The 117,500-nt window shown below is 36.6% G+C and overlaps 3 protein-coding genes across 5 annotated transcripts; all 3 read left to right on the top strand.

Annotated features, from left to right (window-relative positions):
- The first annotated feature begins 10,117 nt into the window (after positions 1-10,117).
- On the top strand, positions 10,118-71,191 carry LOC106867695 (N-acetylglucosamine-1-phosphotransferase subunits alpha/beta). Of its 3 annotated transcripts, none has more exons than XR_016242637.1 (30): positions 10,118-10,376; positions 24,929-25,014; positions 29,315-29,434; positions 31,952-32,148; positions 33,142-33,209; positions 33,891-34,022; positions 35,102-35,176; positions 35,930-35,998; positions 36,501-36,548; positions 38,172-38,303; positions 39,435-39,605; positions 41,631-41,754; positions 43,966-44,046; positions 46,236-46,291; positions 49,127-49,241; positions 50,308-50,519; positions 51,048-51,187; positions 51,936-52,057; positions 52,714-53,051; positions 55,702-55,898; positions 58,561-58,713; positions 61,050-61,116; positions 61,544-61,690; positions 62,656-62,741; positions 63,511-63,609; positions 63,722-64,115; positions 66,155-66,267; positions 68,887-68,977; positions 69,703-69,821; positions 70,007-71,191. XR_016242637.1 is itself a non-coding variant. In XM_089355380.1 (30 exons), exons 1-30 carry the CDS (start codon positions 10,215-10,217, stop codon positions 70,008-70,010), a joined length of 3,579 nt encoding a protein of 1,192 aa, XP_089211506.1. In that variant the 5' UTR covers positions 10,118-10,214; the 3' UTR covers positions 70,011-71,191. The 3 variants fall into 3 exon arrangements, 2 of the variants coding, with proteins under 2 accessions (XP_089211506.1, XP_089211505.1); XM_089355380.1 differs by having other exon boundaries at positions 64,061-64,115; XM_089355379.1 differs by lacking the exon at positions 70,007-71,191 and having other exon boundaries at positions 64,061-64,115; positions 69,703-69,974.
- Positions 71,192-77,127: 5,936 nt separating this feature from the next.
- Positions 77,128-98,267, top strand: LOC106867690 (low molecular weight phosphotyrosine protein phosphatase). The gene is made up of 6 exons (XM_014912635.3): positions 77,128-78,360; positions 86,474-86,547; positions 91,538-91,651; positions 92,103-92,164; positions 95,012-95,114; positions 97,977-98,267. Exons 1-6 carry the CDS (start codon positions 78,321-78,323, stop codon positions 98,052-98,054), a joined length of 471 nt encoding a protein of 156 aa, XP_014768121.1. The 5' UTR covers positions 77,128-78,320; the 3' UTR covers positions 98,055-98,267.
- A 1,215-nt stretch (positions 98,268-99,482) lies between these two features.
- Positions 99,483-113,897, top strand: LOC106867689 (protein adenylyltransferase FICD). The gene is made up of 3 exons (XM_014912634.3): positions 99,483-101,105; positions 112,214-112,410; positions 112,862-113,897. The coding sequence occupies exons 1-3, from the start codon at positions 100,826-100,828 to the stop codon at positions 113,759-113,761; spliced, it is 1,377 nt and encodes a 458-aa protein (XP_014768120.1). The 5' UTR covers positions 99,483-100,825; the 3' UTR covers positions 113,762-113,897.
- The last annotated feature ends 3,603 nt before the right edge of the window (positions 113,898-117,500 follow it).

Below are 117,500 nucleotides of genomic sequence, written 5' to 3'. Positions count from 1 at the left end.
AAAATATGTGACACTTATTCGGTAGCCATGATAAAACTCCGAGTTTCGGTTGCCGGGGTGGAAACCCACGCCAATATCTCTTCAGTTATTCGGCCTTTTAAAATTCCTGTGATTTTTTCACAGGAATTTTCAATGGCCGGATAACTGAAGAGATGTTGGCGTGGGTTTCCACCCCGGCATCCGAAACTCGGAGTTTTATCATGGCTACCGAAAAAGTGTCACATATTTATATATATATTGGGTTGGCCGGAAAGTTCGTGCCGATTAACAGTAGCTTACCTTTCGACTTGTTTTAGAACATGGTTGAGTTCATAAAATAGGATTTGATTACACCTCCATTTAGAGCACAGTTTAAGCTATGCTATCTTTTCGTGGAAGAAGGTTTATGTTCCTATAACCTGTGTTAATTCTGTAACCCTTTAAAATGGAAGATAAGAAAGTTCATTTTCGGCACTTGACGCTTTTCTTTTTCCGTAAAGGGACAAATGCCTCACAAGCAACCAAAGAAATATGCGCAGTTTACGTTGATGTTTCTTTATCCGAAAGAACTGTATGGAAGTGGTTCGCAAGGTTCCGAGCTGGAGATTGTAGCCTTATTGATAAAGAGCGATCAGGCAGACCATCCACTACAGATGATGACCAAATCAAGTCATTAATTGAGAATAACCCACATTGCACAACCCGAGAATTGGCAGAAAACCTCAACCTATCAAGATCCGTCGTTCATTAGCACCTGGTAAACCTGGTACACAAATCGTTACGATGTTTGGGTACCACGTGAGTTGAATGAGAAGAACCTTTTTGATCGCATTTCCATCTTTGATTCGCTTTATAAACGGAATGAAAACGCACCTTTTTTAAAGCAAATTATGACAGGTGATGAAAAATGGATTATCTACCGAAATGTTCAGAGAAAGCGATCCTGGAGTAAGTGACATGAGCCACCCTAAGCCACCCCAAAAGCGGGTCTTCACCCTAAAAATGTCTTGCTTTGTGTCTGGTGGGATTGGAAAGGAATTCTGTCCTATGAGCTTCTCCCAAGTAACCAGACAATTAATTCTGAGAAATACTGCACACAACTTGACGAGTTAAAAGCAGCAATTCAAAAGAAACGTCCAGAATTGGCCAACAGGAAGGGTGTTGTTTTCCAACATGATAATGCAAGACCGCACGGTTCTTTGGGAACCAGACAAAAATTGCTACAGCTCGGCTGGGATGTGTTACCCCACCCTCCATATTCACCAGATATTGCTCCTTTGGATTTCCACTTATTCAGGTCTCTGCAGAATAGTCTTAATGGTAAAAATTTCAATTCCTTGGATGACGTAAAAAGATACCTTGCTGAATTCTTTGCCATGAAACCACCTCAATTCTGGGAAGCGGGTATTTTCAAGTTAAAGGAAAGAGGGAGACACATTGAGCAGCAAAATGGTTCATATTTGGTTGATTAAAAATGTAATGGCAAGTCTTTATTGACCTTTTTCTTTCCTTTAAAAATCGGCACAAACTTTCCGGACAACCCAATATATATACAGGGGTTGGACAAAATAATGGAAACGCAGGGGTATTTTCCAATAAGACCTACTCTCTCTCTCTCTCTCTCTCTCTCTCTCTCTCTCTCTCTCTCTCTCTCTCACTCTCTCTCTGTTATTCATTGTCATTACGCTAATCCTTCTGACAGATATACTAAGAATATCCAAGCCTGCCTGCAAGTTCACCAAAACCAAGATGAGAATAAATTACGCACTTTATTTGGATGAACTCAAGATATATACAAAATTGGATAGTGGAACTAGGAAACACCTAACAGTGCACAACGCACTCCATCCTAAAAGTAATACCAACCAACTCTATCTATCAAGAAGAGAAGGGAAAATTACGTAATGCAGAATAAAGAAAGAATACTTTCGGCAGCCAGAGATACCCAAAAAGGGATTGAAACAATAGCAGAATTCAAAGAGAAAAGGAAGAACTACAAAATAGACAAATGCAAAGAAATGGCATCGCATGATCAATTCATGCAACGAACCGAGAATGCTGGAAATGAAGATCACTGGCTTTGGTTGACGGACGGGAACTTGAAACGAGACACAAAATAGCTAATTATAGCCGCTCAGGAACGAGCCATTATAACAAATTTGATAAAGGCAAAGATTGACAAAACTCAATCAGACAGCAAATATAGAATTTGTAGGAAAGGAGACGGGAGTATCAATCACATTTTGAGTGAGTGCAGTTTACTGGCACAAAAGGAGTATAAGCGCAGATATGACTGTGTGAATAAAAAGAATGCATTGAGATATTAGTTGAGTGCGTGGCTTCAAAACAACAGAAAAGTGTTATGAACATGAACCAGGGGCAGTGATAGAAAATGAAAATTACAAGATCTTGTGGGACTTCGCCATAAAGAGTAACCATACAACTGAGACAAGAAGACCAGACATGATTATAGAGGACAAAATAAACAAACTGTAAAATCAGATTTTGCAATTCCCTATGATAGCTAGCAGAGTCGATACCAAAAGAAAAAAAATTGAAAAGAAATTTTTAAATACCAAAAGACAGCTGAGGAGACTGTGGAAGACCAAGACAACATTGATACACTTGGCACAACATCCAAAGTGCTACCTAAAAGACTGAAAAAAATTGGAATCGAAACTTGCTTAGAAACTTGTAGAAAAGTACCATCCTATATTCTACAAAGGCTGAAGAAAGATTCTTATGATTTACGGAGATTTGTTATCACCAAACCTCAAGATAAAATGCCTGCTAACTAAATTAGCATGCACTAGCGAAGTAGTAGTAGTAGTAGTAGTAGTAGTAGTAGTAGTAGTAGTAGTAGTAGTGGTGGTGGTGGTGGTGGTGGTGGTGGTAGTAGTAGTTGTTGTTGTTGTCCTTACTATATGCACAAAACCTGCAATTCGGTGGGGAGAGGAGTTAGTGGATTACATCGATCCCTCTGCCCAACTGGTACCTATTTCATCGACCCTGAAAGAACGAAGGGCTAAGCCGACCTTGGCGAACCTGTGTGAGACAGCTGCTAATCATTTCTAGTATTAGTATTTCATATATAATTCAGTTGCAATCCCTTACCTCATAACGAATCAACGGGAGACCCTCTAGGCCAGTGGTTCTCAATTCTTGAGGACCCCTGCTCTAGGCAAATCTTCAAAATAACACCCTACCATGTTAAACAAAAAAAGGACACTTTGAATAATATATAAAACTCAACATACGTCTGCTCAGTCATCGTGGACTTCGGACTTTATAACAAAAACACTGATATCAGTTAAGTCATTTATCTTATGTCTCCTTTGTAATTTTCCAAGTTTCTCAAGTACAAGACATTATTTGACACATTGGTTAGAGAAGAGATGTTTCTGTATCCTTTATAAATAGATTATTGATCCTTTTGTATACAGATTCACTCATGAACGCTTACACATATGCACGCACGCATGAATGCACGCTCACACACAAACAAAACACGTTTGCCCAGTTACGTATACACACACAATGCACACACATATGTACATATTCTTTTACTCTTTTACTTTTTTATTTGTTTCATTCATGTGACTGCAGCCATGCTGGAGCACCACCTTGAGGGGTTTTAGTCGAACAAATCAACACCAGGGCTTTTTTTTTTTTAAACCTAGTACTTATTTAATCAGTCTCTTCTGCCGAACCGCTATGTTACGGGAATGTAAACATATCAACACTGGTTGTCAATCGGTGATAGGGGAGGGGACAAATAAAGTCATAAAGTCGGTCGGCCTGCAGCTCGGCACCTGGAGAGACAGGTTGATGCCACCCAACAGCATCGTAAGGCGTTGGACAGATGGCCCGCTGAAATGGTTCGGGATCTCCAAATAGAGAGAAACTGGAGTGAGATGACGATCAGAGTGGCCAATCTCACCCAGAAATGGGCCGAGAGGAAACTGTCCCTGTAAGTGCAACGATGTCCTGGAGGAGACTCTGGGTTTCAATGACGGTCAAATCACCAGTCTGTTCCGGAGGACGTTTTGGTCAGGGGCCATGGATAACTACCAGAAATCCCTGACCTGGCAGTGCAACCGAGGAGCTCTGTCTGTTTGTGATAAACTCGTCAGGTACAGATGTGCAGACACACGGACATGCCCGAGATGCGAACAGAGTAACGAAACTGTTCTGCATGCTATCGTACAGTGTCCGTTGTCTTTCGATATATGGGTTTACGTGGAACACCTGCTGTCGCGTTTGGGCGGAGTACAGTTGCCAAATGAGTCCACCGTTAAGATTGTCCCACTTCCCTCCCTTAGCTGGGAAAGGCAGGCAACTTTTCTCTGCTTGGTGCCTATAGCGAAAGAGGTCGTGTGGTTGACGAAAGTAAAAGGAATTAAGACGGGCAACTTTCTCTCTGGCCGAGGTTTATTAAATTATTTTTCTTACCATCTCATAAAGAAAAATAAGGTTAGAGAGAGAAAAATGTTACCGCCGCGTGCGTTCAGGACTAGATGGATGCAAGTGGCAGGATTGTTGAGCATGAATGTGGCCAACTTGAACGTATTACCGTAGTCTCCTGTGTGAGAGCAGTGCCGGGTCGTGGCTTGTGGTGTCTCCATGCCCACCATTTCATCTTGTTGTCTCATCATTATGCCATGTCTAATTTTTATTTTGTTACTTCTTTTCATATTGTTCTTTCATCTGCCGATTCAACCCTAATTGTTCTTGTCTGTCCTGCATTGTCCTTCTATGTTGGCTCTAATGGTTAATGAAGAATTAACTTTCCCCAGCATTTTTGCCGGCGCGGAATAATTTGGCTGTTACACTTCATAGTTTGTTCAATCTGAAATACAAAATAGTATAAGTGATTATTCAAGCTGGATATATATATATATATATATATATATATATATATATATATATATATATATGTATATATGTATATATGTATATATATATATATATATATATATATATATATATATATATATATATATATATATATATATATATATATATATATATATATACATATATATATACATATATATATATACATATATATATACATACATACATACATACATACATACATACATACATATATACATATATATATATATATATATATATATATATATATATATATATATATATATATATATATATATATATATATATATATATATATATATATATATATATATATATATATATATATATATGTATATATATGTATATATATATATATATATATGTATATATATGTATATATATGTATATATATGTATGTATATATATATATATATATATATATATATATATATATATATATATATATATATATATATATATATATATATATATATATATATATATATATATATATATATATATATATATATATATATATATATATATATATATATATATATATATATATATATATATATATATATATATATATATATATATATATATATATATATATATATATATATATATATATATATATATATATATATATATATATATATATATATGTATATATATATATATATATATATATATATATATATATATATATATATATATATATATATATATATATATATATATATATATATATATATATATATATATATATATATATATATATATATATATATATATATATATAGCGAAGGCACTTGGCTCAGTGGGTTGAGCATCGGGTTTGCAATCGTGAGACTGGGAGTTCCATTCCCGAACCGGGACGTATATTCTGCTCTTGGGCAGGACGCTTTATTTCACGTTGCTCCAGTAATTATTCAAACGAGGGGCAGACCGCAAGATACTCTTCAGGCTAAGGATACCTTGATTACATGAAGTTTATATTGTCGCTAGGAAATTCCGTTTTAACTCACAGGGGATTCGATCAGAATGCATAGAAAGCATAGCTCGAAAGGAAAACATATTTGTAAAGATTTTTTGTGTGTGTATATATATATATAATCATTATTAATAAATCACAGGGTAGCAAAAAAAATTTAGAAATTTTATTTACTACCAGTGGTCTAGAGAGAAGAAAAAATTAGTCAATAAACTATATATTATTCATTTAAAATACAGAGATGCCTATAATAGGACATCTAACCCGCCAGAAAGAGCAGTCAAAAACTCGATACCACAATTAGGGATACTTTCGAAAGGGAATGAAAAATAAAAACATTTACCAACCTATTTTCCGAACCAGGTTTCAAGCTATTTTAGCAAAATAAAATATTTTGCAATGTCAGCTGTCGTCAGCGGAACAACCTAGATTAACATATAAACACGAGGCACTACATAGAAAACATGACTTGTGCTTATATGCTTAATTTTTCAAAAATTACCGCGCATGTGCGGTTTACTTTATCGGCAGCAAATACAAAAAAATGCCGATTTTTTTTCAGAAATTAGCCAAAAAAATTTTATCATTATTAATAAATCACAGGGTAGCAAAAAATTTTAGAAATTTTATTTACTACCAGTGGTCTAGCGAGAAGAAAAACATTAGTCAATAAACTATATATTATTCATTTAAAATACAGAGATGCCTATAATAGGACATCTAATAAAATGCCTATAATAGGACATCTAATAAAATGCCTTATAATAGGACATCTAATAAAATTTCTAAAGAAATTTAAGCCAAGAAATTTTAAGCTAAGAGCACTAGACTCCTTGGAAGAAAGCAAGCGAATGTTTACGAAAACAAGGATGAAAAAAAAAACAGAGAAATAGTACACAATTACAAATACAAACAACAGGACATTAACAACAGGTGTCTTTCGACTAAGGACGAATTAAATTAAGCTGGCGTGTGGGGAAGCGAAGCCTTACGGCAGGGACATAAGAGATGAAAGTCATAGGAAGGAAAATAAGAGATGCTACACAGATGGCAGTCGAACTAAGAAAGAAAAGTCAGGCTTGGCAGCACACTAGTCACATGGAAGGAGAGGAGAGAGGTAGGGGACAGAGAGATTGAAGAATTAAGGAGGGACAAGAAAGAGAGAAAAAGAAAGGAAAGGAATAGGGTGAGATAAAAGAGGAGGGAAAGTGAGAATGAAGGGAATGCCAAGAAATGTGAATGGGAGGGGGGGTGAGAAAAAGAAGAGTGGAAAGAATGAAGAAAGTGTGAAGGGGGATAAACGAAAGAGTAAAAGAGTCATACAGAATGTAGTAACGCCGTGCGCATGCGTAGTCTTACGCATGCGTAGAATAAAACAATCAAACTTTCCCGCTCAATTCATTCTCTTTCTCGCTGGCCAGCGATTGAGCATGGACGTGTGTTTAAGCTGTCTCTCTACATCTTTCGGACTTACACTCGACAGCTCGCTCACAACTACAGAACAACGTCCCAACAACTATGCTCATACACACAGTAGCTGTAACAACAAGAACTAAAGATGTTTATATATTTTCCACCTGAATAAATGTTGTTTAAGTTGATAGTCTGGAGTTCAGCGTTCCGTTATATTCTAGAATTTTATAGTAGGAAGTCAGGTATACAATCTAAAGATGTATAACCCACTTTCTACTATACTGGTGACCCCCGACGTGATTCGATCACGCAGCCCGCTGAGCTGCAATAACCCGCTTTCTACTAAAGTGGTGACCCCCGACGAAGAAAAACGCAGCATGGACTCTGGACTACCAACCTATAACTGGTGAAGCCCGAATAAAGAACAAATACGGCCATGGAGACTGAACTACACATTACCAACATCTCCAACCATAGTCAACACGACTCAACAAGAGCGGTTTTAATTCTCGCCTCTGTTAGAGTGGATTTTTTCCACTCACGAAAAACAGACAGGAATTACGGCCTGCTTTTTATGTTCTTATATGTCGCATTCACACTCTCACATTACACATACATCTTTTATGCCACACAATAACTCTTGTTATTCATTTCGCACGGTCGTTTTTTCATCTTGGGTTAAGAAAATTTTTCTTCGAGGTTTTCGCTAATGGTCGCACAGAGATTTGTGTGTCGATCGTTCTGCAAAAGCGTACCTCTTCAAACACTCATCACCAAACAGCCTTTTCGCCACCAGCGTCGTGCGCCAACCAAGATTACCACCGTGACGACAACAATTACTACTACCAACTACAAGCATTCCCCCCGACGTCCCCATGTTTCAACAGATCATTGCCACCACACATACAGAACACAGCTATAGCAGTACCTGCGCCGACGTCTTCATCAATGTACTCTATCTCGGTGTTTTGGGACTTTTCGCAGTCTATACTACAGACACTTTCACTTGTTCTGTGTTTTTTTCTTACACACACACTTGTGCACTCATACATTTTCTTTCCTTTCAGGGAAAACAAACACACAGACTTTTACATCGCGTGATTCCAGTTTCCTGGACAGTTGTCATCACGGTTGTTTTGTCATTGTCATTTCATTTATACGTTGCATGCATGTATTTCACAAGTGTACATTTCATTTTTTTTAATTTTCTTTGTGTGTGTTTGTACTACATCTTGTGGGTGGTTTTCAGTGGCCATCCTGCCTCAGGCGTTCTAACAGATTTCATTTATCGTGCGTTTCAGCACTGGCAAGGGAGCTCTGTAGTAACGCCGTGCGCATGCGTAGTCTCACGCATGCGTAGAATAAAACAACCAAACTTTCCCGCTCAATTCATTCTCTTTCTCGCTGGCCAGCGATTGAGCATGGACGTGTGTTTAAGCTGTCTCTCTACATCTTTCGGACTTACACTCGACAGCTCGCTCACAACTACAGAACAACGTCCCAACAACTATGCTCATACACACAGTAGCTGTAACAACAAGAACTAAAGATGTGTTTATATGTTTACCACCTGAATAAATGTTGTTTAAGTTGTTTAGTCTGGAGTTCAGCGTTCCGTTATATTCTTTAAGTTTATAGTAGGAAGTCAGGTATACAATCTAAAGATGTATAACCCACTTTCCTCTAAGAATATTTAGATATATATATATATGTGTGTATATACAGAATTTATATATATATTTATACAGAAGATATGAAGAATTCAGTTTAGGTCAGGATGAATCACATTAATAGATATATGTTCTGAGTGCTCAAATAGGTGTGCCACTAGCGGTTGTAGTTGTGGCTAGCAGAAATACCCGTCGTTGACTGGGTTCAGAATAAGTCTTCAAAAATTATACCCTGATTTATGAAAGTTACTGCTTTGATATTATTAAATGTTTTCTAGCGGCATATCCGCAAGCTTTTATAGCCATATTTCGGCCCCAAAAGTTATATTTTACTAATGAGTCTGCTCATAGTCAGTCTCTTCAGCTCTTTTTCTTTTCCTACGCCGAGATTGCTTAGGTAGTGCAAATCTAATTTTTTCGGAGGCATTGTAGTAAGGTGAATTAATCTATAAGACAGAGGACTTAACTCATGTTAGGAACTTATGGATTTCACTGATGTAAAAGTTATGGTTGAAAAGCTATTTTTACCACTATCCGGGGGTGTCTCGGGAAAAATAAGTTCACAAAAGCACAGCCATGGTTGTGACCATGGCTGTGCTTTTGGAGTGATATCCGTGCTAATTTGTTAACATACATAAATTACATTCACATTTTTTTTTTGGGGGGGGGTATTTTTTCTACTAAAATTTAGCATAAAATTTTGATTTTAAGTTGGCAATACTGATATGTATGAATGGATGGATCTATCTATCTATCTATCTGGGTGGATGGATATCTCTCTCTCTCTCTGTATATATATATATATATGTGTGTGAGAGAGAGATAGAGAGAGAGAGAGGAAGGTAAATAAATAGGGATATACATACATACATAATACGCAGCCATACACGTACCCCCCCCCCCACACACACACACACACATATAGGCTAGTAAAAAGCAGAAAGGCTATAATTTTGCACATACCTTTATCTATACACATGCGCGCGTGCGCATAGACATATATACACACACTTAGTTAAACACGTAAATCCTTCTAGACACGCCTACATACCAAAAGAAACACACCTTTACATGCTCACGTTTATTGGATGGTAATAATTTAAAGCAGTAAGCTTTTTAATTGATCACCGTTTTAAGTCCGGTTTTGCACACGACGGAAGTTAAATTCTTATCATGTGACTCAAACAATCCATATCTCGGAAAACAGCGCCACGTTTTGAAGACAATTATGGATTTAGAAGTACCTGGAGGGGTGTTCTCGCACAACTTGTTTCATGTTTCTTGAGAAAAACTACAACGCTTACTTGACAAAAATGAGAACTTTCTGCAAGTTCATCCAGCGACAAGCCTACACGATCCTCTCTTATAAATATGGTACAACGTTGTTCTTCTTCGGCTTCGTCTTAATCATCATATCAGCTTTCCATTTCGGAGAGGCAAGTCGTTATTATTTACACATGAATTCATTCGTATATATATTGTATTGTTGATAATCGTGTTCCTCTGATATTGTAAACACTCCGGTGATTAATGATCTTTATCTGTAATTAATTGATTTACAAAAGAAAAAAAAATGTATCGATATTGTGTGTGTGTGTGTGTGTTCGTCCGATTAAAACAAAACAAAAGATTTTTTTCCCTTTAATCTAATGATAAGAGTACTTATCTTTTCGGAGGGTGTGTATTTTCTGGGTGACAATTTTTGAACTGGGAGAATCGTTAAAATGTCGAAAAAGAAAGGAAAAAAGAAAAAACCCTGAGTTACATGTTCTTTTCATTCCTAGTTCTCTGTATTTGTCTTACAAGCGGGCTCAGTAAAACTAGCATTTGACAGACGTAAAAGAATGGATCGCACCCTCTTTGTTTTTTTGTTTTTATTACAGAAACCCCCATTTTCGAGTACGGAGAACCTGATTCTGGAAAAAAAAAAAAAAAATTTTTTATTTTTTTATTTAACCCCACCCCACCCCAAATTCTTCAATTTTCACTTTTTTCAGAATTTTTTTAGTGAAATATGTAGAGAAATACGGAGATGAAAAATAAACTGGTGGGCTCGTATACAAATATACTAATACACAGTACATATATCTACAAATTGAAACTTGAAATTTCGAAAAATATTGTGATGTGTGTGTCTCACTATTTTTCTTTTCACATCATATTCCGATATAATTTACACACTTTGATAGTATTTGTCAAAAAAATTCATCAAAACACCCATTTTTCTGATAGTTATGAGGAAACAAAGCTGATTCGTGTGAATTTTCCAAAGCTCCCCTTTCCCGCCCACAGAAAAAAGTTTCTCACAACAAATTCCGATGTAATAGGAATGTACTCCACCAGAAGCGTATTTGTTGAAAATTTCATTAAAAATTATCTACATCCATTTCTCTGGAAGTTATGAGGTTGCAAAGTCGGATGGTGGGGAAGCACATGTTCGGGAATGCCAGTAAACTAACGTAACAATCAAAGATTTGGGTCTTGTCATCGTATATCCCCTCCCCTCAAAACTTGGATTAGATTGGAGATAATTACACTCAAAAAAATTTCTCACTTCATGCGTACCGATAGGTAGATTGATTGATTGATTGATTGTACATTCCTCTACTTTCATTGTTTATATACGTTTCCTTTTTGTTTTGTTTTTTCCTTCTATTTTCATATTGTTTGCTTTTGTTAATTAGATACTTTTCCTTTAAATCATATATACACGAGAATCGGTACTACTAAAGCAGCACGGTCCCGAACGCGCTGTCGCGCGTCCACGCTAGCTAGTCGTGAGTGGTCGATCCTAACCCTAACCCTAACCCTAAACACGTATTCATTTGCACACGCGGGTTAGGGACAGGGTTAGGGTTAGGGTTAGAATCGACCACTCACGACTAGCTAGCGCGGACGCGCTGCTTTAGTAGTACCCGAGAATCTCTCTCTCATATATATATATATATACATACACACGCACACTACACGCGGTCTTTCGGTATTAGTAGATGACGTCATTCCCCCTCTTTATCAGTCTAGCTTCTTTTATCTTTCATGAGGAAACGTTGCGTGGATGAATAACGTTGTCTTATATTACCGAAAGATTGTCATATATATATGCGTGTGTTTGTGTGTGAGAGAAAGAGTGAGTGATGACAAAAGTCTACTGATTAATAATATGTATTGCTACAAGCGACCCGTCTACCCATGACAAAACGTACCTCGATACAAGGGTAGTACTTAAAAGCTGTGATATTTATTTTTGTACCCTGCTAAACTTACCTTCGCTGCCCCCTCACCTCGTAGCCTCACCCCTCCTCACATCTACCTATTGTTTCCGCTCCCCTATGCATAATCATATCATCATTCACTGTCCTCTATCTCTCATCCCCACCACCACCACCGGTTGTACTGATCGAACCATACACTTTCTCTTCACTTCAGTCTCCTGTGCAGAACATTTCTTTGCTTGTTGAAGTATGGTGAAAACAGATGTTAAAATATGTGTAAATATATGCGTTTCTGTGTGTGTGTAGACAGATAGATGATTCTATATCCTTAGGTATACATACATACATATATATACGTGTGTATGTATGAACATTTGCATGTGGATAGCCTCTTATCCTTCTAACACATCTATCTATCGCCTCTCTTATCACACTTCTCTCTTATCGCTCACCTGTCTTTATCACTGATCCCTCTAGCACTTGTGTCCCCATTGTTTATGTCTAAATCACTTTTTCTCACTCTCACTTCACTGTTACGGATGTGACAAAGGGCAGCACTAAACCTCTGGCTTATCATACATTGCTTCCAGTATAACCAGGTATGCCACTGTGCCATCTCACTCTTTCTTCTCTTATCTTTATCACCCTAGCTTTCTTGCCTTCTTCGGTTGAAATACTTGACCCTTTAGCATTCAGATTTCTCTATCAAATCTAATGCTTATTTGTTCACAGTGATAAAAATTAGCTATGCATTACCTTGTAGCTTTGAGATTTCAATGATGTGGTTGTTTAATTTTGGAATAATATTGTAGGGTAAATGTGAGAGATGAGATTTGGCCTGTTTGAACATGAAGCAGGTAGAATATTTTGGCTGGTTATGGCCTGTTTAAATGCTAAAAGGTTAAAGGACCTCATCAGACCTTCATATATGTCAGTCCCTCTACCTGTGCCCCCCACTGGCTATTTGGTTTCACCATTCACCATACACTCTCAGCATATATCTTCTTGCTATATGTCACTCACCCCTATCCATTTCAAGTGCTGGTACTACAATAAAATGCTCACAGTTAGCTCTGCTGAGAATACATTTTAATTTATCAAAGACAATAGTCTTTCTATTGCTGGTGCAATACACTCTGTGAAGTGGTTGGCATTAGGAAAAGAATTCCATGATAGAAACCAAGCCAGAAATTAAACTTGCACTCTAGAGTTCTTTGAACCATATAGGGGTCAAAAATAGCCCATCTAACCCATGCCAACATGGAAATTACACTTCAAACAGCAGATCAAAACAACAATGTGTACATAATTTATAATACATTTATGTACATACAAACGTGGAACAACATTCATTATGGGATTTAGCCTTGGGGAACTTCTTCAAGATTTTGCATTAAAACCACCTGTTTCAAATAATGCCAACAGACTTTCAGATACTAATGTTTCAATTTTATTTGTTTCCTCAGTGGCAAACAACTCATCAGTCAACTGGTGTGAGCTGAAAACTTCTGTCTGTATATAGGAATCAGCAAACAAAACATTTGTTGATTTCTGACGAAGCATATCAGGCGGAAGTTGAAGCAGTTTTTGCATTTGAACTGCAAAGTTTAAAATAATGATGTTCACAACATTTATATGTTCATGTTTGCACACTTACACCCTATCATCCTTAATCTCAAGCACATACATTCTGCTATCCTGAGTGTCACTGGCTACATATTACAATGAGAGTGAGAAAAGCAGTGTGATTTCGAGATGAGCACTAGAAGCATGAATTACAAAGGCTAGAGTGCTAAAGATGTAATGCTTGTTGGGTTTGAAGATAGGTAAATGAAAAGATGAATGTGTGATAGAAGAGAAAATGATAGGAGTGATAGAGAACATCCATTTCACCATACCTGAACAGGTAGATAGGTCTTCTCCCATCAATATCTTGTTTTCATAAGTTTTGAATTCAAATCTTCCATCAAACCTTAATCACAATTTATGTTCCTAACACTAGCCTAATGATAACTAAGTTATTTTACTAAATTCTTCGTTATATTTAAAATTAATTGAAAGAAACACAGTATCTCAAAAAAAAATATGGTAACAAAAGGGTTAAGCTACTTGTTCCAATTCTTTTCAATAATAGTTCAGATCCTGCCAAAGTCCTCTTTACTTGTCTTACCTCTGGGCTCAATAAACTAACATGACAGCCTAAGATTAGGATTGATGTCATCATCTATCCCCACCTCCTCAAAACTGTTGGATTAGATTAGAAACAACAACATTCTCACACATTTCTCTCTCTGTGCATACAGATAGACAGATTGATTGAGTTTCATTTTGGCTTAATTTCTATGACTAGAAGCTCTTTCTGTAACCAACTTCTTTACAGTGTGTACTGGATGCAGTTTATTTTGGTACCAACATTAGAGGTGTTGTCATGACCTCAACAGCTCTAGACTTAAGAGTTTAGAGTTTCGTGCTTGGCACTTAACAAATTTTGGCCAATGACTCATTTTCTAATGTCTGCTGATTAAAATTAAAACAGTATATATACTCATGTTTTGGTCTTACCAAATGTGCATGTATATATATATATATATATATATATATATAAAACATTTACACACACACAAACACATAGTGATTGCTCCATCTTCATAGATGATTACCATCTTTTTATGTTTCCTTGTCATTGGTATTTCTGGCTTTCCACCCATGACCTCTCAGATGACTAATGACTATTTAGTATTGCTGCAGATTTACATGGTTTGGAGCATAGGTGACAGCCAAAAGTTGTAGCTTTCAACTGGTTAGGTTTGCACACATTCTCACTCTTCCATCACCATAAGACTTTCTTCACCAGACTCAAGCGCTCTTGGACTGAAGGTAATGAACTCAACCATTGCCCTGCTATCACCAATGCATCTTCCCTTCTGTTTATCATTGAGCGTGGAGGTGCAATGGCCCAGTGGTTAGGGCAGTGGACTCTCGGTCATAGGATCGCGATTTCGATTCCCAGACCGGGCGTTGTGAGTGTTTATTGAGCAAAAACACCTAAAAGCTCCACGAGGTTCCAGCAGGGGATGGTGGCGAACCCTGCTGTACTCTTTCACCACAACTTTCTCTCACTCTTACTTCCTGTTTCTGTTGTGCCTGTAATTCAAAGGGTCAGCCTTGTCACGCTGAATATCCCCGAGAACTACGTTAAGGGTACACGTGTCTGTGGAGTGCTCAGCCACTTGCACATTAATTTCACGAACAGGCTGTTCCGTTGATTGAATCAACTGGAACCCTCATCGTCGTAAGCGACGGAGTGCCAACAACAACAACATCATTGAGCACCCTGGGAACAAACTTTGCGTAGATTTTGCATACATTCAGATCTTCATGAATAATGCTGTGTACAGTTGTCATACCAACTCCAGATTGTATGCTTATTGTCTTTCTAGACACATGATGGTCTTCATCCAGAAAATTTTGAATTTTCTCAACCAGCTCTGATATTCTGTCACTCTCTCACCTCCTGTTTACTGTCTTTAAACCTCTTATGCCAGTGCAAAACAGATGCTCAGCCTATACAAATTAATCCATGAACAATCTGGAACATTTCATAAGTTTCTGTAGCATTTTTGTCCAGTTTAGTATATTCTGCAAACAAGTCGGCTATGACAAGCAATGTTTACTAGACTGTGTTTAATGTAGAATAAAACAAAGTCGGTCAGTATGTCAGCTTATTAGATGTATAGTAATGATAATAATCTAGGACAGTCAACTAACTCTCCTAAACAAAAAGGCTCAAAACTTCTGGAATACACTTCATAAAATTTGCAGTTTCACCTGAGTATTGGTCATCTTACTTCTGCCTGTAATTACTCTTTTACTTGTTTCAGTGTTTTGACTGGCCATGCTGGAGCACTGCCTTTAGTCGAGCAAATCGACCCCAGCACTTATTCTTTGGAAGCCTAGTACTTATTCTATCGGTCTCTTTTGCCGAACCGCTAAGTTACGGGGACGTAAACACACCAGCATCGGTTGTCAAGCGATGTTGGGGGGGGGGGGGACAAACACGGACACACAAACACACACACACATATATATATATACATATATACGATGGGCTTCTTTCAGTTTCCATCTACCAAATCCACTCACAAGGCTTTGGTCAGCCCGAGGCTATAGTAGAAGACACTTGCCCAAGGTGCCACGCAGTGGGACTGAACCCGGAACCATGTGGTTGGTAAGCAAGCCACTTACCACACAGCCACTCCTACACCTAATTAAGTACAAATCAACAGAAACTCACATCTTTCTCAGTTTCTCTTTCTCACAGGTCCCATTCACTTTGAGTATATGGCACACTTTATACAGCTGTCACCTATATGCAGCATGTGCCTATGCAAGCATAGCCTTCTCTTGTACACTACATCTGTTGCCCTTTACGTTTGGTTTCTCTCTCATTTCATTTGTAATTCATTATTCATGCTCATTAATATTACACAATTAGTGGAGCATACTCATTTTATTTATTTTTGTTTTTGCAAATCCTCTACCTTCAATACCCATGCCTCACTACCAAGCAACATTACACTTTGCACTTAAGAGTCATATAATCTAGCCTTCACAATTTGTTGCCAGTAGAAGTAATAGTTTCCTGAACATTTTCCAACCTATTCTTATTCTGCCTACTATATTTTTAAAACTCCCACGCCATTAGTTATTTGTTTAACAACCACCTACCATGGTGTGTCAGTCATTTCAGAGAAAAACTGGGTATTTAAGGCATCAGACATAGTGTGCAAGGGAGAAAACTGCACTGGTATGGTCATGCAATGTGTTTGAATGAAGAGAGCTGTATCAAGAGGTGCCGATCTCTTATTGTGGAGGGAATGTGTAGAGGGGGTAAACTAAGGAAGATGTAGGACATAGTGGTGAGAAAGGGTCTTCAGACGTTTGGCCTCACAGAGGAGATGACAAGGGACCAAGTCTTCTGGCAGATTGCTCTACTTGAGAAGAGATGTCAAGCTAAGTAAGATTGTGGTTGTCCCTGCATCCCTCTTGAGCCAAGTGATCCTAATCTTCTGGGCTTGTGGGTGCTGGTGCCATGTAAAAAGCACCCATGTTGGTGCTACATAAAAGCACCCATGCTGGTGCTACGTAATAGCACCCTGAACATTCTATATAGTGTTTGGCTTTAGGAAGGTCATCCAGCTATAGAAACCATGCCGAAACAGATGTGGAACCCAGGTAGCTCTTCAGCTAGCCAGCTCCTGTTAAACCATCCAACCCATGCCCACATGGAAAACAGACGTTAAACGATGAGGATGATGATGAATGACCCTACCTAAAACAGGAAAATTTATCTTAGCGTATGGCCCATGAACTTGTTCAATTCTATGGAATTTATTAGTTATTATTTGTTGATTTTTTTACTTTTAGTTTTTTTGTTTTTTTTTATCATGCACATCATTATTATTTTTCCCAGAGCCTATATTTTTATATATCTCTTTGAAATTTCTATATAACTGTTCACAGCCTAAAATAATTATCTTAAACAGTTTACTTCTATCTTTAGGAGCTGAGCAAAAGTGGAAAATGTGTGTTTTTTTTTCTTTTTTTTTTTCTCTAAATTAATATGTATTGTAATTAAACAGTTAATCTCAGTGGAATATCATGGAGTTCATAACCTAACTTTAAGTGACTCAAAACCAGAGCACTCTATTGATTTTGTTGCTGCTCAGTTGAACATACAACACTATAACAAACCCATTTTCCCTCCTATACTAACTCTTGATTCAACAACAGGCACTACAAGCATCAGATCAAGTCAGCAAGGAAGACTACATGATCCCTTGATCTGATAGAGAAACCAGCCAAAACTCCCTCTGACCAACTTTAATATCATGACCAAAAAGGAAGGACATATTGAATAAAGTAAACCTAATTACATCATCATCATCATCATCATCATTTAACATCCATTCTCCATGAGTTGTATGGTTTGACCGGAGCTTGTAAAGCCAGGGGCTGCACCAAGCTCCATTGTCAGTTCTGTCATGGTTTCTATGGCTAGATGTCCTTCCTTATGCCAACCACTCTACAGAGTGAACTGGATGCTTTTAATATGGCACCAGTATCAATTCTACTGTGTCAGCAATGTGCCAGATATCTCAGTCCATAGTCATCTCTTTCATAAGATTCAGTATCTTGAGATCAGCCTTCAATACTTCATCCCATGTCTTACTAGGTCTCCCTCTGCCACTCATTCCATCTACTTTAAGTGATCAACATTTCTATATGTCCTCTAAAAATAAAAAAAACAAAGGACAGGATCTTTATGGTTAGACTATCTTTCATCATAAATCCATTTCAGGCTTGACCTTAAACTAAACTACATCAGTGAACAGCAGATCATTCTCATGTTAACCTCAAATGCTACTTGAAAATATAAACAAAATATACATTTCTATTACTTATCTGATGGTAGTTTGACAATTTAGGTTTACTATCATAAGCAATGATGTAGAATTTAAAGACGTCTTAAAGTAACTCACTTTGCTACCATGTGGTTCTTGGTTCAGTACAAATGTTTTTTTTTTCTTAAAATTTTTTTTATTATAGCCCTAGGTTGATCAATTACTTGTATGTAAGATTTGGTAGGTAGAAAGAGTGCAGAAAGTTGTATGTAGGTAAATGTGCTTGTATCTGTATTTAAACCAATCTAAAAACTGGTTTGTAATGTATTGTAACTTAGTAAATCAACAAAATAGAAATCAATGAAATAAGTACTGAGGTCAATATGGTCAACAAAACTGTTCAGTGCTGTGGTATGAGATGGCTGCAGTCCAGTAACTGAAGCCAATAAAAGAATAAAAGTTTGTGTATGTGTACTTTTTATACTGATTCCAATCTTTAGACTGCAGCCATGTTGAAGCACCCACTTCATAGATAAGCATATACATGTGTAAACATAAATATGCAATGAACTGCCATACATTTTTCTGTTACCAAATTTTAGCTGCAGGGCTCACGCTGAGTTAGAAGACAGTTGGGGAGAATAAATATTTAATTTATCTTTGCACTCATTACATTTATTCCAACTATGAAATGTTGATAATTTTGTTTTACTAGTGTGCTTCTCAATGACAATGGCGAGTCAGTCCTTCTGTGTGGCACCTTGGGAAAGTGTCTTCTGCTATAGCCTCAGGCCAATCAAAGCCTTGTGAGTGGATTTGGTAGACGGAAACTGAAAGAAGTCTGTCATATATTTGTGTGTGCATGCGTGTGTATGTGTGTGTATGTATGTGTGTGTATGTGTATGTATGTATATATATATATATATATGATTTAGAGAAAAAAACAAACCACAATTATTTAATTCATCCATGAAAATCCACGATCACATAGAGAAAAATTTATTAAGTAAATACACAAAAAAGACCTATAATTAAAATCAAAAAAGTACAAGGTAATAAATATTTTAATATTTTAATATTGTTTAACGTCTGCTTTCCATGCTAGCATGGGTTGGACGATTTGACTAAGGACTGGTGATCCAGATGGCTACACCAGGCTCCAATCTGATTTGGCAGAGTTTCTACAAGAAGGCGACGCTAGTAACAATCATGCTCGAAAGGTGGTGCCATCACGATTTCGCTTTCGTTCTGTTTTATGTAAAAGTACAAGGAAGCTTTTAGTATATTCTGAAGTCATTGATTTCAATAGTCTGAGAAAGGAAGTATGGGAAGATATTTGGCAAGTCATAAGGATGCTTGGAACCTTAAAAGACCCCTTCTGTAAAAGTTTGACGTGTGTGTGTGTGTATAGATAGATGTATATAGGAGGACTACCACAGGAGTAGTTTTACATATCTTGCCAACTGTGTGTGTGTGTGTTGGCACTCCGTCGCTTACGACGTCAAGGGTTCCAGTTGATCCGATCAACGGAACAGCCTGCTTGTGAAATCAACGTGCAAGTGGCTGAGCACTCCACAGACACGTGTACCCTTAACGTAGTTCTCGGGGATATTCAGCGTGACACAGTGTGACAAGGCTGACCCTTTGAATTACAGGCACAACAGAAACAGGAAGTAAGAGTGAGAGAAGGTTGTGGTGAAAGAGTACAGCAGGGTTCGCCACCATCCCCTGACGGAGCCTCGTGGAGCTTTAGGTGTTTTCGCTCAATAAACACACACAACGCCCAGTCTGGGAATCGAAACCGCGATCCTATGACTGCGAGTCTGCTGCCCTAACCACTGGGCCATTGCGCCTCCACTCTTGCCAACAGTATTGATGATAAAAGGAAACAATAGCAGTAGTAATCAAAGTAGCTGTATTTTGCTTATTTCCTATTTATTTCTTCTTTGTCCATTATCTTAAATTACATTTTTTACTTTCATATGTCCACTCTGTGTTGTTTTGTTTGCTTGAGGCCCTACATTCTCCATGGCTTTCATGGACACCACCAACATGGGAAGTTCTCAGTCTTATCAATATTGGTGCAAAACTGAGTATTACCATTTGGCTGATAATTGAAGAATTAGGGACCTTCTGTGTCTGTCTCCCATCCACTTGTACACTCGGTATTCGTATACATTTTTTATTTGTCGTTTATTTACAATGCATTGCAATGCACACCCAACTTATCATCATCATCATCGTTTAACGTCCGCTTTCCATGCTAGCATGGGTTGGACGATCTGACTGAGGACTGGTGGACCAGGAGGTGATACCAGGCTCCAATCTGATTTGGCAGAGTTTCTACAGCTGGATGCCCTTCCTAACGCCAACCACTCCGAGAGTGTAGTGGGTGCTTTTACGTGCCACTGGCACGAAGGCCAGTCAGGCGGTACTAGCGACGGCCACGCTTGAAATGGTGTATTTTACGTGCCACCTGCACAGGAGCCAGTCCAGCGGCACTGGCATCGACATTTTAATTCTAAATTATAATTTGTTTTGAAATTTTAACATATGAATTTTTTTTATATTATTTTTCATTGAATAGATAAGATTACTGGGGTAAGACTGCACCACACCCTAGATAGGATTACTAGGCATCGCATCATGTTTGCACACAAGACTATTACTACACTGTACCTCACTGTCATTGTGCACCCCTAACACAGTAAACTATTTGATCCCGAAACCTGTCGTTGTAGTGTGTGTTGTGTGTTGGCACTCCATCGCTTACGACGTCGAGGGTTCTAGTTGATCCGATCAACGGAACAGCCTGCTCGTGAAATTAATGTGCAAGTGGCTGAGCACTCCACAGACACGTGTACCCTTCATTTGATCCCAAGACTGCTCCACACGCCAGACACAGTAACCCAGCAACTATACCACGCTAAACCTGCACACCCCTCATTTGATCCCAAGACTGCCCCACACGCCAGACACAGTAACCCGGCAACTATACCACGGTAAACCCACACACCCCTCATTTGATCCCAAGCCTGCCCCACATATATATATATATATATATAGGTGCAGGAGTGGCTGTGTGGTAAGTAGCTTGCTTACCAACCACATGGTTCCGGGTTCAGTCCCACTGCGTGGCACCTTGGGCAAGTGTCTTCTATTATAGCCTCGGGCCGACCAAAGCCTTGTGAGTGGATTTGGTAGAAGGAAACTGAAAGAAGCCCGTCGTATATATGGATATATATATATGTTTGTGTGTCTGTGATTGTCCCCCCCCCCCCCAACATCACTTGACAACCGATGGTGGTGTGTTTACGTCCCCGTAACTTAGCGGTTCGGCAAAAGAGACCGATAGAATAAGTACTAGGCTTACAAAGAATAAGTCCTAAGGTCAATTTGCTCGACTAAAGGCGGTGCTCCAGCATGGCCACAGTCAAATGACTGAAACAAGTAAAAGAATAAAAGAATATATATATATATGGTCATCATCATCATACGTCCATTTTCTATGCCAGGTTCCAATCTGATTTGACATGGTTTCTACAGTTGCATGCCCTTCCTAATGTCATATATTTATATATGTGTGTGTGTGTATGTATGTATGAATGAATGAATGATGACTGAGGAAGACCATCATTGACCATTAAGAACACTCTGCACTCAAACAAATATTGTCCACTTTCCGCTTGTGGTTCCACTGGTGACTGATGGGCCCAGCTGGGGGTGCTTTCCACAAACAAATTCACCATATGGCATCTTCCTAGTGATCCTATATGTTATTGTGTATGCATGTATGGATGTTTGTATTTCTGTACATGGTTGTGTATATGTATGTACATGTGTATTTTTCATATAAATATTCACCTACAGATGTTAACTAAAAGCAGCAAATGTTCACTCTAGGAGGGCTTACAGAATATCACAACCCTGCCATCTCTGACTAATTTACACAAAACAACTCAGTGGTATCATACAATTCATTTTTCCATATGTTGCACTGAAGCTTTGACTTTCTTATCTAAACACTATGAGTGTATTGATTAAACATTTTCTTTAACTGATTTATCAGTTATTGTTAATCTTTTTCATTGCTTTGTTTACCCTTGAATATTCTTTACAGATATTGTTTATTGACTGTATGTATTTTGTGTATAAAGCAACCTTGTTTGCTCTCCTTGTTAACCTTTTAAATGCCTTCTGTCACATCTTGTCATTCTTCTCTTTAATGGACTTCAGTTTGAAACTGTTCAGTAACATATGTGTGTGTTTCTATATTTTATTAACATATAATCTTCCTGATGTTCTTGAATGCATTTCAAATAAAAGGATTCAGTAGTTTCATACATACTACACATATATGTATATATACTTATAATTTTGCACACACATATAAATACACACACACATCACATCACTATGTTCCTCTCATTCTGATCTAATGACCCTCCATGTTTGTTTTCATTCGGTTTCCTTGTCTGTCTCCACTGTCATGTTTTTGTTCTCAACTTTGACCCTCCATAAATCCTAAATTTTAGTTTAGAATTTATGGGAGCAACTGTCTCTGAAGACTCATATCGTTGTTGAATACTCGAAATGAGGAGTAGATAGACAGCCAACAGCTGTTGAAGGGTCCTTTCTCTGTGTTTATTTGCCCTGTTTTCCATATTGTATCATTTACGTAGTTAACTCATTTGTTAACATATTTCATGTTATTTGCACCGTTGGTAACATCCTGTATCCATATATGCATGTATATATATCATCATCATCATCATCGTTTAACATCCGCTTTCCATGCTAGCATAGGTTGGACGATTTGACTGAGGACTGGTGAAATCGGATGACTACACCAGGCTCCAATCTGATTTGGCAGAGTTTCTACAGCTGGATGCCCTTCCTAACACCAACCACTCTGAGAGTGTAGTGGGTGCTTTTACGTGTCACCCGCACGAGACACACACACACACACACACACATGTTGTATACAGCCACCACTTTACATGGGTTCGATGGGCCATTACAGCCTGAATCAGATCTTACTTAGTGTTAGTGCTGTCCTAGGTGGTTTGGACTACACTATGTTGTCTCACAAACTTCAGTTTTGGTTTGGTTTTGATATTATGTATAAATATATATTTATTATGTATATATGTATATGTATATAATGTATGTATATATATATATATATATATATATATATATATATTATGTATATATTATGTATAAATATATATTTATTATGTATGTATATATTATGTATATATTATGTATAAATATATATTTATTATATATGTATATATTATGTATATATTATGTATAAATATATATTTATTATGTATATATATATTATGTATATATTATGTATAAATATATATTTATTATGTATATATATATTATGTATATATTATGTATAAATATATATTTATTATGTATATATATATTATGTATATATTATGTATAAATATATATTTATTATGTATATATATATTATGTATATATTATGTATAAATATATATTTATTATGTATATATATATTATGTATATATTATGTATAAATATATATTTATTATGTATATATATATTATGTATATATTATGTATAAATATATATTTATTATGTATATATGTATATGTATATATATATTATGTATATATGTATATTATGTATGTATATATATATATATATATATATATATATATATATATATATATATATATATATATATATATATAATGTATATATGTATTATGTATATATATATATATTATGTATCTAAATATTATGGTGGTGGCAGCAGGGACACTTGCATGTTTCTGTGATCCTGGGGAGATTCAATCATGCCTGGCAGGTCAGTGTGTAGCAGCCAGATTAAAGAATATTCTCTGGGATCCTTGGTTGGCATGGTGTTAGCATCCGCTTTTTGCAAAAATCTACATCAGCTCCAGAATCATCAATGAAAAAAATATAATGAAGTAAATCTCACAATTCTGGAGATCTGAATGACTCTGCAAAGGAAGAATGAAATATTGCAGCTTAAAATGAAATGATACTATACAGCTAATACACTTCATGACACTCATGAGTAAAACCATTGTTGGGTTGTGGAACATTAGAACTATGCATAATTGTGGCAAAATAGCACAAGTGACTATATACTCTCTTCTCACCTAAGCAAATATGAAAAAAAATCTTCATAAAGACAATGATAATGGCTATACCCTGTATTTGTTATTATTCGTTTTTCTCTTTTTGTGACAAGAGCAACCATCTGTTATCCATGCAGATGGAGGCAAGCAGGGTGATGCACCTTACCCGCAAACCAATATTATGATTGTCCAACATTTAATTCTAGTTTCTTTCTTTTCTTTCCAGACTGTGATGCAATGGAGCCAGAAGCAGTACATTACTATGTTTAGTTCATTCACAGACAATGTTGCCGGTCATTCATTTAAACACAGGTAAATATCACAAAATCAACAATCTAACAGATTTCTATTTCATTTAGCAGTGGAGTTGGGACATATGCAACCTTTCAGGCTATGTTCAGTCCCATGGTGGAAACCTGGATTTCATAGTTATCTTCTTGCTAAAATGGGGTATTTTAAGGAAGCATGCGTTGCTGGGTTTTCTATATGTGGGTTTTCTATATGTTTGGCGTGCTGGTCATCTTGGGTACTTAAGCCAATGGATCTAGGGTACCCATTGGTTTTCAATATATCTAGGAAGTGTGTAGTGTGCGTCACCTTGTCCTCTGTCCTCCAACACTTGCCTTGGATGCGTGCAAGTTCATTTTGGGTGTATCCTATTTTGGCACTCAGTGGAAGTGCTGAATTGTACTGGACAAACATATCTCTACTGGCTGCTTTCCTGTAGAACTCAGTGTAGATTTCCCCTTCTGTTATATTCAGTTGGAAGTCAAGTAGTGATCCAGTGATGTTGGGATGTTCTATAGTGAACTTTATGTTCATGTCCATGTTATTGGATGTCATGAATATTCTGTCAGCCCTTTCACGGGAGGATGTGAGTATGAGGATGTCATCTACGTACCTAGTGAAGAAGGCACATGAGCGGCAGATGTTGAGTGCACGACGTTCCAGATGGTTCATATATGTGATGGCTAGTAGGCCCAAGAGACTGGATCCCATGGGGAGACCTGTTGTGTGTTTGTATATGTGGTCCTGGAAAGAGAAGTAGATGTTGTCCATGATGATGGACAAAAGTTGATGTATATCAGCTGCAGTAAGTCCGAAGCATTGGATGTCAGACGCTGTTATGCAGTCAGTCAATAGGTTGACCGCCGAGTGTGCTGGCACCGTTGTGTACATTGAGACAACGTCAAGACTAAAGGCATATCTGTTTTGCCTGAGTTGGTGCAGTCTTTTGATGACTTCGTCAGAGTTCTTGACATGTCCAGGAAAGATAGAGAGTATAGGTTTCAGTATGTGAGAAAGTAACCAGGATATTTTATATAGAGGTCCTTCTTCGCTGGAGACAATGGGTCTAATCTGGATTGTGTTGCTATCCTTTGTTTTTTAATGAGGTGATGAAATCTGGGTAATCTACTGTTCTTTGTGATGAAGTTGTTTTTGCATTTGTTATGTATTTGTCTCCGTCTACAGATGTCTGTCCATGCGGTGTTAATTCAGTCGTCAATCCTGGTCATAGTCGTATCTGTCACCTCAGAATATAGCCTGTCATTGCTTAAATGTTCTAGTGCTAGTCTATCATATATTTCACAAGAAATCACACACATTTCTTTTCCTTTATCTGATGGTAAGTAGATAAGGTTTTTGTTTTTTAGTTTAGTCAATGTCTTATGTTGCGCCTTGGTTAAGTTTGATGTTATTTTCAATTCCTTCCTTAAAATGTTGGAGATAAATTATTTCAATCTGGATAGTTTGTCGTTGAGTTCTTGGTTGGTGGGTGGTCTAGTTGGGGCATGGGAAATTTGCCGAATGTGTTCTTCTTCTTCTTTATCACCGATAGCCATTTGAGTAGGGAGGCTGTTCGACAAAAGTTGGCTTCCAGGTTAAATAAGATTTTTTTCATTCGGCTGTTGGCTCAAGACAAATTTAGGGCCCAGACTGAGAAGTTCTAGTTCTTCATGGGAGAGTGATCCATTCGAGTGTGTGACTAAGGCTTTTGTTGTTGATGGTGTGCTGGTGTCCTCAGTGTCAGTGTTATCTCGGAGAAAAAAACCCAGAAAAGCCATTGGAAAACCAATTATAGCAGTGACCCCATCAATTCCTAGGAATATCTGAAGAAGGAAACTTTATTCCGAAATATCATATCAGACTATGGATGATTAAATTACAACAGTTATTATAGTCCATTGTTTGTACTTGTACTATAGTGCATTGTTGTGTCATTCAAAACATTTTATTCTTTATTTATAATTACATTTTCACAATAAATGTAATTATATTCTTTTCATGTATTTAATAAAATTTCCTTCAATGCTGAAGCTTTATTAGATTTCATTAAATTCATAGTAGCCTTCATATGTAAAAAGGGTACCCACTCCTGATTTAGATCATGGAATTATTCTTTGAATGTAGCATTCATTTACAGTGTTGTTGTTATTTTTCTTTAATTCCTTAATTTGACAGTTTTTGCCTTAAAATTTGTTTTCTCCTTGTCATTTATTTGAAATGGTTTGAATTCAACGAAATAAAGTACCATTTGGGTACCAGGGTCAATAAAATCAATTAAACCAGTCCTCAAACATTGTAACCTTATGTCTATGTTCAAAATCTTCATAATCATTTTGATATCTATGATTGCATGGGTCTTCATAATCATTTTAATATGTATGATTGCATGGGTCCTTTGAGAGATGTAGGGGCAAAGTTCTCTACAGACTCGTGCTCAACTAGTGCTCAACTAGTTTTTGCCTATGGATTCCAGACCTGTCTAACTAAATGAAATTATAGTCATGGCTGGTACCATGCCACATAATTGACACCCATGCTGGTGGCACATAAAAATCACCTTTCAAGAGTTGGGCCTCATGTGGCTGATGCTGATGTTTCATACATGGCACGTAAAAAGCACCTTTCAAATGTTTGGCCTCATGGACATATCTAGCACCCATGCTGGCAGCACATAAAAAGCACCTGTTGAGCATTAAGCCTCAAGGAGACAATGTGTCCAATGCCAGTGGCACGTAAAAAGCACCTTTCGAGTGTTGGGCCTCGCGGAGGCAATGACACATGAGCAAGACCTTTGGCAATATGTCATGTTTAAGAAGGAGACTCATCAAGCCAAGTGAAATCGATCGCAGTTATGGGGATACTGGTGCCAGTGGTACATAAAAGCTCCCATTACACTCTCAGAATGGTTAGCGTTAGGAAGGGTATCCAGCTGTAGAAACCATGCCAAATCAGACTGGAGTCTGGTGCGGCCCCTCAGCTTGCTGGCCCTGGTCAAACCATTCAACCCATGCCAGCATGGACAACAGACGTTAAATGATGATGATGATGATTGCAAGACTACATGCCCTGAGGGAAAGGTGGGGTGGATTTATGCTAGAACATCTGGAGTTAACTCTTTTGATACCAACTTGCACAAAATTGTCCATGTTTCTCTTTTATAAAGTTAATCTTTTCAAATGATCTTAATTAAGATTTACCATCAAAATTCCACGTAAATTTACATTCCAAATAATAGCTTAATAACTTCAAAGATATTTTACTGAATTCTTCATTATTTCCAAAATTTATTTAGACAGAAGCAATATATATCAACAGAAATATGGTAACAAAGTATGAGAGTACGGTTTAAGTATGAGAGAAGTTAGGATGCTGACCAGGTACTTATAGAAGAGCTGCATGGTTACTCACATTTAGTGGGGAAGAGACAGAATGATCAGTTGGAGCTGCAAAGTGATAGATATTGGAGGTGTCCAGTAATTTATTGAACTAAATCAGGGGTCAGCAAACCACGGTAAATTACTCTGAGTGGGGTAAAAAGGAAATTCTTGTGGATAGTGAGGGCTCATTAGACATAAGTAAAATTACATAGAGAACAGGTTCCTTGTTACAACAGAAACTTTTCTTCTAGCATTGCTGCATCTGTCCATTGTAATGGACATGCTTAGGAGACATCATACCATTTTGAACTACAATTTGATTGCTAAGGCATTGACTAAACAGATACTATTTGTCAGTTGTCTATACTCACCATAACCTTATTTTTCAACAGTTATTTTTGCTTTGTTTAAGTAGTTATTCACTTTGACCCTTTAAGAAAATTGGTTGGACTCCGAAGATTGTATCCAAATTGCTCTGGCATCAAAATGCCCCAATTTTGATATAATTGTAACAAAAATGAAACGTCATTTCTCCAAAACCTGAAGTGAAAAAGTTTCTAGAAAAATCCTTTTGTTTCATAATGAAGATATTAATTTATTTTATTGCATTTGTTTTATACTTTTTATGTCTATAATTGTTTTCTCCATATAAATAGATTCAATAAACCTTTTGAATTCAAAGAATCTATAATTTTCTTCCTTTCAAATCAAGGGGGTAATGTGGCTGTAAATAAATATATTTTGGAGTAATTGGTTAAAAAAGTTCCCCGCCTGCTGAACTGTGTTTACTTTTCGCTCTCTACATTCTGAGTTCAATTTTATCTAGAGATTAATGTTGTCTTTCAATTCATTCTTGTCGTTGTTAAAATAATTGACTTCCCCCAATAAATTTGTAATCTTGTGTGAAAATAACAAATGATTATTATTTGTACTTTGGATCCATCTAGGTTGTGTTCACCAATGCCCATAGATGTTGTCTACACCTGGGTAAACGGATCTGATCCTGAACTGATTTCAAAATTGCAACGTGTCAAAATAATGCTTCAGACTCAGTTAAATGAATCAAGGTAAATATTTGTTCCATTTCCTTACGATGCTAATCTTGCTCCACTCTTACTCATTTTTATTCCTAATACCTAGGAACATCTGGCTTGGTTGCAGCACTTCTACAAAAGCTGGCCGCCTGTTGACCAATCCTTGTGTGATATCTGTTTCCAAATTGCTTGTCAATGCTTAATCTTTTGCAATATATGACAGTCAGAAGAGGTACAGGTTCTGTATATCAGTTAGAAAATATTCCATTTAGAAGACGGCATCAGGAAAGTCTTGAAGCATCGATGGACCTTGCATGTTCATTGTTCATTACTCCAAACAACATTAAGCACTAAAAGAAAATATATAAAAGTTAGAGAGAATAGCCACATGTTCAAAGTACATTTAAAAGAGAAATGTACATATATATTTGCATACAGGAATCCTTCACTTTACAGAAGTAATGTTTCTGAAAATCTGGCCATAGCGCGAAATTAATTTTCCTATTGATTTCTATGTAATCAAGTGAGATTGCGTTCCTGCAGATTTATTTGAAAAAAAAGAAAAATTCCCTAAAAAACAACAGAGAACAAGCAACATGATCACCTTTGTACATGAAAATGACAATTTCTAAACATACACACTACATTACAGATACATAAAAATACAAAAGCGTTCTGAGAGGAAGGTTAGGGAATTAATAAGAATCATATCATAAGGGTACATTTTTACCACAAAAGCTGTTGACTATTGCGTGAGGGGTGGTGGTGGAATGAACATTACTAGGAGGGTGAGGAATAATATTTGCTATCTTATAGTTCATTATCATGGACATCAGCTTGAGCGATGAAGAATTTATCCAAAGTTGTTTGTTTATGACACATCATCTCTTTGTACAGCTTAGTATATTAACTGAGCTCATTGTAAATTCCTTTTGTAATGTTTATGTTATGTTCATGATTAGCAAAAACCTGCCAACCTTCCTCTATAGGTGCTAACTCTTTAGCAATAATTTTTGTAACCAATTTAAGTGGCTCGTCTGTATTGTATTCTCTGCGTGTTCTTTTTTCTAAAAGCATCAGCTTCTCATTAGATAAACTTTCTTTCTCTGACAATAGCAACTCAATCACATTATCCTCTATGACTTATTCAAATCCTACATCTTTTGCAAGTGTCACAATATCTTTCTGCTTGAGGAAAACATGTAATTTCAGATACAGTCTGGCCATATATTTTGCCAAGCACTATTCAAAGTTGAAGGTTTCACTTTATCTCATGACTCAGCTGTATTATCCACAACATCCATTAGCCATTATGTTAGATTTTTTTCAGAAATCTCTAACTAGGTTTATCTTCCCTGTCAATTGCTTTCATAAATTGTTTGAAAGTTCTCATATAATTTTCTTTGCAGTTAGCTATCACACTTTGATTCAGTGTCTGGTGCAAAGAAGTTATATTCTTAGGGATGTGTTCTATTCTCACATTATCAAAAAGTGCATCTAAATTTGCCAGATGGCTTGGTGCATTGTCTAAAAGAAGGTTCGCCACATTTTATAGACGATTCACTCATTATTGCACTTCTGACTTGAGAGAGAGACACACATACACTCATACACACACACACACACAAACACACACATTCACATACATACTTATGCACACATGCACAGGCATTGTTGAAGTACAAGCTGATATATCTAGTAGCCAGTTGGATTCAGAAGTTATTGGGTTGCATTAGTTTAAATGTTAATGACTGTTGGCAGAGATTGTGGTGTTGTTATATTGGTCTTGCTAATTGTTTTATTGTAGTTGTTCAATCTCAAATCAATCCTCACAAACCTGAGATCAAAACATTTTATTCAACTTTTAAAATACACTAAGATACCACATACGTTTTTATTTGAAATGGATTTGCTTATCTATGTCCTACTATATATTATTGCTGCTGTTGGTGGTTGTGTTGATGTTGATGATAGAAACACACACACCTACATGATGTATATGTTGTCTGCATATGCATACGTATGTGTCTATATATATTAACATGCACTTCATTATATATTCATGCATTCGTACATACACATATACACTGCACTTCATTTTATATTCTAATCTATTCAAGCAAAAATGAGGACAGCCACCAGCTAGTACAGCCCCCTGTCCCTCCAGCTGTTACATCCTTGGTGTCACACTGGGTCAAGGGAAGGAGGGCCTAGAGTCTCTCTATGTTCGTCTGCAGCTATATAATCACTTATTGCCCCACATCCTTTTGAAGGATTGATTTTAAATTTGTCACTACAAATTACTTATTAAGATAGTTTCCTTTAACACCTAGTTTATTCCTCATTTTGATGAGAATTCTTACAGTGAAGTCAATACCATCCTGGCCATCTTAGATCCTCCAAAGTGCCTTGCTATTTTTTTTTTATTCCTTTTGTTTTGTTTCTGTGTTTCTTTTTCAGCTGATTTAACTGTCTTTTTCTTGAAGTTTAATAAGAAAGACTTTTCTATTGACAATGCCTTCTTTTTTTCCTCCTCCTTCCTTTTCCAAGGGTTGACACCTGCATATTCAGTGACTGTGTACCAGCAGACCTCATTGTCATCGATCCTCAGTTTCCAAGTTCCCTGCCTTTGGAAGATCTACGTCAGAAGTATTCTCTGTTTAATGAAGCCACTGATGTCACCACGATGAACAATACTGACAACAGCCGCATGGTGACAGTTGTGTCATATGATAATGAGGCTGCAGGTATTTATATTCTTTGGTGATTTTTTTTCATTTCTGAACTATGTTGGCAAGAGGATTAGCTTCCTTTCTGTGTTTCCATTTTCCCTTTCTTTACCATCAGCTTTATATTTTTCCATCCCAGATTCTCTTTTTCTGCTGAATCTGGAGGAAGAGGCAGAACCCATGACCCTTACAGACCCTCCTAAGACTAATGAGATTGAGACTGTTAATGTATGTATTTAAGCTGTTGCAGATCAACACCTGCTGGAAAGACATAAGGAAGAGGTTCCAGACAGCTGATCTTCTGAGGAAGAAAAACTGGGAACAGTGTTTAGTATGGTGTTGGTTGAGATGTGTAGGTGCAACGAGAATGATGAGCAGCGGAAAGGCACATGTGTTGGGACACTTGGGCATGTGGAGATACAAGACTAGCCACCTCTGAAGAGTAGAGGTCATTTTAGTAACTACAGAAAAGACAGAAAGAAAACAGTATGCCTGTGGGCCAGAAGGTGAAGTGTCTTTTAGTGATGGAATGCTTATCAGTCAAGAGGCCCTTTTTCTGGACAGAACCCAAGATGTCAATGTGTGTTGCATCAGCCCAATTCCAGATTCAGATGCAGTGCTCCACTGTGGGCCATACTCGAGCCTTGTACAGTCTGCAGCTGTTGGCAACTGAATTATCTTCAATGCCTAAAGAGGGTTTGAATGTTGTATTTTTTCTTTCAAATGCAGACATTTGTGCATTGTTAGGGCAGTTGTGTTTGTACTTGTAAGCAATCTCTGAACTGTGTGGTAGGTGTGGAACCTGTTGTTAGCCAGAAAACCAAGGCAGAAAGAAAGTAGTGTCTTCCTCAGGTGTAGAACACATAATGGCTGTTTTAAGATTTGACTTTGTGATCATAGTGGTTCTTAACTGGGGCCCACATGGCCTTTGATTCATGTCTTATTTTGTCCTTTAAACTATAAGAACACATTATTTGATTTTCAATTTTTTTTTTTCAACTATATTTCCAGTAAGCAGAGCCCTAAAGAACAAGAATTCCATTTCCTGGAAGAATAATTCTGTGAATAAAGTTTATTATGTACGTATACTTCTTCACTGGAATTATGTTCTTGCTGATGTCTAATTATGCATCCTTGTGTGTGTATTCGCATGTGCATACGTTTACACTCAAATAGACCACAATTTGCCAGAAACAGTTATTTTGCTCAGAATTTCTAAATGTGCATCTAGAAAACATATTTGAATTTTTAATTTTATATTTGGCTGATTGAAAGTTTATCATTAGCCCATGTGAGCTCATTCATGCTAATCATTTGAGTGACATGTTTTGGGCTGGCTGTGTATGTAGCTACAGCACTGTGGGAACAGTAAGTACTTCATTGTGCAGACCTTATAAAAGGTTAGTAGTTTTTGTGGCCTGAAGATTAAGGCCAGTGCTTATGATGCAGTCTCCTGTCTAAGTCTGCTAAGATCTATCTTCAGTATGTGTGCTGGGTTTGTTGAGATTTGTTTGGGATTTCACAGCTCATGTTTCTTATTTGATAAACCACTTTAATGCTTTGATGGTACTGGACAGGCGTTTTTTTTGTTTTTGTTTTTTTTTTTTGCAGTGAGCTAACACTAAAGAAGTACATTCTCCAGTTCTGGAATCTTCACCATTCCTATATTAATCTAAGTTTGCTTGGTAGTTCATATACATAATGTAAATTATATTTTGTTTTTCAATTTAGTGATGTTCTTTTTGTTGTTCTTGTAATAGACATCTGATTGGACATTACCACAGGGGGTATTACTAAAGGATGTAATCATTATGTCTGGTATTCCTTTCAAACATGGTATGAAGAATGTGAAGAACTTTTTTCCAAGCGTTTATCAAGATGTATTTTCAAAGGTAAGCTTTTTCTTTTATCTATTTTTAGGGTTTTATTTTTGCTATTAACTAAGTATGCTTATTTCTTGAAATAAATGTAGCATGTAGAAGTTCATGTAGCTTCTAGATTTGGTTGTTTGTACAAGGAGGTGCCCAAAAGTAACCGGAAACGTTCCCTGTGAGACAAACCTGTTGCTGTTCAAGCTTCTGCGACCGGTAGCATCAACTAAGGTTACATTGCCACGTGGTGCATCTTTGTTTTGCAGTGCTTCTCCCATGTTCGTAGATTTTTGCAATGACTGAAACAAAGGAACAGTATGCTTCTGTGAAACTCTGTTTTCTGCTGGGGAATATGGCAGCCAAAACAGTTGTCATGCCTCAGACAGCTTACAAGGACGCTGCCATAAGCAAAACAGAAGTTTATGAGTGGTTTCCACACTTTAGGAATGGTTACTTGTCACTTGAAGGCCCTATTGAAATCTCCCACTTGAAATCTCCTATTACTCTTGCAATACTTCATAAATATAGATGTTTAACACTTAAGCATTCAGATTCGAGCGAGATCGTTGCCAGTGCCGATGGACTGGCTCCTGTGCAGGTGACACGTAAAATTCACCATTTCGAGCGTGGCCATTGCCAGTACCTCCTGACTGGCCCTCGTGCTGGTGGCACATAAAAGCACCCACTACACTCTCGGAGTGGTTGGCGTTAGGAAGGGCATCCAGCTGTAGAAACTCTGCCAAATCAGATTGGAGCCTGATGTTGCCTCCTGGTTCACCAGTCCTCAGTCAAATCGTCCAACCCATGCTAGCATGGAAAGCAGACGTTAAACAATGATGATAATGATGATTACTCTATCAAACGTAATGCTTTTATATTCATAATACTTTGAGTTAATCATGCATTATCTTGTAGCCTTGAGATTTCGATGAGGTGATTGTATATTTCTAAAATATTGTAGGGGAGGTGTGAGAGATTGGATCTGGCCAGTTTGAACTAAAGCAGGTAGAATATTTGGACCAGATACAGCTGGTTTAAATGCTAAAGGGTTAAAAACATAACGATGTTATTAATATTTGCCTAATTCTTACTCTTTCCAGGTTGTTTCTTTTGAAGACAAAGGAGTTGCTGTGTTACATGTTAAAACCAAAGCTGTCTTTGAAGAAGTATTACAGGTATGATATAGTCTCTTAGATACTTTCTGTTTTTAGACTTTGACAGATATTTTTTGTACATTTAATATCATAGATTATGTGAACTAATTAGCAATATAAGTACCACTATACATGCACAAATACAGGCAAACATTGAACAAGCCCCTGTGTGGCTGCTTGACCTGCTAGAAATAGTATTCATGTCTCTTTTAACCTTTTTGATACCAACCTGCCTGACATTACCTCTGGTTTTTTTGATACAAACCTCCCGTTTTATAGTGATCTTAATCAAATCCTTCCATTAAAATTTCATGTCAATTTATGTTCCAAACACCAACTTAATATTGACAAAGTTATTTTACTAAATTCTTCATTATTTTCAAAATTAATTGAAACAAAATGCATTGTAGTCCAACAGAAATAAGGTAACAAAAGGATCAAATCACATAAAGGAATATTTACCTACAATGCGCAAGGAATTAATGTAGTCTTAGATACATTGTCAGAATAAAAGATAGAATGGTCAGAGCTAGAATGTCTTGATCATAGACATGCTCAACTATTGCTGACCTAAGGCTAAATTTAGCAATACCATCATCACAAACAAACAAGGGAATCTCCATGTGGTAATTTTTTTTGCTTGAAATAGTAGTTAAATTTCCTCTTGAGAAGAGAAGGCCATATTGAACAGTATAGTCTAGATTTGCAAAGGATAGGATGGCAACATCCATGGTCCTTTTTTAACCTTTTTTTTTTGTTTGTTTTTCTTTTTAGCTTAACTTGACTATCAGCGAGAAAATAATATCTTTTGCTGCTGCCAGTATTGTTTGGGATCTCAATGATGTAAGTTAACAAATAATTTTATTACATTTCAGTTGTGAAAATAGATCTAAAGTCTGGGAACAGCTGCTTTGAACATAAATTTTCACTTTATCAACCAAATTAGCAGTTCCCTATGAATTGAACTAAATTTGGTGATTATTAATGCTGTTGTTGTTGTTATAAACAACAAAAATTAATACAAATGCAGCTCTCGTCATATAGTGTCATTAAATACTACCTTAAAGTACTCCTTTAAACTCTTGAAGTAAAATCTCACTAAGTTAACTATGGCTTTCATTTCCCTGGATTCAAGTGCTAAGATGAATTCATTCAACTAAGTTTGTCTGAAATAAATTTTTGGGTGTTGAGCTCATTTCAAAAATCGTTTTTGTTTTTATAAGTTAGCCATGCTATATACATTTTACAAATTAACTCTGTTTTGCTCTTCCACACTGGTTTCAAAACTAGTTTTAATTTAATGTAGGTTGTAATAGAAATTCTTTGTTATTTTCTTTAATTATAGTATTCTCGCACAGAAGATTTTTCCCCAAGCCGTTTTGAAGATAATGAGGTATATTTTTAATTCGGATATTAACTGAAGTGTTCTTTTCTTTTTGTGTATATGTATATAATATGTGTGTGTGTGAATCTTGTATAGCTAGGGTTTTCAGAGAAAGAAATTGACCATCTAATATGTGCACTAGAAATACATTATGAAAAACATGTTCACTAGAAATACAATATGAAAAATATGCTAGACTTATCTTGAGTCCAAAATTGTGTTTTTTGTAACCTACATTCCAATGATAGAGCTTTGTATCTTTGTCAGAAATTAGTTCCTTCCGGTAAGGAAGATTTCATGTAATTAAAAGTAGAAGAGAACATACATGCACACATACATGCATGCATGCATACCTACTTTTCTTTTTCATGTTATTCCATGGTGGCATGGACTGATTAATTTTTTGAGGCATTATTTTATTGCCAGAGGCACTCATTGGTGCCAGCTCTTTTAGTTGCTTCTAATGACATGCAAAGACATGGATCAGTGGTTAGAGCGTCAGACTCACAATTATGAGGTAGTGAGGCTGATTCCTCCAGTTCACTTAGCTGTAGAAATTAGTTACAATGTTACTGGTGCCAAACTGTGGCAGCCTTTGCCTTCCCCTCAGATAATATGGTTAGCATGGAGAGGGGAGGCTGGTATGCATGGGCAACTGCTGTTCTTCCATAAACAACCTTGCCCAGACTTATGTCTCGGAGGGGAAATTTCTAGGTGCAGTCCCATGGCTATTCATGACCAAAGGGAATCTTTATCCTTTAATGACATGCAGAGGTATGATGCCCTTATTGTAAAAGCTGAGTGAAATTGATAGATGGATATTAAGGAGAATCCCAATGTCTGTTTGTGCAAGTGTGTATGTTTGTGAATGTTCTTTTCTAGATGTCCTTATTAACAACAATGAACCCCCAAAAAAATGTTCATTCTAAAAAATGGTGTCTGTATTTGCACTCTCTTGAAAGCAGAAATCTCATAGTTCCACTTTCAGCATGCAAGAATCAGTAGAATAAAAATACTTGCAAAAAAAATTAAGTGTTGGTGACACAAAGAGCATCCAGCCATAAAAAAATATTTCTAAATAAGTTTCGCCTAATCCATATCATCATCATCAACAACTTTTAATGTCCATTTTCCATACTGACATGGGCTGAACAGTTTGGCATGAACTGGCAAAGCCAGGGGCTGCACCATTTTCCATAGTCTGTTTCGGTATGTTTTTTATGGCTGAATGCTCTTCTTAATGCCAATCACTTTACTGAGTTTACTTGGTGCTTTTTATATGATATTTTGTTTTTAAGATCTCATGGAAAAATGAATGAACAAATATATATACTCAAATAACAACTTGTTTTTTGATATTACACTCCTAAAAATCCAACTGACCTTTTATATGAAAATCAGATGTTTGTTTAAAGTCTTTATGAATCTACATAGACTTTACAATTTTAAATTGATTTTCTATTTATTTGAAGAGAACCAACCTATGATTCTATGCAAACACTGGCAGAGTACGATGTAAAATAAATTTACATAGCAGAATCTCAGTAATACATATTTAGTGTGTATGTGTGTGTACAATGGTATACACAATTCATGTGTGTATTGTTAGGATATGCCGTTTATTTGTTGTAGGAACTACGATATTCATTGAGATCGATTGAAAAGTTTGCACCATGGGTTCGGAATGTCTTTATTGTTACTAATGGTCAGATACCATCTTGGTTAAATTTGGACAACCCACGACTACATATGGTTACTCATGAGGTTTGTATTGTGACTTGTTTCTATTATATTTACTAGGGTATGCGGGTATTTTGAAAATATCTTTTTGAGTTACAACCATGCCCTGCATAGTTACAAGCTGCCTTTTGGCAAGGCATAGAACCCATTTAGCCACCCTGCCGGATATATGATGAAGTCATGGGTCTGCAGCAAGATGGATTGTGAAGAGGTAGCGGAAGAACGCAAATGAGTCAACAGTTCTTCTTACATTGATGCTGAGTGGAAGAATCCTAGATCAACAGTCAGTCACCTAACTATCAAGAGAGTAGCTGCAGCGCATCTATTGGAGTGGCATCCATGTTTGTGTATCAGCTAATGAAAGATTCAGTATGACTCAAGCTCCTAATGCAAATTTATTATAATGGTGTTGGATGGCAACAGAGAGTCATGGGAATTCATGAAAGCAGAAAAAGAAAAAAAATTATTTACAATCGCACATTGATTGTCTTTTAAAGTTGCCATTCTTGTTTAGGTCCAGATCAGACTTCGTTTATCTGACCTATTGCCAAAAGTATTCTATCCATGATCACTCTATTTTAATTTCAGACATAGTGTATTTACATTACTCCATGTGTCCTTTCTTTTTAAAAATACTTGGATGTGATTTGAGGAAGATTTGGCTGGGGTTTTTTCAGCCATTGAACATCTGTTTAGAGACTTCTTTGTTGGCTTAAGTTGGTGAGATCTCATTATAACTGACAAAGTATTCATTTAGCCAAGATATCTGTCCTTCAAAGGACCCCTGTACATGTATGTATAAATGGCTTCTATGTAAAGTGAATATTTTATAGTTGTTTGTATCAGCCAACAGTGAATAAACTAAATATGACTTATGTTTATGTGCCATGAGAAGAGATTACTTCAGAAATTTCGAAATTCCTTCCCCAAAGAAACACCTTGGCCAAAACAAAACAAAAAAAAAAAAATTATGTTTTACTAATTTACTGTAGACTTTTTACAAATATCTTCAGATTTTCTCCACTGAATATTGGGGTTTTACCTTCCTAATGTTGACTAATAAAAGGTCTACTTTCTAATTGAAATATGTTGCATATTTACCTTTTTTTTTTTTCACTTTTTATTTACTATTATTATGTTATATATACTCTACAGGATATCTTTTTGAATAAAAGTTACCTTCCTACTTTTTCCTCTCCTGCAATAGAAGCCAATTTACACCGTATTCCAGGAATTTCAGATAAATTTATCTATCTCAATGATGATGTAATGTTTGGCAAAGAAGTCTGGCCTGATGATTTTTATTCTCATTCAACTGGACAAAAGGTAGGTTAACTAGTTTTATTCTAAGCTATTTTGACTGTAATTAGAAAATAAAATATCAGGACCATCCTTTATAGTTTACCATAAGTCACTGCCCAGTTTAATACTTCTACCTGGCCCTTGGGTGCATTTAGTGAATTTTACTCTGTTGTAAGCATTTCAATCAGGAATCAAACTTTTAGTTCTTTCTACCTCGTGTTTTACTTTTCTCCTGCAGCTATCGATTTGCCAATATACATGCTTAGGAACAACTACATTTGTCTAACTAGACTGAGAGTTCCTGCATTGAAAACAAACACTGCTTCTTTTTTTTCCCTTGACAAACTTATAGAACACAATTCTAAGTATGTAGTATAACTATATTTAACGTGAGAGCTCTGGCTGAATATAAATTATTAGAGTTTTGAGGATTTATTCTTGACCAAATTGAGATGTCAAGTCACCAGATCAGTGACTCATATTTCTGTCACTAGTGCTACAGTGTGTGTGTGTGTGTGTGTGTGTGAGAGAGAGAGAGAGAGAGAGAGAGAAAATATGTTTAACTATCTTTGGTTCAGTCTTCCTAGCTGTCGATAGGTATCATGAGTAGTAAGTACACACTAAACAATAAGAGTACTATATACTTAAGCATTATATTAGCCCACATTGTTGAAGTAATTGCATCTTCCAGACTATCTGATTCAATAACATCCTTCATGTAGCTGCCATCACTGTCTTACATTATTCTCTCCTTTGTTACTCACTCTACTTCTCCTATCCTCCTTCTTCTCTTATCCTTCTGGTTACATTGCTATGATTGAGTGGTGGCAACAGAGAGTTGTAAGGACTCTTCAGGTTTGTAGCATACAAGTCAACCTCATCTAGTGCTCATGCCACAGTAAAATGTATTGTGATGACCTTTTAGCTTTACTGAGGACATGACATCATCTCTAGTGCTGGTGCTATGATAAAATGCTCCCAATACATTCTATAAAGTGGTTGGCATTCGAAAGGGCATCCAGCCATTGTAACCATACTGAAAATGGAGACATGGTCTCTGACTCATCTTATATGGAACCATCCAAATAAGAGGAAACTTAGACTGTGATGGCCTGGACAACACATGCCAGTATGGAAACTGAAGGCAAAACAATGACAGTCTATTTTTCCTCCTCCCCCTTTTTACACAGACACACATTAGCATATCCCTATACTGGGTTTGAATTCAGAATCTTAATTCTGACACAGTTTTCATGGCTTTGACCTTTCTACTAGTGCTGGCGTGAGTTGAATGGTTTGGCATGAACTGACAGGCGAGAGGGCTGTACCAAGCTTCAGTATATGTTTTGGCAAGCTTTCTACTGTTGGATGCCCTTCCTAATTCCAGCCACTTTAAAGTGTACTGGGTACCATTTTTTTTTATATGGTACCAGCACTGGTGAGGTTACCCAGTACCTACAAGACTAAGATCCTTCACCTAAGTGGGGTATAGTATTAAAGGATAGGAAAATATGATAGAGGGATAGGAGCAAGTGTCTTGCTGAAGAAATGAATACGTGGCTTCCTTACTTGAAAGGAGTGAGAGAGATGCAAGGTCAAGGTACATGTTGTGCAGGAAAGCAAGTCTTTAGAGATAGGGGGAAGAGAAAAAGTGGGTGGGTAGGAAGTGCATTAGAGTGAAAATCGTGTGTCACATAATTAGAGATGGAAACAGAAACAAATACAGGCTGACTAATTTTTAACTGATCTATTGAAAGATCATTGCAATGAGATATCACTGACTATAAAATTTAAGACAAATGTCAAAACAGTTTATTGTTTATAATTCCCAGTACACTCTGTAAAGTGGTTAGCAATAGGAAGGACAAAGCCATAGAAACCATGCCAAAACAGACATGGAGCCTGGGCAGCTATTCAGTTGATCAGCTCCCATCAAACCCTCCAACCTATACTAGCATGGAAAACAGATATTAAATGATTATGATTTCAAATGTTTCTTTTATTTTTGTTTTTTTTTTACCTGATGATTGTTTGTATGTTTCCTTACAGGTTTATCTAACCTGGCCAACACCTAATTGTGCTGAAAACTGTCCTGCAATGTGGATTAAAGATGGCTACTGTGATAAAAGCTGCAATAATTCCCGATGTGATTGGGATGGAGGCGACTGTGAAGGTAACGATAAAATAGATCATACAATTATTCATCAGCTTACCTTATATACATATAACACACAAACACACACATTCATACAAAAACATACACACATACATGTATTATGTGTTTTATCTGTGTATGCAACGGCATAAATAGAAGCAAGTAGGGATGGAAAGAGTTTTTCTTTTCAGAAGTGTGTGGCTGTGAAACAAAAAAGCATATGTTAAAATTCAAAAATGAGAGAAAACTTTTTGAATTTTGTGATAAGTAAAAGTAATTGGTTGAAAGTACAGAAAATTGATATAAAAGTCCAGAGAAATCAATAATGTATCACTACACTCTCGGAGTGGTTGGTGTTAGGAAGAGCATCCAGCTGTAGAAACTCTGCCAAATCAGATTGGAGCCTGGTGTAGCCATCTGGTTTCACCAGTCCTCAGTGAAATCGTCCAACCCGTGCTAGCATGGAAAGTGGACTTTAAACGATGATGATGATGATGAAGATGGCACAATCCAAAAAGATGAAATAACTTAGGACAAGAACACACTTACACATGCAGAGCAGTGAAGAAGGAAAATGGCAGACAGAAGTGAAATAGTGGAACAAAAGCAACCTTTTTGGGGGGAAGTATGGACACAAGTGAAAGAAGCAGCAGAAGTTGTTGGGGGTGGGGGACAAGCTGAAGAGAAGATAGTGGTCAAGTAGAAGTGACAGGGTGAAGAGAGAGAAAAGTGGATGATTCAAAAGTGCTAACCACAGCAAGGAATACTGAAGTATAGAAGAATGTGTGAAAAAAGTAGTGTCAGTGTAGCGTAGACTCTATACATGCATTTGAACGTAGCAAGGACCAACTGGCCTTCAGCTGCTGTTTGTATCCTGTTGTGTCCACTACCCCGATTGGTTGGTATTGGCACAATTTGTCTCCTACTCTGTTGTGCCAACTGACTGTGGATAGCCAATCAGAGACTTTAGATAGCATCATGTGAACAACCTTTTTTGGACCCTATTTTGAGCCTACTACTTTCTATAAAAACCCAGCTTTTTCTTCAATACACATCTTTTGGTTCCTGACCTCTTTAGGTCTAGCCACTGACCACACAAGATACAGCCAGTTCCAGTGACAACTGCACAGCAGCCACATTGAGACTTAATTTCATCCAATAGCATTACTGCAATCTCCTTCTTCGTCACTACCATCATATTCTCAATGTCGACAATATCATCTCTCTACATACACAGCTCAGCAAGCAACTTTCCCAGGTTCCAACACTTCATTGTTCATGAATTACTTCATCATGGATCAACAGCGAATATACAACTTGCATGAACTCCTGTATCAAGTAACCCAGGCAGCAGCATCACAGCCACAACTTCATGTACAACATGTACCTGCAACCAGTACATGTTGCAGAAGGGTATCAAGCTGTAGAAAACTATAGTCCAACATATTCTCAACTGACCCTTGCAAGCATAGGAAGGTAGATGTTAAAACAATGTTGATGGTAATGAAGATAATGACAGTGGTATATGACAGGCTTCTAACACATTCATTCAAAAGGCTTTGATTGACTGAGGGCTATAGAAGAAGGCACCAGTTGTCACACAGTAGGACTGAACCCAAAACTTTGTGATTGGGAAGCAAACCACGCTGCCATGCTGACACCTATACATATAAATGTGTGTGTCCCTGTTTTGTTTTTTGTTCTTGCTTTAGTATCTTTCCTATTAGTGCAATATTTAGACTTTTAGTTTTTTGCATGCTCAATAATAAAGCCAGCCAACAAGTTTAACGATGGGAACTCTTATGTGTTAGAAAAGAAAGCATTTATTATGTGTGTGAAACTACTTTTGGCAAACAAAGCGTGTGTGCGTGCGTGCATGCATATGTGCAATTGATAGTGCATGAGAATGGCTTCTTTCCTTTACCTCCTTTCAGCAAGTTTGCATTAAGCTTAAGGATTTTAGGTGAAGGCAATAAAAAGGTGTAATTTTTTTTTTTTTTTTTTGTTACTTTCTTTGCTTGGTAATGAGCTTTATGCATGAGATTAAATAGTCAGAAAACATGTTTGCAAGCCACATTTAATTTCCAAATTATAACTATGTCCCAGAAATAAATCAGCATTTAACAGTACCATTAAAATATTGCTTAGCTTGTTATTGTTGTTTATATATAATAATATATAAGTATGTGTGTGACCACTACTTATTTTGTTTTTCATTTTCCTTATTAGGTCAACAGAACCAGCCATCACATGGCCACTTGGCAAACCTCTGGCCTGGAGAATTAGATCTTCAAAATAATATACATGACAGTATGTCAGTTAATTTATTACATTGTCTATCAGTTATTCATTTTTACACATTCATAGTAATTTTTTTCCACCTTTAGAGCTCAAGCTGTCAGCAGAGTCAAGCTGTAGTCATTAATGAGTGTCCCAAAATGAAAAGCAAATGTGAGAGAGAGTCGGGAGGAGGATACAAGAGAGATAGGGAGAGAGAGAGAGAGAAAGCGCTTGTTTTGAAATACCATTATTACTTGTGTTATTAGTATTATCATTATTACTTGTGTTATTTATAATCAATAAAGACCTAATTAAATCCTTTAATTTTGTCTCTTTATGTTCTAAGATCAAACCCTTGTAGGAGCTGACTTTGTGTTTCCCCAGTCGTATGCTAGGGTTGACTCAGTTGCCTATATTCATCTTCTAAGTTAATAATTCTCGTTAATATTATTGTTTATATTGTAATTAAATCTATAATTATTGATAGTTTATTGTTAAGCTTATAATTTGTGACATGTGTATTTAGATACGTTACTTTCACTTTACATTCTGATTTTAAGTTCTGTCAAGTTCTCTTGTGACTTAATACCTGTCAATGACTAGTACTGACTTGATTGGCTGTATCTGTCCCACTATTTTATGGCCTTGTACCCAATGTTAGAAATTACTACTGTTGTTGTTTTTATGTTCTGAGTTCAAATTTACCTTTCCATTTGGGATCCATAAAACAAGCTAACAGTCGAGTATCAGGGTTGAAATAATTGATTAACCTTCTCCCGCAAAATTTTAGGCTTTATGCCTATGTTAGAAACAATAGATGGCAGTGAAGTCATTAGAACATTGATGGTAAATTAGTCAGCACTATTTTATCGATTCCAGGACGATGAAAGTAAAGCAGACCTCAGTGAGACATGAATTTATGATATAAAAGAATGTAATTAAATGGGTAAGGCATTTCTTGTATGGTCTAATCAGGGCCAGATTAAGACCCATTTCAGGCCTTTAGGCTATGTTAGAAATAGTTATTTTTTTCAAGCAGCAAGCTAATAGAATGTTTAGTGCATGAGAGAAAATGCTTAAAAACATTTCTTCTAATTTTTTGCATTCCGAGTTCAAATTCTGCTGAGATCACCTTTGCTTTTCATTTTTCCAAGGTTGATAAAATAAGTACCACTTGATCATTGGGGTCCATTAAATCGACTGCTCCCATCCCTAAAAGCACTGGATTTGTACCAAAATTTGAAACCACACAGCACACAAAATAGTGGCATTTCATCTGCCTGAACATTCTAAGTTTAAATTCCTTTGCCTTTCATCCTTTTGGAGTCAATGTAATCAATAGCTCCATTCCCTCAAAATTGCTGATAGTGTGCTGAAACAAGAAAGAATTATTATTATGGTGGCAAGCTAACAGAATTGTTAGCATTCCAGGCAAAATGCTTAGCAGCATTTTGTCCGTCTTCACGTTCTGAGTTCAAATTCTGCTGAGGTCAGCTTCACCTTTCATCCTCATGGGGTTAATAAATTAAGCACCGGTTGAATACCGGGGTCGATGTAATTGACTATTCCCCTCCCCTAAATTTTAGTCCTTGTGCCTATAGTAGAAAGGATTATTATCATCTTTATTATCATTGAGTTCCTTTTGAGCATTGGGCTTCATGGAGGCAAAGTGTTGGGATCCTTTCGAGTGTGGGGCCTCACAGAGGCAATGACCAAGACCTTTGGCATTGTGTCATGCTTGAGAAGATCCATCAAGCCGAGCAAAATCGCTAGACTATTCAGCTTTTAAAATTCTTTAGTGAAACAATATCTTTGATTAATTTTAAAATTAAATTTAATGGAATGTGTGTGTAATACATATATATTTGTGTATGTATATGTATGTATATTTGTGTGTATGTATGTATATTTGTGTGTGTGTATGTATGTATGTATGTATATTTGTGTGTATGTATGTATGTATATTTATGTATATGTATGTATATTTATGTGTATGTATGTATATGTAGGTTTATTTATGTGTATGTATGTAGATTTGTGCATATATGTATGTGTATATATATATATATATATATATATATATATTTGTATGTGTAGGTATGTATATATATTTATGTGTGTTTATGTATGTATGTGTGTGAACGAATGTATCTGTGTGTCTGTATATATATATATATATATATATATATATATATAGGTCCATATACTTTCTGTTTCAGTGTACTGTAACACTGGATGTGCTAACAGTTGGTTAGCTGACCGTTACTGTGATCAAGTAAGAAGTTTACTTTGAAATCTCTTTTTATATTTTATATCACTAAAATGTTTATAGAATATTTAATAACAGGAATATTTAATAACATTTTTTACCCACTCAAACCACTTCGAAAATATTAGGTTTTTGTCTACTTATATTCTTCACTATAGTTTTTGTTTCTGCTTATAATTTTAACTCAATTGATATTGAATTTATTTTGTATATATGTATATACAGTATATTATATATAACAGCCAATAGTACCAGGGTAGATAAAGCAATTAAGAGTATGAAGACCGGGAAAGCCCCCGGCCCATCAGGAATCACTGCAGAGATGCTCAAAATATCTGGCAGTGTTGGCTATAGCCTAGTCACCCGTATTACGAACCAGGTGATACACGAAGGAGTCATACCCTATGACTGGTGTAGCAGCATCATAGTCAACTGCTACAAAGGTAAAGGGGACACTTTAGATACAAATAATTACAGAGGCATCAAGCTGTTAGATCAGGTTATGAAAGTTACAGAGAGGGTCATAGCCCAACTAATTAGGGAGCGAATCAATTTAGATGAGATGCAGTTTGGGTTCGTGCCAGGTAAAAGCACTACTGATGCCTTATTTCTAGTGAGACAGTTGCAAGAGAAATACCTAGCCAAGGATAAACCTCTGTACCTGGCTTTCGTTGACATGGAGAAAGCCTTTGACAGGGTCCCCCGATCCCTTATCTGGTGGTCAATGAGGAAACTTGGGATAGAAGAATGGCTAGTGAGAGCTGTGCGAGCCATGTACAGAGATGCGGCCAGTAAGGTGAGGGTTGGAAATGAGTACAGCAATGAATTCCGGGTAGAGGTAGGGGTCCACCAAGGTTCCGTCCTCAGCCCCCTATTATTTACCATAGTCCTCCAGGCAATCACAAAGGAGTTCAAGACAGGTTGCCCCTGGGAGCTCCTCTATGCTGATGACCTTGCCCTAATTGCGGAGTCACTATCAGAACTAGAGGAGAAGTTTCAGGTGTGGAAGCAAGGTCTAGAATTGAAGGGCCTTAGAGTCAACCTAGCTAAAACCAAAATCCTAATAAGTAGGAAGGTAGATAAAACACAAACCCCTTCAGGTAGATGGCCCTGCTCAGTATGTAGAAAAGGAGTAGGTAGTAACTCTATAAGATGTACCCGGTGCAAGCTATGGACACATAAGAGGTGCAGCAACATCAAAGGCAGGTTAACTAGCAAGTTAGTTTTTGTTTGTGGCAGATGTTCAGGTGCAATAAAGACTGCAAACAAACAGGAAACAACTTCTATCTCATTCCAGGGTGAAAAACTAGAGGTAGTCGATAGCTTCGGCTATCTGGGCGACCAAGTTAGTAGTGGGGGTGGGTGCGCTGAAAGTGTAGCTGCTAGAATAAGAATAGCCTGGGCAAAGTTTAGAGAGCTCTTACCCCTGCTGGCGACAAAGGGACTCTCACTCAGAGTAAAAGGCAGACTGTATGACGCATGCGTACGAACAACCATGCTACATGGCAGTGAAACATGGGCTGTAACTGCTGAGGACATACGTAAGCTCGCAAGGAATGAAGCCAGTATGCTCCGTTGGATGTGTAATGTCAATGTGAATACCCGTCAGAGTGTAAGTATCTTGAGAGAAAAGCTGAACATTAGAAGCATCAGTTGTGGCGTGCAAGAGAGACGATTGCGCTGGTATGGACATGTGGTGAGAATGGAGGAGGATAGCTGCGTGAAAAAGTGCCACACCCTAACAGTTGAGGGAACCCGTGGAAGAGGTAGGCCCAGGAAGACCTGGGCTGAGGTGGTGAGGCAAGACCTTCGTACATTGGGCCTCACCGAGGCGATGACTACGGACCGAGACCTTTGGAAATGGGCTGTGCGTGAGAAGACCCGGCAAGCCAAGTAAGATCGTTGCCAGTGCCCCTGGACTGGTTCTTGTGCGGGTGGCACATGAGATGCACCATTTTGAGCGTGGCCGTTGCCAGTACCGCCTGACTGGCTCCTGTAGGATTTTCGAGCGAGATCGTTGCCAGTGCCCCTGGACTGGCTTGTGCGGGTGGCACATAAAAGACACCATTTCGAGCGTGGCCGTTTTCGTGCGGGTGACACGTAAAAGCACCCACTACACTCTCTGAGTGGTTGGCGTTAGGAAGGGCATCCAGCTGTAGAAACTCTGCCAAATCAGACTGGAGCCTGGTGTTGCCATCCGGTTTCACCAGTCCTCAGTCAAATCGTCCAACCCATGCTAGCATGGAAAGCGGACGTTAAACGATGATGATGATGATGATGATTGCAAGAACTATCGTCTCTTGTAGACTTCTTGTTTTTCTTGGCTTCTTCTCCCTGGTATAATGGCTCCCAGCTTTACCTCTTCTCAAGGCCTGGTCTCCCTTGTTGAGAAATTGGGGTCTCACTGACGTGTTAGCTTGTAGGGAATGGCCTACATGAATTTGGATGTCAGATTTTTCTCCAAGATTATCTGTAATCACTTAAAAAAAAATATTCCTATCTCCAGTAGCAAGATGATTCCTCTTAATCCAGTACCCTCTTCGTTTGTTCACTGATGTCCCTGTATCTGATCTCACTAATATACTACTCATGTTTAGTGAAAGCAAAATATTGGTTTGTATATTAAATGAAATTTAACTCTGGAACAAGCTATGAAGCCAATGTTTGTTACCCATTACCCCTGGTCTAATTTATTCCCAATAAAACACTTAAGAAAATACTTCCGAATAAAGTACTTAGAAAAACATTAGACCTCTGTTAATCTACTATTTCACTTAACTATATACATTAATATAGTAAATTGTTTGTTCACTGTTCTTTTTTCTTTTAACCTTGTTTTAGAGTTGTAATGTATACTCCTGTGGTTTTGATATTGGTGACTGTGGTCTTAAAAATTACCATGAAATACACAAAATTGAACTTTTGCCTGCTCAGAGAGTTTACCGTGTTCCTACAAGTGAGTACAACAATCTTTCAGACACTTCTTTTAACAGATACAAGGAAATCATATTACAGTTTTTTTTATTTTGAAGGTTACAGTTTGATTTCATGGAGGACTTTTAGGTTGAAGACCATGGACAAATATCAAAAATTTTTTAGCATAGCAGTGTTACAGGGAAGCATTTCTTGTTTGGGACAAGCTCTTCAAGCATGGAAGTGCCAATAGCTGAACCTGCCCAAGATGCATGCAGGGGAACAAAGCCACCCTGTATGCAAGTGTTTAGTGTCTGCATTAGGCAACTTGTGGACTTGTTTTGAGCAGCTGCTGTTTCGTGTAAAATGAATCCAATTGTCTCACAAGTGTATAATGAAGATTGGCTTGTGCCTTTCTTGAACAAAAAATGGAAGCAGATCTTTCTCTGCTTAGTGACAGGCAAAAGAGGCTGTGTTGTGGACCCATCCGAAAGGTTCAATTTCTTCAAATATCATTTGAAGAGGAAGATGAGGGTAGAGATGGGGATGCTGCCTTTTAGTGTATTTATCAAAAGGTGGACCAGAGTGGCAAGACTGGTGAGGCTGAATGGATCTACTCTGAGCATGCTTTTGTAAGGAGGAAGGAAGAAACTGGAAGATAACACTTACCATGCCTTGAGGATGTAGAGTAGTCCAGAACTTCTGTGTGAGGTTTACCCTAAATTACCTGAAGTGGACTACTCCGCTATTGGGGATGTAATCAACTCACCCTTTTCCAATAAATTTCAGGCCTTGTGCCTATAATAGAAAGGTTTATTATTATTTTTGTTATTGTTACTTGCATAAATTGTCCACAACAAGTATACCCATTACATTAAAATGATTGCAGATGCTGCTATTTTAGCCAATTGAGGTTACTACCTTTGCCTGGGGTTGCTTGGGGAGTTAGAGCAACTATGACTAAGATTTATTTTATCAGCAAAGGGTGAAAATAGAAGGCAAAGTCAATCAACATTCATCTGGGATCAAGTTAAACACTACATAACGTTTTGTTTACTGCTTTGCCATCTTTACTTACTTTCCATGTTTTCTAATGTTTTTCTATCTAGGAAAAAACCTTGTGTACTTCAACCTAACAAATGCAATAAACCTGTTTGGAGAAGTAACATCAGCTCAGATGGACAAAGAGGAATTGGTGAGAAAAGCAGCTATTTCCCTGCACTTCAAAGTGATGACAATTATCCTGTATTTAAACCATTCAGAAACAACTATTTCTTGCAACATAACATTCCATAATAAAGTCCTTAATGCTACCAATAAGGTAAGTTCATCTTATTGTCATCATCATCATCATCTCCATCATCAAGGCGTCACCACCATCATAATGATTTACACTGTCATTGCAATTGTCTATGCCATCACAACCACTGCCATCATTATTGTAATCGTCGATACCTTCACTATCATTGTTATCACCTTCCCCACCATCATCATCTTCATTATAAACATCTTCTACATCACCATCTTTGTGATCACATAATCACCATCATCATTGGCCACCTACACCACCCCCATCATCATTGTGATCACTTTCACCCCCACCACCACCGTCAGCAGCATCACTGATCATTTACACCACCATGGTTCTGCCATGGTTGACTTTGCCTTTCATCCTTTTGGGGTTCATAAAATAAGTACCAGTTGAGTACTGGGGTCGATGTAATTGATTTACCCTCTCTCCTTAAATTGCTGGATTTGTGTCAAAATTTGAAATCGTTATTAAATCATTTAATGTCAATTATCTTTTATATCTGTGTTAATTTCTTTCCCTATCTTTGTATTTCCACAGATTTCTTTTAATTTAATTGTTAATACAAATCAAAGTAGTGCATTGAAAGCTGAGTTAGAAAAACCTACTGCTACACAAGAGTCTATCAATGAAACGGAATCTATTATTATTAAGTTGAACCAAATGCCTGAGTCTTTACTGTGAGTATACATTGGTTTTTGTCTGTTTCTTTTCAAATTTCTGCCTATATCATTTCACTTTGGTAACTCATCAGGTCAACTCAGTGAAAGTTTCAATGTTTTGGCTAAGGCTATTTATCTCAATTCCAGTATAGGTGTTTCTTTATCATCATCATTGTCGTTTAACGTCCGCTTTCCATGCTAGCATGGGTTGGACGATTTGACAGAGGACTGGTGAAACCAGATGGCTATACTAGGCTCCAATCTGATTTGGCAGAGTTTCTACAGCTGGATGCCCTTCCTAATGCCAACCACTCCGAGAGTGTAGTGGGTGCTTTTACGTGCTACTGGCACGAAGGCCAGTCAGGCGGTACTGGCAACGGCCACGCTCAAAATGGTGTATTTTACGTGCCACCTGCACAGGAGCCAGTTCAGCGGCACTGGCAACGATCTCACTTGAATGTCTTTACACATGCCATCCGGCACAAGTGCCAGGAAGGCGATGCTGGGCACAGGTGCCATTGACGGTTTTGCTTTCGCTTCAGATAAGAAAAGACAATGCTACATGTAATTATAGTTTCAGTTGACTTCACCCTGAAAATCTAACCATGTCAGTACCCTCCAGCAAACCTAAATTTTATGTTGCCCTCTATACACATCTTTACTGTAGTCAACATTCAACTTCCTTGGCATATATACTTATATATAACTCAGTGAATGCAACTGAAACAATATACATATATATATATAAACATTTGCTAATTTTCAGACAACCTAACCCAAAGAGATCCTCTGTAGTTCTGGTTGAGAAAATACCAAACATTACTTATGATGCTTTACCTAAAGATATTAAGGAACAACTGGATTTCCTGAAAAAGCGGCTTGAAGAAGGTGATCAATTTATTCATTGTCTTTGTGTGTATCTGTGTGTAATGCATATTATGGCTGTTACCTTTTAACCCTTTAATGTTTTAACTGGGCACATCCAGCCCAACCTTCTACCTGTTTTGTGTTCAAACCAGCCAGATGCTGCCTTTCACACCTACCCTACTATGTTATTCTAAAAACAAATCTCATCATCAAAATCTCAAAGATATGAGATAATTCATGATTCATTCAAAACAATGTGAATAATTATGCATTAAATTTGCTCAAGTGTTGAAGTGAATATGAGTGCTTATGGAACTAACGTTAACTCCAGGATTTTTGAATGCTTTAGTCCAAGATATGGATAGTACATTCTTTCACATTCAGTACTGGTAAACTGTCCTGCTCAAAAGACACTATTCCTCTTCCAATCACAGTAACATCGTACCTTACCTAATGCTGGTTGCCGGATTTATTTTTGCCCAGTAAAGAAGATTAGATAACTTTTATTCTGATTTAATTGATTTACCATTAAAACAAATCATAAGAGACGCTTGTATCTTTAAATGTTCACTCTTCTGTTTGGAAAAGTTCTTTGCACTATAATTGGTCTTATTTTATTTCCTCTCAGTATTCTCCAAAATTTCTCAAGATCTCTTTTTCTTGGCGTGTCTTCTTAGGTGAACTTACTAAAAAAGGATATAAAATTCACAAATACTTGCTATGGAAGATTTGGCAAAACAGAAATCAGTCAATGCCTGACATACAAAATGAGAAAGATGCCAAGCCACATACAAACACAAAAAAGATGGTTCTTGACGCTATACACAATCGCTTAGTACGGAAATCTTCAACAAGCCTGCTGTTTAACACACCCAGATCAAATGAAGTGCAACAGAATGATAAACATGAGCCAATATTACACAAATCAAGAAATCTGATGTCTGCATTTCAATTCTCTTTCAAACCTGGTGTCTTTCCATGGGAGAAATCTGGTCCACTTGTAGAGTTGCAAGCTGTAAGTATATATAAGTGTATATTACAAATTTAAAACAGCTCTGGTAATGTAAAAATTATCAGTCACACATACTGTACTTGGTGTGTGTGTTTTGCTTATTTGCCAAATTTGCTGCTGGATAACATCCGAGGAGAGCTCCCTACATGACACCAAGTGTTAAAGAACAGCTGAATGTTACAGACCAGCCGAGACAACTTGCCTCTAAGCTTTCCCCAGGTGCTATCCCACAGCAAATTTGGTGCATAAGCAAAACACATACACTATGTATGTGTAACCAATAATGTTCACATTACTAAAATTGCTTTTAATTCATAATTTAATTTTATTTCACATATGCTGCACCACAGCACATCAGCAAATAGATTTCACTCTTTTTACATTTTAAGTCCCAGACCAGTGATTCCCTTCATTTCAAGATGATCCAAGTGCATGGTATTGACAAGCCACAATAATCGTGAAATATTGGTATCTACCATTCTCATTGATTCCAAGTTTACTTTGCCTTTCATCCTTTCAGGGTCAATAAAATACATACCACTTGGACACTGGTGGGGTCAATGTATTCAATTTACTTCCTCCCCTGAAATTGCTAGCCTTGTGCTAGAAGTTTGAAATTATTATTATTATTATTATTACCTACTACACTCTCAGAGTGGTTGGCATTAGGAAGGACATCCAGCTGTAGAAACTCTGCCTGATGAGATTGGAGCCTGGTGCAGTCTTCTGGCTTGCAAGTCCTCAGCCAAATCGTCCAACCCATGCTAGCATGGAAAGCAGACGTTAAATGATGATGATGATTATTATTATTATTTTAGCAGAATTTTGTTTGTCTTACTGTTCTGAGTTCCAATTCCGCTAAGGTTGACTTTGCCTTCCATCCTTTCGAGGTCAATAGTACCAGCGAAACACGGGTTGATGTAATCAACTAGTCCCCTCCACCAAATTTCAGGTCTTGTGCCTTTAGTAGAAAGGATTATTATTATTATTATTGAGTGCGAGAGCAGAGAATGCCATCAAAGTGACACTGGGGTACAAATATACAGAACCCAGTTTACCACCCATCTGATAAGGGTTCACCAGGAACATGCATCTCAACCACATGTGCACGAGATGGTGACCTCATATCAAGATACACTGCACATGACTTTACAAATGGGGCCCAATTATAATTTTCTTCAGGTAGAGTAGCCCATCCTGCTCAAAAGGTGTCTGAATAAGGGTTGTTTAGGGATGATGAACAAAACACCCATGTTTCAAGGGATGAATTATTCAAACCCAAAAGAATTCCTCTCAACACATAGCTATGATGCTCACCCACTACTCCTGCTCATGATCAGAGATGCACATATCAGCCACTAAAGGGCATGTTCAACTGGTTACAATCAAGCAACTGACAAGCAAATCTGGTATTGAGCAGAATATTAGCTGTAGCCCATCTTTTACACCAAAACATAACAATGTACATGATAGCACTTCCAGTCAGTTAAGATCAGAAGCAATGAGAACCGCTGCCTGGTTGTTATTATTATTAGGGCAGTGAGGCGAGCTGGCAAAATCATTAGCATGCCGGGTGAAATGCTTAGCAGTATTTCGTCCATCTTTACATTCTGAGTTCAAATTCCACCAAGGTCGACTTTGCCTTTCATCCTTTCAAGATTGATAAATTAAGTACCAGTGAAACATTAGGCCTGTGCCTTTAATAGAAAGAAACATTATTATTATTATTCCACTCTAGCGCTCTATAGAGGGATAGTGGAAGGAAAGTGTAACAACGTTCTCAGGGAATCTCTGGGCGTCAATGAAGATCAACTAACCAGTCCGCTTTGGAGAACTTTCAGGCCTGAGCCTATTGATAACTTCCAGAAATCCCTTGCTTGGCAGTGCTACCAAGGGGCACTGCCTGTTCAGGATAAACTTTACAGGCACAGAAGTGACGTCAGCTGGGCCTGCCCAAGGTATGCCCAGAATGATGAAACCATTCTGCACACCCTAGTCCAGTGCCCGAGTATTGCTGACCTGTGGATTTATGTTGAACACCTACTGTCGTGTGTGGGACAAATCCAGCTATCAGCTGAATCCATTGTGAAGATTGCCCCACTGGGATGGTTGGGAGGGGCAGGCAATTTTTATTTGTCTAGTGGCTGTAGTGAAAGAGGTAGTATGGTGGACCCATTTGAAAGGGCTAAAGACAGGTGCTTTCCTCTTTGGCCAAGCCCTCATCAACTTTTACAAGTTTCACTTGAAAAGGAAGTTGAGAGTGGAGAGGGAAGTGTTTCCTTGTTGAAAGGTGGGTGAATGTTGGAAGAATGGCTAGTGTGAAAGGACCAATTCTGAGTGTGCACCTGTAAAAAAAAGGAGAAGGGCTCTTGCCCTGTTGTTCAGGCACCCGTGGCTTTTGTGGGTTTTTCCACAAGGACCTTAAAGTGCCTCCCCTACTGGGAATTTAATTTGTTAATTAATTTTTAACTGTTATTTATATTGTGTACATGCAAAAACCCATTATATTGTCCTGCTTTTGTCTTTTGTGTTGTATGTTTTTTAATGTTTTTGTATGTGAGCCTTCGTGGCTAGTAAAAGAATTGATAATAATAATAATAATAATTATTATTATTATTATTATTTTCTTGGTTGATTTTTCTTTGATTTTAAGAAATTGGATGCCTTGAAGAACAGAGAACAATATTCTGTGCATTCTGTAAAGCAAAGAAGATTACTGGATACATTTGCTGACTCTATTCTCAATGTCAACCGCATATATAACAGAATGTTTGGTTACATAACTCGCAAGGTTCCTGCTCACATGCCTCATATGATTGACAAAAATATTATGGCAGAGCTTCAAAACCTGTAAGTATCCTGTTTTACTGAGTTTATAGAATATTAGAGAAAAATGGGATCTGGTTCTAGAGCAATTTATTGATTATTAAGGACAGCTTTGACTCATAATTTCCTTATTAGTATTGTGTAAGCATATACATACATATATATGTATGTATATGGTAATAAAGTTCATTATATTTCTCCAGCATATATAATATATCTTTATATTATTCTTATTCTTTTCTTGTGTATATTATTACATCCTCTGTGTGGTTTCTGCTATGACAAACTAAGGAGCTTTTATTATGAGTAATACTAAATTATTTGAATCTATATATCATGGATTGCATGTATGTGTCTATGTATGTATATGTGCCTGTGTATATGTGTGTGTGTTTATATGTATGTGTGTGTATATGTGTGTGTATATGTATGTGAGTGTATATGTATGTGTGTGTGTCATCATCATCATCATCATCGTTTAACGTCCGCCTTCCATGCTAGCATGGGTTGAACGATTTGACTGAGGACTGGTGAAACCGGATGGCAACACCAGGCTCCAATCTAATTTGGCAGAGCTTCTACAGCTGGATGCCCTTCCTAACGCCAACCACTCAGAGAGTGTAGTGGGTGCTTTTACGTGTCACCCGTACGAAGGCCAGTCAGGCGGTACTGGCAAAGGCCACGCTCATCTCGCTCGAGAAACCACGTGTCACCAGCACAAGAGCCAGCCCAGGGGCACCAGCAACGATCCCGCTCGAAAAATCCCAGAACCCCACACAAGAGCCAGTTCAGGGGCACCGGCAACGATCTCGCTCGAAGAAATTTCATGTGTCACCAGCACAAGAGCCAGTCCAGAGGCACTGGCAACGATCTCGCTCGAAAAACCTCATGTGTCACCCGCACAAGAGCCAGCCCAGGGGCACCGGCAACGATCCCGCTCGGAAGATTTCATGTGTCGCCCGCACATGAGCCAATCCAGGGGCACTGGCAATGATCCCGCTCGAAAGACTTCATGTGTCGCCCGCACATGAGCCAGTCCAGGGGCACTGGCAACGATCCCGTCTCGCTCAAGGCATTTCATGTGTCACCCGCACAAGAGCCAGTCCAGGAGCACGGGCAACGATCCTGCTCGAAAGATTTCATGTGTCGCCCGCACATGAGCCAGTCCAGGGGCGCTGGCAACGATCCCGCTCGAAACATTTCATGTGTCACCCGCACAAGGGCCAGTCTAGGGGCACTGGCAACGATGTCGCCCGCACATGAGCCAGTCCAGGGGCACTGGCAACAGTCCCGCTCGAACAATTTCATGTGTCACCCGCACATGAGCCAGTCCAGTGGCACCGGCAACGATCTCGCTCGAAAAACCTCATGTGTCACTCGCACAAGAGCCAGTCCATGGGCACTGGCAACGATCTCGCACGAAAGATATCATGTGTCGCCCGCACATGAGCCAGTCCAGGGGCACTAGCAACGATCCCGCTCGAAAGATTTCATGTGTCTCCCGCACATGAGCCAGTCCGGGGGCACTGGCAAACGATCCCACTCGAAACATGTATTTGTGGGTGTGTATGTATGTGTACACATGCAGACATGGATGTGTGGTTAAGAAACTCACTTTGCAACCAGGTTGTTTCAGGTTCAGTCTCATTGCATGGCACCTCAGGCAAATGTTTTCTACTATAATTCCTAGGCCAATCAATGCCTTGTGAGTGAATTTGGTAAATGGAAATTGTGTGGAAGTCTGTCTATGTAATTGTGTATGTATATATGGTTATTTGGTGCATAAAAGCGCATCATAGATATCACCAGTGACAGACAATCACCACTACTTCCACTGTTTGGAATACCAGATCACATGATTTTGACCTAATTTGGCCTTGTCAAGCAGCTAGAAATAGCAGCAACTGCCATGCTAATGATGTACATAGAATTACAGAGCCAAAACAGTTGCTGATGTTACTAAAGGCTAGTGGGTTTATTAAGAAATAGAGCAACAGAGGTATTATTAATACCAATAGGTAAAATATTCATTCTTGGTAAATATCCCAGTTTTTGTGTTCTAACTCAACAACCACCTTTTAAGTGGTGAATGTGTGTGCGTGTGTGTCTGTATGTGTGTGTGTACTATGTTTCTGTCTTCCATTTTCCACTCATAAGGTGATGGTCATCTTGAGGCTATAGTGCACTGCAATGGAATAAAATCCTTGGTGGGATTTGAACTCAGAATGTAACAAGCTGGAATGAATGTCAGTAATTTTTACCAATGCACTAACAATTTTGCCAGCCCACTGCTTTTTGGATGAAGAAATAATGATGAATAGTAGTAGTAGTAGTAGCAGTAGTAGTAGCAGTAGTAGTAGTAGTAGTAATGGTTAGGTCACATGCTTTGCTCTCAGCCTGATGGTGACCTAGGTGCCTACATGTCTCAAGACAATGCAGGGAGAAAGGGGAGATCACAACTGGGTAAATGCACAGAACAGACAAGGCTAGTGAGAATATGAAGAATCGCTTTGCATTAAATGGCATTGGATACAGTAACAATATGTGTGCGAGAGAGTGTGTAATAACTTGTATTGTTTTTATTTGAGAATAAAATCAGTGTGCTTCAAAGATGTGTCAGGGTAGGCAGTGGTTTAACACTTAATATTTGTATAACTATTTTAACGTATCTATAATTTCTTTTCAGTTTTCCTGAACAGTGGGCTATCACGTCATCACATAAAGTGCGCAGCTCAAATGATATGCAGTTTGCATTTGCCTACTTCTACTATTTAATTGGTGTGAAAGAAAACATAACTGCCGAACAAATCTTTGATGAAATGGACACAGATTCATCAGGGTAAATATAATTGTTTTAGTCAGTCCTCATTTAGCAGACCTTTGATGATGATGTTGGCAGCTGCTGTTTAGCCTCAATTCAGCCTTGGTTGAGCAGGTCTATGTTGCTATTGTTGTTGTGTTACCTCGAGTCTGCCTTGATTGAGCAAATCCTTGATCAAAAGTGTTCCTGCCATGATCATCTTGTATTTTTGTTCATAAGACTATGTTGTCCAATCACCTTTTTATAAGGTGATAGGATACAATTTGAAGCAATTTAGTTGCTATTTCTAACAGATTGAGTTAATGCTTAGAGTCTATTTTCATATTTAGTACACCTTAGATTGACGTAAGCCAGTCACGGTTTCAAAACTGGTGTTGTTCATGGTCACAGATTTATTTTTATTGTCGAGTGAGAGAACAGCACATGCCATCAAGGTGATGCTGGGATGCAAATATATGAAGCACAATGCACCCATCATGACTACCCTCTGATAAGAGTACATTAAGCACATGTATCACAACCATATATGTGTGACATGGTGTCTTCATATCAAGATAAACAGCACATGACCTTTCAGGTGAGGGTTCAGTTAGAATTTTCAGGTCAAATAGCCCTCCTAGTCAGAAGGTCCCTGAATAAGAATTAAGGATGGTGAATGAAACACCCATGTTTCTAAGTTATTAGATAATTGTGAAATATCTTTTTCTCTGTGCTAGACATTTCTTACACAGGTTTTCTTAATGGCAACATTTGAATCCAGTAGTGTAAAGGAGCAAAACATATATCCACCTGTTTCATATTCAAATACTGACAATGGCTGTGCCTGTGCCTTACATTGTTTCTATCCTATCGGTAGATAGATAGATAGATAGATAGATAGATAGAGATAAATATTTCCTCACCATGAAGACAATCATACATGCCAGTGTATGACAGTGGTTGGACACAAACTGGTGACCCCCTTGATGTTAAGTTACAAAACCCTGTTGTGTCAACTTTCTATATTTGTGTGTGTTACTGTCTCCTTCCTTGACATGGCATGTTAGTTGTAAGCAACTGTCACCATCATGGTATCCTTCATTACTAGTTTTCTGTGAAAGTGTCTAGTCTTGGGAAAATATTACCTTGCTTGGAAACAGGCAAGGATTGGCAATAGGGAGGGCGTGCAATCATAGAAAACCTGCCTCACCAAATTCTGTCTGACGACCCATGCAAGAATGAAAAAATAGGCATTAAAACAATGATGATGATATCCTTCATCCATCACCAAATAAGAGGAATCCGTGAAGAATGATACAGTTATGTCATCATCATCATCATCATTTAAAGTCCATTGTCCATGTTGGCATGGGCTGGACAGTTTAACCAGAGCTGGAGAGCTGCACTTGGCTCCAATCTGATATGTCCTTTCTAACACCAACCACTTTACAGAGTGTGCTGGATGTTTTTCATGTGGCACCACACAAGCACCTCACAACCCCCCCCTCCTTGAGATTTTTTTTTTCCCACACACATTTTTTTTTTTTTGTATTCCATTTCTTTTTCTTCCACACAGAATTATTTTTCCTTTCTCCTCATAGAATTATATTTATTATTTCTTCACAGCATATATATTTTTCATTTCTATGACTTTTCCCTTCATTACACTTTTCTCGGCAGAAACTGGATCAGTTACCTGCAAACTTTCATTATCTTTTTAAGTTTTTGCATTAGAACGATTCCTCAACAAAGCATTTTCAGTAGAAAGACTGTTTCCTGTAACAGATGGCTCAGATTCTCTAATTTCAGAATTTTCTACAATGTGTTCTTCACTAGTCACTTCCATCAACATTTCATCTGGAGTCTTTTTGAGGAGGACTTGTTTAGTATCCCCAATCACAAAATGGCTTGCGTTTTCTATGTCCATTTTAACTTTCTTAGCAACTGGATTGTTTTCAATTTCAACAGATATCTGCTTATGTTTGAAATCTTCTGGTATGACTCACTTTAAATGTATCATTAATTCCTTTTCATTTTTTTTTTAACCAGTATTATTTTTTGTTCCACACACAGCTTTTTTTTCAAAAGGCACTGACAAATTTTTACAGATTAACTTCTGTTGATATGGATCACCACCAATTTCTTTGGGCTTTGGATCTACATTTTATTTATAACTTATATATTTAGATGTTAGAAATTTATGAAAATTGTATCATTTTAAAGTCAATTAAATGTAGTTTGAGGGTGATTTGGCTTTTATTTCTAGCAGGTCGAACATCCATATATAAGTTGGCTTATGGAGTTAGTTGTAATATATGCATATAAGTTAAGTATGCATCTGTATATATTATATACTCTTTTCTTTTTACCTTCAGTATTCTCTCGGATCGTGAAATCAGAACTTTAGCTACAAGATTGTTTGATCTTCCATTAGACTTAAATGTAAGTATTTGTTCATTTTACTTTCATTTTCTTGAGTTATGCCAATTCATAAGGGCTGGTTTCCATGGCACATAAATTCCCCACCTCGATGGGACGCTAGTCTATCACAGAATTGTTCATTTTTGCCAGTTGAGTGGACTGGAGCAATGTGAAAGGAAGCGTTTTGTTCAAGAACATAATGCATCACCTGGCCCAGGAATTGAAACCATAATCTTATGAACAGAAGTCCAACACTCTAACCACTAAGCCACATGCCTCCACAACATGAAATGAAGTGCCTTGCCCAATATCAACAATGCACTGCCCTGTCCACAAATCAAACCCATCACAAACCAAATCAAAAGACTAGGCCACATGCCATGAATTATTTATTTGTATTTCCTTGTGTTTGTTATTTTCATTTATCAATATCGTGTTTCTATTGCAGACATTGCTGAAACTTGAAAATATTTTTATAAACTGCTCAAAATCATTTTCATCATCATCATCAGAATCATCACCATCTTCAGTACTGTCATCAAAAAATAAAAGTAAAGTAAGAGATTCAACTGAAAAATACTATGAAATCAATATGGTAAGTAGTTATTTTAAGTAATATTATATTTACACTGTTAAACTGCTTGCATTGTTGCTATAGTAACACTTCTGTGCAGCTTCTACAAACTGCAATCCTGCTTCACTAATGCTGTAATTCTTTTTTGACTTTACTGTCATCCTTATATGATGCAAGTTCTTTTCATTTTGTTCTCCAAAACCATTAAAAATTTTTTTTATTTTGTTCATTAAACCAGCTCTTGCAGATCTTGGTAAGACGTGAAGGTCAAATACTCAATTTGTGTGTTTTGTTGTTGTTGTTGTTAAACCCGAAGTAAACCTCATTAAGCAGACCTATGGTGAAAAATTTTCCCACCAAGTCTACCTAATATGTTCTTTTCTCCAATGTGTCCTTCCTTCTTTTAAGATGGTTGGGTGTGGTTCAAGAGAGATTTGGCTGCTAAAACACATACAAGCAATTTGTTTCCATGTTAATATGTAGAAACATGTACATGATTTCATTGCTTTGTTTTCGCTTTTCTTTTGTGTCCATGTATTCTAACATTAAAAACCTACTAGCTACCATATTTCTTCATGTTTGGCTTAATCTGCCCTTAGTCTTCAACAATACTTGAAATGCTTTCCTCAATTTATATATTCTATAGTTATCACAAGCTGCCAACACATCTCTTGTAGTTTCACTTTCTTTTTCTCTCTTTCATCTCTTTTTTTTCTTTTTCTTACTCTCTCTCTCTCTCTCTCTCTCTCTCTCTCCCCCTCTCTCTCTCTCACTCTCTCTCTCTCTCTCCCCCTCTCTCTCTCTCTCTCTCTCTCTCTCTCTCTCTCTCTCTCTCTCTCTCTCTCTCTCTCTCTCTCTCTCATTTATTTGACATCTTTAATACCATGCTGATGAGTCCATCTCTCAATTTCCCCTCATGTTCATATGTCTTAGAATTAAAATTTCTACCTTAATTCGCATTGGGTTATATTTGGAAAATTTTTCAGCCCCAAGTGAACCGGGAGTTTTTTCTAACTTGTCCAGAAATCCAGCAGCTTATTCAGAAAAGTTTTAAACCCAAATCAAAATATAAGTAAGTATTTCAATAAAATAGATTTAAATTTATTTAAACAGAAACTATGAAAAAATGTTTTCATCAATATTGTGACATTAGATAAGTAAGAAGGCTTTTGTAAATTTGTATATTTACGTACAAAATGTTAGAACCACTACATTTATAGCTGTTTGCCCTTCCCTTATACACTTTTTCTTTTCTTTTTTCATTTAAGTAACTGAAAACTCACAAAATTGATAATGTACCTGGTGATAGACCAAATAGCTACCAATCATAAATCTACTGAGATCTAAGGGTATGCCAGTGCCCCTGGACTGGCTTGTGCGGGTGGCACATAAAAGACACCATTTCGAGCGTGGCCGTTTTCGTGCGGGTGACACGTAAAAGCACCCACTACACTCTCTGAGTGGTTGGCGTTAGGAAGGGCATCCAGCTGTAGAAACTCTGCCAAATCAGACTGGAGCCTGGTGTTGCCATCCGGTTTCACCAGTCCTCAGTCAAATCGTCCAACCCATGCTAGCATGGAAAGCGGACGTTAAACGATGATGATGATCCCAGACACTTTCACTAATTCAGCTACAAAAAGTAAAGCCATCACAATTTCTCATTTCCTTCTCTCTTGGACTACAAACTATTGTGTGGGGCAAAGCTGCCCACATTCTGGTTCAATGAGGTGAAAGAATATACATGCTGAATTGAACATAATAAGATATACTATAGGTATTTCAATCATTGAAAAGTTTGTAAACCATTTGTAATGTTTGAATCTTTGTTTTTTCTTGCCCAGACATGTGACAAGTGGAGATGGAGAAATTGCTTTCAAAATGATAAAGACCAACATTTCATTAGTTGTTGCACAGCTCGATGACATTCGCAAACATCCGAAGTTAGTCTCTTATTTTTATTTTTCTATTTATTTATTAATTATGCTGATCACTCTTATTTTATCCATGCTAGTCTGGATGGGTTTTTTTTTTTTTTTTTTTTCAATTTTTTAGTAAATATCTACATTGCTTCCATTGGTGAGTGTGTTTTTTCTCCAGTCATGAAGTAAGTATGAGATTTATTATCAGCTAAACAAACTGAAATGAAGCAAACAGATTTATTACATCTTCTTCATGACAATAGTAAGTGATATGAATGGTAAGTTCCCTAACATTTTGTCCTTTATGGCTACTGTTTCTCAATATTACTTAGCATTCCCAAAATGAATTGCTTTCTGATAATGTCTTCATATCCGAGTATAGCATTTGTACTCCTGATATTTTGTCTCCATACTCAATTCCTTGTCGCTGAAGAATCCTTGTATGATATTACAAGTTGTATTTTAATTGCAGAAAGTTCATCTGCCTAAATGATAATATCGACCATTCAATGGCAGAAGCCAAAATGGTAAGTACATTAAACTTCTGGGTTTTATAAACTGAAATGGCACTATTTTTTGTAGTCATTACTACTACTGATAATATTATGAAGTTCCTTCATCTGCTACAGTCCTTGCAACTATGAATTATCAACCATACTAAATTTGATAAAATCCTTGACACCCATACTCTCAACCAAATTTTGGTATTAAAATTGTCTGCATAAATTATAAATATATATTTCCATCCACATGGTTCTGGGTTCAGTCCCTCTGTGTAGCACCTTGGGCAGGTACCCGACCAAAGCCATGTGAGTGGATTTCATCATCATCATCATCATCGTTTAACGTCCGCTTTCCATGCTAGCATGGGTTGGACGATTTGATTGAGGACTGGTGAAACCGGATGGCAACACCAGGCTCCAATCTAATTTGGCAGAGTTTCTACAGCTGGATGCCCTTCCTAATGCCAACCACTCAGAGAGTGTAGTGGGTGCAAGAAGCCCATTGTATATATATATATATATATAGTTGTGTGTTTGTTCCTTCCACAATTGCTTGACACCAATGTTGGTGTGTTTATGTCCCCATAACTTAGCAGTTTAGCAAAAGAAACTGATAGAATAAGTACCAGGCTTTAAGTCCTGGGGTCAATTTCTTCAATTATAAGGCAATGCTCCAGCATAGCCATAGTCAAATGACTGAAACACATAAAAGAATGCCTAATAGATTTCTTTCAGTTTCCATCAATGAAATTTTTGGTTAACCTGGGGCTATAGTTGATGACACTTGCTCAAGGTGCCATGCAGTCAGACTGAATCCAAACCATATGGATGTGAAGTAAGCTGCTTAACTACATAGCCGTGCTATATTCTTGCAGAATGGTTCTTTTGTTAATGTATTGGTTATATCTGTCCATTATAATTACATTAACTCAGACACTTTTTACCATCTATTTTAACCCTTTAACAGTTAGACCATCCATATCCGACCCAAATATTGTACCAGTTTTATGTTCAAACTGACCAGATCTGCCCTCTCACACCTACCCTACAATGTAATTCAAAAAATAAATTACACCATCGATATCCCAAAACCATGAGATAATGCATGATTAATTCAAAACAATGTGAATAAAAATGCATTGCATTTGGCAGAGTAATCTGAATTCTAGATATTAGTGTATATCCAAAATATACACTTAACTACTTGTTTCTTGAGTATATTATTACTTGTGTCTGAAAAATGTCTGCATTTGTAGACAAGAAGGACTTTATTTTATCCAAGCAACCATGGTGTCTGTTGCAAAACAATTTATTTATCTGGTTGGCAAGGCCAGTCTCAGAGATTTTGTTTATTGCAAGATTTGAACTCAGCACTCTTAAGTAGCAAAATACTCATCAGTTTTAATCTACTTCCATTGCCTATACTATAAGGTTGTATTCTCCATTTCCTTGTTACTATCAACTGCTAAATGTCTCACACTAGAGTAATAATAAATACGTCTGCCAAGGACTGACTGTAACCTTTTGATATAGTATGTTATGGCCACATTTTGAAGAATATTCTAATTATTCAATTGGCTTTGGCTGAAGTTTTAGCAAATCATGTATTAATAGGAGCAAGGTTATTGTCACTTCCAGTAAAAGCTATTCTTGCAATTTAAAGTATAAATGGACAAGCTGGCAGGACAACTGAGCAACCAGCTAATAGTTTGGTAGTTTGTATTGTCATTGTTCTGCTCGATAGTAAAAACATTTGATTTTAAATATGTATCACAGCTGATATAATTCATTGTTGTTGGCAGCAGCAGCTGGAGCACTGTGCAGTTAATTGATCCATTGGTTTTCAATGGGGAAATCAATTCCTTCTGCAGCATCTGCCAACAATGAACTGATGTTCACTCTAGTGACTGGCACGATTTGTCTCGCATTCATTAATCCACACAAAACAACAGAAACCAGATATAGACACTGTATCATTGTGATTCATAAAAACATTCACTTTAACTATACAAGCAAAATATGTTACCAATTTACTGATTTCTTTTTCGTTTTTTTCCTTCTAGGTCAAAGCTATTTTAAATGATTTTTTTGAATCAATGTTTCCAATGCAATCACATTTTGAACTCCCAAAAGAATACCGGAATCGTTTTCTTCATTTACATGAACTTCTTGAATGGTAAGCATTCAAATTGTCTAATAAACTTGGATCAACCAAATTCTTTGGCCCATGAATTGGAACATTTGCCATAGTGAATGATCGAAAGTAAAATAATTGCCTTAACAATTCAATGGATATGTGTTGGGCCAGTGTTTCACTTTTTTAGAGTTAATTAAATATTTATCAGCATCATCATTTTTACATCTGCTTTCATGTGACTGCTTGGGTTGGATGGGTCATTTCAAACACTGTATTTCTTCATTTGTTGCATTCCTTTGTCATCTTTGTAAGGTCCAACATCTTGTGAATAGGTTTTATTACCTCTACCCATACCTTCCTTAGTCTCTCTCTTCTACAGTTTCTATCCGTTTGGATCTTTTGCCACTTTTTTGCCTATCTGTTATCATCCATAGACATTAAATGTCTGTAACAATGCAACCTTTGTACTTACACATCACAAATGATAACTTTTAGACCTAGTTTATCCAGTAGAGCATGCCTATTCATTTCTCTCCAATCTTTACATACCTTTTGCATTTAGTATCCATTTTTCATCATTGTACAGCATTTCACTTCATATACAAGCAATACAGTCTACTCTTTACTCAAAGAAGAATCCTTTTGTTGTCAGCAAAGGTGATTGCTCCTAGACCATTTCCTGCCTTACCCATATTCTGGCTACTATATCTTCAGTTCATCTTCCTCCACTTCTGATCAAGTTGCCTAAATAACAGTAGTTATCGACTACTTCTATAGAACTCCTTAGCATTGAAAAGAATTTATTTTACTGTTGTATTACAGAAGCAATGACAAGTGATCATGACCTTTGGCAATTTGCTTTGCTTGAAGAGACAAGTCTAACCCAGTGAAATCAGTGCTGGTGACACATGAAAGCCACCCATGCCAGTGGAATGTAAAAAGCACTCACTACACTGTTGGAGTAGTTGGTGTTAGGAAGGGCATCCAGCTGTAGAAATCAAGCAAAACCAGACTGGTGTCTGGTGCAGCTCTCCAGCTACCAGTCCCAGTCAGACTGTCTGACCCAGAATAGAAAAACAGAGGCTAAATGATGATGATGATTGCATCAAAGTCTTTATTCACCATCAGACTGCCTGTGATCCTAATGCACCTCTTGTGCACTCGTAGTTTGCATCTCATCCATTTTCTGCTTATTAAGCACACCTACTTCCCTCATTTTAGAAAAAATTTGCTTTTCTACTTTCTAAAACTTTGTTCCCTCAATTCTATGTTTGTTTGTCTTTTAAGTCTTTCACAGACTTAAGAGGTAGGTCTTCAGTATGTAGAAGTTTCCATGGACAGCCACTCTTGGTCTCCTCTGTTATAGGTTGGAGAATTATATTAATTAGAGTGAGAGAGTAACTAAGCCTTGATAGACACCTACCTAGACATGATAAATTCCCTGCTGATTTCATTGTCAACTATAATATAATCATCATCTTCAACATTTACTTTTCCATTCTTGCATGGGCCAGACAGAATTCATTAAGGCAGATTTTACTACGGTGGATGTTATTTCTGTTGCCAACCCTCACCTATTTCCAAACAATGTAATATTTCCCCATGGCCAAACATGTTCCTACAGAAGATAAGAAATGAAGAATGCCACTTGTATGACAGTGATACTCTTTTACATCACTGCAAAGTGATGTCAAAACAAGGAGATTCAAACATACACACACACACACATTCACACTTACATACATATGTGGGATTTCTTTCAAATTCCATTGATCAAATCCATTCACAAAGATTTGGTCAGCATGAGGCTCAAGGTGCTTGCAAATTTGGATTGAACCTGAAACCATATGATTGGGAAGTAAATTTCTCAGCCATTCAGTGATGCCTATATCTGAAAGTCAACATCGATTAGGAAGTCACTTAGTGTTGTCATAATACTGAGAAGTTTTAATATTTTACTTTTGTTTATAGATTAGAGAATAAAATGTTCAAAGATGCCGTCTGTATGAAAAACAATAATTTAATTAGTGTTAAAATATTTAATGTAATGAGAACAGAAAAATTATTAGCTATAACTGCAGTGGGATAAAAGGCAATATTATTTCTATTGTTCTAGCAAGTACAGGTGATAAAGTTGGTTACATTTGTTCTTAATATACTACCTCACTAAAGAATAGCTTTCTTAGAATAGTAAGGAGATAATCATTAAGTAGGTATTTACTGTAATGTACATAATTTCCTATGCCAATTTGTAGTTGATTTTGTATCTATCTCCTTTACTGCGTAATTATTTCTAATTAGCTTTTTAATATTGGTTTCAAATATTGGCACAAGGCCAGCAGTTTTGAGGATTGTGTATGTAAATTACATTGACCCATCATAAACTGGTACTTATTTCATTGACCCAAGAGAATGAAAGGCAAAATCAACCTCAGCAGAATTTGAAATCAGAACATAAAGAGACGAAATGACATAAAGCATTTTGCTTAGTGTGCTAATGATTCTGCCAGCTCACCACCTTATAGCTTTTTAATATTCAGTACATTAAATATGTTAACACTGTTCTAACATTTAGTTTGTAGGTTCCTTTAGAGTTTGGCTATCAAAATAAAAAACAAAAAAGTACTCCTGAAATATATTTTACTGTTTCTATTTTAGGCAGAAATATCGAAACTGGCTCCGGTTTTGGACATATTTAACTTTGATCATTTTGGTGATGTTAGCACTCCTATCCTTCTGTTCTGACCGAGTAAGCATATATTTATATATTTATATTTGTTTTCCTTTCAGAGGGTTAACTAAATGAAAATAACTATGTGATTGTATTATTGTGATAATATTCCCATGTGATACACCAAGCTGTATAAAATTTTAGTTAAATTGAAATTCAGATCATTCATTTTCTTGAAACAAGTTTTCTCATTAGATTTGAGTTTTAATTCATAATTTCTCAGTACATCATGGTTGAATGTATTTATCTATTTGAAAGTATAATTGGTTTAAATACCAAACACTGGACCTAGAGCTTTCAAATACATAAACACATTTCATCTTGATGTTATAGAACTTGGCACTAAAATTCAAATCTAAAGATAAAAACTTGCTTCAAGCAAATTAATGATCAGGATTTCAAAATTCGTTAAAGTTATCGCCAGATTTGATGTATGGTAGAGTCACACAAGTATAATCATGAATGCTTGGTTAAAACAAGTTTATTTTTCTACCATGTAGTTCAAGGTTTAATTCTACTGCATGGAAACTTGAACAAATGGCAATTATTAGAGCCTTGTAAATGAAATACATTGAGGAAACTATAAGGAACCTGTTGAAAGAACATTCTCTGTTCATAGGTGGTAGAGTTAATTAGTTTCTTAATTTACTACTACCAAGCTGGTTGTCTCAATGCTTTTAGCTACAATGAAATGAATTAAAAGTATATTTTTTACTTATTTTTTATTTTCTATTTATTTCAAGATTGAATCATGGCATAGGAGATTCCTACATCGACGTTCAACATCTCGAAATGTCAGCAGACAGTCATCAACCAAGAAGAAAAGCAGCAAAACTTCCACAGCAAGACAAGAACCACAGAAGTATATAGTTTAACCCAAACATATCTCCATCACCTCTCTATATTCTTCAATTGTTTACTGGTTGGTTGTAACAGTTGACCTTTATTATTCACATTGTCTTCCTTCATATTCCAGAAGAAAAACCTTCTGGTTTTACCCCATGAAGCTTAACTACAGTTAAAATAAATGTCTTCTTCGTATTCCAGCTGAAAATTTGGTTTTAACCCATGAAGCATGACTACAATTAAATGAAGACTGAAGTGAATTTTTGCCAGGAACATGGTACATATGAATCCCAAAACCCTAGTTTACAGTGATGCAACAGTGTTACTAATACATATAGTGATTTACTTACTGGTATTGGCAGAAATAACTTACATCATTTGTAACCAACATTACAGTTACATGGTTTAAACCAGATAACAACCATATGGAGTAATCTGAGCAGAGAGGTGCAAAGAAAAGTATCATACATTATGATTAGAATGTAAGACTATCATCTCATTGTAAAAAGTGCAAAAAATTAATGGTATATAGGAACAAAAGCTCTGTGACATGCTCAGCGTTACGAAATAACTTACGTTATGAAAATGATATGGCAGTCTTTTGTTTTTTTTCCAATTATTTCTCTGAGCTCGTTCAGCTGGAAGAGATAATAGAATGCTGCACTTCAGTTTTTCAGTATTCAGTTTCATTCGTCCTATATTCTACGTCTAAATTTTGCTGGAGCTGATATTACATTTTTTTTTCTCGAAAGTTATTATTAGTACACCAAAGTTAGTCCAAATAGAATTTGATTTAATAAAAATTGCCAGGCACCTACTTAAAAGTAATTATTAGTTTTTAAGCAATTATTTAGTTTTAGTCTAAATTAAAAACAAGTAATTCATAAATAATTCTGACAGCTTAGTGCCATGAGTTATGCCCCTTGGACAAAGACTAACTTTGTTCAGCGTTTGCCAGGTTCACGAGATTGGATACTTACTTCTCGTTTCGGTGATTATCAAGAAAGGGAGCAATCGCTTCAATAATATGCAAATGTTTAAATTTTTAAAGACGAAAAAAAAATAAAGACCTAAAAACACCTTTTTGTGCTTGTATGGAGAAGCGAGTTTTACAAAACTATAAATATGACAAATATACGATAAAACAAATTTTTAAAGTATTTGTAAATACATTTACACTTTTTTGCTTGCGTATCATGGATTCAATACTCGTTATTTAAATTCCTTTATAAATTGACAAATTGATGAATTGATAATAATTTAAACTCTATCAATGTAAAAACCTTGAACAAAATATTCTTCCTTCAGATTACGTATGTGACCAATTTTTACAGATATTTAAAGATTAAATATTTTCTTATTACCATTATTTTCTATAAAAAGAAATAATCGTGTTGTCATTTTTTTTCTTGTTACTCTTCATTGAATAATTTGTATGTGCATCCATTCAAAATCAGATATCTACAGGCAAATAATGAGACATGGCGGTATGATTAATTATTTTACTTCCCAACCATATGGTTTCGGGTTCAGTCCCTGTGTGAGACTTTAGGCAAGTGTCTGCTACCATAACTGCTAGGCCAACCAAAGCCTTGTAAGTGAATTTAATAGATGGAAACTGAAAGAATCCCATAGTTTGTGTGTATGCAGTTATGTCTCCTAAACAGATTTCAAATTTTGACAGGAGGTCAGCAATTTCGTGGTAAAGTGGAATAGTTGATTACATTTATCAACCCTGAAAGCTTAAAAGGAAAAGTCAACCATGGCAGAATTTGAACTCAAAACATACTGATGGATGAAATGCCACTAAGCATTTTGCATTGCATGCTAACAATTTTTGCCAATTCACTACCTTAGTTATGTCTCTTATATTGACATCACATAATAATTGTAAATGAGTATCACCACCATACAAGCAGTGCCAATCATTTCCAGACTTCTGTCAAAATATGTTTATCCATGGGGAAATATTATGTCACTTGGAAACAGGGTGAGAGTTGGTGACAGGAAGGGTAACCTGTCATAGAAAATCTGACCTGCTAGATAGCATAGTTTAATCACACCCTACTGTCTCATGTATATATATATAATGTGTGTGTGTTTGTATGGGTCTGTGAAGGAGCCATTGCATAGCACCTTGGATAAATGTCTTCTATTAAAGCTTCAGGCTGTGAATGTAATTAGTTGATGGAAACTGAGAGGAAGCCCATTGCATAGAAGATCATTATGTGTGTGTGTGTGTGTGTGTATTATGAATGTTTTGTCTGCATGTCATTAACACCGCCTGATGATAAAAGGAATTCTGTTTCTTTATATACTCCGGTAAGCAAAAGTCTATAGTTTCAGTTGCACCATTCCTTTCAAATTGTGAGAAACAGTTGAAGGAAAATATCTTATATGGAAAGCAGGTAATAGAACTGCTCGAGCAAGTTTCATTAAACTTATGCCAGCATGTGATAATGATAATTATGACGATGACAACAATAAGATATGTGTGTGTGATGATGATGATATATAGCTGGTAGAATCGTTAGCATGTGAGATGAAATACTTATTGGCGTATCTTTCAGGTTCTTACATATTGAGTCCTAATCCCATTGTGGTCAACTTGTGTGCTCATTAGACGTTGTACAGGATTGAGTAAATTGTGTACCAGAGCCCTCTGCCAGCTGGCAAGTTCACACAAATCTTCTTTGCAAGTGCTGACAACAATTCCTCATTTGTCTCTCCACTCTTCCTCCTAAGTCCACAATTTCAGGGCCACCAAAATCAATGTTGGCGCAAGGAAAAGAAGGACTGGCTAGATTACTAAAAATGCTATAGCAATGGCATGTAGACGTGTGCATGAAGTAAGACCGAGGGAAATCTTCGCTAAATTCCTCACTGGCATGAAACAAAAGTTTGCTGTGGTAGGCGACAGTGATAGGGGTGTAGTGTAGGCATACTTTTGACAGAAACGTAAATAGAGAAGGTAATTGAGGTAGTCGGTATGTGATAGGATAGTTAAGTTGAGACTAATCTTAGATAAATCAACAGTTACCTTTGGACTGAATCTGAGACCACACAATTGGGGAGCCAGCTTCTGAACCACAGCCACACCTGTGCCCACGATATTATACATATATATATATGTATGTATATACACTCATGTACATGGATTTAAAAGTATGTAGCCTAGTAAGAGTTTTAAGTATGTGATCATAATGTCATAGGTTCAATTCTTGGACTGGCTATTGCATTGTGCTTTTGAATATGACACTTTATTTCATGCTGTTTTTGTCTACTCAGCTGTAATGAGTACCAACCAGGTGTTGGTGAGCCCTATGGGTCTAGGGTGAGGGAACCAAGAGTGCCTAGGCTCATGATTACATAAGCTAAAACAATTAGTAAAAGCATAGCATATATTACCAAGCCATATTTTCTTGAGTGATGGCTAGCTATACTTATATACATAATTCACTGCTTCTCCTTTGCCTAAGTAAATAAAATTATAATTCTTATGGAATTTCAGAGGAACCAATTTGAATTTATTTTAACCAGAAAATTAAAGCTAATTGCAATAAAAAAAAATTGGTGAAAGAAAAATCATTTATGGCTGCAGGCCTATGACAAATTTCAAAATTGGGCCACCATGTTTTATACCTTAACCCAATTTTTTTACTCTGAAATTAGCAAGGTAATTAGAATATTGGCAAAGCATTATTCAGGAAGAAGAAATTAATATGAAATAATCAATGTGTAAATAGTTTGGCATGATTTGTTGCATGTTAAGCCTTTTGATGCCAACCTGTCTGCATTTATCCTTTGTTCTATGATACAAACTCACTGTTTCAATGTGATGAAACAAAGGCAGTGTATTTCTATGGAAATATAGTAATAAAACAGTTAAAGTTGCAGAAAAGATGGAATGCAATACAAGGCACAGGCTTGGCTATGTAGTAAGAAGCTTGCTTCCAAACCACATGGTTCTGGGTTCAGTTCCACTGCATGGCATGAGTGCCTTCTACTATAGCCTTGGGCATAGCAAAGCCTTCTGAGTGTATTTTGTAGATGGAAACAAAGAAGCCTGTCATATATATATATGTGTGTTTATGTTTGTCCCCCACCATTACTTGACAACTGATCTTGGTTGGTTTATATCCTTGCAACTTAGCAGTTCAGCAAAAGAAATCAATAGAATAAGTGCCAGGCTTTAAAAAAAAAGTCCTTGATTGATTCATTCAACTAAAAGTTCATTAGATTGAGACCCAGCATGGTCTCAATCTAATGACTGAAATAAGTTAAAAATACTATGTAAGCTTACAAAGCATCTTGGCAAGTGAGCGCTTTGGGTGATGTATGCAGGAATGACAACAGTTGCTGGTGTGGACTTGTAATCCATATGAAAGGTAAGTTTTTGATGAAAAAAAAAACCATGTTGTAGGTTGACAATAGTGGAAGATATCTGCAAAAGATAAAGACCAAGTAGTAAGACATTAGAACTGGTTACGATTAGATCCCAGAATGATGGACCTAATAGAAACAGTGGTTCCTAAACTGTCTCACACAGCCACTATTTCGTAAGAACTATTAGCAAAAAATGTTTTCCACTACCTCCCTTTAATATTTAGCACTCCGTCGCTTACGACGTTGAGGGTTCCAGTTGATCCGATCAATGGAACAGCCTACTCATGAAATTAACGTGCAAGTGGCTGAGCACTCCACAGACACGTGTACCCTTAACGTAGTTCTCGGGATATTCAGTGTGACAAGGCTGACCCTTTGAATTACAGGCACAACAGAAACAGGAAGTAAGAGTGAGAGAAAGTTGTGGTGAAAGAGTACAGCAGGGTTCGCCACCATCCCCTGCCGGAGCCTCCTGGAGCTTTAGGTGTTTTCGCTCAATAAACACTCACAACGCCCGGTCTGAGAATCGAGTCCGCTGCCCTAACCACTGGGCTATTGCGCCTCCAATATTTAGCAGAGCAGACAAAATAGACTTTACATCCATGTAACTTTTGTTTTTTGACCATCATGTTGGACAAATTTAAAGTTCAAACATCATCATCATCATCATCCTTTAATATCCATTTTCCATGCTGGCATGGGTTGGACAGTTTGACCATAGCTGGAGAGCTGCACTAATATCGCAATTTGTTTTTCCTTTTCAATTCTAACAGACTCTCCCTGCTTCATGAGAACCTCTGGATTTGTAGACAAGCTTAAAAAGGGTGACAAGTAATACTGTACTACTTGATCAACTCCCATCAGTATGGAAAATGAACACCGTGCTCAGGGTCACTCATTGTAATAATGGTTTCAAACTTTGGCACAGGGCCAGCAATTTTAGGGAAGGAATAAGAGGATTACATCACTTGACTGCAGTGTATTTGAACTCAGAATGTAGATCTGGAATAAATGCCTCTATGCATATTGTTTGACATGCTAACAATTCTACCACCTCATAATCTTATCGTTTACTGTAATAATAGTATGTGGCTAGATTTATAACAGTCAGGCGATGGCAATGTTTAACCTAATTTAAATGAAAACCTGATATATTCAGGATGAATGAAGCATGTTCTTCTTATCACACATGGCTATCAAATAAGTTATGAAACATTAAACTGTGACTATAAATTACAGATAACTGATAAGAATTCTCTTATGAAACTTGCCTAGCAGACATATCTGTTTACACACACACACACCAGTTAGAATTAATATGACTGAGCAGGGTGAGAATTGCCCTGAGGATGATAGCCATGTGTGATAAGAAGAACATGCTTCATTCATCCTGAATATATCAGGTTTTCATTTAAATTAACATTATGTCAGATACCACTTAACTATGTATCCTGCATGAAGGATACATAGTTAAGTGGTATCTGACATAATGTTGGAAACATAAAAGTTATTTTTGTTTATTAAATCAATATAAAATAATGAAGAAAAATGTTGTTAACTTTATCAATTGGCTAGAAACACAACTACTTAGTCCTACTTAAAAATTGAATGTGAGGTGTGAATCTGATCTTTGGTAAATGCAATTACAACTTCAGATGTTTCAGTATTGTTGAACCTTCTCAGTGAAATATAGTCTTGGCAGTGCCTTTACCACATCTTATGAGAGTGAGACTAAAGATTTTGAATGATTATATTTCTTGAGGCAACTCACTGTATGTCACTACCCATTCAATTTTGGGGGAATGTTGAAATTTTAAAGTTGTATCCCCTGCCATGAGTTAATAAAACAATTTTCATTCCACCATCGTCAGAAATAAAAAATAAAAAAACATTTTCATTAAGTATTTTAGTTACCACTTAATTAGAAATCAAATGTTTCTTCCGGTCATATCACAGCTACATTTTTCGTTTGACTGTTTAAATATAAAATTCACTTCATAGCATAGCAATTCTATGTTCCTTGTACGATATAACTTTAGGAAATATGTAAAAGTATGAGTTTATACTTTTTCACTGGCATTGTATGGGAACTATAATCAAGACATAAATTTCACTGGTTCAGTCTAACTGAAAGTAAGTCATGTGAGGTTGATTTAAACTCTACTTGAGCTGCATTAATGCAATATAAATATTTTGACAGTTTGTAGTACTGAATTTAAAACTATTTATTGTTTTCCTTTAAATACTTTATATGGACACTAGAAAGTGTCTAAACTTACAAGATTTATAAATACATTTACCCCTTAATTTGTCATTTGAGCTAAAAATTTCTGTAATAAAATCACCACGAAACTTTCAGTAAACTACATTTATAATATAGATTTGATTACCATGCAGAGATGTGAGTACCACATTTCCAGTTACCTTAAAATATATTGTGTATAGCCAGAGAGAAGACAATTGATAAACACATATGTATAAAATGGGCTTTTACTAAGGGTAAGTTTTATTATTATTATTAAATTAGACAGTGGTAAAAAGAAACTCTAGGAAGTAATGAATGGCAGGTCTCCAAAGAAATGTTTTGGCCCTTAATTCTTTAAAGGCTAAGATACAAGCCAAATCCAGATCATGATTCCTGGATGGTGCAGGTACCTCAGAGCCAAGGTACCTTGGGTGTTGCAACCAGTCCAGCTTAAGATACCACTCAACTGTAATGCAAACTATGCCTTCTGAAATTCACTTTATTCCTCTTTGACAAGTGTTATTTTGGGACAGTCTTTATCATAAAAGATGGTGTTACACAGGAGTTGTCTTCATTGAGCCAGACACTTATATCTGGACAGTCTGTTATTAAAAACATTGTTATACTGAGACAGTCTTTATTATAAAAATTAGTGTTATACTGAAACTGTTTTCATAACAGACATATTTTCATCTAACACCGTTTGCACATCAGGGTTGACACTAAATGTGACGATTGTAAGAAGGAAGTTTATCATTATCATCATCATTTAGTGTTCGTTTTCCATGCTGGCATGTGTTGGATGCTTGACTGGAACTGGTAAGCCGGAGGACTGCCCCTGGCCTCAGTCTGCTTTGGCTTTTACATGTCACTGGCGTGAGTACCTTCTACACGTCACCATCACAGGCTACGACAATAATTTCGCTTAGCTTGACGTGAAGTTTACTTGAAAAGAAGGTAATTTTTCAGATTAACACCCGCACGATCTTCACTAGGGTTTTAGGGTTACGGTTATGGACGGAATTCCCTAACCCAAACCCTAACCCTGACCCTAACGCCCTAGTGAAGATCGTGCGGGTGTTAATCTGAAAAATCACCGAAAAGAATTGTGGGGAGGTTTACACAAGAACATGCTCCCTTGCTAAATCAAATAAAGTGCACAGAACCGGGACAAATACTGCTATGTATTTTGTTCTACACTCTAACAATTCCTACAATCACTGCCTAGTTTTAGCATTTCACCACATGATCTACACTATAGAATGTATGGGATTTTAAAACGGCTTGGTATGATTTAAGGGAAATTTAGTTGCCATTTCTGGCAGGTCGTGTGACTACAAATCGGTTTCCATGTTGATTTAGATCCCAATAGAGTAAACTTTACCTTTCGACATTTCTAGATTGATAAAGTACCAAACATAAAGAAGTAAAATCGAAACCGATTATTGTTATGGTGATATTGATGTGTCTTTTAGGACGGCACCAATCACCTAAAATAAGCTAGGGATTCTGTTCCCCAAGAAAATTTCAATTTGAAATGATATCAAATGAACGTTTAAAAACTTTAACGGTGAATTGTCACTTCCAAGGCGACGCTCGTCAACAAGAGAGCAGTTACGTATTTTTCGACCTGCTGGGAACAGTGGTCAAATCTTCCTCATATCACCTCCTACTGTCTTTTAAAAGAGGCAAGTTGGATGACGTACTTCTGGATATACAAAATACTGGACAGTTACAGCTGGAGTAGCCGGAATAGGTCTGATATGGAGCTAAACAACATCATTCACCGGTAGGAACCAAAAACAAACACACACAAACTGATATTGCAACCGGCTGCAACACGCTCTATCACAAAGGGAGAGCACTCTATTATCATACTTCACCATGGACGGAGAGAAGAAGAAAGTACTGTTCGTTTGCTTAGGTTTGTAATGAAATATTGTGCAGTTGGTATTTTGCTTGTTATTAATTATTTTATACTCATTTATAATAGTTATATATAGAGAGAGACATACACACTCCTTAAGACATGCACACTCACATATAATGTCGTGTCTTAGTCAAACTTTCCTAAATTGGGCACCTTGTCAAATACAATTAGCACGGAATATCGCGTACCCCAAGTTAGATGCCGGTTACAAACGGCTCTCGACAAGGTGTCCCAGTGTGTCAAAAGTTTACTTTAACAAATTTTGAACTGTTCACGTGATTTTTTTTTTTAATGCAGACAAATTGGCTGTTAATAATAATAATCATAATAATAAGAAGAAAAATGAACTAATTGTCTAAGGTTATTTACGATTTCTAATTAAGGCACATGGCCAACAATTTTTGAGGGAGTCAGTCGATACCAATGATTTCAGTACTTATGCTTTACTTTATTGACCTTGGAAGGATGAAAGGCTCAGGAACATAATAAGGAGCTGGAACAAATATCGCGAAGCATTTTGTTTTTCCGACGCTCTAGTGCAATGGTTCCTAAACTTTTTAGAGACGCGACTCACTATTTATGACACCAGTTTATGGCGACCCACTTAACTCTACTGGGTAAAAACATTAATAAGTAATTTTATAACTTTTTGCGATCCACTAGGATCCGTTCGTGACCCATCAGTGGGTCGCGACTCATAGTTTGGGAACCACTGCTCTAGTGAATTTGGCGGCTCGCCACCTCTTCTAAGATTATTAATGCAAAAACTAAATACAGTTTGCATCCATATAATTCTTTTTTCTTTGCTGTTAAATAAAATTAAGAGATTTAAAGCCATCACTAGACATGTCAATTTGCCCACACTCCTGAATACTTTTCGATTTATTTGGCGTACGCTATACGTAAACTCATGAATTTTCTCAATATTTGTTCTAAAACTAGACATTAGATTTTTTTTTTTCTAACAACATCGTAATCTACATCGTCGATTATGTGTATGATTTATATATTTTAGTTTGCTATTAAAATATGTTGTTAATGTGTGTGTGTTGAATTAAGTTCAGTACTCTATTTAATCCAACATTTAATGATTGGCTGCAATTGGTCGTTACAGCTGCTGTACTTTCTGTGTTCTTTTGCAAGTCAAACTTTACAAATAAAAATTACTCAGCGATCGCCACTAACAATAACACAGTTTAACTGCAAGCTATGAATTCCTGCCCTGCCTAAAAATAAAAATCTGCGGCAGCCGCCACTGTCAGCGATTGTTAATTTGCGAAAGTTAAAACACACATACACACACAAGGATCACCCACAACACGTGCGTGCGTTCTATTTTTTATGTTTGTTTGTTTTTTTTTTAATTTACCATAATGAAAGTAGGTTTTGGCAAATATTTATTTATATGTAAGTAAAATTAAATGAATTGGTTCTTTCTGATTTGGCGGGCGCCACTTTTAATTAATGTTTTATTTAGTGTGTTTTCTACCGAAACACTTTAAAACTTTGTATACTTGTATATTTTGTCTTATAGAACAGAGAAAAATTTTTATATTCGAAGTTATTTCATGTTAAAAGTTATCGTATTTCGGTAATTTCAACCAATCACTGACGTCTATTGAGGTGAAAAGGATTACTGCTATGGAATGTAAACAACACGTTCTAGCGGTGTAATGGGATCTTTTTCCTTGAATAAAATTAGTGCCGTTGTTTGTCAACAACTATCGGCGGTACTGTTATTTATGACATCCTTCGTGCGTTTGTACTGGTTTTAGCTTTAGGGTTAGGGTTATGAGTATTTTTGCCAAATATTCATAACCCTAACCGTAACTCTAAAACCCGAACCCTAACCCTAAAACCCTAAAGCTAAAACCAGTACAAACGCACGAACAATGTCATAAATAACAGTACCGCCGATAGTTGTTGTTGACAAACAATGGCACTAATTTTATTCAAGGGAAAAGATCCCATTACACCGCTAGAACGTGTTGTTTACATTCCACAGCAGTAATTGTTTTCACCTCAATAGCCGTCAGTGATTGGTTGAAATTACCGAAATACGACAATTTTAACACGAAATAACTTTAAAAAGATAAAATTTCCTCAATAACACTAAGAGTAAAAGATGTGTTATATGACACATTCTACCAGTGTCCCAAGTTTGAAAGTGTTTCGTTAAGAAAACAAGTGGCGCTTGCCAAATCAGAAAGATCCAATGAATTTGTTGATTCGGCATACATACTTAATTACATAGATATTCTACATTAAAATATAAATCCAAAACAGAAGAAAGTGTAATATATCTCTGAGCGAGGTATAAACAGTAGCTGCACGACAGAAGAAAATATAATTATATGTAAAGAAAGAAAGAAAAAAAAACAGCTATCCAACACTAAGTGCATCATCAGTCAGTCACACTTGATAAGTGTCATCAGAGATGCTTTGCCCCATCGTGAAACTGCAGGAGCTACTCAGAGTTTTTGCAAGCTCTTCTAAGTCTGTTGCAATTCTGGAAACTCTTCCATGCTGTCAGCGGTATCTCAGGGCCACAAACGTTTTACCCATTAGCCTGTATGCTTCAACTGAGTGGGGCAGCAAGGACTAAAATAGTCTTCATCTGCTGAAGGGTTCCACTTGTAGTCTCTTACCAATCATAGCCACCTTGAGCTTGTTTCAGATGTCCTGCTCAATTCCTTGGTGGATTTCTTCAGATGTCTGGGATTCCAGGCCTATCATCTGTAGTGAATAGTTCACTAACCTCGCTAGAATGCTATGGCAGCTGACTTCCATATGAAGCTGTGTGCCATCCCTTGGCAAGGACTCATCAACAAAGTTCTGATATTTGGTTTCCTTTAGCTTATGGGAAATATTGAGTCTGTCCTCCCAAGATGATTGTTTTTGTGCTCCTGAAGAGCAGAGTGATGTTACCGCCGTCTCCTCTGGAAAGAAGAGTCATCTCTTTGTAGACCAGTCCACTTGAAGATTTCTTTATCATGTCTCTACTTGTAGTGCCCTAAGATATTCAGTCAAAATGTAGTTAAGAGTGAAAAGGGTTGCTCCACACTGCTTGCAAAATGAGTCTTCTTTGCCCCATTTTTAAGGTTATTTGGGGTTAGTAAAAGATCGTTAACAGCACGAAGGAGGAAGGACAATCTTCCCTGGTCAGTGCCCCAGAGTTGCTTCCAGGAACTTCTCTTCAACACTCATGCATTATCATCACCATCATTTAATGTGTACTTTTCCATGCTTTCATGGGTTAGATGCTCTTCCTGTCACCAACCCTTACCTTTTCCCAAGCAAAGTAATATTTCTCCATAATCTGACATGTTTTTCATGGAAGATAAACAACATCACTTGTATACTCTTTTACTCTTTTAATTGTTTCAGTCATTTGACTGTGGCCATGCTGGAGCACCACCTTTAGTCGAGCAAATCGACCCCAGTACTTATTCTTTGGAAGCCTAATACTTATTCTATCGGTCTCTTTTGCCGAACCGCTAAGTTATGGGGACGTAAACACACGACCATCGGTTGTCAAGCGATGTTGGGGGGGACAAACACAGACACACAAACATATACACACACATACATATATATATATATATATATATATATATATATATATATATATATATATATATATACATATATACGACGGGCTTCTTTCAGTTTCCATCTACCAAATCCACTCACAAGGCTTTGGTCAGCCCGAGGCTATAGTAGAAGACACATGCCCAAGGTGCCATGCAGTGGGACTGAACCCGGAACCATGTGGTTCATAAGCAAGCTACTTACCACACAGCCACTCCTACGCCTATGTTTACAATTGTTACATGTTGTCAAGAAAAAGGTACACACATGCACACACACACACACACACAATGGGTTTCTTTTATCTTCCATCTACCAAACTCATTCTCAAGACTTTGGTTGGCCTGGGGCTATAATAGAAGAAAATCTGGAATTTACTGTCTGCAGTGTAGTTCAGCTACAGAAGGTAATTAAGCTGAAAATTAAATTATGCAAGAGATTGGTGCAGTGGAGAATGGGATATGCCTATGACATACATAGGTCATGGCCATTCTCTTTCCTACTCTGACTAATTAATTTTAACAAAAAAATACTTCAAGAAAGTGATAATTGTTTACATCAACATCATCATCATTTCATGTCTGTCTCTCATGCTGGCATGGGTTGAACAGTTTGACAAGACCAACTTAGTTGGAGGACTGTGTTCTGCTTTAATGTCTGCTTTAGCATGATTTCTATGGTTGAACAACCTTCCACGCTGAGCTCTTTACAGCATACTGGTTCCTCTTTTTTTTTTTTTTTGTGAAACCAGGATCAGTGAAGCTTTCCACTGTGAAATGAGTGAAACTACAGTTTAGAGGGAAGCAACTTTATGCTAGGTGATGAACAATTGAAGTATGAAAGAAGAGGCCAGAACAAGGTTTCTTGCTGCAAAGCAGATGCATGGCTTCTTGCATTATACAAGAGCAGGTGGGGATATAATGCAAATGGAATCCATTCAATAGATATATCTTACTTGTTTCAGTCATTAGACTGCAGCCATGCTGGGGCACCACTTTGAAGAATTTTTAGTTGAATGGATCAACCCCTAACCACAGGACTTTTTTTAGTCTGGTACTTATTCTGTAGATTTCTTTTGCTTAACTGCTAGATTACAGGGATGTAGACACACCAAAACCAGTTGTCAAGTAGTGGTGGGGGGCATACACAGACACAAAGACACACAGATATATATATGCATGTGATGGGCTTCTTTCAGTTTCTGTCTATCAGATATACTCATAAGGTTTTGGGCAGTGGAAGACACTTGCCCAAGATGCCACACAGTGGGACTGAACTTTAGAAACATGGTTGGGAAGCAAGCTTCTTTCCACACAGCCATGCTTAATGCCTATATTTTATATCATATTGTATATCTAATATTTCTGTTCATGTTGAGGTTAAGATCAACTCTCTGACTGAGCAAGACCTCTGTAACCAAAGGCTTTCTGGCTATGACTATTATTGTCTTATATTCCAAATATAGTGCATCTAGTACTACATTATCTAATGTGTTCTTCCTTTATTATGATAGTAGAGTGTGATTTGAGGAAGATTTAGTTGTTATTTCTTGAATCTCATATCACCTCATAGAGGCTCTTGCATAGGGTAGATTATTCCTTAATTTATATCAGTCATGTTTTTTTTAATGTTAATTAACACTGAATTGCTTTTAGATTAATTATTACATTCTAATCATTCACATTTAGAAGTACCTACAAATGTCATTATTACTGTTCTCCTACTCCAATTGATTAAAAGCAATGAACTTTTTGAAGCACTTTATGTTGTTTACATTCACTCAGTGTATTCAATCAACTATGTTAGGTATCATAACACACTTGCCTAATATATCATTTAATTAATTTCTTTATAATGCTTTCTTTTTTGTTTTCTATTCATCTCATTACAATACGAAGCATTTTCAGCAGCATATCAGTATTGAGTGTCTTTACAAATCATATCAAGTCTACACTTGATTTAGTTAGTAGTGCCTTTGCCTTGACAATCTCAATTAATAAATGAACACAATTAGTGTGTTATTCTGCATGAGATGGTTTGTTGCATTGCTTCTTCAAAAAACATGCATGAGCAGCATGAATTACAAACTTACATTTCGTTGGAACTAACCTTAGCTTTTATTATTTTATAGGAATATATAACCACTTACATGGCTTGGTGCTTAAACTATTGGACTCATGATTGTAAGAACATGGGTTCAGTTCCTTGACCAGACATTATATTCTTGGGTATTCATTTGATATTGTTAAGTTTAATGTTAATTCTGATTGCTGAAGACCTATGCCTCAAGATTTCTCCCCCTTGACCATTCCATCTTATATTTCTCACGTATTGCATGCATTTAGAACTATATTATCCAATGTGTCCTTAATTCATTAAGACAGTGAGGGAGACTTGGTTGCATTTCATTTAACTCTGTTCCATTCCACTCAGTTGAAACGAGAGTTCTGTCCTTTGCAGAGTAGTGTCTTGCTGACCATGAACCCAAAAGTCTTGCAGGTACATGATGTCAGTGGTCATTGATGGCTGCAGTACAAAGGGGGAGGAGGAGGAGGATTGATTGTGTGGCATGGAAAATAGGATAGAACAGCTACCAGATTCAGCACCAGATTAAAGATATTACAGTTTTTAATTTCATCCTTCTCAGTTATGTGTTCAAAATCCTGCTAAAGTTAGCTTTTCTTTTCAGCCAATCACAATTGATAAAATACCAGTAAATTAATGAAATTAACTGACTTTTCTCTGTTACATAATATGAAAATTATGTATTCCTATTAAGTATTCTAAGAGTATTTTCATTCATCATTCTTTATTATTCCGGTAATATTGTTAGTTTTCTACATTGTCTTTGTCCGTATTGATGATCATATCTAGATTTATTTTTCACCACAGGTTTCAAGGATCTTCATTTAGTCATAAGAATTTTGTATCGATAGGTCAAAGTAAAATACATTTATCTGTTTGTCAAAATGTAAGGCTTGGATGCTGAATAATGTCCTTATAGCATTAGCTGTTGTTACGTGAATAATGCAGAGATGAAGAATTTTTTTATAGCATATCAGATAACTCTACATTCATACAGGACAAAATACTGTTAGAATTTATACTTGACCAGAATGAGGGCAGAATATTGGTGAAACAAACAACTTAGTAAAATAACTCAGCAGAAAACTGAGCTTTCAAACTGCCCAGCAAAAGTAAAGGCAGTATATTAGATTAGATGAACAATGTAGTAAGAAAGAATAAGACATTATCAATAATAGAAGAAAGGAAAAAGCAGGGTTTTGGTGAGGTAAATTTAACAAGAAAAGTGAGTGGGTTGTTTAGAGTGTTCTTTGTCATGATAATGATCAACATATAGTATTTTACAGTGTGTCCTGACAAATGAAGATGTTATAGAGAAAAGTCTTTGAAATGATATAGATACACTTCATCACTGTAAGAACAAAAATGGATTAAGAGTTTTACAATGGATGATTGCAGAAATGGTACAGATAGGTAGAATTTATCATCAATAGAACTACCAGAAAATGAAGATAGTATTAACTAAAGTGATTAAAGATATAAGAATTTTAAAAGTTGTATGATTCTTTAGATGTTGAAAGTGTTACTTTGGGTTTCTCATTTATTCAAGTTACACACAATTTTTTTTTATTTGAATGACTGAGGTAGTTGTTGTTTAACCCCAGTTTAGTATTGATATAATAGATATATGGTCAAATGTATTCTAGATGTGATTTGCCTGTATTTTCCTCTGACATGGTGTATCTTTTTTGAGATAAAAGGATGTGATTGCAGATAAATTTGGTTGCTATTTGCTATAGATCAACTGAAGCATTTCCCTTTGTGTGAGACAAAAAGTTTAAAAAAAAAGCTCAAAAGAAAGAAATTATACAAAATTATTAGCTAATGTACAAAATTTTTAAATTGATAGAGTTTTAGTGAAATTTATATAAGGCACAGCAAGATTAGATAAGAAACAATTAGTATTTTAGAAATATCAGAACAGCAGATGTTACATTTACTTTTAGACAATTAGAAAGAAGGTTATGAATGAATTTGAGTAGACAAAACTTATGTGGAAGGCAGTCAGACAGCATCTGTTTTGTGTGGTAGACTTAACATTGTCCAGTTTTACACCATCACCACCAGCAAGCCTCTTGGATGGCTTTAGCAGAATATAGTTTATTGCAAAGCCTTTGAACCACATGATAAATCTGTATGGTGATGGACTGTTCTGTTGCAGCAATCCATGTATCATGGTTTCTTAATTAACAAAATCTTTATACCAAAACTTTTTGTTTCAACAAAACGACTACCACTTAACTACAACTACAAAAAAGTATCCATGAAGTTTTGTAAGTGAACAGGTCACAGTTTTGAAGCAGTGAAAATATTTTGACACAAATTAAATTTAAATGTTAAAGTGAATCTAACGGTTTTTGTTTTTTTTTGTGTGTTCTTAAATGGCTTATAAACATCTTCCATGCTGCAATTGTTTATCATTTTATTTTAGGTAATATTTGCCGTTCTCCAATGGCACATGCCATTTTCGAGCATCTTCTGAAAGAAAAGAATCAACATAACATGGTTAGTTGTTATGAATTTTATTATTTCTGCATGAGATGGCAATAAATCAGTATAAATATCTTACAATTTCGTATTTTTCTCCACAACTTGCTCCTTGTTATTCAAATCCCAACAAATTCTATGTATTTCATTCTGTATATAGTTGTAGTATTCATTATTCCCCCACCTCTCTTCCCTGCTTATAGTTCTCAGATTATAATCTCTTTGTCTTTCTCCTGCTCGACTAATTATAATACATTTATATTCTGCCTACAATGTTATGAGTGGAGGCACAATGGCCCAGTGGTTAGGGCAGCGGATTCGCGGTCATAGGATCGTAGTTTCGATTCCCAGACCGGGCATTGTGAGTGTTTATTGAGCGAAAACACCTAAAGCTCCATAAGGCTCCAGCAGGAGGTGGTGGCGAACCCTGCTGTACTCTTTCACCACAACTTTCTCTCACTCTTACTTCCTGTTTTTGTTGTGCCTGTAATTCAAAGGGTCAGCCTTGTCACACTGTGTCACGCTGAATATCCCCGAGAACTACATTAAGGGTACACGTGTCTGTGGAGTGCTCAGTCACTTGCACGTTAATTTCACGAGCAGGCTGTTCCGTTGATCGGATCAAATGGAACCCTCATCGTTGTAAGCGACGGAGTGCCAACAACAACAACAATGTTTTTTTTATCTTTTTCATGTTTCAGTCATTAGACTGCAGCCATGCTGAGGCACCAAAGTTCTAATTTGGTTACTAAAGTTATTTTTGCTTTCTGTATCTTTTTCTCACATTTAATTAATTTCTTTATTAAATCCCAAATGTGTAATTGTAAATTAATGTGTAGGCATAGCTTCTTGGTTAGGAAGTTTGCTTTCCAACCACATAATTTTGGGCTCAGTTCCTCTGCATGTCATGTTTGTTAAGTGTTTTCTAATGCAGTTAAAGGCTGCTCAAAGACTTGTGAGTGGAAGCCAGTCATCTGTGTATATCATCATCATCATCATCATCATCGTTTAACGTCCGCTTTCCATGCTAGCATGGGTTGGACGATTTGACTGAGGACTGGTGCAACCGGATGGCTACACCAGGCTCCAATCTAATTTGGCAGAGTTTCTACAGCTGGATGCCCTTCCTAACGCCAACCACTCAGAGAGTGTAGTGGGTGCTTTTATGTGTCACCCGCACGAAAACGGCCACGCTCGAAATGGTGTCTTTTATGTGCCACCCGCACAAGAGCCAGTCCAGGGGCACTGGCAACGATCTCACTTGGCCTGCCGGGTCTTCTCACGCACAGCACATTTCCAAAGGTCTCGGTCAGTAGTCATCGCCTCGGTGAGGCCCAATGTTCGAAGGTCTTGCCTCACCACCTCAGCCCAGGTCTTCCTGGGCCTACCTCTTCCACGGGTTCCCTCAACTGTTAGGGAGTGGCACTTTTTCACGCAGCTATCCTCATTCATTCTCACCACATGTCCAAACCAGCGCAATCGTCTCTCTTGCACACCACTACTGACGCTCCTTATGTTCAGCTTTTCTCTCAAGATACTTACACTCTGACGGGTATGCACATTTACATTACACATCCAGCGGAGCATACTGGCTTCATTCCTTGCGAGCTTACACATGTCCTCAGCAGTCACAGCCCATGTTTCACTGCCATGTAGCATGGCTGTTCATACACATGCGTCATACAGTCTGCCTTTTACCCTGAGTGAGAGTCCCTTTGTCGCCAGCAGAGGTAAGAGCTCTCTAAACTTGGCCCAGGCTATTCTTATTCTAGCAGTTACACTTTCAGCGCACCCACCCCCACTACTAACTTGGTCACCCAGATAGTGGAAGCTATCAACTACCTCTAGTTTTTCTCCCTGGAATGAGATAGAAGTTGTTTCCTGTTTGTTTACAGTGTTTATTGCACCTGAACATCTGCCACATACAAAAACTTACTTTGTAGTTAATCTGCCTTTGATATTGCTGCACCTCTTATGTGTCCATAGCTTGCACCGGGTACATCTTACAGAGTTACTACCTACTCCTTTACTGCATACTGAGCAGGGCCATCTACCTGAAGGGGTTTGTGTTTTATCTACCTTCCTACTTATTAGGATTTTGGTTTTTGCTAGGTTGACTCTAAGGCCCTTCGATTCTAGTCCTTGCTTCCACACCTTAAACTTCTCCTCTAGTTCTGATAGTGACTGCGCAATTAGTGCAAGGTCATCAGCATAGAGGAGCTCCCAGGGGCAACCTGTCTTGAATTCCTCTGTGATCGCCTGGAGGACTATGATAAATAGGAAGGGGCTGAGGACGGAACCTTGGTGGACCCCTACCTCTACCCGGAATTCATTACTGTACTCATTTCCAACCTTCACCTTACTGACAGCATCTCTGTACATGGCTCGCACAGCTCTCACTAACCATTCTTCTATCCCAAGTTTCCTCATTGACCACCAGATAAGGGATCGGGGGACCCTGTCAAAGGCTTTCTCCATGTCAACGAAGGCCAGGTACAGAGGTTTATCCTTGGCTATATATATATATGTACCAGTGATTGTATGTTTGTGTGTGTATTGTATGCATGCGTGTGTGTGAGTAATTGTATCTCCTTGTCTTTTTTATAAAAAACCTGAAGTACAATAACCTTTGTTTTGCATCTAGAATTATAGCTGACTGCACTGAAAAGTGAGTTCAGTACTGTGCAACACTTTATCCACTCAAAACAAATTCTCAAAACATTTGCATGGACTCACTCCTGAGTTGTCTTCCAGCACGTTTTTCTAGTAGTGGGACCATTATGGTATCAAAGTATGACTATGAATATTGCCTTCTCATTCATAACTACAAATAAGCCTAGTGGTAGTCATTGATTTACTTGCTATAAAACTTGATTCAGCAATTTAACAAGTCACCCACTACATTCAGCAATGAGTTTTATAGCTTTGGCTCCTCATAGTTGTATCATTTTACAGCAAGGTAGACATTTGATAGTTGAGTGGTGTCCTATAAACCTTCTTATCAGTTCATTATCCTCTCAGATATGAGGGTATATCTACGCAGTGGCTCAATCTGCTAGAAATAGCAGTCAAATTATCTACCTCAAATCATATCTTACTGTCTAATATAAAGCATATTGAATAATGTAGTTCTTGATAATGTGAAGAGAAATGATTGTCATAGATGTAACATGAAATTCAATTAGCCAGAGCTGTTCCGTGGGTAAACAACAACATACCTGATAAAACATCTGGTAGATTTGGTAAAAGAATATTTAGTATTAAAGTTAGCAATATAATTTTCAAGTAAAGTATAAACTAAAAATGTGTCCGAAAATATTTCCAGGTCAGGCATAGCTGTGTGGTACAAAATTTCCTTCCCTACCACATGATTCTGGGTCCAGTCCCACTGTGTGGCACCTTAAGCCTGTGTCTTCTGCTATATCCCCAGGCTGACCAAAGCCTTGTGAGTAGATTTGGTAGTTGGTAACTGAAAGAAGCCCATCATATATATAAATGTGTGTATATATATATATATATATATATATATATATATATATATATATATATATATATAGGTGCAGGAGTGGCTGTGTGGTAAGCAGCTTGCTTACCAACCACATGGTCCCGGGTTCAGTCCCACTGCGTGACACCTTGGGCAAGTGTCTTCTACTATAGCCTCGGGTCGACCAAAGCCTTGTGAGTGGATTTGGTAAGACGGAAACTGAAAGAAGCCCGTCGTATATATGTATATGTATATATATATATGTGTGTGTTTGTCCCCCCAACATCGCTTGACAACCGATGCTGGTGTGTTTACATCCCCGTAACTTAGCGGTTCGGCAAAAGAGACCGATAGAATAAGTACTAGGCTTCCAAAGAATAAGTCCTGGGGTCGATTTGCTCGACTAAAGGCGGTGCTCCAGCATGGCCGCAGTCAAATGACTGAAACGAGTAAAAGAGTAAAGAGAGTCTATATATATATATATTTATTTATTTATTTATCTGATATTTAGCAGAAGCAACAGAGTGACTCAAGGGCTGGGTGTTTCATGTGGTGGCACCTATCAAAACATATACACATATATTGTGTTCTATTTTTCCTGTTTGCATCATCTCTTGCTGTCTCTGCTTTGACATTGCATAGTAGTTGCAAATGAGTGTTACCGTCAAGCAAGTAGTGTTTTTTTCATTTCCAATCTTTGGTGAAAACATGTCTGGTCGTGGGGACTATTACTTTACTTGGAAACAGGTGAGAGTTGGTGACAGGAAGGGCATCAAGCTGTAGAAAATCTGGTTCAACAAATTCCATCCAACCCATGCAAGCTTGGGAAAGTGGATGTTAAAACAATGATAATGTTGATGTCACTACTCTTTTTGTTGTAGTTAATGCCATTACTTTTTCTCCAATACTTCTTATTCTTCACTATTTGAAAAAAATAAAAAATAAACAAACATTATAACAGACACAGGTGTGGTTGTGTGGTATGAAGCTTTCTTGCCAACCATATGGTTCCGAGTTCAGTCCCATTGCATGGCATCTTGAGTAAGTATCTTCTCCTATAACCTTGGGTTAACCAAAGCCATGTGAGTGGATTTGGTAGATGGAAACTGAAAGAAGTCCATCATATATATATATGTGTGTGTGTCTTTGTGTCTGTGTTTGTCCCCCCACCACCACTTGACGACTGGTGTTGGTTTGTTTGCATCCCCATAACTTAGTAATTCAGCAAAGAGACCAATCAAACAAGTAACAGGTTTAAAAAAAATAAAATAAGTACTGGGGTTGATTCATTCAACTAAAAAAAGTTCTTCAAGGTACTGCCCCAGCATGGCCACAGTTCAAAGACTGAAGCAGATAAAAGATACAAGGTTATTCACAACAGAATATTGTATAACATGTACAACAAAACTCAAAGCTGTAGCAAATTTTTTTACTGTTTTATGAAACAACTATCATTGATTTGTTGGTTAGATGTTTGTATGCAAAAATATTGATAGAATTTTTTGCTTTTTACCAATTATACAGTGGGAAGTTGATAGTGCAGCCATTGGAGATTGGCACATTGGAAAACAGCCCGATGAAAGAGCCTTGAAAGTTTTGAAAGAAAACGGCATAAATTTTAGACATACTGTAAGACAAGTGAGTATATTGTATATATATTATTTTGTGTTGTTGCATCTAATCTTTCAATTAATTCTGCTTTCGAATATTTTTATTTTATTCATCTTCATAGTCATTGTTATGGCTGTGTAGTTCAGAAGTTTGCTTTGTAACCACATGGTTTCAGGTTCAATCTTATCAAAAAGTTTAATGACATACTACAATTGATGCTGCTTATAGTGGACTCTGAGATTCCCATCACTCAGTAACTGATAATTTTTGTTGTTTTATTTTGGCAGTGTTATCATGCTTTGTGATGTTTCTGATTATTGTCATAAAATACACTTAATAGTAATTTGTATACCCATTTCTTTCATCAAATGCTACAGTAAACTGGCATTAAAGTATATATTGATATTTTTATATGCTTCGACAAAAATGAAATTAATGATCATTGTTGTAATTTTTGCTTTTAATCTTTAAAATCCAGATTACTAAAAGTGATTTCAAAACATATGACCATATTTTTGGAATGGATGAACAAAATATGCAGTATGTATTTTTACAGTTATAAATTCTTGAAACAAAATAAATGTATATGTATATATGTCAGTAGGTATATCTGTTTATCTATGCATATCTCTCACTTTCTTTCTTTCTCTCTCTCTCCCTCTCTCATCCCCCTCACTCTGTCTCACACACTCTTAAACACACACACACACACAAATGCATACATACACACAGGGTGTTCATAAATTATCTTTACAATAGAAATTGAGCATCATCTAGATGTGTTGTATGCAACCATTGGACCCACATGGAAGTGTTCTGATGTTTCTGATTAAAATTTGTTTGCTTGTTTTCCAATAAACTCTAAGTTATTGTTATTTTTCATTTTTTGGTAATTTATGGACCCCTTTACAACCAACAAAATTGGTTCCTTTGCTGTCAATTGAAAAATGTCTCCCATTAAGCAAACAACAGTAATGTGATTCTGTTAGTATCAACAATGAAAAATCTCTTGATAACATATATATATATATATTGTTGTTGTTATTCCTTTTAGCCCCTTGTGGAGCATAGGGCTGGTTTCCCGGTTTCCATGGCATATGTGTTCCCCCCTTAGCTGGACGGGACGCCAGTCCATCGCAGCATTACTCATTTTTGCCAGCTGAGTGGATTGGAGCAACATGAAATGAAGTGTTTTGCTCAAGAACACAACGTGTCACCTGGTCCAGGAATTGAAACCACAATCTTATGATCGTGATGCTGACACCCCAACCACTAAGCCACTTGCCTCCATACACACACACACATATATATATATATATATATATATATATATATATATATATATTTATATATACACACACATACATACACAGACAGGTACAGGCATGGTTGTGTGGTAAGAAGCTTGCTGGCAGAAACGTTAGCATGCCAGGCGAAATACTTAGTGTTCTGAGTTCAAATTCTGCCAAGGTCGACTTTGCCTTTTGGGGTTGATAAATTAAGTACCTGTTATACACTGGGGTCAATGTAATCAACTTAACCCATTTGTCTGTCCTTGTTTAGTCCCTTGTGGGCAATAAAGAAATAAGAAGCTTACTTCCCAATCACATGGTTTCAGGTTCAGTCCCACTACACAGCACCTTGGGCAAGTGTCTTGTGCTGATCAAATGCTTGTGAATGGATTTAGTAGCCGGAAACTGAAAGAAGCCCTTTGTATATGTGTGTGTGTGTGTGTGTGTGTGTGTGTGTGTTTGTCCCTCCCCTTGCAACTGGTGTTGGCATGTTTACTTCCTCGTAACTTAATAATTTGGCATAAAGAATGATAGAATAAGAAAAATAAATCCTAGGGTCAACTTGTTCAAAGAAGTGCCCCAGGTCAACCTTTCAAAGTAGTGCTCCAGCATAGCCACAGTCAAATGACTGAAACAACTAAAAGGTAAAAGATAAAGGTATATACATACATGCATGTGCCAAATATCTGAATTGACCAAATGATAGCAGGCTGTATGTTTGCTGGTATGTTTGTATTTTATTATCTATCCATCCAAATTTCATACTCCAAATTTTCACGTTAATTTATGTTCCAAACACCAACTTAATGATAAAGTTATTTTACTAAATTCTTCATTAAAGTTTATTAAAACAATGTCTGAGTGTTTCAACAGAAATATGGTAATTTAAGGATTAAGTTATTGGAATAGATACTACCAGTTTGTCTGCATTAAAATCACTTCGTATTCAAGTGAAAGATTTACTCTATGACTTAGTACTACATAACACTGTAACCAGATTTTTGTCCTTTGATAGCAACTGTTATTTCTTATTTGCTTACCCCTAGAAAATATGAAAAATGGCTAATATTTCCTTAAAACTTTGCTTTTGTTACATCTACTCAAACCCTAAAGAATTCCTCTCAACACATGGCTGTGATTCTCCTTCACTACTGCTGCTCATCATCAGAGATGCACATATTGTCAGCCACTAAGGGACATGCTCAAGTGGATAAGGTCAAGCAACTGACAAGCAAATCTGTGTCATTGAGCAGAATATTTGCTATAGTGATATTTCTGCTTCAGTAATTCATCACTGAATCTGTCTGAAGTGTAATGGAAAATAGGTCAGTTTCAAAACATTGATGTCCAGATCACAAAAGCAAAGTTTGAAGGAAATAGTAGCCATTTCCTTTGATTTCTTAATAGAAACTGTAGTGGCGCAAAAATTATAGCCGCCATTGAAGAAATACTATTCTGCGCATGCGCAGGGGACTTCACCACCGGAAGCCCCTCGAGTTGCTCATGCATAGTAAAACTCGTACTTAAGCAGTTACTTTCATTTTCTCGGTGAGTTGAGCTCAGACCTTCTACATGACAACACCTCGCTCCTCCACGAAGCACTTTTCACCATGATACTATCGATGTGATAGCTACTTGCTTCTCTGGCAAGCATCAAGGAAGACCTTAACCTTCTTTTACCAAACTACAATTTAATCAGCGGCTGCTAATCTGAATGACAGGAATTTATATAACCAAGTATCATCATAAATAAAACCTTTTTATTATATTGTAAATTGTTCTGATGTCTCTTCATTTATAATGCTGTTGAAAGGTGATAGAGAGAGACTAAAGTCTCTATGACAACTATCCAAACTTTTACAAAACAAATAGGAAATAACCCTTATTGATCAAAGACAAAAAAAATTCAATTCTGTATAAACTTATACACATTCACATGGTCACAACAGAAATACATAAACACACACACATAATGGATACACACATACGAATGCGTATATACATAGATACTTTTTCAACTGAACATAATACTGCTCTTGTTCCTGTAATTCATTGAAAATCATTATGTAAATCATTTTCATTTTACTTTCTTCAGAGATCTGTCTATGGTTTGTGGCAGCAACAAACAGAAAGCAAAAGTTGAACTTTTAGGAAAATGGGATCCACAGAAAGTCCTCATTATTCCAGATCCATATTTTGTAAGCATTTCTGAATACATCATTATTATTAATATTATTATTGTTTTGTTGTTCCGTTTTTATGCAATTGCTGGTGTTGCTTGGAGCATGAACTCACAGTAATCCTGATTAGTTTATCAAAATCATTTTGCTAAGTATACACTGGAGCTGATTCCTGTTGCCTTCTCTAGTACAATATGAAGAGTTCTATTTAGTATTTTAAAATAAACAAATGAAAGATGTCATGTTCCCGTCATCTATGGAAGTGAATTATACTTCACCAACATATCTATTTACTGGTAGGGGGTATATGTCAACAAGAGTTTTGTCATAGTATAGCAGAAGTAATGGGTTAAATTGCTCAATATTTTAGCCAGTAAGCTGACATCCTATCAAACAAGTTCTCAATCTCTTTGAAAGAATGCAATCTTATGTTTACCTACTCTAGGCATGTAGGAAAATCACAGCCTATGTTTGCAAGATATTACCAATGTCACATTATCACTATTTTTAGTTAGCTCAGTCCACTTAGCTGTAAATAAGCACCATGTGAGACACATTTCAGTGCTGAATTTCACTATGTGAGACACATTTCAGTGCTGAATTTTTATAGCTGCCTTTGTAAGATAGCTGTACTAATTTCAAGCCTTATCTTGCTTCACTACTGTAGTGTGTCCTTTTAAAGAGATTCAGAAACCAGCTACTTCAACTGAGTGTCATTCTCATCACAGCACAAGGTGTAAGCATATCTGCTGCCCTGTTTAGCAGCACTACCAGGATCATGGATACCTTTAGTGGAGTACATCCTGTTGTAAATATTTAGGTTAGTTCTCCTGTCCAAGGTTATCTTTTCTTCCCTGAAAGAAGCTCTGTAAAACATCAGGAACACAGTTGTTCCTCTGATTAAGTCATTGAAAAAGACTTTAAAAAGCGATAAATAAATATTTCAATGGTGTTCAGTAGTTAGAAACAAGTTTGATCTAGTATTAGAGAAGAGTTGATATTTCATGTGCATTTTCAACTGGTGAAATTTTGTTTGTAAAATTTTCCCGTCATCTGAATAATAAATAGAATGTAAAAAAAAAAAACAGCATGTGGGAATAATTCACAAATATAAGTGTTTATCCAAATAAATAGAATAATGTTAAAGAACAAAAGTAGTCTCAATTGACTGTTTCAAAATACACAAGTATTGGATTTAAACTTGATTAAAATCAGTGTATAGCTAAAATTCAAAGTAGAAAAGTTAATTAATGTACATGATATTAAGCAATTTTTTTTCTTTTCTTTCATTACTTATATACAAACATTTAAAGAACATTTAACCCATTACCTCCCATAATTCTATTAACTGGAATTTTTTTTTATGAAACTTTGATTTCTCGCATAAAACAGCCTTAGAAACACACTGGAATGATCAAAATAACATTTCAAATAGAAATAAGCGAGATATTGGGTGAAAAATTAGCAAACCTCATTTGAATATCAGAGAAATATACCTAGTAGATATAGCAAAAAGGTTAGATATGTGTAAATATTGACAGATAATTACAAAATTTGTAATTTTTAAGTGATCTCATATGAGATCACTGGTAGGTAATGGGTTAAAAACACATAGAAATGATTTCTTGCACACTCTGCCTGTCTTAACTGAAGCCACCAAAAGTGACATCAGTTATATGCAATCAAGCTAAATAAGAAATAAGCCTTACATAACCAAATTGCTTGTGTGTAAAACATGCAGCTAAATGTTTGTGGTTCTGAGAACTGACAGGACTATCTGGTATATGTGGTGAGTGTACCCCATAATATTATTATCCGTCAAATGTAAATAATTCCTCATCTCTTAAATATAGAACTGTAGTACCCCAAAACATTCAGTCAATTAACTCAGTACTATAGATTAGCCTAATGAAGGCTATGTAAACAATAAAAAGACAATATTACTTAATGTAGGACATGACAGGTGAACTTTATTTTTATGTCTGAAAGCTTGGAGGTATTTTTTCGTTCACCAGTTTCAGTTATTAGACTGTAGCCATGTTGAGGCACTACTTTGAAGGGTTTGGTCAATGAAACCAAACCCAGTATATACTTCAGTCTAGCACCTGTTTCATTAATCTGTTGAACAGCTGGAACACAACATAAAAACCACTGGATTTTTAGATTGACATAACATACACACACATGCATGCACACACACACACACACACACAATTACATATGACAGGCCTCAGCTAACTTTCTCTCAACCAAATTATGCACAAAAGTTATTGATCAGCCTGAGGTTATTATACTAGCAAACATTTGCTCAGAATGACTTGTCGTGGGGGAAATAATCACAGAACCATGTGGTTGTGAAGCAAACTTTTTGACCACATAGACATTCCTATTTTTAGGCAAATATGACAAAAATAATTTTTGCAAACCACTAGCTAATAGTGATAAATGAAAAAAATTGTTCCCAGTTTAATGTAAAATCATCATCATCACTTAATATCCATTATCCATGTTGGAATGATTTGGACGGTTCAACCAGTGTTGGCAAGCTGGAAAACTGCACCAGGCTCCAGTCTGATTTGGCATGGTTTCTACAGCTGGATGCCCTTCCTAACGCCAACCACTTTACAGAATGTATTGGGTGTTTTTATGCGGCACCAGCATGAGCGCTTTTTTATGTGGTACCGGCACAGGACTCTTGCAGGCCAATCTTCTTCACCAGTTGGCTTAACACTTCTATTGTGAAGTACAAGTCTTCTTGAGTACATCATGGTGCTGGCATCTCGGTCTTTAGTCTGTTCTTATTTAAAAATATGGGGGAAAATATGCTTTTAGTTCAGCTAGATAAAAAAACTTATTGTCATGTTCTGTTGTATTTTTCAGGATACACAAGCTGAGTTTTACCCTGTATATGACCAGTGTTATCGTTGCTGTAAAGCATTTTTAGAATCTTTTAATTAACTCTAACGAAACTGTCTGGACTCTTCAAGGACTTTGCTAAGAATCATGCAAGCTTTAAATTTCTTACAAATCTGGACAAACGAGCTCTAAATTTCTTATAATTATGGACAAAATATCTTTAAATATCTTTTGAGTGATTATTGAAAAAACTTAATGAATTAATTCTAAAAATGTTAAAATCTTTAAAACAATAATAAAGTCTCTATAACTTTTCATTGTTGTCTTCTTTTTAATTAGGTACAAGGCTGGTTTTGCATCAGTGATATAAGAATGACTCTTCTAGAGGTCAAAAAAACTGCATATCTTGGGATTCCATGGTCTTATTTATGTGAAACCTGTTTTATTCCATTTGTATTCACATTTCGGGGTTACTTTACTTTCAGAGTATTTTCCCATTATGTGCTGGTTTGGCTTTATTAAATTACAGACAAGCACGCATGCAAGCTAGCAATCACAGAATTTTAGTAGTATATAGAGAGACAGATGGAGTGGATTTCTTCTACAGACCAGTCAAATATGTACGCATGCTTACTGAAAAAAATTTGTCTTTTTTTTTTTTTGTTAGAGGCATTGGAATTGACCTGATATATACTTAATTAATCCTAGAGGGGTGTAAATTAAAATCATATAAATACCATCTAAATTTTAATTCTTACTTTGGTGCTAAACTAAATACTGGAACTTATTTCGTCTAGATCTCTGCTGTTTCGTCTATCTTCAACACTTTTGAAATTTTCATCATTGATATTTTCTTTCCTAAACTCTAGTCTCAAAACAAACCTTTATAGAGGAAGGGATATAACAGACTGGATCTGTGATAGTATTTTACTGGTTCTTAGTTTATTACATGGCTATGGATTATCAAAATCATTTGAGCATGGGAGGAAATTCCTTGCGATATTTGGTAATGGTACATTAAACTCCGCCTGCGAAGACTTGTTGAGGCAAGTGAAATCGAAATCGAACTAAATTCGACGACTGGCACCCATGCCAATGTCGTCTCCTTCATTGGACATGAAACTCAGCTTGCGAACACTTATTGGGGCAAGCGAAATCAGGATGGCAGCTGTGCCCAGCGTCGCCTTTCTGGCACTTGTGCTCGTGACATGTGTAAGGATTTTCGAGCGAGATTGTTGCCAGTGCCCCTGCACTGGCTCTTGTGTGGGTGGCGCATAAAATACACCATTTTGAGCATGGCCGTTGCCAGTACCGCCTGACTGGCTTTCGTGCCGGTGGCACGTAAAAGCAGCCACTACACTCTCTGAGTGGTTGGCGTTAGGAAGGGCATCCAGCTGTAGAAACTCTGCCAAATCAGATTGGAGCCTGGTCTAGCCATCTGGTTTCACCAGTCCTCAGTCAAATCGTCCAACCCAGGCTAGCATGGAAAGCGGACGTTAAACGATGATGATGATGATGATAACATTAGGTACATGACCTATAATGTATCCTTGGTATGACGAGTAATAATGACTGGAGACAAAACAGCGATGGAACGCAGGAAAAAGCAAAAATTAAATTCTGGTAAGATTTTAAATCCGAATACAGGAATGAATGAAACCAAATACTGGAAATCAGTAATGCCTTGTATGCCTATAAATCAACTTCATGTATCCTATGAAATCAAGAAAATAACCGGAAGGTCTGTGGAGGAGTCAAATGAACAACTTGATTCGGGTCTTTGGTGTTACGGTGCGTGCACGGCAGATCTGTAACTTTCTATATCCTGGCCCTCTCATTTGTCATAGGAATGGCAGTTCTGTTGTAAATAATGAGAACACAGTATCACTAAGTATTTTATTTACTTGGACTGTAGGCTTCGAAACATCCCATGACAGAAGAAGATATCTCGAGTGCTGAGGAAAACAGGTAAAATTCCAGCGATTCAAACCCATCAACCAATTCATTCCCAGAGCATTTCATTTTTGTGTTTAAGACTTTGAGATAGGTATCAGTATGGTATATGTGACATTTTACGATAAATATTTACTATTACACTCGTCTCAAAACACTGATCGGCGGACTTGCAGAATAGCTATCACCACTTCATGGAGAAGAAAGAAGGCAAAGAATTGGGCAATTGTTTCCTTCTCTGTAAGCAGTTTTTTTCTCCAAAATGATTTAACATTTTACAACCTTCCTCCGATCCAACACCCTTTACCTCTAAATTTTTATTGTTACACTTATCTCATGAGTATAATAGTAAAATTATACCAGTTTGCCTTGACAAAAGAAAAAATTCCGTTAGGTATTGTGATACAAATAAATGACAACAATAAGCGTTTCCACTTCGAAGAAACCTTACGCTTTTTGCCACGCAGAGGAGAACAGGAAAAAATATCAGCGTCTAAATTCGGATATACTAATATAAAAAAAGAAATGCGAGAATGACATTACAAAAATATCTAATAATAATCTTTTTAATTCCAACCCGTGTTAAAATCTAAAAATGCGTAAATAGAAATGAAGAATTAAGAGTTACCCCCCTTGACTATATGCAGCGAATGTAAGGAAACCAGTTAAATATTGACAAGTTTACACCAATTCGGATTATCTCATAAATATTTCAGCAAATGGTTACAAAAGAAACTACTGAATATTAAATCTTTTGACATAATTATCGCTCTGTTAGCAGCTTTTATTACAAGACTTATCCGTTTATGAATGTAAGATTCGAAGCGAAATAATATTATCTCAACACTTTAATGCTATCGTGTCACTTCAGAAGGAATATGGCGAAAATTTCGGCGAACAGGTGACTAACAGCAAAGAAAATGGGACATGAAAATAATTGCCCAATGCTTCAGTCGTCGACTAAGCAAATCTTTTTGTCCAAAATAAACTCTGATAACATGCCACAAACTTTACTGGCTTGTGTGTTTCTGGCAGGTGTTGTTTCGGCCGTCCTTATTGTATTTGTGTCTTCCTTCTTTGGCGAACTGTCATACAGTTTGTTTAACATTCGGAAGGAAATCAGAAAAACTAATAACGAGAATCTACACTTCGGAACATCGATGATATGGCGAGGCCGACAAAAGACTGCTATGAACCAAGGTAATGTTTCGATGTTTATTAATATTGTGATCTATCTTCTCATATCACAATGTTTTGTTTGTTCTAACATATCCACTCCCTTTTTTTTGAAAAACAAAAACACTTCAAACTATTGTGTGTAATTTAATTTGAACTCAACTTCCTTGTAATTCAATATCCAATAAACAGAAAGAGTTTTTCTCTTGAATATTGTGATCGAAAATCAAATAAATAAAAACGCATTTTTACTGGCCTTTACTAGTATTTAACGTGTTATATAAAATAAGTTGAATTCATAACTATGATTCTAGCTAGTTATACTAAGCGTGTGTGTGTATACACACACGCACAAGGAAACTGCGTCAGTAATTAGTATCAACAGATGTCCTATTTGCCGTGAGGAAATGAAAAAGTGACATCCTTCTATACACTGTAAATAGGTATATTGTACCACTGTGTGTGTTTGTTATATGAAATGATTAAAAGGGCTGGCGACAGGATGGGGTATCTGACCATAAAACACTGGTTCAGAAAACCCGTCCAACCCATGCTAACCTGGGAAAACAATGTACCTTAACTGATGATGATGTGTATATATAAACACATGCAATGTAAATAAATTGTCATTACTGTAGTGTACTGTGGAATACAGGATGACAAATGTAAACAAACGACTGCAGAAGGCAAGTTACCCTCTTATAACAGCAATAATTTTACTTTGTGTGTGTGTGTGTATGTATATATATATATATATATATATATATATATATATATATATGAGAAAGAAATTAAGGAAGGATGGTTAGTTGAGAGAAGCTGCTGAACTTCAGGTAACTTGCAAATCACCCCTCTACCGTCTTTAAAAGAAAGACACATTGAATGATATATTTTGGGAATGTTCGCGATTCAAACAGTGTGATCGTATAAGACCGATTTTGAACTAAGCATCATACACGTCTATATTTAAGACATGAGGAATTATGTACATTATTTACATTTGACGGATATTTGTCCTCATCTTGTTTGTTGTTAACACAACTTTTCGGCTGATATACGCCACAGCCTTCATCAGGTGTCTTGGGGAAATTTCGAACCTGAGTTCTCATTTCTAAGGTATTTTTCGATGTAATTATTATTCAGTAGTAATTAAGAGCACGGGCTACTAACCCAAAGATTCCGAGTTCGATTCCAGGCTGTGACCTGAATAATAATAATAATAATTACAGCGAAAAATACCTTAGGAATGAGAACCCAAGTTCGAAATTTCCCCAAGACACCTGATGAAGTCTGGAGGGTACATCAGCCAAAACATTGTGTTAACAAACAAGATGAGGACAAATATCCGTCAAATGTAAATAATGTAAACATCATGCACACTTACACATTTGAATGTAATTCCTGTTTGTATGTGTCTTTATTCTATTTTACTATAATTTTTCCTTGTGTGAAAGAACTGGTTTCTGAACAATAAATAAATAATACTAAAGCAAAACTGTATCACTGATAAATAACAACGATGTGTTACCTGTTGAACATAGAAGAATCTTATATAATTTCGCTTTTCCATTTATAGACTGTATTTCTAAAGTGTGTGTCCGCTGGTCTCTTTATTTATTTGAAAATTTTAATTTTTCCAAGCATAATCTCTGAAATGTGATGCGATATGAAGACAAGCTACACTTCATATTAATATTATCATCCATCTCAAGGTGGCGAGCTGGCAGATTCACAAACATGCCAGATAAAATGTTTCATGGCATTTCGTCTGCTGAGATCAACTTTACCTTTCATCTTTTTGGACTCAATAAAATAAGTATCAGTTGAACGTTGAACTCTTGGATCGATGTCATTGACTTATCCCCTCCCCCGAAGTGCCAAAATTTGAAACCAATATCATCCACCTCAAGTTTGTAGAAGACATTCTCATGCATAACCTTTTTTATGGTATGAGATTGCTTTGTTGAAGTATGTTAGTCTTATACTTCTGGATTCACATGCAAGGTCATCAGCAATTGAGTGCTATTCACTTCACTTGTGAGCATTTCGTTGATGTATTTAGTTCTGCTGCTGTTGAGCAGATGTCACCTGATGAATGATACTATATGACACTTAAAAAGCTATTGGCACTGATCAACTTCTGAGATTGAGTCTTGACGTCACTGTTTCTGTCGAAGTTTGCAGCTAATGTCAGGATCGTGCAGGTTTTAATGTATACTAGCAGGCGTACCTGGTGTTGCCTGGAGCTGTTTGTTAAGTATGCCATGGATGGACCTCTGAACTGAATGAAAGAAATCATAATGGCAGAGGTTCCCTATGTTGTTTGATTTATTTAGTGCAATAGTGAACATGCAGAGTCATACACCCACACCGTTGCCATTGTTTTCCATTGGGACAGTAGATCAATCTGTGAAAAACTGGCAGTAATTGAGTTTATTTTCCTTACTACATAACTGCTGACATGTGCTATTTAGCAGATGGAAAGGTTGAGCCTAAAGATATGACATAAAGAGAAATAGTATGTTTACCTGCTGTTTCGCTGGGTTGTACACACAACATTATCTGAACAAAAAATTTTATGTGTGGCTTGTGCAAAAAAGATGAAAAGTGTAGTATCTGTTGCCTACCTCACAAGTGGGGCACTTAACAGAGAGCATACTGTGAAGATTATGCTAATGAAATAAATAAGGTGACAAGGGTATGGTTACCTGATGTTTTCCTGTTTGCCGCATAGAGCAACATCTGATGTCTTTCCCCTGTAGTCTCCGTAGCATGCACAGCAGCAGTTGCTGCAACATCTCTTGTAAGTTGATCTGTGCATTGTACTGCAGACTCTGCAGCTTGTGAAACAGCAGTTGAGGAAACATTTCTTGTTAGTCAAACTGCGCGTTGTGCTGCAGCAGCAGAGGAAGCATTTCTTGTTCAGCATGCTGAACATTGTCCATTGCTCTGGGTGGCTTGTTGCGTAGCAATACATGCTAACCAATCACAATGCTGCTCTTCACTTTCCCTTCTTCACACTGAAGCTATACTAAGTGCATTGAGAGAGTTCCTCCTGGTGGCGTCCTTGGCAGATTCATTTGCGCACATACGTTTAATTTTCTCTGCAGCATTTGCTTGCCAACTTATATTGGTTCTTTTGCATCGAGGCATGGTGGAAAATTATCAGTTTACGCAATAGAAAATGTCCTAAAGAAAAAGCAGTGAATGTTTAGCACCCAAAAAATAGTAAAATGTAGTTGGCAAAAATGTTAATCAAACAGACCGAATTAAGGATTTTTAATTTTGGATAAGAGTTTTGAAGTGGCTAGTTTAAGTTGGAATAATTATATGATAAAGAGCGCTCATGTGAAAATAGGCAAATCTTAACTCATAAATGAATACTGCTGGCAGTACTGTGCAAGCAGTCGATAAGAGCTCACCACAGCTGACTAAGTAAAGTATTGATGTTTTCCAGTTAGGTGTGTGTCACGTTGTTTCGTTGGCTCAAGCCAAATCCGAGGTGAACTGAGAGTAGTCTATTTATGTTGGAGGGCAAGGAATTTCAAGGAAAAATTTATAAGAAAAAGCGTCCTTAGTCAAAGAGAGTACACATGTCAAATTTGGTGAAATTCGGTTGAAAATTGTAGAAGTAGTTCACACAACACACACACACAGACAACTTGCCTTTTAATATATAAGATGGAGTAGATTTCTTCTGTTGATCAGTTGAGCATCCCAATCATTCCACTTTTACAGTTAAAAGTATGAGGATTGTAGATCACATCTGTAGTGAGTTTAGTAAACATGAGCAGGGGGGATAGAATCAAATGCCGTTGTGTAATCAATCCATACTGTCACAAGGTTTCTATAATGTTTTCCTACTTCAGATAGCCAACTTTATTTATTTCCACTTTCCTGTTCACCAGTGAATATATTTTTAGACTTACAATATTCCTGACAAAAAGGAAGAACTCTCTATATTGGACAGTCACAGTTAAAAAGCTTTGGATCATTAGGATTGCTTGATCAAATAGCTGAAAATTCCAGGGCTGGTTAAAGCCTTGTAAGTAGCTTTGGTTGATAGAAACTGAAAGAAGCCTCTTGTGTGTGTGTGTGTGTGTGTCTTGACATGGCACGATGGTCATAAAACAAGTGTTACTGTGTACAAGCAATGCTGGTTGTTTCCAGTCTTCCATGAAAACATGGGTAAAATGTTCCCTTACTTGGAGACAGGAAGGGCATCTGGCCTTAAAAAGAAATCTGCTTTAACAGACTCCATCACTCCTTCTGGCCCATGCAAGTTCCAACCTATGCAAGTTGAGAAAAGTGGATGTTAAAATGATGATGATGATGAATTGGTTCAGCTAGTTGTGAACAGTTGTACATAATGTTTAGGTTGGCTATGGGCTTATAGTTTTCATGGCCACACTCGCTCCTTCTTTTGTTTTCATTTTAATTCCATAGTTACAATACTGTGTTGAGTGTGTTCACAACTGGAACAATAACATGCCAACTCATCAAAACATGTACATGCACACACACACACATGTAATTATACATATGTATCCGTGTAAAACATTTACAAACATGTAGTATGTGATATCCACATAGGAGTTAGTGTTGACTGATTGCCAGGTAGTCAGTTTTGATTACAGAACCTACAAATGTGAACCACAACAACTTACAGTGTTTCAACACTACTTCCTCTTCCTGGAAAAAAATAGAATTTCATATTTTTCATTGATTGATAATACATAGAAGGTCCTGTAAACATATACTTCTCTATGATGAATAAATGCTAGAGTGTTTAATTAAAATAAGCTGTTTCTATAACCTTGAATAAATATGCCTTTTTTTATTCACCTTGGCCTAAAACACATTTCCACTTTGGAAGCTTGCCTCTCCAAAAGTTGCTAACCTTATCTATTTATATATAGAGATAGATAGATAGACAGACAGACAGACAGACAGACACACACACACACACACACACACACACACACACAGATAGCTAGATAGATAGATAGATAGATAGATAGATAGATAGATAGATAGATACACAGATAGATAGATAGATAGATAGATAGATAGATGTGTTCATGTGCACGCACACATATTTGCATGTGAGTGTGTGTGCATGTAACAGTTGCATCAGTATCAATGATTTTACAGTGAATATATTGGTATATTAGTGTGAAATATCTATATGTCTTCCTGTATGTGTGTGTATATATATATATTACAGACGAGGGGGTACTGAAAAGTTCCTGGCTTTAAGGGTATTGCGAAAGGCCTGGTTGGAAGCCCAACATTCTGAGATCTTTTACAGAGCTTAGAAGAACCGAAGGGCTTCTGCAATAAGTGTGTGAATCTGAGAGGGGAATATATTACCCAGAGATATAGTTAACTGATCCGCCTCTATTTTCATTTACCCAAAGCTAGGAACATTTCAGCATTCCTTGTGTATACAGACACACATATATTTATTATCATCATCATTTTAATGGCCAATTTCCCATGCTTGCATTTGTGTGTATTTATATATATATGGCTCTATAATCTTAATGAATTTAGCCTTTCTTCTTTTTTTTTAAAGTTAATAGTGTATTGATTTCATTGATTATATTCTTCTTCTTTGTTTGGCCTTCATGTGTCACCATTGGAGATTAATGTGATAATGTAGAAAAGCTAATGATGTGGCAAAATTAGTGCATCAGGTGGAATTCTTTGTGACGTTTATTCTAACTCACTGCGGAGGTGGGGAGGGCAGCTTTTATACTAGGAGATGCGAGGTGGGGTGGGGGTAAAAGTATGAAGTGAATGGGGGCAAGCAGGTTTTTTTTGTAGAGGAACCACATGGCTATTCACATTTAGAAGAGAGAACAAGAATGCTCTGTAGAAGTTTTAAAGAGATAAATATAAATAGTGGTGATGAAGTGTCCCTGGCTGTTCCTCTAGATTAAAGGTGAGTGAATGTGAGTGAAGACAGAGAAACTATGTGAGTGGATGGGAGTTTACAAAGAATGTCTAGAGATGGAGATAAGTGAGAGGGGAAGTAGGCAACAACTGTAAAGATTTATTAGGATTGAAGAGTATATATCTTCTGAACCTTATATACATTCTTTTATGTATCCTATGTATATTTTGGTTTAACTCTTTAGCATTTAAACCAGTCATATCCAGCCAAAATAGTCAGCCTCTTTTATATTCAAATTGACCTGATCTAATATCTCACACCTACAGCATCATTCTAAAAATCATCGAAGTTTTGTAACTATGAAATAATACATGATTTATTCAAAATAATGTGAATGCTAAAGGGTTAAATTTTATTATAAATGTTTCCCAGTGATGGTCCTGCTAATAAGACTTATATAGCTTCATTTCTTTCATTTATCATAATTCTTTTAAGACTTGGTGTTTAAGCTCATTATCAATTTGCAGATGTCAATGTAATTTTAAGCATTATGGAATTGCAAAGTGGGTAGTATGATATGTGCATTATCCTCACCAGTAATTTAATCTCACTTTTCTATGCTAGTATGGTCTCTCATACATGACATTTTCTCAAACTTTTGTCATCCTGGAATCTTTAGCTGTGGCTTCATTATTCTTTGTGGACCCTGAAATTAAAATAAAAATAGTTGACTCTTAAGCCTTTTATTATTATATACCTATTGAAATAGCCCTGTCTTTATTTCAGTTACCTTTTCAAATAATGATTTTAATAAAATAACTTTAAAGTATGAACTAACATGAAATTTTGATGGAAGATTTTAGTTTAGATTTTAGATCAGAAGATATCATAAAACCAGGAGTAGTCTCAGGCAGATTGCAATCAAAAGGGTTAAATAATTCTCTCCTCATTTTATAACTTGATCTATAGATGTAAATTTTGCCCATGTTTTCTGAACTTTTCTTAACTTTGAAACTATAATTTGTTGACATTACTTGACACTAAATACTAGTTGTTAGAGGCTATAATAAAGTGAATGAGATAAACTACTAGATTATTTTGTACATTAAATGATAACGAGGGTTATCTTGTGAATATGTGATGCAGTCAGGTGGTTGATGGTATTAAGTAGGAGGTAGTTTAAGGAAAATATATACCTGCATGGTTGTGTGGTAAGAAGTTAGCTTCCTAACCACATGGTGCCTGGTTCAATCCCACTGTGTAGCACCTTGGGCAAATGTCTTCTACTATAGCCTTAGGCTGACTAAAGCCTTGTAAGTGGATCTGGTAGATGGAAACTGAAAAAGCCCCGTCATATATATATATATATATATGTCTTTATAGCATGTATGTGTGTGTCTTTATGTCTGTGTTTGTTCCCCGCCACTGCTTGACAAGCAATGGTTGTTTGTTTATGTCCTTCAGCATTTAAGCCCTTTAGCATTTAAACAAGCTATATCCAGCCAAAACTTTCTACCAGTTCTATGTCCAAACTGGCCAAAATCTGACCTCTAACACCTACTCTGAAAATAAACAATCACATCATTGAAATCTCAAAGCTATGAGATAATGCATGATTAATCCAAAACAAAGTGAATAAATAAGCATTACATTTGACAAAATAATTTGAATGCTAAAGGGTTAATATGCACAATGAACAACATTCCTCATATTCTGACAGATAATGAAAACACTTTTTTCAGCAAGAACGGAAATATCCTAAACTTTACTGTTGAAAACAGGAAGATTGCAATTTATTATTATTCAATCCTTTAACAATCAGATTATATTAACTTATGTACATTGTTTTGAATTGATCATGCATTATCTCATAGCATTGAGATTTTGGCAATATGATTGTTTATTTTTTGAATGACATTATAGCGTAGGTGTGAGATGTCAGACCCAACCAGTATGAACATAGGACAGGTAGAATTTTGGGGGCCAGAAATGGTCAGTTTAAATGCTAAAAGGTTAGGTCAGGGTGAAACAAATATTTTTGAATTGGGTTTAGGTTATATGATCATGTGACTGACCAGACTAATCGGATGCTGTTACATGTTACTGGTCACAATACGCTTTGCATTGCTTTAGCCATCAAATGATGCCACCCCGCTGGCTAGGCAAGCAGGCCAACACTTCCCCTTCATTGAAAGTGGACTGGAGCAACATGAGATAAAGTGTTTTGCTCAAGAACACAATGTGCCACCCTGTCTGGGAATCAAACCCATGATCTAGCGATTGTGAGTACAACAGCCTAACCTACACTCTAACCTTTCTTTATTTGATACTGGATCACCTCCTCTCATGCCCTCTCTGTTGTGGCAAGACACCTGCTTCTGTCTCTCTGTCTCTGTCACACTCTAACCTTTCACCCTCTGACACAAATTCCCCTCCTCAAATGCCACTGCCCCTCGTAATTCCTTGTCTTGCAAGTTACTTGGTTACCCTGTCAGTGCTGGTGCCACATTAAAAGCATCCAGCTGTAAAAATCATGTCAAAACTAGCCTCACCTGTGCCAGTGCCACGTAAAAGCACTGAGTCCACTCTACAGAGTGGTTGGTGTTAAGAGTATCCAACCGTAAAATTCCTGCCATAACAGAGTAACCTAGGGTAGTTTTTCTACCTGGCCAGCTCCTCTCAACCATCCTACCCATGCATGCAAAGAAGGTGGACATTAAACAATGATGATGATAAGATGTTCAAAGAGTAATTTCATGTTTTGACTCTAGTGTTGCTTTCCCCGTTCTCTCCACATAATTGATTATTTTTCAGTTGTTTGTTATTTTTGTTTATTTAAAATTTTCCTTTTTGGATTCAGATGTTTCACACATTATATATATATATATATATATATATCATCATCATCATCATTTATATTTCATCATTTAGCATCTGCTTTCCATGTTGCCATGGGTTAGATGGTTTGACTGAAACTGGTAAGCTGGAGAGCTGCACCAGGTTCCAATCTGATTTGGCATGGCTTCTATGGCTGATTTCCCATTTTCATGCCAAATGATGATGATGTAAAATTCAGAATTACATCTGTACACTTCGAATTTTTTACTTATCTTAGCTTTTTATTCATTTATTATTTTTTCTTTATAAACTATAACTTTTGTATATTATACACATTCACTATATCATTCTGATTTCTTCATCAGTAATTAGCTCATGACTGAGCGTATTAAGGTTTCAAGACATTCAGCGGTGGTAATGTTAGGAAGATATTAATCTTTTATTTATAAAGTGTGTGCGTTGTTGCTTAGTTCTAGGTCAAAGTTGATTGAGAAAATATACCATTAAAGTCATATCAATTATAACCGTCCTGTCTTGGGTTTTTATTTTCTTTCTTCTTTTCAGTCCTAATGCATCTCAGACTACACTATTCAATTTCAAGACAGCTGAGTAGTTGGTTATTTGATCCCATGTCAGCACTAACTGAAAAGATTAATGATTAAAGGTGCTTGAATGATGACCAACCCTTCAATGGTTGCAATATCAAATGTGTCCTTAACTTTTCAAGTCAGTAAGTTGTAAATTAGGGGGAGATTTAGATATTTTCTTTATGCTATACATTCACTAGCATTGGTTAATTTATATGTATATATAGGTGCAGGTGTGGCTGTGTGGTAAATAGTTTGCTTACCAACCACATGGTTCCGGGTTCATTCCCACTACGTGGCACCTTGGACAAGTGTCTTCTACTATAGCCTCGGGCCGACCAAAGCCTTGTGAGTGGATTTGGTAAGACAGAAACTGAAAGAAGCCCGTCGTATATATGTATATATATATGTGCGTGTTTATGTTTGTGTGTCTGTGTTTGTCCCCCCCCCCCAACATCGCTTGACAACCAATGGTGGTGCGTTAACGTCCCCTTAACTTAGTGGTTCGGCAAAAAGAGACCGATAGAATAAGTACTAGGCTTCTAAAGAATAAGTCCTGGGGTCGATTTGCTCGACTAAAGGCGGTGCTCCAGCATGGCCACAGTCAAATGACTGAAACAAGTAAAAGAAGAAAAAAAAAAGAATATATGTTTGTATATAATTTATATGTATATATATGAACTATACATATAATTTTGTTAAGGTTATTTCTACAGATATTCTATAGAACTTATAACCAACACTGACTTTTGCTATAAAGAAAACATATCCAATGGGAAGGTTTGTCAAAATACCATGGGGATGTGAAATAGTAACAAGTGTTCGTTTACTAACTGAATTATGGTGGTAACTAATTATTAGTTCATCAGAATAACTAGCTGTTGATCATCTGACACCATGAGGGTAAGAGATCTTTATTCTATTGAAATGCAATGGTGAGTAAAATCCAATCAAGATTATTATTGAGAGGTTTAATGGAAATATTTCCATAATTTTTTAATTTGTTTCAGTCTTTAGACTATGGCCATGCTGGGGTACCATCTTGAATAATTTTTAGTCAAATGAATTAACCCCAGTACTTATTTTTTTTTTTTTAAGCCTGGTACTTATTTTATTGGATCTCTTTCACTGAACCACTAAGTTACAGGAATGTGAACACACCATCACTAGTTATCAAGCAGTGGGCAGGGGATGAATACAGACACACATACACACATGCACACACACACACACACACGCAATGGGCTTCCTTCAGTTTCTGTCTACCAGATTCACTTTGAAAATTTTGGTCAGCCTGAAGCTATAGCAGAAGACACTTGCCCAAGGTGCAGTGAGACTGAACTCAGAACCATGTGACTGGGAAGCAAGCTTCTTACCAAACAGCCAAGCAATTTCTTAATTGTCATTGTGGGAAGGAAAATGTTTTTCCCAGCAAAGTATATCCAAATTTTCAAGGAACATTCTATTGGTTTTTGACATGGAGATAAATTTGTAAGATTGTGTTAAGCAGTGATTTTCTACTTTTTTGCTTTTTATCTATGTTCATTTCTCTGAGTTTCATTGCAATGTTTTATCTGCCTTCTGTGTGTCTACTGATCATATTTAGATACAATTTTTATCTAATCATCTGTCAAGTTCTATAATTTCTAGTCCCAATTATATATTTATAAGGTTTCACCACTCACTCCTAAATTATCTATCAGGTTGAAAGCTACTAAAATTAACAAACATTTTTTGATAGAAAACATATATGTTGTCAAATATATATTGTTCTTTTTCTAAGCTTGATTTTTTTTTTGTGTTAATAGAGGTTAAAAAAGAAGCTTTAACAGCCTTGAATCTTGCTATGGATATGTATGCCCAAGGCAAAAATGAAAAAGCCCTAAAACTGTTTCAACATGCTATTGCTCTGGATCCTCTGCATGCCGATATCTTGAATGAATACGGAGAGTTCATAGAAAAACACGAGAAAGATATTGTTCTTGCCAATCATCTCTACAGCAAAGTAAGTCACTTATTTAACCCTTTAGCATTTAAACAGCCATATCTGGCCTGAATATTCTACTTCTTTTATGCTCAAACCAGCCAGATCCAGCCTCTTACACCTGCCTTGTGGTACAATTCTCAAAGAAATACTATCATATCATCAAAATCTTGAAGTTACAGGATAATGTCTGACTAGTTCAATTGATGTGAATAAATAATCATTACATATGACAGAGTAATCTGAATACTAAAGGGTTAAGGAACATTTGCTATTCTTTTTATAACTATTGTTCAATATCATTTTTTTAACATTTGATTGTTTACTTCAGATGATGGACCTTTGTGCCAAAAATATAAAAATTACTAAACTTTTTCTTGTATGTAAAAAATTTTCTGTTTTCACTATTTTACTTCTTTATGACAATGCTTCACATAATCTACAATACTTTTATTTTTTCTATTGTTTTTAGGCTTTGATATTGAGACCTACTCACAGCAAAGCTGTAATAAACTGCAAGAGGACAATGCCAATTGTTGAAGAAATTGATCAGACTTGTTTCAATCGGATTGACAAAAAGCGAGATAGATTGTATAAAATTCCTTCCAACCATCCTGGGATAAGACGTGCCAAAAAAGAAACTTATTATCTTCATATTTATCATACAAATGCAATAGAAGGAAATACACTGACTCTCGAACAGACTCGGGCAATTATTGAAACACGGATGGCAATCGGAGGCAAGAGTCTGCATGAACAAAATGAAGTTATTGGTATTGATGCAGCCTTAGGGTTTATGAACAATAGTTTGTTAGGTAAGGCTGGAAACATAAATCTAGATGACATTCTGGAGATTCACAAGCGAGTGCTTGGCTTTGTTGATCCTACAGAAGGTGGTCGTCTTCGGCGCTCACAAGTCTATGTTGGTCATTTTAAGCCGCCTCCTTCAAAAGAACTACCAGAACTTATGAAGGAATTTATTTTATGGTTGAATTCTGAAGAAGTTTCCAAAATTCACCCAATTGAATATGCAGCTCTTGCTCACTATAAATTAGTCACTATTCATCCGTTTTATGATGGAAATGGCAGGACATCCAGACTTCTCATGAATCTCATACTTATGCAAGCTGGCTTTCCTCCAGTGTCAATCAAAGTCGAAGATCGTTATCGGTATTATGAAACATTAGAAATGGCAAATGAAGGCGATATTCGACCGTTCATACGCTTCATTGCTGAATGTACTGAAAGAACTGTTGATGAATTTTTGTTAGCCGCTGTCGAACATTCATCAAATGATACATTATCTCTGGCTACCATACCAGAGGTTTCTGATAGTGACCAAAGACGAATTATCATAAATAACTACCCTTAGGCTATCTAACAGTATTCTGTTCTATTTTTTTATGTCTTTCATGTTGTTCTCACCATTTCTTATTTATATTTTATTTTATTTCATTTCTTTTTATTTTCTGCATATGTTTAATAATTTATTGTTACAAATTGAGAAATGACCTGATTTTTTTTTTGTGTATGTGTGTATAATTGTTTGAAATGTAAAAAGAAAGGGAACAAATGTGTACAAGTATGTACGTTTATGTTGACTACATAAATATGGGTTTATACTCATAAAGTTTGATACATGTTTAGTTGAAGGCTCTGTTGTAGTGCACATTGTGTGGTGTATATATGTGAATATATATATATATATATATAATATATATATATGATACATATATATAATACATATATATAATATTTATATATATTTATATATGTATATATTTATATTTATATGTATATATATTTACTTATATATATATATGTATTTATATTTATATATATGTATGTGTGTGTGTGTGTGTGTATATGTATCTATATATATATTTATGTATATATATATATTTATATTTATATATTTATATATATATATATATACATATTTATTTATATGTATATTTATATATATATATTTATTTATATATTTATATATATATATATATATATATATATATATATATATATATATATATATATATATATATATACACAGGGTCTTGCAGATAAATTGTGACTATTTTTATGCTGCATAAAACTGGTTATAAATACTAAAATAATTGGAGGAGACAGATATGATTTTAATGTAACATTTATTACAACAAAAACATTTATCATTTGGGCAATTACTACCTCTTCCACATGAGAAGAAAATTTTTTCCCACTGCCGCAACTTCTGCCTTTTTGATTTTGCATGTCACACGCATGATGTAAGTCTAACTGTTGACACTCAAGTGTGGTAAAGCATTGGTGTTTGCTTGAAGTACATCCCATAAAAAGTAATCAAGATCTGGGCTATTACTGGGCCAGATGTTGGCCCTCACAAAAAAATGGCACCTTCTCACCAAGGAAGGCCTGTGTTGCTTTTGACCCATGGTGTGGTGCAGAATCCTGGATAAGCTCCACATTGTCAAACCCAAACTTCTGCTCCATCCAAGGTAACAGAGAGTTCTTCAGGAAGTCCAGATACTCCTTTGTGCCGATCTTCAAGCCAGGCTCAATGAAGTGTGGATCCATGACACTTTCATCACTTGTTATGGTGCCAAATACCATCACAGAGGCAGGAGTCTCAGTCTCAAACATAGGGAGGATGTCTGAAGGGTTGTATGCAATCACTTGAGAATTTCTACGACTCACCTCAGCATCCACAATGAACTTCTTATCTACAAACACAAGAGTTTCTCCTGCACCTTGATGCTTGATGAATGATAGAAGCTTTGGGCATCTCTCGGCTCTGATTGCTTTGGCCTTGGCTGTTAGAAGGTGACAGCATCGTTGAACATAGCTAGTCATGCCAAGATTTCTTTTCACAGCTCTGGACACCATGGAAAGGGACACATTGCATTTCTTTGCAAGAGTTGTCATGGATGTGGATGGGTTGGCTTCAATCGAGCATTTGAGACCAGCGAGAAACATTGGATTGCACTTGGATCACTTCGAGTCTTATGTTCTTTTCTATCAATTTTTATCTCTTCTTTAAATTGTTTATACATGTGATAAACTGTTGCTTTGGGGAGTTTTGTCAACTTATCAATTTTATTGGCAGTGTGCCCATCACACGCCAAAACAACAATGGCAGAACAATACTGTTGTTCTGTGACTTTCTGTTGTCGAATCAGTTCACTATTTACCTGAAAAATAAAGAGAAGGATTAGATTTTTAAGCAAGCAAGGTTCTGTCAAAAAATGAAATGTTAAACCCGCTAAGTCAACTGCTTAAAATTGGTCTCAATTCATCTGCAAGATCCTGTATTTACACACACACACACACACACACACACACACACACACACATACACACATATATATATAATACATACATATATATGTGCATATATTTAATACAGATATATAATACACTTGGACACACACATATATAAATGTACACACACAAACAAAAATATGTTCTTTTATTGGTTAGTCCTTGGCCTGATCAAGCTGGGGCTCCGCCTTCAAAGGTTGCATTGATTGCATCAGCTCCAGTTTTTATGTCAATCAGGTTCTCACTTTATTAATCTATATTTATCACATTGACACCATACCAGTTTTATATCAATTTTTAAATGTAAAAACAAACCCTGTTTGTACTGGTGTTTAAGAGGACCTTCCTGTATAAAATCTAAACCTTGAATTCAGCAATGTACTGTATGTGAGTTGTTAGTATGCTAGCGTGTGCAGTAGGTTTTTAGCAGTAAGTTGTGATGGTTGATAGTAGGCTAAACCTCAGTTCTAGTAGCCACTGATATATCTTATAAGCCTAGTTATCTTATACACCATTATAAATGGTGTGTTTGTTTGCTTGTGTAACAGTTATATTTATACACATTGTTTTTTTCCTTTCACTGTATCTGAGACATCAATGTCCTGTCAGACTATAGATCAGGACTAGGAAAGTTCCTTACTTAGGCACATACCTGGACAATCTATTATTTTATTATTATTATTATTGCTGCTACTGCGATGAGCTGGCAGAATTGTTAGCACGCTAGACAAAATGCTTAATGGTATTTCACCTCTTTACATTCTGAGTTCAAATTCCTCCAAGGTCGATTTTGCCTTTCATCCTTTCGGAGTCGATAACTTAAGTACCAGTCAAGCACTGGGGTTGATGTGATCGTCTTACCCCCTCCCTACAAATTTCAGGCCTTGTGCCTATCTTAGAAAGGATTATTATTATTATTATTATTATTATTATTATTATTATTGTTATTATTAATTGAAGGCCACCTGTTATCAAAACATACAGTCTTGCTTCTTCATGCCACCAATGATATTCAATAAAAAGGCAAAGGTCTATACTGCTTGGTACCGGTGATGTCATAGGGTTTACCTTCTGATTGCAAATACACGAAACATGTATTGTTAACCATAGTATTCATTGCCTTGATAATTCTGTCAACTAACATGCCCTCTCCACCCTATCCTATTCCCAACACACTGGACTGGTATTTTATTTATTTATTGACCCTGAAAAGATGAAAGGTAAAATTGATCTCTGGGATGATTTAAATTCACAAAACAGATAGCCTAAACAAAGACTGCAAGGTTCTATCTGATGCTGTTATGATTCTTCCAATTTGGCACCTTCTTCTTTTACACGTGGATTTTTTTCTTTTTTTTTTTTTGTATGTTGTTCAACCTCTGCTAGAAATGCATTTTATAGTCACCCTTCATCAGCAATGAGTCAAGTAAGGAAGCACAATACATGCATAAGTACACAGAAGTGGACAATAAAAGATTCGTGTAAAGGAAAGGGTGTGCAGATACATCTATACACAAAGAGAATAGTATTGGTGAATTTCAGAAAGCAAGTTATCTTTGTAGCATACAGTATCCTCACAGCTAACAACTGATGACAGTAGTTTTTTCCAAGCTTCAACTATTCTGAGCCGGAAAAAAATTGTTTCTAATTCATGGGTGCTTTGGTGCTTTTGATTTTGTTATAAGCATGTTAATGAGTAGCAGAATTATTAAATTAAAAGAAGTGGCCAAAGTAATTGTTGGAAAGATGGCGTATCATTTTTTGGGCTTCTTTCAACTCAGCTACTCAACTGATAC

The sequence above is a fragment of the Octopus bimaculoides genome, chromosome 7, assembly GCF_046866305.1.
Source record: "Octopus bimaculoides isolate indiv1 chromosome 7, ASM4686630v1, whole genome shotgun sequence".
Classification (NCBI taxonomy): Eukaryota; Metazoa; Mollusca; class Cephalopoda; order Octopoda; family Octopodidae; genus Octopus; species Octopus bimaculoides.
This window is presented reverse-complemented; position numbering and strand designations above follow the sequence as displayed.

Bases quoted from the DNA above. Each gene is read 5' to 3' on its own strand.
- LOC106867695 (XM_089355379.1), top strand. From the start codon at position 10,215: ATGTTTCTTGAGAAAAACTACAACGCTTACTTGACAAAAATGAGAACT. The intron at 35,999-36,500 runs GTAAGTTAACAA...CTTTAATTATAG, and splicing joins TTGTTTGGGATCTCAATGAT to TATTCTCGCACAGAAGATTT. The intron at 38,304-39,434 runs GTTTGTATTGTG...TATACTCTACAG, and splicing joins TACATATGGTTACTCATGAG to GATATCTTTTTGAATAAAAG.
- LOC106867690 (XM_014912635.3), top strand. From the start codon at position 78,321: ATGGACGGAGAGAAGAAGAAAGTACTGTTCGTTTGCTTAG. The intron at 86,548-91,537 runs GTTAGTTGTTAT...CCAATTATACAG, and splicing joins AAAAGAATCAACATAACATG to TGGGAAGTTGATAGTGCAGC. The intron at 92,165-95,011 runs GTATGTATTTTT...TACTTTCTTCAG, and splicing joins ATGGATGAACAAAATATGCA to AGATCTGTCTATGGTTTGTG.
- LOC106867689 (XM_014912634.3), top strand. From the start codon at position 100,826: ATGGGACATGAAAATAATTGCCCAATGCTTCAGTCGTCGACTAAGCAA. The intron at 101,106-112,213 runs GTAATGTTTCGA...TTGTGTTAATAG, and splicing joins AAAGACTGCTATGAACCAAG to AGGTTAAAAAAGAAGCTTTA. The intron at 112,411-112,861 runs GTAAGTCACTTA...TATTGTTTTTAG, and splicing joins CCAATCATCTCTACAGCAAA to GCTTTGATATTGAGACCTAC.